Genomic DNA, 144,179 nt, shown 5'->3' with positions numbered 1-144,179 from the left:
TTTTCCTCAGGGCTAGTGCTCTACTACTTGAGCCACAGCACCATTTCCATTTTTTTCTATGTATATGGTATTGAGAAATCAAACCTGGGTCTTTGTGCATGCTAGGCAAGCACTCTACCACTAGGCCAAACTCCCGGCCCCTGTTTGGTTTTTTAAAAGCAACAATATACAACTACCATCTAGATCAGAACAGTCATGAAAATTAAATGTCCCACAACTTGTTTAGTTGAAACTTGTTTAGTTGATAGTGAAACTTATTAATTTTTTTATCATGCTGGCAATACAGACTCAATGCTGCCTTTACTTTTTAATTTCTGGGTTTTTCTTTATAACTATCAGAGCTTGCATGAATGGTGGAAAGCTGAATCTCAAAAATCAGATGCTTTGGACATAGAATACAGTCCACATGTTGATTCCAATCTGTGCTTAAATCTAAACCATTCAGTTCTTTGTGTTGGTTGGAATACTAAGACTGGAATTTCCTGGGTGATATCCAGTACCTCTTGAGCTGTAAACAGAAAAACAAACAGCCTTTCTTATAAGTTGTTATGTTGAATGTTAACTCAATTCAAAAAGTTTATAGTTATGAGGAAAGTAAGGGATTTTTTTTACAAATATAAGTTCATATTTGTTTAAGTTTTCATTTATCTCAGGAATATATTTTAGGAAATAATTTTTTTACTTCTAGTTATGTACATAGTGAACATTAAAATGTTATACATAAACCTTGGCAAAAAATTTTGGGGGATGGAAGGATTTCCATCATGCCTGAAGATTATGTTCCATGTCAATTACTTGTAGATAGGTATATGTCTGAATGTATATGGAGTGCACATTGAAAAAAATAATCTCCAAGAATAGTTCATATTGATTCTATCCATCATGTGTAACTGTAAAACATCTACAAGAAATGTCTCACGTTATTGATTTTCTGGGTTTTTTTTTTTAGTCAAAATTTGATTTTTTTTTTGTTTGGGGTTTTTAAACCTTTATTTGTTTTTGTTTTCCTTTTTTGGTAGTGGGGATTGAACCCAGGATGCTGCACTTACTAGACAGCTGATTTGCTATTGAACTGCATTCTAGCCCTCCATCTTTTTTTGTTGGTACATTACCACCTCACTAAAAAAAGTGTTTTGCCAATGTCTTTTGCATCCAAGTGTAGTTTATTACTAGATGATACCTAAGAGTTAAGCCGAAGAGTTGTATTTGTGCTATTTCTGAGGTAGCTCCTTAAAAACATGAATGTTTCCTCTCTCTCCTCTTCTTTTTCTAGCTATTTAGAATATAATGGACAGTCTTCAGGATGTAAGCCATGTGCTAAAATGCCAGAATGATAGCTAAAGACAAGAGATGGGATACTTCATTAAATCATAAAGTTACTAAATCTGCTTGCCTTGGCGACTCATATTTAGAACTAAACACAAGACACATTATATAGTGGGTTGGAGACCTGAGTCGGTGGAATATCAGTCAGTGAATGAAAGTGTCAGTGTCAGGTATTGAGTCTCAGTTCCTGTCTTGGACCAAAAAAAAAAAGAGAGAGAGAGAAATTATACTGCTTAAGTTACTCTTATTTATTACAGCTATTTATTGTAACAGAAAGAATTATATGTAAGAGAAAACCTAAAATCAGTAACAGAAAGAATTATATGTGAGGGAAAGAACCTAAAATCAGATTTTGGACAAATTGTGGGGAATAAGATGAGAAGTAAATGATCACCTCCCATCTTCGTGGAAGCACATTCCTGAATTAAATGTCTTGCCTTGGTAGAAATGGTGGAAGAGAATAAGCTCTTCAAGAGGTTTTATGAACAGAAAATTAAATATTAACTGCTCGTTGAGTTCTTTGTTTCTTCTCATTTAACACAGTTAAGATCATATAAGTATTTTTTTTGCCTTATATACAGTACAAAGCTACTTGTTTTCACTTCTGCTGTTAACAGAGATGCTACTCAGAAGCTATGACTTTAATTTTTAATTATTTGTATCTTCAGTCAGTATATAGTCAACTAAATTCCACTGTCGATATTTCCTTGAGAGCATAGGTTTTGTGTGTGTGTGTGTGTGTGTGTGTGTGTGTGTGTGTGTGTGTGTGTGTTGTGGGGCTTCAACTCTGGGCCTGGGAGCAGTCCCTGAGCTCTTCGGCTAGCCCTCTACCCCTTGAGCCACAGTGTCATTTCTGTTTTTCTGGTGGTTAATTGAAGATTAGAATCTCAGAATCTCAGGGGCTTTCATGCCAGGAATGGCTTTGACTCATGGTTCCCAGATCTCAGCCTCCTAAGTAGCTAGGATTACTGCTGTGAGCCACCTGCGCCCCCATTAGATTTTTTTTGTTGTTGTTTTGTTGTTGTTGTTGTTTTGATACTGAAGTTTGAACTTTGAACTCAGATTTGAATCTAAATTTTGAACTTTAGATTTTCTGTGCTTACTTGGCTGGTCCATCTCTTGAGCCATGCCTCTAGCCCTAGCCAATTTTTGACTGATTATTTTTGAGATGAAATCTTATTGACTTTCAGCTTAGGATGGCCTTGAACTTGTAAACTTGAATCTTGTGGACTCAGCCTCCTTAATAGCTAGAGTCCTTAGTAACTAGAGTTGCAGGCATTAACCACTGATGTCTGGATACAGCTTTGTAAAGTACATGTTTTAAAATGATGATGGGATCTGAAAAGGTTGCCTAGCATGCCACTTGACAAGAATTTATTCTGAGCACTACAAAAATAATTAAAAAAAGATTGTAATATAATACACTTGAGAAAAACTGTTTGTATCCCCATTTCTTAATTTCTTTGTAACTCTAAGTACCTATTGATTTATTGTAACTTTTTTCTTCAAATCTTTGTGGTATCTCTGCTTCGAGTCTTGCATTTCTGGCTTGCTTTGCTACCACTGTTTGTAGAAAGTAGCCAGAGGGTAGGTGTCTGTATTCCTTGTGAGACCGAAGCAAATAAATCATTTACCTTTTAGAGGAAGAAAATGGTAATTTCCTTACTTTCTTTGATTCCTCTCTTGATTCTGCTGCTTTCAAATATTGAATAGCTCCTCTATAGACTTTTTGTTGTAGTCCTAAAATAATTTCTCATTAGCTAGACAATCAGCACACAATTAGTGTCACTGCAGTAGTAAGGTCAGGTCAGGGGGTATGAAATTAGGTGATGGAAGGTTCTGGTTTAAAAGAACTGGAAGGACAAATTCTTTCCTTTCAAGAAGTATGAGGCGACAAGTCACAGAGGAAATAATGAACATGAACCATGTGTCATCAAGTGCAAACTGACAAAGGACAGATTGGGGAAGTGATCCTGGGAGAGGGGGTGTGGGTGTTAGTGCATGGACAAAGGAGATGTTAGTCTTGAAGGTGACCTTGATGAGCTACCACTGTAGTGACTGGAGGGGAAAGATGTGGGCCTGCAGGTGTGGAAGGGCTCAGAAAGTCATCCCACATAAAATGTCATGACATGGTAGAGACACAATTGGAAATGATTCAAAGGTCTATTTGCAGTGTGTGTGTGTGTGTGTGTGTGTGTGTGTGTGTGTGTGTGTGTTGGGGGTGTTACTGGAGTGAACAATAAGAGGTAGAAGTCAATTGAGGTACGTGTCAGCAATTTCATTGTTCATCAGACTCTTTATCTCCTTCAAGTAAGTCTGTATGACACAGTCGGGGTGGGGGGACAGATGTTATTCTTATTTGATAAATGATCAGTCTAAGGTTCTACACAGTTCAATAATTTGCCCAATGCTCATCTAAGCATTATTATATAATAATACAGCAATGAAAGTTATTCTCATTCTCTGTGGCCTGTGGCTTCAACATGCACCTTTTTTGATGTGCTTATTGAAAACTGTGTTCTTGGTTACATTTGTGTGATAAGCAGGTATCCATGTTTTATATTTGTATATCAAGGAGAAAGCTCACCCTTCACTCACTGTCTTAACACCGCATATGGATGTCAGTGGGAATGAAGATCATCTTGAAAGCATCCAATTGTATGTAGAGCATGAATATTTGATTATGTGATTACCTCATTCTTCTATATCTAAAGAAAAATGTAATCATTAGAATATTAATCACTTAGGAAGACATGTAAGACATCCTGCAGACATATTATTCATGTTCTGCAGAGAGGTGGGTACCTGGCTTGTTTACAAACACTCACAGACTCAGCCTGACACTGACACTCTGGCTGATCCATTAGGCACATTCTTTATCCTTTGTATCCTCTCCTCTGGCCCACTTCTACAGAAAGAATGAGATGAATGATTGCTTCTTTGCTACTAAAGGTAGCAGTAGTATTTCTCACTGGACCTTCATGAATTGGGATTGACTTTATTCATCACTGGAGTATAAACTTATAGCCTGGCTGCCATGAGCTAGGTTTCAGAGAAATACAATCACACTGTTGGGACTGTAGAGAAGGAAAGTCACCAGTGACTCTTTCAGCTCTGAACCGCATATCACAAAGCAGTGTATGTCAACACAGATGACTTTCCTCCCCTGAAAAGATTAGTAATAATTTCAATCACAATATTTCATTCCAAAAGACATTGTTCTGAGATATTTCTTTAGAAAGGGTTTAAATTGTTTTTGTCTATGATAAGAAAAATAAACCATAAATCTTTGTAGCTGAAATCTTTGTAGTTGAAATTTATTGTAGAAACAATTTATGCAGAAGTCTTCAGATGCTGATATATTTATGGAGGTCTCTTTCTTAATCTTTTTCTTTTTCTTTTTCTTTTTTGAACTCAGGACCTGGACATTGTTCTTGGACGCATTTTGCTCAAGGCTTCAGCCACAGAGCCACTTCTGGCTTTTTCTGTGTATGTGGTACCGAGGAATTGAGCTCAGGGCATGCTAGGTGAGCACTCTACCACTAGGCTATGCTCCCTGGCCCTCTTTCTTATAGTTTCTTTTTTCCCTATCTGTGTGAATAGAAAAAATATCCATCGATTCTTGCTTGCATGGAAATAGTAGTAATAGTGTGGGTTTCTGTCCCTCCTTCTTTTTATTATTGGGTTTGTTGCATTTGGAAACGTGAGTGACTTGATTGACTGTGATACTATTGGGATATATATTTCTGGTTTTGAGAAAACAGACATGTATACAATGCAGAGGCATTGGAGGATGAGGTGAGCATTTACAATTTTGGAAATAGTAGGAAGCAGAGTTTATAAGCAATTCTAAGACCTTTTTAGTGAGAGGAAGTGAGTGTGTGTGTGTGTGTGTGTGTGTGCGTGTGCGTGTGTGTGTGTGTGTGAAAGAGAAACAGGGATCATTCTGTTAAGTATATAATGCATAATACATATATCATGTATTTGAGTATTTATTAAAACAAATGATTAACTCACTAATTGGTGCCCAGCTGTCCTGTTTCTCTACGCCTTTCCTTACTTGCAAAAACATGGAGTATCCTTCCATCTGGGAAGGACATCTGGCAAGGAAATGTTTTTGATTCCTTTGCTTCTATTCAAAGCAGAAATTCTCAATTGGTACTCGGGTGATTTTGGGAGATGGGCCTTTTCCTTAAAGGGTCTTGTTGATATCCTTTAGAATTAAGTTCAGCACCGTAATTATTCTATGAGATCCACCATCCATATTTTAAGCATTCCATTGGAAGACTCATGCCCATTTTTATTATTATTTATGTCTTTTAATATATACATTAATGATTACAAAATAGAATGTTGGCATCTTGTAGCTATAATGTCATTGTATCTATTTGAAATATAAATGGCCCTTGTCCAATACATAGTATGTCCTTTTTTTTTTCTCCTTTACTAGCATCTGGGAGTTTGATTTTCAAATTAATAATCTGTTTATTTAAATCATAGCTTGGGAAGCCAGGGAAAAGCAATATTGGTTGAGGCCAACTGCTTGGTACATGATATATGTTTACCCCCTGCTCTTAAAGCAAGAGAGCCCATGGGTATAACCTCATCCTGGTTACGTCTCCCCTTATGAGAGCAGAATGCTTGGTACTTCTGCAGACATGCAAGGCGGCAAGATTCTTATTATTTTCAGAGCCACCAAAGCTCAGCATGGGTCTATTTGATTGTGAGGCAGTTCACCCCAGAGCAAAATAAATAAGACATCCATTTTTGTTCTTCACGGTAGAAGGGCCCACCCAAACCTCCACTCGTGTTGAGATCGAGGACACTTGACATATGTATTTCAGCAGTGGTTCCCTTGATAAAACTAAACCAACTGTGGCTAAACGTTTTGACCAGGCATTGTCAGTGACTCTAATACATGTTTGCAATTCTTTTTCTTAACTCTGCACTGTATGTATAAAATACAGACAGAAAAATTTGGAATCAAGAGTTGAAGACTTACCTAAGGACAATAAGTGGCAGAGCTGGGAGAGGTGTATATTTCTGTTCAAACCAAGGTGTATGGGCTTTTCCATTAGACCATGGAAGTATCATGTATGAATAAATGTCTGATTCTAGGGGAATTTTATTCTTTTTTTAAATTTTTTTATTGTAATTAGTAAAAGGGTTACATGATATTTGCCAGATAGAAGGTGCATTAATTCACATACATTGATACCCTTTCACATGTCTTGGTACCCGTTTCCCTCCCCCCCCCACACCCCCCACCCGGGAATTTTATTCTTCATGATATAATTTCTAGCCTTTCTCTCATTGGTCACTGTTTTATTTTTCATCTGTTCTGAAGTTATTCCAGTTGTCAATATCTCAAATAAAATATGAAGTGCATGATCTGTCAGGTGTGAGCTGAGAAGTGCCACTAACATCCAAGCCAATTATACTGAAATGTAGTTATTAAAACATTGAAAAGTATGGTTTAGGACTCTCCGTGTTATTGTAGGTATTGTGGGACTCTCTGTATGTTATTGTTTTGTGTTTGTTTTTTTTTTTCTGCCAGTCCTAGGCTTGGGCTCAGGGCCTGAGCACTGTCCTTGAATTTTCTCAAGTATAGAGCTCTACCACTTGAGCCAAAGCACCACTTCTGGCTTTTTTCTATGTATGTGGTACCGAGGAATCAAAACCAGGTCTTTGTGTATGCTAGGCAAGCACTCTACCACTAGGCCAAACTCCTGGCCTGTGATGGGTTTTTTTAACTAAAATATCATCCATGGTATCTAAGAGGTGGTGAATCATGGTTGCTGTTTTGAGATATACATCATATAATCAAAAATATATTATTACTATTATTGGTATGATTAGGGTATAGCCAGTCCTAGTAGGGTATTACAGATATGGTAGAAAAGACTACATTTTTACTAAAGATTAGTGAAAAATGACAGTATTTTTTTTCCTTTCAGATATATAGAGGCCCCCAATTCTACTCATGGACTATTTAGACCTTTGGGAATCAGTTAACACAGTCTTAGACTTCATTTAACTAAAAACACTTTGACTTTTCTCGTAAAGAATGTCCCTGTGAAATTGATTAACCAGCCTTCAAGGAAAGTTTCATATCTGTCCTTATAAATTTGGATTTAAAAATTAAGATTAGCATTTTGGTCTATTAAGATAATTTTGAATCTGTATTCATTACTCTTTCATCTAGCTTTAGGAAATTCCTCCTATTTTTAGCCAACGTATTTACATTACAAGGGATCTGGGCTGTGGAATCTGTCCTCTCAGTAGATATTAGGGATCTTTCTGGTTGATAAACTCCCATTAGCTCATTGGTGACACATGTGCAAGCAGCTGTGAGTGTGCAACCAATCCAGGGTGTCATGAGGAGACATCAGATACATTTTTGAAGTGAAGTTGAACTATACAGACTCATCCTTAGGAATTTATAGTCCAGCAATTCAATTAAGGAAATAAACTGAAGGCCAATTAAGTATTTTTTTCTTAGTGATTTCTCCAGGCACCTAGTGTTCACCAGGCCATGTCCCAAGTTTAGCAAATTATTTATAGAAAACGACTAGGGACTAATATAAATTTCTGAGAATATCACAATCCTTTTGGTCTAAATCAAGAACAACTTTCTCTGCCCTTGATTTTAGGTATTTTAAACCATTTCCAACAACAGGCTGCACATCATGTCTCAAGACTAGCTCTTCCTCCTTTTTTCCTCCCCCTCTTCCTTCCATCCTTCCTTTAGTGGTTCTACATTTATTTAAAGTGGAGCCATGTCAGCTACTAGGGTTATGCAGATAAGCGAATAAACTCCAAGAATCAAAGAGCTCACATCTGCCTCTCATAAAAACATTGACCCCTTTGGACTTGATATTTCAACAGCTAGTTCATCGTGGATGGGCCAAGCCTTTAGGAAGAAGGAAGTTCTCTCAGATGTATCCTGATTAGTTTTCATCTTACTCTCATTCTTAATCTCATTTCTGGCAAGAAACCTCTAGCATACCTGGAAGATATTTTTGGGTTATTTATGACAGTCACTTTTTAACATTAAACTCTTTTCCCTGCTCTTCATGTTTCAGCATTTTTAGGAAACCTAATTAAATTTGGCCTTAACATTGTAACTTTCCAAACTCGGGTTTCATGTAATTCACTTTCTATTTTGGGGATATATTAATTTTGTATACCACTGGACTTCAGGGTTTTAATTCTTGCATTAGTTTTCTACCATACTATTAAAGTAGGTCTATTAACTAGTGTGCTAAGAATCTCCTGGTAAAAACAGTTATTAAATAAATGATCAAATCATAACAAGCTATCACATTTATATTGTATGTAAATTTTGTCATTATCAATGAAAATGTAATATACCTTTATTTCTAGGTGATACACACTGATTGTACATGCTTGTTTGATACCCTGTGATTTTTCAGTGTAAATGAACAATGATCAGATTAGGGTAACTGGCAAACATATCACTTCAGACATGTATTATTCTTTGTGTTGAACATATTCAAAAATTTTTCTGGAAGGTATATTAAAATGTTCAAATAGTTTTTGTCAACCCTCGATATATGGTTATACCTCTGCACTCATTAATCATCCTCTCTCTACTTACCAGGATTTGATATATTAGCTAGCTTCAGGTTACTACAGTAAAATACCTGAGTCTGATTTTCTCATATTGATTTTATGTTTAGCAACATTACTAATTGTTGTATTAATCCTAGTTCTATTGGTTCTTTAGATTTTTCTTTAGATTAGGTCTTTGGATTTCAAGTTCTATTCGTTCTTTAGATTTTTTTTTCTGTATACAAACTCATGTCACCTTCAAGTAGGGACCATTTGACCTACTTCTTTCTCATGTGGATGCTCTCTGTTTATTTCTCTTGTCTTATTGCTCTGGCTAATAAAAATAGTGAATATACAGAAGTATACTCTAATATACTTCATACGTTGTGTAGAATGAATTATATTCATTTCGTATCAATTTTTATATGTCAATAAACTCCCAGAAGCATCTTAGCAGTATTCATTCGTAGTATTCAAGATCTTAGTATTCATTATTCATTCTGTCACTGATCTATTATGAATTTACAAACATTGATAGCTAGCTATTTTAACACTCTTATGAAATCTGTCATAAAAGCACTATTCAAATTTGATCATTTAATGGTGAATTCAGCATTTTCTTTTCCTCTCCTACTATTCCTAGGAAAATCAGTGTAATAAAGTAAAAGAAAAAAAAGATTTTTTTTCTATTTCCACATGAGATGTTTTTGTATTTGTCTTGAATGCTTTGGATAGCACTCAGATAAAATAAAGCAGCACTTCTGTCCTGTCCTTCAGCTACATATAAACAGAAGTTAATAAATCCTGTGGCCTAGAAACATTTCTTTGACAAAATGTAGGTGCTGTATGGGATGCCATATGAAAGGTGTATTCATTGAGGTAACAGGCTTGATCATCAAGTTTGCTTTTTCAGTGAGCCTTGTAGTTCTAGTTGCCATGCTCATGAACTGTGGTTCCAATATACAGTATCCCCATAGACTACTGTGTATTGGTGGTTTGCTTGTTGATGGGCTCTGGGGAAGTGGGACTCTGAATTTATGAACTGATTAATTCATGGGTGGATTCAAAGTCTGAAATGACTATTGGGAGGTCATTAGAACTGTGTGAAGTGGGACTTACTGGGGAGGAAGTGAATCACTGGGGGGGGGGGAGGAGCATATCTGTAAAGGGTGCTTTAGAGTCCCTGTCTCCTTGCTCTGACTCTTCCCCACTTCCTGCTCATCCTGAGGGGAACAGTCTCCTTTTCCTTACACTCTTGTCTCCATAATATTCAGCCTCATCTGCGGTCCCAAACAATATAGCCAGCTATGGAGTAAAGCTGAGCTAAAATGAATAACTCAAGCCTTGAATTCTCCCAGGTATTTTGATTCCATTCACTTAAGAGACCACTCTGATGTGTGTGTATATATATATATATATATATATATGTATATATGTATAAATATTTATACAGTTTAACAGTCTACCATAGTAAACTTTATATACCTCCTTTGTCTTGTGTCTTCTTGTTTCCTTTGTCATAACTGAGATCCTACAGAATTGTCTGGGCAAGACAATTAAAAACTAGACACAGAGCATTAAATGTTCTCTACACATACTTACGCCATTTATATAGCACAATCCCTCTAAGGGGAATTTTCAACAGCAGTCTCAAACCACAGCCTATTACTCAGTATTCCCTTGTTGTGTCCACACGATGCTATAAAGCATTAATATTTCCTGGTTCAGCATAAACATACTTGATTTTAACTTTCAAGAATTATAGGAATCATTTTGGATATAAGGGATGAGCTATCCAAATCATCATGTGTTTACCTTACATTTGTTTGAATATCTCATTAGCTCCTAGGATTTACCTTTTATTTTTCTCAAAACATTTTTCCAGTAATTTAATTGTTCCACTAGTCAAAAGAAAATTTGCCTTCTTTACTAGCTTACTATCCTATTACAAAGCCTTCCACTCATATTTCTAGTCATGACTTAATACAGAAGTATGTTTTTGGTCCTCTACATCACCATATTTGAGAGGCTTCAAGGAAATCTTTCTATGCCTTTAATAACCTATGGCAGATGCCCTGAATTACATCATTAGTTAGTTAGTTTAATTCTTCTCAAAATTATTTTGCATGAAAGAATCCATTAAGTTACAAATTTCCTAGTGGGAATTTATTTTACTAAACTAGATTATTTTCTCTGAAGCAGGAATGTTGAGTCAGAAATCAGGTCTTGGGCATTTGGAAGTTAAAGGTAAACTGTGATGGAAGGATGAGGAATGAAGACAATTTGGAACTGAGTATTTCACTGCCTGATGGCTTACCTAATTCCTGTCTATCAGTATTATTCAGTCTCCAAAGGAAGAGGAACTAATCCAGAACAGAGGTCTGCAGAGGCGAGGTCCCTTAGAGAATGACCATTCTTAAAAAGTATGTAAATGCAGGAAGAGAAGAACAGATACATGTGGACAGTTCTGTAGTTGTGTTTTCGGGGAAATCAATCTACATAATGTGCCTGAGGTTTTTATGACTATGACTTGTAAAGATGCAGATGGAGTTGAAGAGGATGCTGAGACAGACTGTCGCATAGGATAATGTCTTTGAAAGCTGATGTAAGGTAGTTTGTGTTTCAGCACCTTCTACATATAAAATCCAAGTAAAGTTTATAGCGTCCCTATGTTGCCACTCTTGTCATTCAGTTTCCCCTTTCGGTCAAAATTTTTTCTGTCCGTTTTATAGCAACTGCTTTTCTGGATCTCCACCGTCAGGAAACATCCATTGAGTGCTGAGTTTTTAGAATCCTGGCTGCCCACAGCAGCTAAATAAGATGATTACCTGAGCCATAAGCACTGGGCTCAGAGAAGGTTAGCACATACTTTGAATAAAGAAAAGCATAGCCAAGTGAGATGCCACTAGGGACAAAGATAAGATAGAATTCTCACTTTAAAGCATTATTTTTTTGAAGAACATGTCTGTAGTTTTAGAGATACTGTCCCTGGGATTATTTTTGTTATCAAATCCCTAGTGAATTCAAATTTTAACATGCTGGTTATCAAAGATGAAAATTAAGATTGCCCAAAGTTCTTTCAAAATAACTTGCAATTATCTTGGAATGTGTTGTTGTTCTTTTTAAAATAATCTTTTAGAATTTGCCTCTCCTGAAATGGCAGTAAAGATGTTTTACAACATCTAGAAGGCAGCAAAGCAGTGGAGGATAGATCATTTTCCCCATATTGTGTTTCTCTTCGAAGGCTCCAGGGTACAATGCGATTCAGAATCCTCTGGGCCTCAGCTGTTGTATCTATAGGTTCTATAGTCCAGAAGAGAGTTTCCTGTCTCATTGATGAACTCAGCACTTAGTTACTAACTTGGAAGATGGACTTTTTCCTGTGCATTCTGTGGCTTGGCTAGAACAAACTTAGTTTATTCTTAGTGGTCATTCTGACCACATTGATTTGTTAGAAGAACATCAGATTGTTTTTGGTATATTTAGTTTTTACAGCTAAGACAGGATATTGAATATTGTCTTTTTGTTGACTGGAGTGATCAACTTTAGAATGAACAAAAATCAGTTTGGCTCAGTATTACAAATGAGGGAAACTATGGAACTTATACTCCTTTGGGACTGTCTTACTTCACTGAATATAACTTTTTCCTAGTCTTTCCATTTCATTATGAATGGGACGATGTCGTTCTTTCTGATGGCAGCGTAAAATTCTACTATGGATAAGGACCACATCTTCACTGTTGGCCTTCCTAGAATTATCTGGGCAACTAACTATCCAGGGCACAGAACTTTTATTCCAAGTTCCAGGATGACTATTTTATGCTATTTTTTTTCTTTCTGTTTCCTTTCTAGGGATTGCCCTCTCTCCTGAAGAAAAAAAGAAAAAAGAAAAAAGAAAAGCTTTGCTTCACACCATTGAATAAATTACCTTAGGATAAATTGAATCCTGTTTACAGTCCAGTGGTTTTATGTAATCAATGTTTTTTTTTTTAACTCAGGTTTCAAAGCAAAGTAGAACACTTCAATACTGTAAAAAAAAAGTCTGAGTAGGTCTCCTTCTCCCAAATTGTATGGAGAAAGCTGGGTAACAAAGGCATGAGTTCACTAGGTACCAATGGCTCACACTATAATTCTAGCTATTAAGGAGGCTGAGATCTGAGGATCACAGTTGGAAAATAGCCTGGGTATCACATACACACCAAAAAGAAAGAGAAGTAGAGCTGTGGCTCAAAAAAAACTCAGGGACAGCTCCCAGGCCCTGAATCCAAGCCCCAGGACCAACAAATGCACACACACACACACCATGAACTTTTGATCCAAACTTTTCATGCTCTGCCTTTTACTATAGAATGGCCTTAAAACAGTCATTTCTTTTCTCCTATGTAAGTGTCTTCATTAAACATAACATTTATTTCCATAATTTGTTTTGTGAAAATCAAATAATAGGATGTAAATATACTTAGTCAATTAAAACTTGCAATTAATGGTGTGCTATAATCTTTTTACATGAAGTCAATTTCAAAATCACCTTTACATTAATGACCTCCCAAAGAAATATAAACTTTGCTCATTTTGGAGGGGTGTGTGTGTGTGTGTGTGTGTGTGTGTGTATGAAAGGAAGTCCTTCAGTAAAACTTAGATTTGTTTTTAGGTACATTGTTGCATAGATGGCCTCCATCTTGGCAAGTGCAGGGTTTGCAGTGGTGCTCTGGGTATGAAAGCAGTTCTAGAAAAACACCCTTCAGGAGGCAGTGTCAATAAATTTCTTTGTCTTCATGTGTGATCCTGAGATGGCTGAGGTTCTGGAACTCTTGTTTAATTGATCAAAAGAGTGTCTGTTTGCCATGCTCCAGGATGAAATCCCTCATTCGGTCAGTGTAGGCACCCATTCTAGTCACCTGGGTCCAGGCCATCTTCCACAGAGGCAGCTTCAGATTGGCTGGGAAGGCCTGGGCTCCTGGGAAGTCGACTCAGAGCCTTTTCCTGAGAAGATAGAGTCCCCTGCCTCTGTTCATCCCTTGCTCCTTCCTTCTTAATGAGAATTTGAAGATGGTTGCTTGTTCTCCGTTTCTTTGCATTTTATTTTTGATCTTGAAAATCATCCCCAACCCCTCTTTCAATTTGCTGTTTCACTTTTGGGTTGTGGTTGGTGAATCACAGAAAAGACATTTTCATTTTTTTTTAAATCTGTAACTTCTGATCTATGGCACTTAGGCTAAAGGAATGCCTTTTCATGACTGAGGAGAGAGATGCTAAAGAGAAAGTAAAGTTGCTATTGAGGGCAGGGGCTAGTCATGTATCAATCTACATCAAAAGACTGCAGGCTTCTAGCCCTCCCCTGCCCCTCCACTCGCTTTCTGTAGTCTTTAGACCAAGCTCAGCCAAAGGAAATGTGCCCAAGTGTCTCCCTGCCCTCCCCCACCTCAGGGATTAACTCTTGCAAGCTAACAGACTCATCAGATGGTCTCTGAGCCTTTATCCTATACTGGGCATGTGTGTGTGTGTGTGTGTGTGTGTGTGTGTGTGTGTGTGTACAGGCGTGCACATGCCTGTTTTGTTCTAATTTTGCAAAAATATTTCAATGCATATTTTCCATGAGGGGTGGTGCAAAACAAGCACATGGAATCCTTACTGGTTTATTTATTTATTTTTTTAAATCCATGGAACAAGAAAGGATGTGACCACATTTTTATTTATGGTCAATAAGCCCAGATGAATATGTGGGAAACGTTGCTGAGACTGTCACAAAGCAAATCACTATGTCACAGAAATATTATTAAATTCTGTAATTTCCTTTCCTTTTTTTTTCTCTTCTGAAAGTAGTTTCTCTGGATGGAGTTGGAGAAAGAAAATTACATTCAATATTCACCTTAACTGAAAAGCAGCTGAGTGTGGTGGCTGATAGCCTATAAATAGCAGATCTGTGACCTCATTCTTGTTCTTTCCCTGCCTAGCTGTTTCCAGTTTCAAGTTGAACAGAAAATTGTCAATCATCTGAGAAATATAGGCAGCTTATTTGGATAACTCTAGCCTGGTCCTTGTTTTAGCTTTAGTGAGGTCTGGGTTTGCTGGTTTTAATTTTTTTTTGTCTCCATTGCCCAGGTAATTGCAAGTTGTATGGAATTGACCAATGTGACCTTAGAAAAACTGCTTAACCTTTCAGAGCCTCAGGTTATCTATCTGTAAAGTGAATGTTGTAGCTGCTTCTCCCTCATTTCAATGGAATGCTTTGAGAATTGATTAGACAGTGTGCATAAAGCAAGTTGACCTCCTCAAGAAGGAATACAATATATGATTTTATTTCGGGTCTTGAAACCTCTCAGAGCCGGCCTCTTCAGTACAACGTGGTCATTCTCTTTGCTTTTGGAAGGCTTGGAGAGGAAATTCACACCATTCAGGGCCAAACAATCCACTCTGGTTTCTAAATGGTGAGGATTGTGTCCTCAATGGAGCACACATTTAACAGATGCTTGCCAACCTTCCACTTGATTCTGTGGCTCTTTCAACAGTGTTCATTAAAACTTCAACTTGCAGACAACTTCGTAGAATGTGTGATTTGACAGTATGTGATGTGCAGGATACAACTCACAGGAAACACAAGTGTCATATGTCCCCGTTTCTTAGAAGCAGTTGTTAAATTAACATATGAAATCTGTAGGCTCAATTACTGGATTGCCGTATCAGTAATTAGGAATTAGGAATCTTAAATTGCTTCCCACATATTTGTGAAGCTCCTACAGATACTAAAAGTATAAACTTCATCAATAAGTATGTTTTGCAGGAGCTGATTTTAATCATATTTCAAGTGCCCCCCCTTTTTTTTTAACAGAAGAAGGAACACAAACCCTGAACTCATTTTTTGGGGAAACAGATACCAAAACTGTTTCTGTTTGGGTTTTACAATCTTTACTGAGCTGTTTCATACCTTAGCACTTTCTAAAGCTAAGGTTGACCTAATTTATTGATTGGTTCTCTCCTACTTTGCTCTGTGGGAGTGCAGTGTCTTCTGTATTCATTATTCAGCCGGTGGAATTTTCATTTCCTTAGCAAATGCCTTGCTTTACTGTACATTTTGGCTATTTCCTTGGATCATTTTGTTGTAAGAAATGAATGCAGTTCTTTAAATGATTTATTTCATTTTTTTGTCAACTTGAGAACCAAAATAAAATTGACATTCTCAGAAAACAAAAGGTGCTATAGAACTCAAAAGCACTTTTCCTCTGATATAGAAAAAAATGTGTTTACTTAGAGCTTAGTTTCTGTTGAAAAACAAACATCAGAGACCCTCAGCAGAAGAAGAGAAGCCCCCTGCTGACACATTCTCTCATTGATGGATGGTGTTATCTTGGCAAAGCAGTTTCAGAAATGGGAGTCAGGGAACAAACTGGTGTGCCAGTATGTTTCAATAAAATACCTTTTACAAAAGAAAAGAAATCATACAACTCAAACAATTGTATTTGAACTTGGTGAAACCTATTCTGATTAATTCTTTCTTTAGAAAAGAACGAGGTTTGGATTGTGCTTTGGCCTCATTCCAATGACACCAATCTTATTTGAAGGACTTCATGACTCTGTGCTTTGCACATAGGTACATAGTTTCTATCTGACCTATTCCTGTGGTATACAAGCCTAGCGCCAGCATCAGCTGTCCGAATATATAACACAGAAATGCTACAGACATAGGTATGAGGCTAGGGAGAGACAACCGTTATAGAATAAACACCCAAATACAGTTCATTGTATGAATTAACTCACTTTACCTCCTGATTGGCCTTCTATGATCCTCTCCATTACACCAAGCAATGCTACCCTGTAGCTCAACTATCAGTCAAAGGTCACACAACCAGAAAAATGCTAGCCCAGCTGGAATTTGAATTTAGATAGGCCAAATTCAAAGCATACTTCTTTGTTGTTTGATTTATACTATCTTTCTTTAAATTATACATACATTGAAAACTTTAAGTGGAAAGGTGAGTTCTAAATAGATGCATCATTTTCATATTTCCAGGGATTCTTTAGTTTTGTGTTGTATTTTTCCAATGGTTTTGTTGTTTTGCTGTAATGCCTTCTTTCAGATCATATAGGATATAATTTCACATAGTTCATAAGCCCTTCTTTCTGTTGCTGTAGATGCCTATGAAAGTACTTTAAATAGGTGTGTAAATCTGTCCTTCATTTAGTTTTAACTTTCTATTTTTACCATGAATACCAAATAATGTATGTCTTGAATCTTCTTTTCAAAATGTAAGTTATATAATCATACCCATATTTTGGTCTCTAGTCTCACATTTTTCCTAATTTTCATTGGGGAGTGGAACATTTGGTTTATCTTTACAAGGTGGTGATGTCCTCTTCATTACTTTCTCTTGATTTGGGGGAGTGTATTTATTTATTTTCTTACATCTGCACTCATACGTTAGCGAACGTGTCTGTGATAATAATAAAAGGAAGGAACTTAACAACTTCCTGTTTGTAAAATATTAGATTTCAAGCTCTGATATTTACAAGACCAAGTGTTTGAAGGGCAACTTTATGAGGACTCTTTCTTTAGAAACATCAACATTTTATATGATCATAAAATCTCTTTATTCTCCAACAGAACAGATTAGAGAATGTGACTCTATTTTCAAACATGTCTAATTCAATGTTAAAACTAACTTAAATACTGGCACATTGACTATCTTTTGGAATGTAAGTAGCAATATCTAAAGGACAGTGGGTCTAAAGCTTTTGCATCATTTTAACCCTTCCCTGGTACCTTGATGTTTTAATCAGCTGGGGCTGCAAATAGGGTGGTTGAAACAACAGCAATTTCTCTTTATGGTTCTGAAGTCTAGGGACTCCAAGGCTGATATGCCAGGTGAATTTGGTTGTCTAGTGTAGGCTTTCTCCCTTTTCGCAAATGACTGCCTTCCCGCAGTGTCCTCAAATAGCAGAGAGAAATAGAAAGGAAACATCTTATGCTCATGAGACTTAATCTGAGAGAAGATTTCCACCCTTGCCCATGCCATCATCCAAACCCAAATCAACTGTAAAAGCACAACCACCCCTTTGGGGTTAGGAAATCAGCATATGAATGAGGGCACAATTCAGTACGTAGTTCACATTTGCTGTCTACACAGACTTTCTCAGAATGATGGAGAATGAGTACTGTACTATAAGCAAACATTTTCTAAATTACTTCTTTTTCCTGGAGAAGGGCCTTTTCCTCCCTCTCCTTCCCTTCCAACCCCTTCTCTAATCTCTTTCTTCCTCCCAAACTCCCTCCCCGCATCATGTAATGCCAATTGGCCTAGAATTAGCTAGGCTGACCTCGAACTTGTCATCCTCCTGTTTTGAACTCTAGATACTAGGACTACAGTCCAGAGCCACCATGCTAGGCTGAGAAGTTGTTTCTTTTTGTACATTCACACAAAATGTTTAAAAATTGAATATATATTTGAATTTTGATATAGACTCAGAACGTGAGGAGACAAAGCTTTATACAGTGACTCATACCATGGACGAAAATGACTAGACCAGGAGTGCTCTCCAAACATTTTCTCAGAAAAAAAAAAAGCAGAACATTGAAAATCATCATTAGCAAGAAAGAGATAGTGCTACTGGAAGTAGAAAACAAGAACAAAATGACAAAATATAATGAACAGCTCAGAAAGGACTTCAGGACCTTGACTCTTTTGTATATGACTTTTTGGCTTTCTGTATTTGCTTACTTCTTAAAGTAAAATATCAATGCCTCATGATAAAGTTGTGCAAAACCAATGTTTTAGGGACTGTGATTCTTCCACTTACTTCTCATCTTGGGGCTATCTGAATTAGTAAGACTTTCGGTTATCCCTTGGCTACTTCTGCTTAGTGTAGATATTTCTTGGAAGATGTGTAGCAGAAGAACAAAAAGGGGTAGTGCCTTGAAAGAAAATTAGGATTAAGGTAAAGTCTGAATAAACTAGGGTTGAAATCAGATTAGGTCTCCTTCCTTCATGTTGTTGTATGGCTGAGAAACAGAGAAGTCACATTTTGAGAGGTCAAAATGGAAGTCTTCATTAGAAGGTCAGTGACCACGGGTGGTCTCTTGTTACAAAGACCTGCAGCCCCGCAAATACACTTAACACCATCAGAAAACTGAGCCATGGGAGCCAGAGAGGAATGAAAAAGCAGAAAAATAATACCAACAAACCAATCAGCTCCAGTGGAGACTGAAGTGGAATGCCGTTACTGACCAGGAGAGGTGGGGAGACAGGACAGGAGCACATGTGGCATGGGAAATCGCACCTGAGCTGGTCTCTGCCTAAATAGGGTCAGGTCAGGGGCAGGGTCACAGGGAGCTTGCAAGTTCACAGTTCACAGCCCAAGACTGGCAGGTCCAATAGCCTATTGTTCGAGTCCTGCTCACCCCCACAAACCCCCACTTGAGGAATTCAGACACACCCATCGCCTGGTAGGTGGGACTTCCCTTCCTCTCCCATGAAGACAAGATGGTGCCAGTGAACTCTAATTCCCTATCAATATTAAGTCATAAATTAGTTTTTGTAATGACATGTGACTGATCATCTGCTCCTTGCCAGGCTTTGTAATAAGCCCATGAAATACAAAGATCCAGGCCCTGTGTATACACACATAATTATATATATATATATATATATAGACATGTATGTACATATAAGTAAAAATTTAATCCCTCAAAGAGCTGCTCAAAGGTACTTTTTATAGATATGTGTACAGACACACATACATATATTGCCTCATTGTATAAATGATGAGGGAAATGAAAACTACACTTAAGCTCTTTTTTAAGGCTGACAGACTCAGCTGAAGAACAATGGCAATGATTATATACATATATACTCATATATATATATATATATATATATATATATGCTTTTACAAAGATGAGCCAATTGCTCTGGTGCTGGGGGGAAGGGCACATACTGCCCATATTACTTCTGACCATGGATTCCTTAAAATGTGTATGATTTTGTTTATATGATCCATTAGAGTTTCCTTGAAGTAAGTGGAGGATAAGAACAAGACTTTGCCAGTGCAAGGAAGAGACCCAATGTATTTTCTAAGTTCCAGTGTCATTTCTGGTCCATCTGAAATCCCACAGAGTCCAAGCACAGATGTTCTAGAATCAGTCTCTAAAGATGTACTTGCACATGACAAGTAAGCAGGCTTTGAGTTCCTGAGTCTTTAAGCTGTGGTTTTTTCCCTGCTATCAGCAGGGAAACATATTTATCTTCAAGATTTTTCTATTCCAATGGTAATATTTATGTGTTTGTTTCTTTTACAGAAATAAAAATAGGAGGGGGAGGAGTAGGAGTACAAACGCTCCTTTATGGCCTGTTTGCGTCTGCACAGAACCCATTTTTTTTTTTCTGTTTTGGATTCATTAGATGTAGTTGCATGTGGTTGAGACCAGAAGGTAAGGCTAAATGGAAACATAGGTAATTATCCAATTTCCTTTTGTGCTTTGACCCTGGCAAAAGAAATGCTAGTTTGGCTGAAGTTGATTGTAAGCAACTTCAGGCAAGCAGAAGTCAAATGCAGACAATCATATTTTGTATTGTACAAGTAACCTTAAAAACAACAACTAAGTGTATTTCACAGTAGAGCTTATTTTCTTTCAAAAGGGCATTCATGCTGAGTCTGAGCATATATTTTTCTTAATTATGATTTCTACAAGGAGGGACAAGAGAAATGGTTATAAAACATGGGATCGAAAACTTTCCCATCTCCCCTTTCTAAGCATGTGTTACAAAGGGATCCACCCGCATATCCACACATTTACCCCAGCAATAGGTCAACATCTTCCTAGTTGCCTGCTCTCATTCCTAATACAAAGTGTTAATCACAAGTATTTCTAGATAATGTGATGACAGATGTTACCAAAGTGTCCCTATTTGCTATAAATTAGCTCTGAGACAGAGAGAGAAAGAGAATGAGTGGGGAGAGAGAGAAAGAAACAACAGAAAGGCATCTCCTGTCCAAGGGGTTCAAATTCAGTGATGTATCCAAGTGCCAGCTAAGAATTAGGCAGCATTTTTCAAATTCCAGAAGGAATCACTGAGAGCATGGGGACTAGAGAGACAGCCAGGAGAGTGAGAATTGTGTCTTGGGGTGAGGGGATGAGAACGGACAGCTCTTTATACCCTTCTTTTATAGGAAAAAAAGAGCAGCCAGCAGAAAGGAGGATCAACATGGGGTGAGAGTGGAGGGGTGGCAACTGCTGAGACAGTCAATAGGCAGATTGTTCATCACACATTGCCAGAAGATTAGCTGAGCAAATGCACAGACAATGCTGATTAGTGACTTGAAATGCATCACATCTTACTGGGGAGCACAAAGCCCTTCCAGATCCCTGCCCCATACAGCCTGATGGGATGGCAAGAATGCAACTCAGCCATGCTCAACGTTACATTTAGGGCTGAGAAATATGTGGGTGCCATGTCTATCTGTTGGTCTGCATTCCATTTCTCACACTTCTAGAGTGGTTTCGAGAAATACAGATCTTATTTATTCTTTCCCTAGGGTCCTACTGCACCAATGGTCTTTTAATCACACCTCCCATGTTTCAGCCCTTTGTGAGTTGTGTATTTCTTTCCTTTCCATCTGAAGAAGCAGATACAACATTGTTACACCTTGGCTCTTTTTTTTTTCCTACACTGACCTTGAAGCTATAGGCGAACACATGGTGGGGGAATTTAAAAATTCCTCTCCATTTGTATTATTCCCTTACATAAAGAGCACCTGCCAACTGTTATAAATATATTTGAATATTTTAAAGTCATGACATAGAATGGAAAATAGTTGCCTTTTATCCTGTCTGTGAATTTTTTTTTTCAGACAAAGCCTGTGTGTTACTTGTTTTTATCTCAACCTTTTTTTTGTATTAGGGAGCCAGAGACCTCTAGCACTTTTATTCTGCCTCCAAAGCTTTGGTGTGGGCATCCAGGAAACAAATTGTGACCTTGTATTGGCACTAATTCTAGATGTCAGAAATTCTCAAAGAGACTCTTAAGTAGTATTACTGTACCCATAAAATGCAGTCTTTCCATTTTAATTGATATTGCAATTAAAACTAATAATAGAGCCTCCCTTTACATTTTTATATATGTAAAATTATCTTCACATTATTTATAGATTTGTATTATTCTTGATTAGAAGCCTTTTCTTTTCTGTAGATAAGAGAGCTTTACTTAAGTCACAATGTTCTTAGCAGGATTCATCCAGAAGAAAAGGCCAGATAGAGTGACACATCTTTCTGAATTCTCATTGGCATTTTATACCTTCTTGGGCTTTCTTTTCTGTTGTTTCTTTTTACTTTCTAAATGTGCATGCCTTGTTTTATTTTTTCACTTACAAATCCTTGGCTAATGTAGGACACATTTTTTTTTAATTTAGAAAACAATTAAAAAAACAAACAATTTTGCAGGTAGAAGAATTACCTTTTTCTTGTTTTGTTATGTAAAAGAGTTTTGATGAGATCATTTATATATATTCAGACAAGGAAATGTTTAAGTAATCATATAAAATTCTAATGGCAAGAACTGGCAAAGAGTAGAAATAAATAATTCAGAGGTGAGAGATAATAAATACTAAATAGCATTTACTCTTTTGGTGACTTACATTAAATACAAATTGAAAAGTAATCAAATCAACAAAAATACAAATTGTGTATTATTTAGGGTTGGGAAAGACATGGAGACAAAAATTAACTTGATAGCATTCTTTAAGTCAACTTGTTTATCTCCATCAAAATATAAAACTTTGTATTTCTTTCTTCTATTAATACCTTATTCAGAAGTTTGTTCTATAGAAAACTGTTGTAAATTACGAGCACAGAATCTCTTTTACTCTCAAGAATGTGACAGTGAGAAGTTTCATTAATGCCTCTGATTGTTATATTTGCATTATGGAATACTACCTAATAGAGCAATGTGCTAACATAGAGATATCTGTATTGATTCTCAGAGTAAAACATAAGCACAGAATTATTTCCTACTTGTAAAAAGAGTAAGAAAAAATGATTACAAATTAATAATTATCTGAAATATGATACTGAACCTGACATAGTTCTGCAGAAAAAGAATTACAATAAAGAAAAATGAAGAATGACTTAAATTATTCTAGATTTTCCCAATTATATTTTAGTTTGGGAACACAAATCCACAAAAATGAATGGACTTGCAACTACACAGATTAATTCACATTAAACTACAGAAAACATTAGTTGATAGCATTCTACAGGACATATAATTGAACCAGTGAATGAGAGTTTTCTATTATTTGTGACTAGAACATGTAAAATCAGCTTTTCTGTAATATTTGTCTTAAAAATGAATCTTTTCCTCCTTAATGTGATGGATGAATTAAGAAATAAGTTAAGCATAACTCAAATGTTGTGCTATGTGTGATTTCATCCATCTGTGATTCTCCATGTGTGTTTTCAACCATGAGAAAAATTAGCTGAATGCAGAGAACTGTGTTCATGAGAAAAACACCATATACACACAACATCTCACATCTCAGCCTCACTGATTTCAGCTTACATTCATCTACCTGGCCTGCCTGTGAGGATTTATGAGTTGTGAAGTTGTTACAACTTCCCATCTGATTTCAGATAGCCTGACTCCCACTACTTCACAATAACTCAAAACTGAAACTCTGACACTCACTTCCACAAAACTTCACTTTTTTTCAGTGAAAATTGTCCAATTTACTTTAGTATTTATATATTACATTCTGTCAGAGGGGGCCATTGGAGGTTTGAACTTAGAGCCTTGTGCCTGCTAGACAAGTACTCTTTTACTTGCGCTATACCCCCAATTCTTTTCTTGCTTTAGTTGTTTATCAGGTTGGTTGTCACTATTTTTTGCTTATTTTTTGACTAGCGTCAGCCTTGGATTGATTGCAATCTTCCAACCTACATTTTCAGGATAGCTTAAAGGTACTTATCACATCCAGTTTGTTTTGCTGAGATCATTTTTCACTAATATTTTGCCTGGGCTGGCCTGGAACATCTATTCCCCTGATCTCTGTCTCCAGAATAGCTAGAAATACAGACATATACCACAATACTTGCCCTTCTGTTTATGTTTAATATGTTGTTTGAGATTTCTTTGGCTATGGTGACCTGATGGCATTTTTCTGTAAGTTATGATGTCTGTTTTCTTTTCACATCTTAGCAAGGTTATAACAAGATTAAAGCAGGGAGAAATGGAAAAAATAGAGAAACATTTCTGCTCTTCATGCAGGAAATGAAAGTTAAAAGTCTCTAGCTATTAATTTTATTGCATAATTTAATACAAGAATATGCATATGTTGTAAGATGGTTGAACTGATTCTACTAAGTAAATGACAAAGAAGTGGAACTTGAACTCTGGTACTCTGATATGATAGACTCAATCAACAAGTAGTATTTGTTGGGAGATTACGATCCATATAGCACCTACATGTCTGTTCATCTTCTGAGGAAAGGAAAAACTGTGTTTCTTCCAGACTGTCTTTTTGAGGATGTTTGATGAGCAAACGTCCTGGGAAATTAGAGATGGTATTTCCTTTTGGAAGAAATGGCAAGTTTGCTTATCCCCTGTAAGATACAGAAGAAATTTCTCTTCCAAAGCCCATGATAGATAGGCTTGCTCTTTGGCATAAAAGATTTGGTTTCCTAAACTCTTGATTTTTCTCCTTCAGCAAAATGTACTGGTATTCAGTGTCATATGAACCTTTGTGGATCACCTCTTGGGAACTGAAGCTTCCAGAACTAGTGCAGAAATAATAATTCTTTGGCTACTGCTCTTGCCATGAACAATAAAGTTCTCTTTGTTTTTGACTTGGAAGTAGCCATGAAAGTGTGGCAGAATCTCACATTGACTTGCAGGGAGGGGAGAATCTCAGCCTTCACAGTTCCATTTTTTTTCTTTTGTCAGTCATAGGGCTTGAACTCTGGACCTGGGTGTTGTCCCTGAGCTATTCAGCTCAAGGCTACCACCCTACCCTTTGTGTCATAGCACCACATTTGATTTTCTAGTGGTTAACTGGAGATAGTCTTACCAACTTTAGTGCCCAGACTGGTTTTGAACTGTGATCCTCAGATCTCAGCCTCCTGAGTAGCTAGGATTTCAGGCATGAGCCTTCACATTTCTTGAGCAGCATTTTCTGTAATGCTTTGGCAAGATGTGTATTGTTGTAAAAATATTCAATGTATCTTAGGGCTTTGTTGTTAAGTACTTCCTGAAAACCCAGAGTACTCCATTCCCCTCAGATTGTTTCCTACTCTTGTGTTTAAAAGGTGTTGTGTGTTTGTTTCACCATCATCACTTTTATTTTGCATCAGTTCAGGCCCTGGATTCAATCCTCTGTGACACTCACACACGCACACACACACACACACACACACACACACACACACACACACACAGAGTTAAAATATAGTTAACTTTAGTGTGAAATTATAAAGCTTAGTTGGGCTGCTTAAAGGAAACGATGTATCACAAGTCAGTGGGATATATATACACAGACTGAAACATGATTCAAGATGTTAAATTCAAAATTCTTTCTAATGGGTGATATGGCCAATACAGGACATTGAGTTGGTAAACTTCTAGTTGATAAGAACTTGGGAACTTTTGATTGTCAAAATATTCTTTCCTCAGGGCTGGGGGTTTGGTCTAGTGATAGAGTGCTTGCCTAGCATGCACAAAGACCCTGGTTCGATTCTTCGGTATCATATACTTAGAAAAAAGCCAGAAGTGATGCTGTGGCTCAAATGGTAGAGTTCTGGCCTTGAGAAAGCCCAAGGACAGTGCTCAGGCCCTGAGTTCAAGGCCCAGCACTGGCAAAAAAATGTATTCTTTCCTAAATAAGAATTTCCTAAGGTTTCTGTAATTGGTACTCATTATAAAGCTTTAGATTCTTTAGCTTAAATTTGAGGGGAAACAGATTTTTAAGGATGTTTTTCTATCTTTTCTATGAATGTGTCCTGTTCTAGTGTTACATTTAACACTTCACCCTGAGCTTAAATAGTCTGGCATTTTTTTTTTGCCAGTCCCAGACTTGAACTCAGAACCTGAACATTTTCCTTGGGCTTTCTCAAAGCTAGAACTCTACTATTTAAGCCACAGTAACACTTCTGACTTTTTCTATGTATGTGGTATCAAAGAATCAAACCAGGGTCTTTGTGCATATTAAGCAAGTACTTCTTCCAGTCAGCCAAATTTCCAGCCCTGGTATTTTTTTTTTAATCTCCAAATTCAGTGCTAAGTTCAGATATTCATTTGTGGGGTATATTTAATAGGAATAAGGCAGGCTAATTTTGAATTTCAGAGGAATTACATTCTGGATTATTTGAGTCATCATCATTATTATGAAAACTACTTATGATAAAATCCAACACATGTGAGAGAAAATGTACAGTATGACAGCAGACTGATTCATAATAATAGACCCACAAATTCTCAGTAAAAACTGATACAATGATGAGTTTTTGTTTGATATTTCCATTCTACAAAAAGTGCTCTGATATCATAATTAGAACAGCTAAATATATCCTTTTCTTATAGGAAGTAAAAACATTGAGAAGTATTTGAGAAAAATCAGGCATTGGGTCAGTCTGTATGCGTTAGTTGTGAAAAGTTTAGAATTGATAGACAATTAATTTGACAAAAGAATTACCCCTCTTACATAAACTTTAAAATCATAAGTTAACTTCAATATTTATATATCAGAAAAATGTACTACCATGGCATATTGATGTTAAGGGCTTAATATGCTTATGCTTAACTATCCCATTTCTCCCCTCTCCCCCAATAAAAATGTAATCCAAACTGATCGGTAAACCTTTTCTTCTGATTTATACTTTGGGAAAATGTCAATACATTAGAGCAATCATGTATGCTTTGAGAGTGTTTGGATTAATTTATGTATAGATATTTTTAAAGTGCATCTTAATGGAATTATCATTCTTCATCTATTAATCTCTAGTATTACTCAAGAAACAACAAAAGAGCTGGAGTGAAAGGGAGAAGCATCACTTTCCATATAGTTATTACTATTACAAATGGAAAATCATTTTTCCTTTGCAGAAGGAAGAGAAAGCTTAGATTCCACGAAATCCATTGAACTGTCTCTTTCAGCTAGTTTTGCTTCAGCGACAGGGAGGGAGACAGAAAAAGAGGGAGAGAGAAAAGGACAGAGAGAAAGAAGAAGAGAGACAGAGGCAGAGAGAGAGATAGAGGTGGGGGAGATTGAACAATCATACTGAAATAAACAGTAGCTTGGGCTTTAAACTTTTAAATTGTACATCCATGCTTAAAACATGGCTATGAAAGAAGGGCTGTTCATATCTATGTCACAGGAAAGAGATCTCTCTTTGGCACAGACCAAAAAAGATTGTCTTTTTTGTTGAAATACTTCTTTCAAATAAGCATTCTTTATATCCAAAAATTTCCTAAAGTGGACATCGAAACTAGATTGTCCTAGGTACTGTTGCCTCAAAACAAGATAACCTGAAAAATGAGACTTTTGATAACATGTAGAAGTTAGTAGTGAGAGGGGGTGGTTCTGATTTGTTCTCTAGAAGGGGACCAAACACATGTTGTCATTCGGGTGCCAATGACAAAAGAAAATAAAGAGCTGAGCTTTGGTGGCTCACACTAGTAATCCTAGCTACTTAGGAGGCTGTGATCTGAGGATCATGGTTCAGAGCCAGTCTGGGTAATGATGTCCAGGAGACTCTTATCTCCAATTAACCACCAGAAAACTGAAAGTGCTGCTGTGGCTCAAGTGCTAGACTTCTAGGCTTGATCTGAAGAGGACAGTGCCCAAGCCTAGAGTTCAAGCCTCAAGACAGAAGAAGAAGAAGAAGAAGAAGAAGAAGAAGAAGAAGAAGAAGGAGGAGGAGGAGGAGGAGGAGGAGGAGGAGGAGGAGGAGGAGGAGGAGGAGGAGGAGGAGGAGGAGGGGAAATTAAAGAATGTTGAGAGAGTGGGTCACAAAGACAACTTTTAAGAATGCCTTTGAACTTAGAAAAAATCATATTAAGTGAAGTAAGCCAGACTCAAAGGAACATAGGCTCAGTGGTTTCCCTCATTTGTCATAATCAGTAGAAACCTTTACAATAGAACAAAACCTAGATACGTAAGGCCATATAGAATGATGCTAAATGAAAGGACCTCCAGGATATAGAAACAAAAGCCATGTAATAAGTGATTGCTGTCCCTTGGTTATCTCATATTGTGGTATTTCACTTGATTACCTGATATATTGTATATATGCGTACTTGGTTATTTGAAATAGGATAGGGAAGGGGGAAAAACAAGATGAGGGGTGGGTGTGGGGGGAGGGAAATGGGGACCAAGACATGAGAAAGGGTATCAATGTATGTGAAGTAATGCACCTTCTATCTGGTGAATATAATGTAACCCTTCTATTAATTACAATAAAAATATATGAAAAAAGAATGCCTTTGATTGTTTTAAGTTAGTTTTATGAAATATAATTTATGATCATGAGCTGTATCTGAATATGCTTGTTTTTAAAAGGATGCCAGTCTGTGATTATATTCTAAACTATTTCATCATTGGGATGCACTTATAATACATATTTCTTCATATAATATTTTTTTAGACTCATAATGGGAAGAGAGAGTTGAACCAGTACTGTTAAAAAGAAAAGGAAATTTCCAGTATTTCTTTAATAATAAAAATTCTTAGTATGCTTCTTTATTCTTCATTCAGAAAATAAGTAATATTTATGCATTGGTAGAGCAAAACTGAAGGTTAAGCCCAGGCATCGTTCTGGGGAGAAACACCCTGTTCCATTTTCAAGGGCTACAGAGAAATTGCAGATTCATGATTGAATCTTGGTGGGGCTTCTAGGATTGTCACTTATTGACTCATTAAAAGACTGCTAAAAGTACTTGGAGGACAAACAGAACTAATTTTATGATAGGACAGAAAAATCCTATCATGACAAATCTTATTAGTGTTTTAAAAAATTTTTATAGTAGAAAAGGAAATATATCATATAGGAATTTGGGGCCTATGCTAGGAAACTTTAAATTCAAATCTTGCTAAATAAAATAAGGATTGGTGAATACATTATTTAGTTGCTTTGAATTAGTGAACTCAGAAAATTCAGCCTTTAAACTATTTGTCATGAACAAGCTATTAGGCATAAAAAGTTATCTTTTCAATTGGCTCAATTTCATCCACAAGAAGCAAGTATTTTCTGGGGTGAAGAGTCAAGTTTGCTTCGCTGTTGGTTTTATTTCACATAGGGACAGAAAAAACAATGGTTTCAGTTTTCATTCCCCTTTCCTCACCATCCCCCAAGGAACTCCGGTGAGGTTTCCAGGGAGTAGAGCTGCTACCTTAGTTCAGTAAATGTGTTGTGAAACTAGGACTGTGGTCAGAACATGGGTCCCAAAGCCCCTTGTTCAAGAGGCCAATAGTAGACATTACTTATTGCTGTGTTTTCCAATTAAAGTAGCCTGTTTTTAGTGTTTATTGGTTGACATACATATATAATTATGATGGATTATTTTCCATGTTGTAATGATTTTTCTGTACATTTGTGTTTCATAAACACATTAACTGCATGACCCAATAGCAAGTCATCTTGAATAAACCCAAGGTTTCTGTCTACTATCAGGTACACTGACTGGGATCCATATAGTAGGCTAATTGTAAGATGATAATGAGCTTGGCTCCTGAGAAAGAGTAGCAGATATTAAAGTTAAATTCAACATTATACCCCCAGAAGCACTGTTTTCAGGAGCAATAGCCAGACAGAAGGGTAAACCAAGAAAAGATAGAATGCTTTCACAGTGTGTATACATATGGAACAGATGCAGCACATAAAACTTCTACATGGTTTATTTCCCATCAGAATGAAAGATGCTTCTATGAAAGTAGCTTAAAGGTGTGGGGCAATTAGGGACCACTGATTAAAATTAGAGACAATGGCCAAGGGAACTAGCTCTTGATTATAATCCCAGTCCAGCAAACTAAGAAATGGAAGACGAGAAAATCACATCTCAAGCCAGTCTGTAAACAGGCTGATGTCCTTTTTACCTGTGCCTCTCTTGTAACTGTGATGTTGGCATGCAAGTACATTGGTAGATAGAATATAGTGCAAAGTTAGGGAAAAAACACAAGACCCTATCTGAAAAATGATGAAAGCAAAATATGCTGGTAGAAAATACTTGCTTAGTGAACAAGGCCTAGAGTAGAATCTCTAGTTCTGACCTCCCACTTCTCCCCTTCCCTAGCACATTAAAAAAATATTGTAGAGTTATTGGACAGAAGAGTTAGTTACATAAGGAAGGCAATGAATATATTTTGTGTCGAACATTATTACCCCACTCTCATTTTTCTCCCAATTTCCCTCCCCAGGCACTTTCCCAGTCCCCAATTTGTGAAGTTCATTTTCAACATAGTGTCTTGTAAGTATCACTGTTGCATTGTTTCACCCCCCTCCTTTTTTTTTTTTATCTTTGTCAGACGTGGAGCTTGAACTCTGGACCTGGGCACTGTCTCTTAGCTCTTCAGCTCAAGGGTAGTGCTCTACCACTTGAGCCACAGCACCACTTCTGGTTTTCTGGTGATTATTTGTAGATAAGAGTCTTACAGACTTATGTACCTGGCTGGCTTTGAACCTTGATTCTCGGATCTCAGCCTCTAGAGTAGCTAGGATTACAGTCGTGAGTCACCAGCACCCGACTATCCTTTCGTCTCACCATTTTTGCAGAGGAAAAAAGAATAGCCAATAGACACACAAGAAATGTTCAACGTCTCTGGACATAAAAACAAATGCAAATGAAGACCACATTGGAACTCCATCTCACCCCAGGTAGAATGGCCATTATCAAGAAAACAAGTAGTAATAGGTGCTGACAGGGATGTGGCTAAAAGCGAATGCTACTATACTGTTGGTGGGAAAGTAAATGGTTCAATCACTCTGGAAAGCAGTATGGAGGTTCCTCAAAAGACTAAACATAGAACCACATTTTTAAAAGCTGGTTTTTACTTACTCTGCAACAATACTAAGAAATGTGAAAACCAGTTCACACGAGTAAATGGAGGAGTTCAAGAATTAGAGTTGCATTGTTTCAGAACTAAAGACTACTATTTTTATGACACATATTTCCTTGATCTAACCAGTGCCAGGTGGGTGGAAGTTAGAAACAAGGGTCACAGTCACAGAGAAAAGAGAATGTGGCTGCTACAACTCTAACATGTCCAGTACTTCTGGATCACAGTGCATTATGTGAGCCATGAAAGGAGCATCATGACCCAAATCTCAGAGCTGTTTTAAGGAGGCAGTGGAGAAAATTGTTTCTCAAGGACAAGAAAAAATAAAAAACAATACCATTTCCAGGAACTCTTGTAAGAAAAAATTCTTAAACTTTAATTTTGGCATGGAATAGTTAAAAAAATTTCTCAAATCATAAAGGTGATGGCATTATGGAAATGTCCTTTTCACAGGTTCCCAGGTTTCCTAGGAGAAATCACCAGCTCTAGAAACTTCAAGATGTGAGTCCTGACAGAGGAAAGGAAGTCTATTCCATTTCCTGGAGTTGTCCTTGGGCCTAGGAGAATGACTCCTCTGGGAGGGGCTGCTTGACTGGGATGGGAGAAAGCTTGTGACCCAATGGTGATTCCCTTCTCTGAGCATGGCCTATGATTCCTGAGGATGTAGGTCTTGAAAATGTCTCTTCCAAGTCCCTGAATCTTCTATGGATATCTTTTCAGATTTGTTTCTTTTTCCTAAGTGACTTTGTGGCATTCCTTACTGCTTTCTGAGGGTGAATAGCCTCTGAGTGTCATTCGTGAACATGTTAGTTTGTTCCTTGGAGCTTCAGGGAATTCTAGGTAGAATATAAGCCTGTAGTCATTCAGCCTGGGGCTGTAAAGTTGTCAGATCTCATAAACTCAGCATAACGTTAGGGTTCAGCCAGGACTTGGGTAGGAGAATTCAAAAGAAAAAGAAAAGAAAAGAAAGAAAGAGAGTTTGTGGAACACACATCTGTTGTGCACAGATGGCAGGTGTTATTTCATCTTCTGGAGAACTTATCCCCATAATTCTTTGCGATTTCTTCTGTAGTATTTAGAGGTTTTCAGTAGGAAATGAAAAGCAAAATATTTTAGTGATGGCAAGGGGAGAGAAAAGAAAAGTGAATGCAACATTAAAACCCTGGCTTTAATTGTTCCAAAACTCAGGATTTGCAGACTTAAGTTCCCCAAAGCAGTCTTCAAACTGTGCAGTGAATTACAATAGGCGACCTGATTACGCAATCACCAAGGCAGGATAGTGTTACACAGTGTTCAGCAGATAAAGGACACAAAATAATGGAAAGGAACTGCACTTTTTCCCCCTCTAATCTTAGATGTACAGAGCATATAATGTTACAGCATAAATATTACATGATCATGTAACAAAATATACTAATGAAATACACAAATGCAAAGGGGGTGGGGGATGGGGGCAAGAGTTGAGATTACATTGGGAGTTCTCAAATTGATTTTCCTATTCTTTGCTAATTCAGATTCAAACTTAATTTAGCATTTGTGTCATTTTATGAGGCTATAATATGTCACGGGAGACCTGACAGTTTTTAATGGGTTTATAAAATGGCACTGAGAGTCATGTTCTTCAGCAGTAATAGAGACACACACTATTGCTGTCTTCTGTGTCTCAAGCTTCTGTTCCCATGTCTTAAAAGCCCCTGGATGTTGACTTAGAGGCTAATTTTGGCACAATGGTTTTGTCCATCTTGCAAGGACAGCACATTTGTTCTTGATATTAAGGACACAGATGTTGCCTGTTGGGCTTGGTAGGTTTCTGCTTATGTTTATCGGTTGCTTAATTTTTGTGTGCCAATTTGTCAGCCTTTTCCTTCAGACACCCTCTACCAATTGATTGAAAACACATTTCCATAGCACCCACTGTAGAAAGAAGGGCTCTGTTGTAGATTGTGATATGACAGGAAGAAATCGTCATGGTCTTGCCTTTTAAGAGATTAAGACCTTCAGTAATGATGACAGGGCTAATTATATTCACTTTGAGTCAGATTGCCTCATGCATCCCAAACAGCTTTGACGGCACTGGCATAGTACATCTCATTACATGTTTTTTCTTTCTTTTCTTTTTTTTTTCTTTTACAAAGCTGTGTTTTCAGCAAACATCTCCCATTACTCCTGCTACAGCTGTGTGTCTTCACAGGAATATGAGGAAATCTAGGCACAGACTGTTAAAGCAACCCAGCACCATATATGTGTTAGTGATGGAGGGAACTGGATCAGTTTCTTCCTGTCTGCTGTGAGATAGCTCCTATATTATAGTGGTACCATACGTCCCAGTGGAGTTTGGATAATGGGTGATTATATAGCTGAATAAACGTGTGCTTTAGTTCTTAAGGTGGCAACAAGAAACAAAAAAAATCAACAATAAAAAGGACAAAACCAGAAAAGTGAAATACCAGAACTAAAGGCTTACATGGCATCAGTAGATACAAGTATAAATGCAAATGCCTAGTCGGAGAAACAAAACCGTCCAAAAAGTTCCTGCAAAAATGATTTGATCAATATGTCCAGTAATGATTCCAATTGTGAATTAACAATACACTCTGCCCTCTAGTATTGTTTGTTTGCTTTAAATTCCTTGGATTTAATTTCATTAATTTTAGGGTCATAATGGAATTACAAGCTCTTTTATTTTCTATCCCATGTGGTTATATTTGTAATTCAATTATCAAATAGTATATGCTTAGTAGTACTTGTATTTTTTCTTATTATTTATGATAAGACTAATTGCTCTGTTTAGAGTCACCTAAATATATAGCTTTGATATATCCAAATATCTATTGACTTTTTTTGTTTTGGTTTGGTTTGGGGATTTGAACTCAGGTCCTGGATATTGTTCCCTGGGCCACTTTGTGATCAATGCTAGTGCTCTACCACTTGATCCATAGCACCACTTCTAGTTTTCTGGTGGGTAATTGGAGAAAAGAGTCTCATGGACTTTCCAGTTCAGGCTGGCTTTGAACTGTGATGCTCAGATCTCCATGTTCTGAGTAGGTAGGATTAGAGCCATGGGCCATGGTGTCAGGCATCCACATAGTTTTGCTGTCACTGCAACAAAATATCTGAGAAAATAACTTAAGGGAGTGAGGATGTATTTGGGCTCAGGGTTAGAGAGGTTTCAGGGCATGATCACGTGGCTCCCTAGCTTGTGCACTCAGGTATGATGAGAGAGAGCATCCTGGTGCAGACTTTGGGGCCATTTATGTTAAAACCATAATATATCATGAGGGAAAAACTTTGTTGTGTTGTTATCAGGGTGTTACGATCTCACAGATGGTTTCCTACTTACTGTGGGCTTTGCATAATTATTTCTAGGTCTTAATTTGAATTTTGATTAGTTGTTACAATGTAAAAGAGCTTTAGTAAGGACTCAGTGAAATGTGGAGAGTAACTGGTGATAGAGAAAAATATCAGTTCTTAGTAGAATCGGTTTTGAGAAAAATTAAGACTAGTTATGACATGAACAAATGTGTACAACAGTAAATAATAAAATTGCGATGCTTAATAAAGCATTTACAAAAATCCCAATTAGTACATTATCATGGAAAACCTGGAAAATAGAGAAAATGGAGGAAATATAGTAAAAACAACTCTTTGAAAATGTTTTCATTCTGATTTCCTGCTTTGTATTAAATAGGCCTGATACTATTATTCTGTTTATATTCTACTATGTCATACAAACCTGCTGAGAAAGTACTTTTCACCCAGTTTATTTTAACAAGAAAAAGACTTTAGATGGACCTGTGTAAGCATGAATTAACCAGACATTCATTTAAATGTTTTTTTTTTCTATTGTATGAGGTATACTGGAATATGCTAGAAATTCTGACTTAGTCATTAGAAAACTTAGCTTGTGTGTGTGTGTGTGTGTGTGTGTGTGTGTGTGTGTATGTGTGTGAAAGTCCTGGGGCTTAGGTACTGTTTCTGAGCTATTTTACTCAAGGGTAGCATTCTAGCACTTGAGCCATAGCTCTACTTCTTTGGTTTTTTTTTTTTTTTTTTTTTTTTGACAATTAATGAGAGATGAATCTCATAGACCTCCTTGCACACTTTGGCTTTGAACCTCAGTTCTCAGCCTCTTGAATAGCTGGGATTCTAGGCATGAGCCACCAACTGCCTTTTTGTTTTACAAAATTGTTTTCAATCTTTTCCCCATCTAGTATTGTGGATTGAACCCAGAACCATGAATATTATCCCTTGAACCTTGGTTCCAGTCATTTTTGTGGGCATTTTTATTTTGAAATAGTCTAATGTTGCTTGTTCTGGATTTAACTTGTGATCCTTCTGCATCTGTCTTGTGAGTACACACCCACAGTTTTTATGTGTGCATAATTAGATCCTAAGATGTATCCAGTGTGGCTGGTTTCAGCTCAAGTTAAAGTTGATTTACATTAAGCTCTGGTCAAGTTTGATGTTCACTATTGCGGACTTTTTTGAGGTGACCCTCTTTATGGAATTTCCAAGTAATTCAATTATTGAGGAGCTGTTAGTTTTTATATAGTTTCTAGAAACCTCTGAAACAAGGAAAGTTATTTATTCAGTTAACTTCAGATTTTAATTTCAAGGACTATTAATAACACTTTGTATGAATTAATCTATCATTTAAAAATTGTTTCCACAGAATGTTCCCAGAGTACTATTCCCAAAGTAGGTATATCTGTAACTAAGAAAATTACCTTTTTTGATCTCTTATTTCCATTTAAACTTTATTTTCCTTTCCTAAATTGTTTTAGTTCTAGCTAAAACCTTGGGTTTGAAAGATTTTTCTGTCTTTGCACACTTTTATTTCTTTTTAATATTAATGCCAATCACATACTCTTCAAAGTCATGGTACATTGAAGAAAGTAGCTCTAAACTTACTGCATTATAAACCTGCCTCCTCATTCTCTGCTTGTTTATATGGGAAGATCAAGAAAACTCAGAATGTGATTACAGAAGGCCTGATTCATATGCTGCCTAACAGAAAGCTAAGCATGACACACTTGACTAAAGACGGAGAAAATACTTAGCAAAGAAAATGGTTGTAAAGGGATTGTTTGGCAGAGAGGCATTATCAATGATCTGTAAGTGCTGATGAATACCTTTCCCAATTATCCATTTTCTAAGTGAGACATATTTGCTTTACTTTTCTTGTCCAATGGATTAGTCCACTTTACCCTATCTAAGTTGGGTCATTTGTCTTCTAAAAGCCTGCAAGCTGGAACAGCTTGCACAAACTTCCATCCACTTTTATGAATTCCTTCCACTTTTGTGAATTTTACTTGTGAATTCCTTCCACATTCATTTTGTAAACATTTGCCAAATGTCTGTTATGTGCTTGATGTGTTAAAAGTACCGACGATTCCTGTAAGTCCCATGATTCTTTCATACCCTCTGTAATGCACTCTTGTCATCTGAAAACCCATGCTTTCTTAACTTTAGTCACTGAAGAGATTTCAAACCAAGTGGGATCTTCTTTCTCCAGATATTCATGGATAAGACTTTGTTACTGGAAAATAAAAATAAACAGACTAATAGAAAAGCCACTTTCATCGACCAGAATTCTGAAGTTTTTCTCTCTAAGATTATAATTTTGTTTTTTTATCTTGAAGAAATAAAGTCCTGTCCTGACTTCATCATAGGCCAGTTCTCTGTGACAGCTTCTTCCTCACTGCTTATTTTCCATGTGACATAGTCCGCGGTTCACCTTTTATGTCTCCTCTTCAGTCAGGCTCTCAGTAATTTGGGGTTTGGATTACAGCAAGGCTCACCGATTTGATCGAAACATAAAAGAGATCCAGTTACGACCTTCTTCCATAAAACCTAGCCAAACAAACAAAACCACCAACCAACATTAGGCATTTTTTTAGCCTTTGGACGATGTAGCCAAACTAAGTAGCCATTTTCCTGGAAAGAATTCATTTGTAATCTGGAACAGGGTGTCCTGACCTTGTTTACCTGGAAATGACATTCGCTAGATAAACACAGGCATTCATTCCTCCCAGAAGGATTAGGCCAGTACATTTTTCTTTTCCTTTTTAAATTTTGTTTAACACTATCCCCTCCGCTTCCCCCTGCCACTTCACACCTGCCAAAAATGTAGGATTTTATGGAAAGAATTAAGATGGACATAGTCAAGAATGAATAAGTTGCTGCTATTTGTTCTGTCAAATGAATTAGACCTTCCTTTCTTTTTCCTTTTTTCTTTCTGGTGCCATTCCATGGGCTTGAACCCAAGATCTGGATCCTGTCCCTGGCCTTTTGTGCTCAAGGCTTGAGCTCTTCTTATCACTTGAACCACAGCTTCACTTTTAGCTTTTTTGGTGCTTAATGGTAGGTAAGTGTCTCAAATACTTTCCTGCCTGGGCTGGCTTTGAACCACAGTCCTCAGTAGCTAGGATTATAGAAGTAAGATACTGATGCCTAGGGGCTTTTAGTGGGCATTCAGCTCCATATGTACCTCCTCTCCCACATTCAGAGGGTCCTTGTGCCAAGCCATCCCTTCTCAACTCTGCTTCCCTAGAATCCCAACAACTTTTGGAATAATTGCTCCATCTATTGCAAGATAGCAAGGGAGACCTTTGTAGCTGGAAATCAGCCAGGAACAATAAGTAAACACACAACAGGACTGTGTCCCAACAAAACTTTAGTTAAAAAATGAGTAGGGGAAACACTGGGAGAGAAAAAGGGAAGGGGTGACATTGTCCCAAAACAAATGTACTTAGTTATCTTACCTATGTAATTGCAATCCCTCTGTACATTACCTTTTTTTTTACATTTTTATTGTAATTAATAAAAAGGTTACATGATATTTGCCAGATAGAAGGTGCATTAATTCACATATATTGATACCCTTTCACATGTCTTGGTCCCCATTACCCACCCCTCTACCCCCCCCAATCTTGGTTTTCCCCCCTTCCCTATCCATTTTCAAATAACCAAATACAAATATATCCAATATATCAGATAACAAAGTGAGATACTGTAACAATATGAGATAACCAAGAGATAGCAAAAGAGATGAGAAATAACATAGTACATTAAGGACAACAATTATTCATTATATGGCTTTTGTTTCAATATCCTGGAGGTCTTTTCAATTAGCTTCATATTATATGGCCTTATGTATCAAGGTTTTGCTCTATTGCAGATCTCTGCTAGTAGAGCCCAAGGTTTCTACTGATTATGACGAATGAGGGAAACCATTGAGCCTAAGTTCCTTTGAGTCTGGCTTACTTCACTTAGTATAATTTTTTTCTAAGACTTTCCATTTCCTAACAAATGGGGCGATGTCATTCTTTCTGACAGCAGCATAGAATTCCATTGTGTAAAAATACCACAACTTCTTGATCCACTCACCAACTGAGGGACATCTAGGTTGGTTCCATATCTTTGCTGTGGTGAATAGTGCTGCAATGAACATTGTTGTGCTAGTGGATTTAGTATGCCCTAGTTTCTGGATGGATGGGTAAATGCCAAGTAGTGGAATAGCTGGGTCATAGGGGAGCTCTATGTTTAGCCTTTTGAGGCACTGCCATACTGCTTTCCATAGTGGTTGAACGAGTTTGCACTCCCACCAACAGTGTAGTAGTGATCCCTCCTGGCCACATCCCCTCCAGCATCTGTTATTATTAGTTTTCCTGATCCTGGCCATTCTAACTGGAGTGAGGTAGAATCTTAGAGTTGTTTTGATTTGCATTTCTTTTATGACCAGAGATGTTGAGCATTTCTTCATGTGTCTATAGGCCATTTTTGTTTCTTCTTCAGAGAAGACTCTCTTTAAGTCATTGGCCCATCTTTTAATGGGATGGTTGTTACTTTGGAGATTAGTTTTGGAGTGATTCAATTTTTTGAGCTGTTGATATATTTTAGATATGAGGCCTTTGTCTGTTGTTTGGTTGGTGAAGATCTTCTCCCACTCTGTAGGCTTCCTAATTAATTTACTAGCTATGTCCTTTGCCATACAAAAGCTCCGCAGTTTAATGCAGTCCCACTTATCCAGCCTTTCTCTGATTTGTTGTGATTCTTGGTCCTTATTAAGAAAGTTTCTACCTGTGCCAAGGAGGCCTAGTGTATCTCCTATTCCTTCCTGTAAAGTTTTCAGTGTGTCAGCTTTTACCTCCAGGTCTTTGATCCATTTGGAGTTAATTCTAGTGCAGGGTGACAAAGAAGGATCCAACTTTAGTTTTCTGCAGGTGCTTAACCAGTTCTGCCAGCACAACTTGTTGAAGAGGCTGTCTTTCTTCCATTCTATTTTTTTGGCTCCCTTGTCAAAGATTAGGTGGCTATAGATCTGTGGTTTAATATCTGGGCCCTCAGTTCTATTCCATTGGTCTTCAGGCCTGTTCTTGTGCCAGTACCAAGCTGTTTTGATAATTATAGCTCTGTAATAGAGTCTAAAGTTTGGAATTGAAATTCTTCCAACGCTGTTCTTTCTGCTAAGAAGTGTTTTTGCTATATGGGGTCTTTTATTATTCCATATGAAATTTTGGGTTGCCTCTTCTATTTCTTTAAAGAGTGCCATTGGGATATTGATGGGTATTGCTTTGTGTGCATTACCTTTTAAAAAGCAAGCAGTTGGCTGGATGCTAAACAATTTGCCAAACTAGAACATTCTAGAACATTCTTATCCCAGAGCCTCTACAACTCTGATTTCATACAATTAAATAGATACTTATGTTACAATAGGAACTAAAAAGGGAGAGGCATTTGGTTTGTTGATAGGACCAAAGATTCTTTTACAAAATATATGATCAATGATAATGTTTTTTTCCTTAGGGCAAGAAATATAAAACATAACAAGTCTCAGATCCTCTTAAATATCTTGGTTTAGTATTTACAAATATTAATTCAAGTAGTCATAACTTTAACTTGAAGATCACAGGAGAAGAATCAAACAGAAATTTTAGAAACTTTAAAGTCCAATCATCAAGTTAAATGCATGCTAAAGGTAACATGGTATATTGACCTCATAGTCTTTTCTGAGCCTGCTAAATTTGTACTTAGGCATTTGTCAATCTCAGTTATATTGCTTTGAAGGAAGTAATTTGAATACTAGCTTCATGGTGACAGTTTCCTGTTGTCTTGATGTAGAGGAGAGAATGATGACTTTTATGAGTCAGGATATTGCCCAAGAAAAACTGGCTACTCATGAAGCTGTAATCATAAAGTAACATGTATGAATGCACATTGTGAAGCCATACATGGAATGATGATAAAAATATTTGTCTCATTACAAAGATGTACAGAACATTAGTTCAGGAGATTTTATTGATGGTTGATTGCTATGGGATCAACCCTGACAAGAAGTTTTGCCAACTCTAGAAGAAAACATGCTCAGTTCTTGGTAGTCCAAGTCTTCAGGGGAACTCTGGGAATCCTAGAGAAGAGGTGAGAGAGAAAACAGACACAGAGAGAAACAGAGACAAAGACATAGAGACACAGAAAGACAAAGAGAGACAGAGTCACAGAGAGATCAAGGAAAAGGGACAGGTTCAAGAAGAGAGAAGGGGGCAGGGAGAGGGAGAAATATCAGGCATAGTTCAGTGTTTTAGACATTTTCTACATTTCCATACTAATGTCTCCTGTGTGGCTGGAAGCACTGGGACTGAGAGTGAAAAGGAAAGGGAATAATTACAAAATTAAATGAATAATCTAAACCTCCCTTGTAGGATATTAGAATGTTAATGAGCACGCCAGAAATGTACAGTTTAAAACACCATTTTTTTAGTGTTTCCTAGAACATGTTTCATGGCTGGGCTTACAGTGTTCTTAAGAAGACTAAACCTTGTTAAACCTTTGTCACCTTGGATATGGTAAGCACAATAAATGAATTCCTACTTCTCCAAATGCTAGATTTGGTTCCACAGTTCCGAGGGGGCCCCCAAAGGCAGATTCTGGATTTTCTTCCTTCAAAAAGCACAAGGCGGGCTAGGAGTTTGGCCTAGTGATTAAAGTGCTTGCCTAGCATGCATGAAAACCCTGGTTTGATTCCTCGGTACCACATACATAGAAAAAAGCCAGGGGGGCTGGGAGTTTGGCCTAGTGGTTAAAGTGCTTGCCTAGCATGCACGAAGACCTGGGTTCGATTCCTCAGTACCACATACATAGCAAAAAGCCATAAGTGGTGCTGAGGCTCAAGTGGTAGAGCTCTAGCCTTGAGAAAGTCCAAGGACAGTGCTCAGGCCCTGAGCTCAAGCCCAGGACTGGCAAAAAAAAAAAAAAAAAAAGCACAAGGCTTTTTATTTCAATTTATTTTTACTTTTCTGGTCCTAGAGCTTGAACCCAGGGCCTCGGAGCTGTCCCTGAACCTCTTTGTGTTCAAGTCAAGTGCTCTATCACTTGAGCCACAGCACCACTTCTGGCTTTTTCTGAGTAGTTTATTGGAGAGTAGAGGCTCATGGACTTTTCTGTCTGGGAAAATGATTCTTTAAAAGTGAATTTCATTAATGTACCAGAGATATTTACAAGATTTAACTATTATTTAAATGTTCAGACACAGTACTGGAAAGCTTTTGAAGTCTTATAGAGAAGCACTTTTGAATTAAGTAAAAAAGGATATCATGAAACTTGAAATTCAATAACTTTCCTAATTTAAACAGTCTCATTTCTTAAAAAAAAAAAAAGAAAAGATAGATATCTTGTCCCACACAATGACAGGTTGGTTTAGACCACAGTACAGCTTATGTTTACAGCATTTGAAAAAGGAAACAGATTTTTTTTTGTTTTTGTTTTTTTATAATTTTTTTATTGTAATTAATAAAAGGGTTACATGATATTTGCCAGATAGAAGGTGCATTAATTCACATACATTGATACCCTTTCACATGTCTTGGTACCCATCACCCTCCCCCCCGACCCCCCCCCCTTCCGTCTTGGTTTTCCCCCCTTCCCTATCAAATTTCAAATAACCAAATACAAATAAATTCAATATATCAGATAACAAAGTGAGATACTGTAACAATATGAGATACCCAAGAGACAGCAAAGGAGATGAAAGATAGCATAGTACATTAAGGACAACAATCATTCATTATATGGCTTTTGTTTCAGTATCCTGGAGGTCCTTTCAATTAGCTTCATACTATATGGCCTTATATATCAAGCAAACATCTACAGAGGAAAGTCAAGCCTTTATATTGTTAATATGCACTAAAGAAAAATGGAAAACTCGAGGCATGCTTAAAATTTTTGAAAGGAACACTGAGAATGGGAAGTGGATTAATTACTCTCATTAATGAGTATGGAGTAGATTTAATTGCAGAGTAAAATATCTTTGTTAATGATTATTTAAAGCATAATAGACATTAATTAGGAAGAAAATCAAGAAATTTAGTAAGCTGTCAGGAAAAATGGTAAAATGACTTTTAGAGAATATAATCAGAAGGCAAGAGGCTAATTACTCAAACTGCTACTTTATATATGTCTAAAACAGGCTCTGATGTGAAAAACTTGGTCCACATCACAGCAAGTATTTTCTCTTCTCATTGGATCACCAACCTCTTTCATTTACATGCATTAACTAGCTGCAAAAGAGAAAGGAGACAGTAGGAAACCGAGATTACACTTCTGCTTGACTAACTATGGAGTCATGTGAGATATAAAAACAATAAACGATTCACATTCCCCTATACTTTACTATTCGCAAAAGTTCTTGGGGCCTAATCTATATATCCATTTGAGGATCCCTTTTTAACAAAGGGGATCATAAATTGTTCAATTGAATTGAAATTGTTAAATTTCAAGGTGATAGTTAATCAGATCACATGGATAGGGAAAGAGATAAAGCATCATATTCAAGATGAAGAGAAGAAAAAAAAAAGACTGAAGAACAAGCTGGAAATGCTATAGAGAACTCAATGGATCTTCTCTCTTTCCATAGGTCCTTTCTTTATTAGACCCTGCTCCATGACATTCTGTTTAACCAGGAAAGTATTACATCCCCAATCATATCAATCCTCTTTTCTTCTTCCCTATTTTCTTCCCATTTCCCTCCCCCCCACCTCCCACTGCCTGTGAAAGACAGTTCACTGTTCATGTGTTGGTGAATGAGGTCTCTTAGGGTGTTTGTCACTGTCATGTTTTGATTGTTTGTCTGCAGCACCCAGACTTTGTTTCATCTTTGGCGGACAGACATTGAAATGAAATGGTACGTCAGAAAATCCAGGTTGCCTTTATAACAAAGAGCATGTTGCCTCTTTAGGGAACAATGAAATGCGATGAATAGCTTTTCAATGTTTTGTAGTACTTTCAGCACTGGAGAAAGCAAAAATCTGGCCCAACATTGAGAGTGGCCATCTCTTTTGTGGCCAGTACTGGAATGGTTAATTACTTTGCCATTCTCTAAGAAGACCACAATGAGCAAGCTCCTGCCACCTCCTCAGAGCCTAAAACAAAACTGACAGATCGCACTCCACCACAGAAACAGATGGTGTCTTACAGGGCTGACAAAGCGAATGTAAACTGTAGAAGCTTTCATTCTCTGCCACAGACCCAAAGAGGTGAAAAGAACACCTTCCTCTTAGAAGGGGGCACACACACACACACACACACACACACACACACACACACACACACACACACAGAGTCACCTCCATAAACTATTGCAAAATCTTAGCCACAGGAGATTGCATTCAGAGAAAATTGAAATATGGCTCCATGCCTCCCCACAAACATGAAGAATAATAGACTTTTAAAATATTGGAGTGGACAGAGTGGAGGGAAACAAGCTTCCACCTCCAACCTCTGCTGACTTATGGATGACAGGTTTTCAAACCATTCATTTTTAGAACCTAGCAAGGCAAAGAATATGTCAGCATGTTGGAAAGCCACATAACTAGGAGAAAGGTATTCCTAACGTCAAAAAGTTGTAAAGTAGTCCCTTTTCTCTCTCTCCCCACCCTCCCCACTTCTCTTTGTCTCTGTCTCTTGGTCCTGAGGCTTAGACTCAGGGCTCCGCTACTGTTCTTGAGCTTTTTTGCTTTTTTTTTTTTTTTTTGCTCAGTGATCTACCACTTGATTCGCAGCTCCACTTCTGGCTTTTTTTGGTGGTTAATTGGAACTAGAAGTCACATAGACTTTCTCATCTTGACTGGCTTTGAACCTCAGTCCTCAGATCCCAGCCTCCTGAGTAGCTAGAGTAGTTACTGTTTTTTTTTCCCTCCTTTATTGAAATTAGGTAATTACATATATAATCATTTTTATATTTATACTGCTAAAAATTCTCAATCTGATTTACAAAACTTATGAATAATATAAAATACATAAAACTCAAGTTTTATACAGGAAAAGTTTAACTCTTCAAACATTATTGACAAAATTATTTATTCCTTATTGGATGATATGTACATTTCCTTCCTGTAGAGTAGTTATTTATTTATTTTTTGCCAGTTGTGGGGACTGAACTCAGGGTCTGAGCACTGTCCTTGGGCTTTCTCAAGGCTAGAGCTCCACCAGTTGAGCCACAGCACCACTTTCAATTTTTTTTTCTATGTATGTGGTACCAAGGAATTGAACTTGGGTCTTCATGATTGCTAGGCATGCACGCTACCACTAGGCCAGACTCCCAGCCCTAGAATAGTTATTTTTTTAAGAATTGAAAGCCCAATACTATTTCCTGTGGTTAAACATTCATGAAGATGGGAAAAAGATGACCTGAAGGTATAGCCTTCTCACTAGCTAGATGAGCTTCCAGAACCTGGCCCACCTTCTGGTATTCATCTGCATGCCCATTTTACCTGCGGGATCCTATTAACTCCTCTAAGGCTCAGGTGCCACCTGCTGCACATGCTCACAACCCTACCAATGTTGGGCCATTATGTTTTTTTTCCTGACACTGCTTCTCAGATGAGGCTGCCTGCATGTGTGCGAACAGACTCTCAAGGTATGGGGCCCTTCATCAGTTTAGTGTTGATATTTCTTCCTAAAGCCCCTATTTTTCCTAGCACTTTTGCTGTCGAGATGGCTAGTGGTTCTGTTTGTCTTGCCATCTTTCTTCAAATTTGGGAAAGTGCTTTCACCTCCCCTTCTTGTTAACATAGACCCTGGTGAGTGTTTTTGCCCTTTCCCCTCTTTTTTTCACCACACAGTCTCACAATTCACCTTTTCCTTTCTGATGTTTTCTCATGACCCAACGTTGATCATATCCTCTCCATAATATCCTCTCTGACCTTATCTGCATTTCTTCTGGCACTAGGCACACAAAGAATGGTGCTATTATGGCATTGTTCTTTATAGGAGATGGGGGCAGGGGGAGGACACAGTGACAGACAGTCAGTTTTCTCTGGACAAAGGGAAAAAATTCCAAATGTGATGGTTTCTGTCCTTGTCTTAAAGAGCCTGGCGCTTTCAGATCATCGCTATGTGTAAATGCTTCCTTGTTCATTCAGTTCCTGTTATCTTCCAGGTTTCCCCACGAGGCCCCCTGCCCCCTCCTTTTTTTTCCCCTCTTTTTATTTTCAGTGAGTGTTCATTGTTGGAACAAGTTTCCTCCTGGGTAACCATGTCAAATTTTTGTCTTTTTCATGTTCATGCTAGGAAAATCAAGCTCTCTATGTTTGAAATGTAAACATTGTTTCTTGGTGTTCCAAGTCATCAATTATCATGCCTCCAGTTATACATAAAATTCTGATTTCTCAATTTAGACTCTACCTTGAATGTGCTAGATGGACTGATGGCTCTCTCTAGTGACTGATGGAGCTGCCATCTAGCAAGGTGGTTGCTGTATCCTAGATGAACTGGCCTGTAGAATCTTATTTTCCTGAGACATGCCAATACATCAGCTCCACTGTGGATAATTCCAGAAAAGTAGGTGTGTTGGGGAGGAGGGAGGAGTAGAGTAGATCTCTAGTCACTGCCTGGCTTCAGGATATCTATTTTAAATGATGGATCAAAGTCTCAAGCAAAGAGCTTCTGTTATCCTCCACTCACCAGAAAACTCCTTACAAATATTTACTCCAATTCTCTAGTGAGAATTCTCCAGCTCTGCTTGAAAGAAAATGGATTCATTAAGAAGTCAGCCTGGGAACTTTCACGCCCCGATATTCTATAGTGTATTAACATCCGTAATGGAACATTCTCTGCCTGGATTATGAATGTGAAAAGAAAGCAAGAAATCTGTGTTCCTTTCTGACAGGACCCAGCTGTCTAATAAAGTGGTTTATATGTGATAATATTATGTTTGTGGGTATCTACAGCCTCATCCACTACCTACAGGGCAGTCCTGTTGTTTAGCCCAGATTTATCAGAGAAACAATGTACATATAATATATTATATGTATAATATATATATATATATTTAAGGAAAAAAGCAACAAGAGAGAGCAGGACCACTGAGGTGAGCAAGCATAAAACATATAAAGTGGGCCAATAGGATAGAGAACCAGGGAAAATGTGATATTGCTATCAGAGTCTTCCTTTTTCAAGGGAAGCTGGCCTTTTCTCTTATGACCTTTAACTGACTGAAAAGAGTTGGCTTTTTTTGTAGAAGGTAATTTTCTTTACTTGAAGTCTACTGATTTATTTTATTTTCCCAGGCAATCACTCTGTCTCTAGGCCAAACTCCTGGCCTGGATTATTAGTTTTGAAAGAAGGCTAGTAACATGTAGGAGTTCTGAGGGTCCAAGGATGTCTTCACAGAAAGATAGCTTGTTCACCCTTGACAGAATCATAACCCAAACTTTGGATCTGTTATTTCTCTTCACTGTTCCACTTTGTTAACTCATTGCTAATTTTGCTACTCTACTGTCTTTGAACACTATAATACATAAATTGCTTTGAAGAGCTTGGCTCTTTCCCTCATGTTTAAGGCTCATTTGAAAACTGATAATACGCAATGTATCACATTAATTAATTAATTAGTTTATAGTAGTACTATCGTTTCAACTGAGGGTCCTGTACTTGCTAGGTCCTGTACTTGCTAGGTGCCCTGCCACTTGAGCTGTTCTCCCAGTCCTTCATTTCTCTGGCTATATTTTCTATTGGGCCTCTCATTTTTACCTGGCCCCAGCCTCAGAACCTGGTCTACCTATCCAGTGGGTTTTTTTTTTTTGCATTACTAGGATTACCTAATATACCACCATGCCAAGTTTCTTGGTTGAGATGATCATTTCTCTAACTTTCTACCTGAATGACCTCAAACCCCATTTTCCCAATCTCTTTCTCCTAAATATCTGGGATTACAAGAACACACTATCAATATTGACCTAATACCCTTTCTTTAAACTACTTTGTAGTATTACAATAAAATAAAGGCACTGTGAAATTTAATAGGAAAAAATGCCATCTCTCACATACATGTTGCATACACCACCACAATAGATATTTCAACATGAATTTCATCTTGAAATATCTATTATGTTGTCATAAGTAAGGAAAAATAAACTCAAGGGAAATCAATATAGCTACTGAAACTCAGATTAAAATGGGCCAGTTAATCTTCATAGTCTAAAGGCATAAGTAGTGTATTGGTTAAGTATTTGGATAGTAAAGAAGATTGGTTTTTTTTATTTGCCCTGCCTTGCCTAATTTTGTGTGACAATTTAGCTAACCTAAGGTTCCAAGTTTTAATCAAACACCACTCTAGGTATCACTGTGAGTATATTTTAGATGAGATTAACATTTAAATCAGTAGACTTCAAGTAAAGAAAATTACCTTCTACAAAAATCCAACTCTTTTCAGTCAGTTAAAGGTCATAAGAGAAAAGGCCAGCTTCCCTTGAAAAAGGAACACTCTGATAGCAATATCACATTTTCCCTGGTTCTCTATCCTATTGGCCCACTTTATATATTTTATGCTTGCTCACCTCAGTGGTCCTGTTCTCTCTTGTTTTTTTTCCCTTAAATATATATGTATATATTATACATATAATATATTTTATATACATTCTATCCATTTTTTCCTCTGACAAATGTGGACTACCATAAATCATTTACTAGCTGTGTGACTTTAAGAATGATACTCAACTTTCCAGGACTCATTGTCTTTATGTTAAAAATAGGGATCATATCAAACTGGATTCATCACAGGGAGGCAAAGCTGGTTCAACATACGCAAATCAATTAATATAATTCAACACATCAACAGGAGCAAAGACAAAAATCACATGATTGTCTCAATAGACGCGGAAAAGGCATTTGACAAGATCCAACACCCCTTTATGCTAAAAGCTCTGGAGAAACTAGGAATCCATGGAACATTCCTCAATGTAATAAAGGTTGTGTATGAGAAACCCACTGCTAGTATTACACTTAATGGTGAAAATCTAAAGCCATTCCCTCTAAAATCAGGAATGAGACAAGGATACCCACTCTCTCCACTACTCTTTAACATAGTACTAGAATTCCTAGCCAGTGCAATAAGGCAAGAAGCAAGCATAAAGGGGATCCAAGTAGGGAAAGAGGAAATAAAACTATCCCTCTTTGCAGATGACATGATTCTGTATTTAAAGAATCCTATAGACTCTACTCCCAAGCTCCTTGAGCTGATTCAAAACTTTGGAAGAGTAGCAGGCTATAAAATCAACCCTCAAAAATCAACTGCCTTCCTCTATGCCAACAGTGAGAGGAACGAGGCAATAATCAGGAAAGCAACTCCTTTCACAATAGCCTCAAAGAAAATAAAGTACCTAGGAATTAGCTTAACTAAGAATGTAAAGGACCTTTTTGATGAAAACTTTAAAATCCTAAAAAAGGAAATTAAAGCAGAACTAAGGAAATGGAAAAACCTCCCATGCTCCTGGATTGGAAGAATCAACATCGTGAAAATGACAATCTTGCCAAGGGCTATCTACAAATTCAACGCAATACCCATCAATATCCCAATGGCATTCTTTAAAGAAATAGAAGAGGCAATTCAAAATTTCATATGGAATAATAAAAGACCTCATATAGCAAAAACACTTCTTAGCAGAAAGAACAGAACTGGAGGAATTTCAATTCCAAACTTTAGACTCTATTACAGAGCTATAATTATCAAAACAGCTTGGTACTGGCACAAAAACAGGCCTGAAGACCAATGGAATAGAACTGAGGGCCCAGATATTAAACCACAGACCTATGGCCACCTAATCTTTGATAAGGGAGCCAAAAAAATAGAATGGAAGAAAGACAGCCTCTTCAACAAGTTGTGCTGGCAGAACTGGTTAAGCACCTGCAGAAAACTAAAGTTGGATCCTTCTTTGTCACCCTGCACTAGAATTAACTCCAAATGGATCAAAGACCTGGAGGTAAAAGCTGACACACTGAAAACTTTACAGGAAGGAATAGGAGATACACTAGGCCTCCTTGGCACAGGTAGAAACTTTCTTAATAAGGACCAAGAATCACAACAAATCAGAGAAAGGCTGGATAAGTGGGACTGCATTAAACTGCAGAGCTTTTGTATGGCAAAGGACATAGCTAGTAAATTAATTAGGAAGCCTACGGAGTGGGAGAAGATCTTCACCAACCAAACAACGGACAAAGGCCTCATATCTAAAATATATCAACAGCTCAAAAAATTGAATCACTCCAAAACTAATCTCCAAAGAAACAACCATCCCATTAAAAGATGGGCCAATGACTTAAAGAGAGTCTTCTCTGAAGAAGAAACAAAAATGGCCTATAGACACATGAAGAAATGCTCAACATCTCTGGTCATAAAAGAAATGCAAATCAAAACAACTCTAAGATTCCACCTCCCTCCAGTTAGAATGGCCAGGATCAGGAAAACTAATAATAACAGATGGTGGAGGGGATGTGGCCAGGAGGGATCACTACTACACTGTTGGTGGGAGTGCAAACTCGTTCAACCACTATGGAAAGTAGTATGGCAGTGCCTCAAAAGGCTAAACATAGAACTCCCCTATGACCCAGCAATTCCACTACTTGGCATTTACCCATCCATCCAGAAACTAGGGCATACTAAATCCACTAGCACAACAATGTTCATTGCAGCACTATTAACCATAGCAAAGATATGGAACCAACCTAGATGTCCCTCAGTTGATGAGTGGATCAACAAGTTGTGGTATTTGTACACAATGAAATTCTATGCTGCTGTCAGAAAGAATGACATCGCCCCATTTGTTAGGAAATGGAAAGACTTAGAAAAAATCATATTAAGTGAAGTAAGCCAGACTCAAATGAACTTAGGCTCAATTTTTTCCCTCATTTGTCATAATCAGTAGAAACCTTGGGCTCTACTAGCAGAGATCTGCAATAGAGCAAAACCTTGATACATAAGGCCATACAGTATGAAGCTAATTGAAAGGACCTCCAGGATGTAGAAACAAAAGCCATATAACGAATGATTGTTGTCCTTAATGTACTATGTTGTCTCTCATCTCCTTTGCTGTCTCTTGGTTATCTCATATTGTTACAGTATCTCACTTTGTTATCTGAGATATTGAATTTATTTGTATTTGGTTATTTGAAATTTGATAGGGAAGGGGGGAAAAAAGACAGGTGGGAGGTGTGGGGGGGAGGGTAATGGGTACCAAGACATGTGAAAGGGTATCAATGTATTTGAATTAATGCACCTTCTATCTGGCAAATATCATGTAACCCTTTTACTAATTACAATAAAAAAGTAAAAAAATAAAAAAAATAGGGATCATAATAGCATCTACATTATTGGGTATAAAGAAGACAAAGTCGATTAATGTAAATCCAAGACTGGCTGAGAACTAGACATGCAAATAAGACATACAAATCTCTACCCAAATGGAGATATAGGGTAGTGAGGAACATCAACATAGAAATAAATATTTAATTGCAAACTGGACAAAAAAGTTAGTGAGGCTAGAAGACTGATGGGATTTAGTCAGAGGGAAAAGTCAAGAAGAGCTGAACCAATAAAAGAACTCTAGGTATCTTCTTGAAGTAGGAAGACAATTAGAAACTTCAGGAAAAGGGGTAATTGGAAGTTGGGACAGGGAAGAAGTTAGAATTGAATAGACTATCATGAACTTGTAAAATCTTAACCTACTCTGAAAAAGGCTAATCAAGCATTGGGAGAATCTATGTCTTCTTCACTTATAAGATCCATTCGGAAATCTGTTAGTGTTCTTGTTTTGAAATCTATTACTGTCATGTACATATATACTTTTTCCTTATCCCTTATTCCCAAATTATGGCTCTATTTCCTATGAAAGCATATATATGTATATATGTGTTGTATGTATATATGTGTATATATGTGTATATGTATATATGTATATGTATATATATGTGTCTCTCTACATATATTTTTACTTTTTCTCTGTAGTTTTCTACTTCATAGTATCTGCCTGATTACTGTAAAGCTATAGGTTTTGCTTTATGCTCACAGCTAATTGGTAATTCACACACAAGTTAGGTGATGTATGCCTGAAATAATTTTTGGAAAGGGTTGTCTTTGAATGATCTATTAATGAGTCCTTTAGCCAAAAGCTTAATGATGTCCTTAAGCTAAAATAAACAGATGTAGGTATATATAAGATAAATCTATGATAACTCTATGCATACATAAGTATCAGATATCAGATAGATTGATTGATAAATAGATATTTGATTTAAAAAATGAACCTAAAAAACAAAGGGATTTTTTTTGTTCTTGTCTTGAATTTTTATATTCAGTGCCATGAAAAACAGTTTTAAATTCATCTTGCAGAACACGCTGCCACTAATGGACTTTGCTTTGAGGCAGGGTATATTGAGTCTGCTTCCTTCTCTGATTACTAATTATGACTGTCTTTGTCTTTCCAGGACAAACCTTAGTTCTGGTAACATGTGTCTTTATTTATATGCAACCCATTGACTGATTAATTTGCCCATGGCTTTGTTAAAATTCCCTGATTTCTTTCTGTACTAGGTTTACATTTGTGAGTGGAGATGTTCAGTTACATATGATGGATGAGGTGGGGTGTGTCCTTGCTTTTCTTCTTGCCCTTCTGTTTTGCTCATCACCTCTGGTCACTGTGACTTGTGTGGGATCTAGAGTTCTCTTCTAGTTCTTGTCTATCTCATCTCATGGGTCCTGCCATGAGAGTCAGTGAGGAAAATGAGAGCTCAATTAAGAGCCCTGAGTTCTTTTACATGCTGTGGGCTGCCAACACATGGTAAACCTCTAGGGATCCATGGAGCCCATTATCAAACTCAGTGAAATCACTCTGTTTGCTTTGCCTCAAGAAAAGAAAAGAAATGTGCAGCTGCTTGCTTGTGCCTCGGACTTAGGAATGTTGTTCCCTCTTCCATTTGCCTTTTGTGTAAAGAAATTCTGCCTGAATAATTACTTGTCTGTCCCTTTTGCTCGTTCCCAACATAATCGTTCTTCAACCTTCTGTTTCCAATTAGTTCTTATCTCAAATGGCTTATTGGCATCAATCTGTTCTCAGCATCACCAAAGTGCACAGAACTACCCTGAGACATGGGGGAGTGGAGATAAGGCTGAGACACACCAATCAATCCAGTAGAGTCTCCACACTTCACCCTAGTGCCTTTCAGGAAACCTGAGCTGGGAGACAGTGTGGAGACATGCTGTTCATACAGCACACTTGAGAACAAAATGGCATGTGTGAGCATGGTGGGGGGAGAGGAAGGGGGACACTTCGAAAAGCCTGTGAAAATAGCCATTGTTGGACATCTGGTGTCGAAAAGAGCTGTTTCCGAACAAGTTCACAGTGTTAAATCATGGTTGTAGACAGCTTCTGGAGCAGCTGTCTGTGGCTGGAGCAGGCTCCTCAAGACCAGTTTGCTATGGTGATTCTGTACATCTTGCTAGTCACTTTGATCTGAAAAGTGTTTTGCCACAGAAATATGGCTGTGGGTCAAAAGAACCCTGCTGTCAATATCAGCCAGTGAGGCATGAACAAAGAGTAGTATTAGAGTCAGACAAGGAAAACAGCCCTTTGCTTGCTGTATATAACAGTCTGATGAGCTTGTTTGGTTGAAGCATGGCCCAAACAAGTCCAAGGACAAATATTTGATAACCATGGAGCTATGCTCAGAAAAGTCAGCCTAAACTTATTTTGTTCTATAGAAACTGAGATGGCAATGTTCAATGGCTTTTCCTAAACTATTACTGTTCAAACTATAATCTTATTTTCTTTTAACTTTTAACTCTATTCAAGTCTTCATTCTAACAAACCACATTGCCAAGACCAGATCTGGAAGAAACAGTTTAAAGAATAAGTCCAAGCCGTCCTTTATATCTATGAATATCTAGATTTGCCTTTCTCAGTTATTGCTTAACCATTAGAACAAGACTGGGACTTAATGGTGAGGATGCTTTCTTTTATATTTGATTATATATATTTATTATATTGTGTGTGTCATATTATATATGTATAGTACACACACGTGCATACATATGCATATAATATATAAACAATATATATAAACACATGGGTGTGTATATCTTCATACATACACACATGTATATTGTATACGTGTATGTATTATGTGTATATGTGTGCATGTGTGCATATACAGTATATATTATATGTGTTCATAGATGTATACACATCTATGTATTTGTGCATATGTGTATACATACACACATGTGCATATTACATGTGAATGTATGTGCATTATTATTCACCATAATAATTTATGAGTATAATGCGTCTTGAGCAGGACACTTTCAGTGTGTGAGTGTGTGAAAGAGAGAGAGACAGAGACACAGACAAAGATAGAGTGCGTGTGATTTGGGTAAGAATAGAAAAGCTAATTTATTTACATTTATTTATCCTTGTATTCTAGCATGTATTGAATGCTTCCTATGGACCAGTTTTCATTTGACATTAATCTGGCTTAAGGTATTGAGCTATTTCCTTGTACCAACATCTTCTTTGAGGAGAATCCACATTATAATGAGATAATATGTAGCACTAAAGAGTTAAAGGTAGTCAGATGTGGATACGAAATTATAAAATTAACTGATATTAACTGATATATTTGACTATTATACCATAATTTGGGATTTATATATATTTTGGGTGAGATTTTAGCTAATACTTACAAAGATATCTAACCACAGTGCTGCGAGCATATAAGGAATTTTAAAAGTTGTAAGATGCGGATATAAAATTGAGATATTCGACTAAGATCATAATCTTGGATTTTCTACATATTAGAAAATATAGAGACTTTTAGATATCTAAGATTAGATTAGATTTTAGCTATCATTTAAAAAAATGTGTTTGGCTGGGATTCCTTTGGACAGAGCCAACCTCATCTTCCCCACCACCCTGGAAAAACTTCATCTTCAAACACGTACTCACTCCAGATGTGATTTCTTTGCCTACCCCCACTCAACACACACCTCTCCATCTCTCCCCATCACAAAAGAGCTAGACTTTGTTCAGTCCTATTAACCTGTAAGGTTGTGAGGCCATACAAAGATCTTCTTGTGGGATGCTCTGACACCACAGGACATGCATTTGGATTGGTGTGCTGTGCAAACTCCCCTCCTGCCCACTCTGAGTTCTGTTTCTCTTCTGGCCTGTGAGAAAAGTCTCTAAGTGTAAGTGGTTGTCAAGATAACTCTGCAGTGCTTCTTTTCATTGGTTTGTTCCATGCAATGCCTGGAGCTGAAAAGATGTATAGCCCTTCACACCTCTCTTTGATTTTTTTTTCTCCCTGTACTTATCTACTCAATGTTGGGGGGGCGGGTAAAGATGACGTTGAAACTTACTTGGGCCTGCATTCATAGTTTGTATCAGTCCCAATATGCTGGCATATTCTTGAGGAGAAGTAAAGTTCTTTACATTCCACTATGATAGAAAAGTTAACTTTAAACAGAGATAGTCTCTATCACTCCTATTTTCAGGGATAGCTCTCATGCCCTGACTTCAAGCCCTAGCATAACAGAAAGAAAGGAAAGAAAGAAAGAAGAAAAGAAGGAAGGAAGGAAGGAGAGAAAGAGAAAGAAAGTTCTGAAATGAAATTGGAATACCTGAGTGCTTGCCTGGGCTGGCTTTTTGCTAGATGAAGGGCCTGGTGTGTGCTCTTTCCGACTTGCTACTGAAGACTAGTGTGACTATTTGTCATCCAGGCAAACTTCAAGACTGCACCATGTCACAGGAAACTAACGAAAATGAAAGAACTTGTTCATTATTTGTGAAAGCTAAGAGTTAAACCTAAGTCTAACTACAAAGCTCTTGCATTGTCCAGTTATTTTTATTGTATTAAAGGACAGTTTTAAATCTTAAGCTAATGACTTCTTTTTAAATAAAAGATACGAAAGAGACTCACCTTCACAGGTTATATGTCTAACACTCACTTGCCCTTAGGCAATGTCTATAGCTTTGAAAAACACTTTTAATGCTAAAAAACTTTTGTGTAGCCAATTAAGTGCATCTGTAAAATGAAGGTTCAAGTGTCCATATAAACTATATGCATAGCAATGTACATTACTTTACAAGAAAGAATTTTGATATGTCTGCTGAGCTCTTCTTGAGATACAGAGCTATTTTTTCAGAAGAAACAAAAATTAAATTTATTCTATCTATAGATTACTTTGTGTTTATGTAATCTTGCTAGGATTTTTCTTTTCTCTACCTTTTACTTATTTTGGACTTAAAGATACATGCTTCCTAGGCAGGCACTTTACCTCTGATCAGTGCCTCCACCATTTACTTTGCTAGTTATGAGATAGAGTCTCATTTCCTGTTAAGGCGTGTGGCTAGATCCTGATCTACCTGCTTCAGACTCCTGATTGGACCCAGGATGGCAGATGTGTGCTACCACTCTCAGCTTCTTTTCACTTCATTGAGATGGAATCTCATGAACATTTTTTGTCCAGGCTGGCCTGGAATTGTGATCACCTTGATCTCAGCCTCCCACACAAGCAGGATAACAGCTATGTTCCCCTTGCACCCAGATGGAGAAAAGGTCTCATATGTATTCTCAGGCTGGCCTCGAAATACAGGTCTACTAATCTCAGTCTTCCCATTGGCTAGGATTACAGGCATGAGCCACCTGTGCCTGGTGAACTTGCTGTTTAATATGGCAAGCACAGAATTTGTTTAAGTTTCATAATACTTTAACAGTTTGTTATTTTAAGTCAGGTACCATGACTAACAACTTAGTACATTGATGTGATCTGCCAAATAATTTCCACTAGAAGCCCAGAGGAAACACTAATATTTAAACAACACATTCAAAGAAAGTATTAACCTTTTGTTTTTCAATATTGTATAAGCACAGATTCTCACTAATCCTTGTTGTAGAAAGGCACACATCTGTGTTTTGCTTTTTTCCCAATGTTCTTATTTTTCATTCTCCAATTTTACTTCCTCCCTTCATTGTAGAACTATGACTTTAAATGAGCATTTGGCTCATACCAGAGCACTATAAGGAAGAGCCTGGTGGAATGTATCTATATTGCTCATAAAATTGCAGTGGGGGCCATTATGGAGCTCAGTCCCTTATGTAAAGTTCATTTTGACAAATCCATCTTCAAACTTGGGAATAGGCAGTCATGTCTCTGCTGATGAACTGGCGTTTTCTTTTTGTGGAAAAAGAGAGCTCTGTAATCCATCATGTTATCTCTGCTTACACTTTTAGGAAACAATGAACTCAAACTTGGCCTGGTCACGGCAGTGGTTCTCAGGTAGGATTTCCTATGGACATTCACTCTTTACCATTTTTTTTTCTTTTTGCTATAAACATTTCTTGCTTCTGCTACTGTGACACATTTTTAAAATAAGTCGCCATTTATTCTCCCTGGGCTCAGGTTTGAGTGCAAATGAGTTAACAAATCTGTGTCTTTCAGGTGTGGGTAAGAATGTATCTGTTTCCTTGCATGTGGTGGGAAAGAGAGAAAAAGAGAGGGAAAGGAAGGGAGACATTTTGCCAAGATTCACAAACTGGATTTTATTACTTTTCACCATGTAATCACCATAAAATTGTTCCGACTTCATGGTGAGCATAACATTGTGCTAAATATATACAGAAGAAAATATAATAAAAATATGGGATTGTGAGTGGGAAGGCCATGTGGATACATTTACACTTGAATTTCTGCCTTAAACATTTCAAGGCCATTTACCAGTTACATAAGAAAGTAATGGAAGAGGTCCTCCAGGAAAATGTGATTTATATATTAAAATAATAGGCTGGTGGACTTCTTCAGATTGTTTTATTTTTTAATTCCCTCATTTTTCAAGAAAAGAATTGGGATTAGTTGCAGTAATATGAATCAAAAATACATAATTACAGGTGTGATAAATGGCATGCTAATAAGATCAAGCAAAGTTGAGTGGACTTTTAACATGTTGGGGTTATTTTACTTCTGAAGTGAACATTAACCTTTCCTTATGGGAGGGAACCACCTTTTCTGATGTGCCCATATAACATTTCTTAGAAACTTGTTTTGCTCTGAGAATAATTTTTATCTTTTCTTAAAGTGGATAGAGTGGTTCCACAGTATTATCTCTGAAAATATCACCACTGAATTTGAAGTAGGTTCTAAAAGGAGGCAAATCAAGAGTCTCTAGGATTAGGTAGGTTAAGACTAGAATTAAGAAGGAGGGGGTAGGAGATCCAGGCCCCATGACTAAGTGAGGGTCAGCTATTTGCTGTGAAACAAGGTCCTGCAAGGTAAAAGGGCTTGGGCTTTGAAAAATGTAATTTCCCTTGTGCAGAACTCCATGGACACAGTGCAAGTTCTGAAGTGACGTCTGCCCTTTGCCCATTCTTTTTTCTTACCTGTGATTTCATTCTAGATGAGGTGCCCCCATTCTTCCTGCCTCGAACTAAGAGTGAATGGGTGCTGATGATACAGATTTAAAGGATTGGGGGGGGGGGAGAGAATATTAACATTTCTGTAGTAAAATCCATTAAATGGAGACTGTATAGATTCAATGTGATGAAATTTCATGTTCAGTATTTAGTATTTAGATCAATGACTAAATAACAAATGTCTTTGACATCTATTACAATCATATCATAGAAATGTATATATAAGCTTTAAATCTGTCATACTGAAAATGTAAATTTTTCTAAGCTAATCAAGTGATAAATTAATTTGGAAGAAATTAATTTGGAAGAAAAAGGTGAGGGATATGAAACATCAGTTTGTCCATATACTTCCACAAACACTTCGTATTTTAACTTAAAAGGATTCCATGACTAGGGTCAACAATGAAATTTTTCAGACATGAGTATTTCCTCTCTCTTCATGTTTAACATCGCCCCAATTTTTGTTACACTGGCAAGAATATTGCTTCTCCTTGAAAATGGAGAAAAGTACTTAAAGCATTTAAAAATTCACTCATCAAATATACATTTTTTTTCTTGAGAAAACTATTAACCTTCTCTTTTTTTCTATTGATTTTACTGCCTCACAGTTGAATCAATTCACCTGTACTTGTTTGTCATGGTCCACTGGGCAGGAATGAGCAATGATTTCCTTCATCAGCCATCCACCTAAAAATTGTTTTGCTTATTAGTCAGTATAAATTGTTTGCCTATCAAAACATAACATATCAGCGTGGAAGGATTTATTGCTCAATTTCACTCTACTGGTTTTTCCTTGGGCCTATATAGGAACATAAAAATACTGGTGTGTTCTGTGTTGTAGACTGTAAACAGATTTTCAATTTAGCTCCACATTCTCTTCTTGGCACTGGTCTTCCTTTTGTGGCCTTACCTCCTATTTTCTCCCAAGGTGAATCATCCCCTCCAGCTCATCAGGGCCAGTTTCTCCTTCTGAAGCCTGGATTACCTTTATAAACATGTTTGTCCAATTACCATAGCCTCCTCAATCCATTTAGGCACTTAGAAAACCTTGTTTTGATGGTTCTTTTTACATCTTTAGTCTGATCTGTGCATGGGATTTGACTTTTTTTTGCATAATTTTGTACTCGGTTCTGCTACTAATCGTGACAATCCACCAGATGCCAAATATTACATAATAAACAGAAGGTACTAAGAAAAGGAAGACAAAAATCCCTGTCCTTAAAAGACTGCAGTCGAGTGGGAGTGACATTTAAGTAAATGATTAGTACATATGTCATTAGTAAGAGATTCAGAAAGTACTTAATGAGGCCCAGAAAAATATCATGACTGCCATACACTATCAAGGCAATCAATGATAGTGGATCTGGGCCTTAATATAGGAAATAGATTCTAGATAGCAAGAAAAGAGCATGGCATACTTAGGTACATAAATTAATCATCTTTCCTTTGAAAATTTCCCAAACCAGATGTTTTGAAAACTAAAAGTTGTTTTTTTAACTCATTCCATATCAATCTTGTCAGGGAAACATCACCTAAACTGATATGACTATAATTTTCTGTGGGATTTTTTACAGCTATATTGATGGGTTTAATGGTATTATTATAGACTTCTGATAAACAATCTGAAATTGTGCATCCAGTTGTCTTTGAAGAACCTGAAACATTCTGAATTCTGAAGCATGTTAGGATAAAGGATGGGGATGGAGAATGTAGCATGTTAAGGTAGAAGGAAAAGAGTGAACTCAAAAGACAAATTATATCAGGCTGTTCAAGTCTAGTCAGTTTGGATTGGAACCTACAAATATGATCAACAGTATTTATGACAGGCCTAACTTGATTTTTCAAGCCCGATGTCTTGGATTCCTATCTGAGACATCAGCAAGAGTGCCATTCCTTCTGGGACTTCTGCTATCTTCAGGTAGAACTGACTAGTTGCCTCTGTTTCCACATGGCTTTATTCAGAGTGCCATTGGACATAGCACATTGTTTCACACTTTCTATGGCACATCTCTCCATCTAATTAACAGTAGACTATTGCAATCTACTCAGCTGTTTTTGTTTATATGTATTTTTTTCACTTAAATACTTTATTCCTGATATTTGCCTCCTAAGGAGCTAGGATTATGGAGCTGAGTCACTACACCAGCCAAGATTTATGTTTTTATGGATTAGATGAACCAAGTTGTTTGAAAAGATAATTTATAGAAGTGAATTTCTTCATTAAGGGACTTCATGATACTCACAATACTGACCGCCACATGTTGGGGTATACATGGAGATTGTGAGAGCAGTGAATGAAGTACATTTTACAACACAGAGAGAGTTGACATAAATATATAACTATGTATTATAACAATTTATGAAAGTATATGCTATCTGCTCTTTTGTAAGATGTCAATCACTTCATTATTTTTAAATATGTAAGAGGACAGGCTTATTGAGAACACTAAAAGAGTATAGAAAAAAAAAGAAAGTGTCTCTAATTGTGTCCTCCTCATCCTATACCCTAGAGTCATTTGACCACTCTGAGCAGCTGGGACATCTGCAGTGACATATGGCATTGACATGTACATGGATTCACAAATGCACATACAAAATGGCTTTACACATATGTTCAGAGAACTGTTGATAGAAGTATCTAAAGTCATTTCAGTCTGGTTGATTTAATAAAGTTTGTTCCCATGTCAAATTATGGCTCCCACAACTGTTCATGAATTTTGAAAAGCAAGAAATATGCAGCTTTCTTTTCATTGGCAAAAATGGAACGACCATATAATATGTCTGCAATAGAAAAAAAGGCATTGTTGATTCTGGTAACTTGGGAGGAATTGTATAAGATGACAAAACTGTGAGGTCTTTGCATTCTTTTTTGGGGGGTGGGGGCGAGGGAGCTGGAACACAGGACCTGCTAGATAATGACAGGAGGCCCACTACAGTGCCACCCAAACTGCAACATTTTAATCCAGCTACTTACAAAATAATGAAAAAGCATTTAAATTTAGATAATGCTAGACTTAAACACGTTATGAACATCCATGGAGACAAATATTTAATGGATGACAAATATTTAAAGAAGTTAGAAATATGTGAAAGAAGTAGAAAAAAATATTTGGATGGCAAAATAAATTGAATTGGATATGTTAAGGGCTTACTAGTCGCTAGCCAATTACTCACAGGAGATGAAAGGAGTAATGACTTCTGCTCTCACAATGTTGTCTGCCTGCAGAACTAAGAACACACCCAAACTAGAGAGCTTTTATTGATCTGTATGCCAATGTGACTTGTGAGTCTCTTGGAAGAATTAATCTCATATTAGCTGTCTGCTCTTCTTTTTTGGTTACTCTAAGCTACTTTATTTTAAAGAAAAAGCTAGGAAGAAACTAGTGCTTACTGTAAATGATTATCAATGGGCATTTAATTCTGATGGATTATCTCATATGATTCTTATGGTAATCATGTGAAGAAGTTGTACTGTTTATAGTTTGGCTATTTTTGTTTCATTTCAGATCAGAACTTGACACTTATTTATGATATTTTGTATAGTATTTTCTCCTAAACTCTGGCTCATGTGTGAATTCATGTTAAACAACCCATGTATTTCAGTGAACAAATGAAACACATTTTTAATTACACCTTTACAGTTTAAGTGTAATGCTATTCCAGTTATCACTCATAAACAAGTGAGTGATTCCTAAATGAGTCCAATTATGTGTTAGAACCTTGAGAGTTGTGCTCATGCACTGTGGCAATAATGGCATATGTCCATACTTTGTTGTCATGTCCGTGGAAAGCATTTGTGAAATATCTATTCATCAGGCAATACTTAGTGGGAATGTGTTTAGCCATTATAACAAGGTATATGCAAATGAGCCTCCCATGAGACTTTGCAACAAACATTTAATTAGCTATGCAAAGAAACAGTTAAATATACAAACACACATTACAGAAAATTGGCTGGTGTGTGCTGTGAATTTTGGGCACATCATTCCTAAATAGCACCATTTAACAGCATATGTCTTTATCATATGCCTATTAATGAAATGTGTAATTTTCTAGAAACTTAATTATTTTATTGAATTTTTCTATCTTCTCTTTCTTAATATAAGAATATCTTCGATATATTTTGTAACATAACATGTATTTTTAACACTGGATTTATAAATAAACATAGGAAATTGTCAAAACTGAACTATGTATTTATCAAGTTGGTACAGAAAGAAGAAATTCTTAGAGCAGTATATATTAGGAAGCAGGTGGAAAATATTTACCATTGTACAAATAATAATATTGATGCATATTTTAACTGCTATATTAAAATGCGTGATATTTTTAGTTTAGTTTTCCTCTAGTATAGGTGCAAATTACTTTTTTTCCTTTTCTTTTTCTTTGTCTTTTACTATTAATATATTTTTTTTCTGGTGCCGGCTCTGGAGTCTGAACTTTTGCCCTGGGTATTGCCCCTTGCTTTTTGCTCAAGGTTAGGGCTCTGTCACTTAAGCCACAGTTCCAGTTCCAGCTCTTTGGTAGTTAATTGGGCATAAGAATCTTATAAGTTTTCCTGCCCAGACTGGTTTTGAATTGTGATCTTCACATTTCAGCCTCCTGAGTTAGCTTCCAGGGATTATAGATATGAGTCCAATCCAAGCCAGATTATTTTTCTACATTTATATTAAAACTCACTAATGAGGGTGAGAGTGTGGCCTAGTGGTAGAGTGCTTGCTTAGCATACACAAAACTCTGGGCTCGATTCCTCCATACCATAAACACAGAAAAAACTGAAATGGTGCCATGGCTTAAGTAGCAGAACTCTAGCTTTGAATAAAAAGTGTCCAAGGACAGTGCTCAGGTCCTGAGTTCAAGATCCAGGGCTGGCAAAAAAAAAAACTGGGGCTTTCTCAAGGCTAACTTGTGAACCACAGCACTATTTCCAGCTTTTTCTATGTGTGTGGTATTGAGGAATTGAACCTGGGTCTTCGTGCGTGCTAGGCAGGCATGCTACCACTGGGCCAAACTCCCAGCCATTAATGAGTTTTACCCAAAATTTATTTTATAGTTTGAGCTTCCAAATGTGAAGAAAATTTCTTTTGTAAACCTGTGTCTTAAAAAAAGTTCTTCCTTTGTACTTTATTGCATTAAATCATAAAGGCATTCTCCACCAATGATTTCAGATTAATATTTTAGTTTTACTTTTACATATCATCATACACTTGAAAATCTTTTTTTTAAAAAAATCTCAGTTTCATTACATTATTTGATAGTCACATGAGGGAATTACAAATTAACAAACATTATTGCTTGTCTTATATTATAATAATAAGATACTTAAAATATATTCAGAGTAATGTCTTTTAAGATTTAAAGAGTAATTATGAACTATAATAAGGATAGTAGCTCATGATTTCAAGCAAATCTTATGCATTTGAGTACTCATTCTTCAGATCAGTGCAAATTCAATAAATATCTATTGTGTATTTTAAACAAATTTAAACAAGAGTTATTTTATTTTTAGGAATTACTAGACTAACCAGCTAGACTCTCCAACACACACTATTTGCATCTCTGAAGCCCCCAAGTACAGAAAAAAGTATTTTAACTGGTGATTCAACTTTAGTAGAAATATGCTTTTAGGAAATGGGGCCTACACTGTTGTCTTCACACCAGGAAAACCAGCTTCTGTTGTCATGGTGATCTATAGCATGCTGGAGCCAGTGGAGTGGAAAACAAGATGGCTCCCTCCTTTATCTTGCTTTGAAGAACGTTGCAGCTTTCAGCACATGATTCTTGAATATGAAGTTAGATGTTGCTAATACTTATTTAAATCTATGTAAATAGTGTTTAAATATATGCAAATTTGATAAAATTTTAACTGTCTCTCAAACTTTGTAAAAAAAAAACAACAAAAAACAACTATCTATGATTTCCCAAGGTAAAGAAAATGATATTTTCCCCCCTTGAAAATGTAAATGTCATGAAAACATGTCACCTTCCCAGTGTGCTTCAAGGAGCAGGTTAGGTTTCAGTTCATGTGTGATTTCTATTTATCTTGGATTAGTATGAGGGTTATAGAATGACACATGTTATATGTAAGCTTTACTGTGTAAAAATAAGCTATGTCAACAGTTTCGGTGCTTATAAAGGAGTTCTGTCGGAAAGAGAATCCTTAGTTTTGAGAATGGAGGCCAGTAAAGTAGGAAGAAGTAAACAAGGTTGATTTAAGATGAGAAGAAGCTATTTGTTACCATGTCATTGGTACATGAAAATTTCTATGTCTATTTGTTGTATGGTTTTTTTTTTTTGCCTGGGGCTTGAATTCTGGGTCTGGGCACTGACCCTGAGCTTATTTGGCTCAAGGTTAGCACTCTACCACTTGAATCACAGCACCGCTTCCCTCTTTTTGTGAGTAATTTGTCAGAAATAATAGTTTCATGAAATTTCTTGCCTAGGCTATAGCTTTGAATTGTGACCCTCAGATCTCACCCTTCTCAGTAGCTAGGGTTACAGATGTGAGCCATGGGATCCTTCTCTGTTTAATTAAAAAAGTGGTTAGAAAATAATTTGACAGGCTTCTTAATAAATAATGAATACAAAAACAATTCAATATGGTCCATTCTACTTATTCATTCCTCTTTTAATAAAATTAAATGGAGACAATCTCTAAAACTGTATACATTAGGAGAGATAGCAGATGCTTTATAACTAATGATAAGTTGTTTACAATACATTTTGTTATGATCAAACAAGCCCATGCAAAGGAAGAAAGGTCAAATTTCCTCTTAAATTACAATATCAATTTCTACCCATGGTAGGATTTCTGATGCTTATGTTATGCTGCAGAATGGAAATGCAGAGTAATAAATTTGTTGTTTGCTTTTCTGCTGCCACTTTTAGGAAAGTGATGAGTAAATTAGATTTTATGTATTTGTTTTTGCTCTTTGTATTAATTCATCATTTTGATGAATAATTATATTGTAAGAAAAGGCACTGATAGCAGCAACTATTTTGCTTCAAATCAGAGCTGTTCTTTGGGAAACTTGTTTTGTTAAATATGTTTTCTTGTAATCACTATGTTTCACAGTAAAATCAGTTTGGAAACCTGCATTTTTTATTACTGTTTTGGTTTTTCAAAATGCAGTTATACATTCAAGGCACAAACAACTTCTCCAGTAAAGAGTGTACCCAAAAGCTTCAACTGTGACACTTTTTGCATAATGTGTCATGACATCTTAGTGCACACTAGTCATTTTGAAAACGGTAGGGAAGAAAGTATAATTTTCATAGGGGGCAGGGATTCTAATATTGTCTAGGCTCTAATTTTGTTTTCTTCATTCTCTCCCATTTTTTATTATATTTTATAGTCAGGATAATGTATAGAGGGGTTATGATTACATTTGTCAGGTAGTAGATACATTATTTGAGCATTGATATACCTTCTCATGTTTTTCTCCCTCTTTCCCTCCCCCAACCATCTTTCTAGTCATCTTGTTTTTCCCCTTCCCTTCCCTATTTCAAATAAACAAATAAACAGATATACAGATATACCAGGTAATCAAGTTAGGTACAGTAACAACATGAGATAAATCATAAGGATGTGGAAGAGAAAAGAAATAACTTCACATAGTACATAAGAACAAAGATAAACCTCTTATTTCCATATCCTAGAGTTCATTTTGCTTAGTCTCATCCTACTTTTGAACTACTTGTGATCCTCTGCTAGGAGAATCCTAGATGTGTACTAATTATTACAAATGAGGGAAACCATGGAGCCTATATTTCTTTGGGTCTGGCTTACTTCACTTAATAGGATTTTTTCCCAAGTCTTTCCATTTCCTTATGAATGGAGAGATGCCATTCTTTCTGATGGCAGCATAGAATTCCTTTGTGTATAAATACCACATCTCCTTGATCCATTCATCTTCTGAGAGGCATTTGGGTTGATTCTATATCTTGGCTATGGTAAGCAATGCTGCAATGAATATCATTGTGCTAGTAGCTTTAGTATGGCCATGTTTCTGGATATTTAGGTAAATGCCCAGAAGTGGGATTGCTGGGTCATAGGGAGCTTTATATTTAGTCTTTCCAGGAACCTCCATACTGTTTTCCAGAGTGGTTGAACAAGTTTACACTCTTACCAACAGTGTAATAGCATTCCCTTCTGGCCCTGGTAGCATCTGTTGCTATTAGATTTCTTGTTAAAGGCTATTCTAACTGCAGTGAGGTGGAACCTCTGGCATTTTTTTTTTCCTGTTATGGGGCTTGAACTCTGGGCCTGGGTGATTGTCCCTGAGCTCTTCAGCTCAAAGATACTGCTCTACCCCTGGAGCCACACAACACTTCCAGTTTTCTGGTGGTTAATTGGAGGTAAGAGTCTCACAGACTTTAGTGCCTGGGCTGGCTTTGAACTGCAATCCTCAGATCTCAGTCCCCTGAGTAACTAGGATTAAAGGCGTGAACCACTGTACCTGGCTTTCTGGCATTTTTTTTTTTTAACAATTGGCTTTAGTTGTTCAAAGGATTTCAATTCAACATATCAATTTATAAGCACAAGATATTTTGACCAGTGTCACTCCTTCCATCATTCTGTTGGTAATTAATATTTGTTTAAATTTAGCTCAGGTTTCTAACATGTATCATTGAGACCACTGAGACTTCTTGTCACTGCTCACAATGCAAATACTGAATGTAAGTGACAGTTCCATGCACAGAAATCCTGCATGGCATCCTTACCCTATTTACCATATCTCTTCACTAACTCCTCCCCAGAGGTAGTGGCAATGTTTTGTTAAAAATAAAAAGTGATGGTATAGCATAAAAGTATTTTGCTGTGATATAATTTTTATTTCAGGATCTCTGGCTATAATGACTGTGTTACTGTTGGGCAAAGGAAAGTACACATAGAGAGTCAGTTCTATTAAGGGGACAAAGCTAATTCCTTGTAAACAGGAATTGAGTGAATGTTACTAATAAATGTCATAATACACTGATATAGTGGCCTATGGTTTTAAACTTGTAAGTATTTTATAGGATGTTTATTAGCATATAGTAATTAAAAACTCAGTTTGATTATCTGGACTTGGGATATAAAACTGTACTAAGAACAAAAATAGATTTGGTTTTATAACATAGAATTATAGCATCCTAGGTTAGTTTTGCTGGATGTTTTTTAGTATATATTGTTAATTACTGGATAGAGATAAGGAGTTCCTTGGTATGTGTGTGTTTTAATGAAAAGGAATGACCTACCAGTAAAGTAGTATTTTTTGGCTCCATAAAATATTATGCTATATGTAATATATATATGCATAATATATCATATAATCATGTTACATATAATGAGTATATCTTATAATCTTGGATTTTCTTTTTTCATGATGATGATTTTACTTTTTTCAGAATTTATGCAAAAGTGAAATCTCCAGACACAGCTGCCTGGCCTGGCCTGGATAATTTGGGAGCTATTTTAACTCTCTGAAGACACTCGAAAATGTAGTACGTGTCACTGGGGCAGCAAAGAGGGAGGACACATCTGATTGCTTGGTAAGTTCAGAATTCTTTACCTTTCTGATTTGTGAGCAGTAATACATTTACTTAGCATAAAGGACACAAGGAAGATGGAAAAGACTAAGATGATAAAAGTGGAGCTGTGGCTCAAAGGGTAGGGCAGTAGCCTTGAGCTAAAGAGCTCAGGGACAGTTCCCAGGCCCAGAGTTCAAGCTCCACGACTGACAAAAAAAAAAAAGAAGAAGAAGAAAGAAAAAAACAAGACTAAGACAATGAGTTGTAAGTTGTGTAAAAGGACCCGAACTCCTAACCAGGCAGACTAAAAGGCTGTGAGTGACAGGAAAGTGAATAAGAGAGCCAAAGATAAGTGCTTGCAGAAACAAATGCATAGTTTTATGTGTCTGAAACTTTCTGATTCTCCTAATGATTTTTTTCCCTCTGAATGAGATCAGTAGAGAGCCTGCTATAAAGGTGTCCATTTATTGTGCAGAGGCCAGTAAATTCTGCCATTTACCCTCACATTTGTCCCCTGTGAGAGTTGTCAGTGCAAATAATTTCCTGAGGAATATTTTCATTACTATCATTTTGGTTTATGGCTTATTTTAGGATATGCAGAAAACAATATGGAAACCACAGAAGATTATTTTGACAAGAGTAAAATCTACCTGCTCAGATCTAAAAGCCATCCAAGCAGTAGTTGATGGCTGATCAGCTAGCCTTACCAAAGTTGTTGTTACTCTTTATTTCAGCTTTACCTTCTCTACCTTCTGCAACATTACTGTCTACCTCAGATTTGAATCTCTACAATCTCTGTTTCTCTCCCAATTTCCTGAATTAATAATTAAATCTTCTAAAAAGTTTATATTTATGATCACCTTAGCTGAATATCCCTCCCTTTGGATGATAGGGGGGTAAAAGAAAAAGAAATCTAATGTAAAATTTCCTAGTTTTCTTTTTAAAATATCTATTGTTCTTCTGAGCAGTTGTACAAAGGAGTTCCAATTCCATAAATCAGGTTATGAGTATAATGCTTCTTGGTCAATGTCATCCCCTTCCTTTGTTCTCTCCTGTTCTTCCCTTCCCACCCCTACCTTCAAATGACATAGTTCAGTTTTTACATAATACACCTCAAATACAATGACTGCATTTGCTTACCCTTCCCCCTTCCATTCCACTGCCTCTCCCTGCCCACCCCCCAAAACATATTTCTACTTCCTGGTATTCATCTTCCCAGCTTTCCTTAGCACATGAAGGAGGCTGAGTGTTGACATTAAAAAAAAAAATCTGCCCTTCCCCTACTCCCTGGTAACTGATGTTTTCCCAAGCAGTGAGGAAAATGAGTTATGCTCACAACTGTTCAAGTTACCTCATCCCATCAGAATCATGGGGTGGGGGGAGGTGGGGGGAGGAGTTATTTTGCTATGAATAAGAATAACCAGGAAGAAACTTTTGCAGGCAGAAGCTCAGAATGAAAATTTTAACTGAAAATTAGTTGATTTTAGGGGAAACATAATTGGGGAAAGATCATGTGGATTAATCTGTGGCCATAAGGTTCTAACAATTGTGTGTTGTCTACTTAAACCAAGTTGGATAAACTGCTTTTCAGAAAGTTTGAGTCCCCTGTAGACAATATCCATAAATTATTTCTTTGATCTAGTCTATAGAAAAATGATGGCAAGTGATGCTATCCCCCCAACCTACTATTAAAAATAAAAATCTTCAATTAAATTTTCTTAACCTTGCTTCTGATTTCTGGACAGAAGGCACATTGTCTTTGTTTTGAAGACTAAGTTCTAGTTTAACTGTTTGTTTCATGATGCCCTAACTCCACTTCACCTAAACCCTGAACAGAATATCGAACTATTGGGGTTAATTTAAAAAAAAAAGGTTGAATTGCATCGATTTAAATTGCAAAACTGTACTCAGTTTATGGAAGAGAGAAGTAAAAGTCCTCCTAGGAAAAACGTAATCTTCAACAACAACAGTTCCTTGGACTTCAGAAAAGGGTGTTTTGCAAACCATTTAATTGAACTTGAATACCTTGTATGTCAATGAAATGTGATATTCTTTTTAAGAGCATTAGGCTGAATATAAAGGAACTTTTAAAATCTCCAGAGAGACCTTTCATTAGTGGTTCTTTTTACAACATCTGGCTAGCGATTTTTAATAGGCTGAGATTAGTGTCTTTTTCTTTTCAATTTCGATGCTAAAACTATTAGGTAGATTACTTGTGGTCTAGGAAACTAAACATAATGCACTATACATATCTTTCTTAATATGTCATTTGTAATATATGTAGAATATAAAAGCATTTTTTGTGCCCTGAGTAAATGTGAATGACAACCTACAAAGCAGCTCACTGTAGGCTGGCCAGCATGGTGTACTAAAAACTCGGGTCATCTGATTTCCTCCAGAGCTAGAAACCTCTGGCCAGTATAGCACTCTATATTATGTTGGTAATTAGGTTTGACCACTAAGCTTTCCCTCCTCTTTCCTCTTCTCCCCTCCCTTTCTCCCTCCCTCCCTTCCCTCCTTCCTTTGCCAGTTCTTGGGCTTGAACTCTTGGTCTGGGCACTGTCCTTGAGCTTCTTTTGCTCAAGTTTAACACTCTACCACTTGCACCACAGTGCCACTTCCAGTCTTTTCTGTATATGGGGTGCTGAGGGATTGAAGCTAGAGCTTCAGGCATGCTGGACAAGCACTTTACCACTAATCTTAGGAAATTTCCATTTAAAACCACTAAAGAGAGATATGGACAGTTGTACTCATAGAGATCAGGATTATTCATTCACCAGTCAGTGCAGAGAGAGATTAGTTAGTGGTGGCAGGTATAGTGGAAACTGATGTAGGATAAAATTATAAATGAGTTATCAAGAGCCTGGAGCCACAATTTCTAGCTGAGAAGTATTGAAAAATAAGTATGTACTACATCTCCCAAGCTCAAATGTGGTTCGGTATGGGAGGGTGCATTCTGCATACGGAATTGGCAGCCACTGGGAAGCTTCCATTTAAGAAGAGGTTTATGAAATATTAGTGTCTTTCCTCAGCCCAATTACCTAAACTGTAGATGATGCCAGGATCATGCTTGATTGGATTCCTGATGCTCTTTACCACCATGTAAATTTTGGGCTACATTACCCACACCGTGGTTCTCTTTTCTAATTACTACTTCTCAAACCTAACAGCAACTAATATGTGTAAAATGTGTGTGTATTTATATATATATTTACATATGTGTATAAACTTTTATTGTACAGAGGAGATGCAGTTACATATGTAAAGTACTGAGTATATTTTTTATTGAGCATTGTTTTATAAAAGTGATGCACAGAAAACTTTACTTTTACAAGTCAGATAATGAGTACATTTCTTTTTGAACAGTGTCACATTTTTCTGTCCTTTACTCCCAGTTTTTCCCTCCCAAAACCCCTACCCTGAGTTGTTTGATTCATTTTCTAGATAATATCTAGTGAGTATCACTGTTGGATGTGTTTACCCTTTATTACACAATTTCTGTGCTCTTCCTTTACCCTTTCCCCAAACAGATATAGTTATATATAAGAAAAACAGTACGCAAAACAAGAACAGCAACAAAGGGGAGGGGGGAAACCCAAACAAATAACAGTAAACTTCTTGTTTCCATTTCTTGAAGTTCATTTTAATGAACATCATTTTATAGGATGATATGCATGTAACCATTGAGCCTTTGTGATCCTCTCCTAAGAGTAACTTCCTTTGATCTCACTGGGTGAATGTTTAGAGTCCTGTATAGTTTATCCTGTCCAAGTGTATTTCTTTTATCTTTTAGTGTCCAATGTGCTTATTTGTAGATTTATAGGCACATTTTTGTTACAAAAATGAGGTAAACTATGTCTCTTTGGATCTGATATACTTTGCTTACTATTAGTTTTATTCAAGTCTGTCCATTTCCTGATGAATGGGTTAATGTCATTGTGTATATATACATACCACATTTCCTTGATCCATTTCTCTACTGAGGAGCCCAGGCTCCTGGGCTTCTATACCAACTTCTGGGCTATTTCTATATCTTGATTGTGCTTAATAATCTTGCAATGAACATGGTTATGCTGGTAGCTTTAGGGTGACCTTGTTTGTGGTCTATTGCTCAGGCATGGAATTTGTGGTTCATAGGGAAGCTCTATGTTTAGTCTTTTCTTTTTTTTATCAGTTGGTCATGGGACTTGAACTCTGGGCCTGGGAATTGTCCCTGAGCTAATCAGTTTAAAGTTAATGCCCTACCCTGTAAGCCACAGTGCCACTTCTGGTTTTCTGGTGGTTAATTGGAGATAAAAGTCTCATGGACTTTAAGGACTTTAATGCCTTGGCTGGCTTTGAACCCTGATCCTCAGATCTCAGCCTCCTGTATAGCTAGGATTACAGGTGTGAACCACCATGCCTGTCTTATGTGTAATCTTTTGAGGAACCTCCATACTGATTTACAGGGTGGTTGAACAAGTGTGTAGTAATAGTATAGCAATGTTCTGTTTTGGCCACATCCCCTCTACCTTCTGTATTCTTAGGGTATTTTTTTTTTCGATAATGGCCATTCTAACTGGGGTTAGGAAGAATCTCAATGTCATTATGATTTGCATTTCTTTTTTCTTTCTTTTTTTTTTTTTGTGGGTCATGGGACTTGAACTCAGCCTGGGCACTGTCCTTGAGCTCTTCCGCTCAAGGCTACCACCCTACCCCTTGAGCCACAGCCCCAATTCCCCTTTTCTAGTGATTAATTGGAGATAAGAGTCTCCAGGTCTTTAGCTCCCTGGGCTGGCTTTGAACCTTGATCCTCAGATCTCAGCCTCCTGAGTAGCTAGGATTATAGGCATGAGCCACTGCGCCTAGCTTGCATTTCTTTTGTGTCCAGAGAAGTTGAATATTTCTTCATTTGTTTAGTGCCATTCTTGCTTCTTCTTAAAATTCTGTCTTTAAGTCTTTATCCCATTTATTAATTGGGTTGTTTCTATGAGGGTTTATTTGGGGGGGTAATATTTTATGGTTAAGTCTACCTTAGATATGAGGCCCTTGTCCAATGTATAGCTAGTAAAAATCTTTTCCCATTCTCTGGGCTTTTATTTATCTCACTATGTCCTTTGTCATGAAGAAACTCTTTAGTTTAATGCAATCCCATTTATCCAAACTTTCTTGATTTGTTGTGATTCTGGATCTTAACTTAGGAAATTTTAACCTGTGCTTAGGAGTCCTAGTGTTTCCCGCACCCCCTCCTGTAATATTTTCATGGTATCTGACATTGAGGTCTTTGATCCAGTTATGGTTGATGCTACTGCAGGAAGATATATAGGGATCTACCCTCAGTTTTCTGATGTGTATGTGAATTCACATTTTGGCACATGATATTTATACAATTTTTGCTTCCCTTCCCCCAGATAGCTATTGGCTTCCCTCCTGTGGCATTCTGTCAATTTGATTGAGGACTTACTCTCCTATAGGTGGACAGAAAGCCTGAGAGATGGAATAGGATTTTGGAATAGGAGAATTATTCTTCAAACAAGGATCCATCTTTATGGAAAACGTCTTTTTTCCCTGAAAGGTATACTTTTGTTCTGAGAGGTCTCTGGGTATATTTTACAATATAGTCTTCATTTCCTCTGTGAATACCATAGGAGATAGTTCTCACCTTTACCACAAGAACATGCTAGAATTCTTGAAGTAAGAAATATACAAAGTCCTAGGTAGTTCCTAAGACTGCGACCTCCATGAGTTTCCTATTCTCATGGAAGTTTATACTGTTTCCAATAATTCCCCAAGATTCTTGTTTCAAAGCCTGTCTTTATACAGCTTTGGAGATGTCTGTTTCAGGTAAACAGTTCTTACCTACATGTTCTTGTTATGTCTGAAGTCCCAAATTTTGGGGTAACTGCTGGTAGCCTGTGTGTCTCTCACTTCATTGATCAATGAGTATAATTTACATTCAGCCTTTCAGCTATTTTTTTGTAAATAATGAGAGTTATGACAATATGTTTATATGTCAGAGCTGAAAATAGAATCTTACAGATTGAGTGTAGTTTTAGTCATAATTGCCAAACAAGGAAACAGCTTAACTATTCATCTACCCATATTTGAATAAACAAGTTTCATATTGCCATAAAATAACATACTACTAAGAAATAACATTAAATAACAGTAAAAACATGCAACAGATTTTGATGAGTAAAAGAACCAGACATTTAAAAAGTATATTGTATATGATTCCATGCTTATAGAATTCTACAACAGATGAAAAACAATTTGTAGCTACAGGACAATAGGCTGATCACAAAGAAACAAGCTGAGATTTATTTCATTTAAGTGATGGAAAGTTTTGATGTTTAGATGTTTGTTTTAATCAAACTGATAAAATTTGTGTTTTGCAAATAATGTTTCCATAAATCATGTCTCTTAAAATGTACCTTAAAATGATATATTTGAAGCGTAGTTTGAAATTGATATCACAATGTAATATCTTCAAGGAATACAAAATATGTGACAAAATTGTGTTGAAGAATTGTATATTGGGATTTATAAAACTCAAGAACCTACATAAGTATAAGTATATTCAAGGACTGGATAGCTCACTTCTATCAAGATAACACGTTTCCCGACTGATCCAGAGACTCGTCTCAGCTTTTAATCAGTACTCAGTTGGAAATTTTATAGAAATTGAGGACTACGATGTAGAACATATTTTGTGAGGACAAAAGAAGAATATCCTAGTTACAATGAGATCAGACATGACTTAATGTCAGTCTTTATAAATTGATCATACTAATCAATGAAAGACACTCATGAGTATTTGATTATCTTATGTATGGCAAAGTTTCTATGAAAATGCAATTCAAAAATAAATAAGAGGGACAGTGCATCAACTAGATCTCTACATGAGGGAAAATTGATACCATATAATAAGTTCCACACCAGCTGTGTATTTATTCATTTCTCAAAGTTTAAGTTTTTAAATCTTCAAATAGTTATACACAAAGGTTATAATTTAACATGTTTATTTATTTTAACACTGTGTCTTGATCAGAGCCAGCCTTCCGTCATTCTCTGCTTCCTTCTTTTTTCCTCACAAATCACTCAAATTTTCTCACTTCTTTTTTATATACGTACACTGTTATGACTATATTTATTCACTGTTCCTTTTTCCATTCATTCACCCCTCCCACTAATATCCTCCTACTCAAACATGTCTCAGCTTCCTGCTACTCATTTTGTTAAATAGTTTTTTCCAAAAGTCAATATAATTCCTAAGAGACAACTTAGGAGAATCTCACCAGATCATCAGTTTTAATAAAAGGACACAAACATCCCTGACTCAACATAAAAGAAGTGTTGATAAGGACAATTTCAAAAAAATATTAAGACTATGAGGCAAACAATACAGAGAGAAAAATCTGTTTGCAATACATATAACCAACAAAGCACTTTTAGATACTACATACTGAGAAACCCACACAGATACTCCAGTGAAAAACTCTGTAAAATTATTTCAGGAAATAGTCCTTCTCAGAAAAAGATATCTAGTCAACTCCAAGTCCTTCTCAGAAAAATATATCTAGTCAACTCCAAGTCCTTCTCAGAAAAAGATATCTAGTTACCGCCAAGCAAATTAGAAGTTCAACATCCTTGTCATCAAAGAAGTGCAAAGAACAACTATTTAGAGACTCCAGTACCCGCCCACAGAAATGGCAAATGAAAGCACAGGGAATGCTGGATATAAGTACAAATATAGAGGAATTGAAACTCTGATAGAAGGTAGGATAAACACTAGTATGGCTACTTCAAAAAACTCTCTGACATTATTAACTGAAGTGAATCATATCATCCTATGATGCTAGTGTTTTCAAATCTCAATGTATTTCTACCACAGTGTTTCCATATACATACAAAAACATATGCATATTCACATTTATGGTAGTATTATTACTAATATTTGAAAACTTAATATGGCACCAATATATACTGAATAGCTGAATGAATGAAGATCTTTTTTAAAGGAATAAAGTTTGTTATCCTATTCTTTTTATTATAATCATATATAAAATTATATTTTTATACTTGAGCCTAAGAATTCACTTTGCAGGCATTGTTTTAGACAGTTATCTTCTAAATAAGTTAGTAGTAGAGGAAAAAGTTTAAACAAGGTACCTACAAGCTGGGCGTAGTGGCTCATGCCTGTAATCCTAGCTACTCAGGAGGATGAGACCTGAGGATCAAGGGTCAAAGCCAGCCTGGGCACAAAAGGACCTGAGACTCTTATCTCCAATTAACCTCTAGAAAATGGGAAATGGGGCTTGGCTCAAGAGTAGGGCAGTAGCCTTGAACTGAAGAGCTCAGGGATAGCAAGCTGAGTTCAAGCCCCATGACCTACCTTCCTCCTTAAAAAAGGGTACCTACACCATTTTAATACTTGTAATAGTTACTCTTACTAGTGCTTGTAATTTTTCCAATGAATGAAGATTTTTTTTGGTATAATTGTACAATAGAACAGGCTACATGAATTTTTCTCACAAAATACTGTTACACCAATGAAGTTCCACACATAAAAAATGCATACTTGAACTACCCTTTGATCCAGCAATTTTATTCCTGGGCACATATCCAAAAGATTACAAACCAGGATACAGAAAAGCCACCAGCATAACCATGTTTATTTCAGCACTATTCACCATAGCCAATGTATGGAATCAGTCCAGATGCCCCTCAATGGATGAGGAAAGTGTTATATATACGTGCAATGGGATTGTACACATCCGTTAGAAAGAATGATATTTTGCTATTTGTAAAGAAATGGGAAGATGCCAGGCACAGTGGCTCATGCTTGTAATCGTAGCTACCCTGGAGGCTGAGATCTGAGAATTGAGGTTCAAAGCCAACTCAGGCACTAAAGAAGGAAAGAATCTTATCCCCAATTAAACACTAAAAAAGGGGAAGGGGGGCATATGGCTCAGGGGTATGGTGGTAGCCTTAAGCTGAGGAGCTCAGGGACAGCACCCAGGCCCAGAGTGCAAGCCCCAGGATCCACAAAAAAAAAAAAAAAGAAATGAAGAAATGGGAAGACATGGAAAATAAGTCAGGTGAAATAAGTGAAATAAGTCAGGTCCAGAGAGACAAAGGACCCATGTTTTCCTTACATGTTGAAGCTAGATTTAGCTTACAAACTCCAAGTAAGTATATTACATGGTGTGCAAGGATATACAAATGTATTAACTGAAATATTATAGATTTAAAGGAGATCACAAATATTGTTAATTTCTTAGTCAAAATCAAAGTTCAACAAAATAAAGGAAGCAGGCACTCAAAAAGGTGGAGTCTGGGGGAAAGGGGTTAGACTAATGAAGAGGAGAAAAGGAGGAAAACTCAGACAAGAATTCAATGTATATCCTGCAAAATTAAGAAGAGTGTGGGAAGTGGTGGGAAGGGAAGGGATGGATGAGAATGCTGGAAGGGGTGACATGGACAAAGATCTATTGTATTCATAAATTGCTGCAACTCCTTTTTACAACTACTTAAAGATAATGATTTAAAAAATTATAAATAGCCGGACACTGGTAGCTCACATCTGTAATCCTAAATTACTCAGGAGGTTGAGATCCAAGGATTGCAGTTCTAAGCCAGCCTGGGTAGGAAAAGTCAGTGGCTTAAAGTGCTAGTCTGGAGTGGAAAAAGCTCAGAGACTGTGCCCAGGTCCTTAGTTCAAGCCCAATGACAAAACAAACAAACAAAAATCAAAACAAAAAAAAAAGGGGGCTGGGAGCATGGCCTATTGGTAGCGTGCTCGCCTAGTATGAATGAAACCATACACACAGAAAAAGCCAGAAGTGGTGCTATGGCTCAAGTGGCAGAGTGCTAGTCTTGAGCAAAAAGCATCCAAGGAGAGTGCCCAGGCCCTGAGTTCAAGCCCAAGACTGGCAAAGGAAAAAAAAACCCCACAAACAAAACCACAGAAAACTAAATAAAAAGAATGAATACTTACAATGTCATTCACTGAAAAATGAAAACCAGAACTAAGTCCTTGGGATAGATATCAGTGTGGTGGCTGCTCTTTTTTTTTTTTTTTTTTTTTTTTTTTTGCCAGTCCTGGGCTTGAGCTCAGGTCCTGAGCACTGTCCTTGGACTTCCTCAAGGCTAGAGCTCTATCACTTGAGCCTCAGCACCACTTCCGGCTTTTTTCTATGTATGTGGTACCGAGGAATTGAACCTGGGTCTTCATGCATGCTAGGCAAGCACTTAAACCACTAGGCTAAGCTCCCGGCCCCTGGTGGCTACTTCTTAAATAGGGGGCATAGAAAAGTCTTTCTTTTCATTCTAGTAATAATCTGAAAGGCATTACATTTCTCTGTTCACTTAAGCATACTTTGTGTTGTACACTTTTTATTTATATCCTTCAACCAAAAAGCTTATAGAAACATAGTTTGCCAAGTAGTTATATACACAGCTGAAATATTAATGGAAACAAATACTCTCAGGGAAGAGTGGGGAAAAAGACTGGGGTCTAAGAATAGGATTGTGACTGTAGGCTGCCATTGAAAAAAAGCATCCTAAATATTTCAATTAACATTGATTATTTGTATGGAGAAGTCATTTTAGAAATCTTTGCTCAACAGAACTAGCAACACTGCAAATGATTATCTCAGAGAGTTGAAATTTTCATCATATGAATTTCTCTTTTGTGAGAGCTCAGAACCTGTGCTATCCTAACTGTGTTTTGGAAGAGTGCTCTTAAGAAGTCCTTGGTAGGTACCTACTAAAACTACTATGGCACATTTCTGCCCATTACATACTTATTCCTATTTTATCTTAATTCCCATATATCTGTCTTTTTCGCTGCCACAAAAGAATTAGCATAGTTTCTAAGTTTGGGATTGAATATGTACTTCTGAAATCGTACCCACATTTTTGTCAAAGTCATTTGTGTTGAAGCCAAGTAGCATAATTAGATTTACCACTTACTTAAACGTTTACTCCTAAAGCACAGCCCTACTTCTTTCCTTCCTATGTGTTTTTTTTTTCTTTAATTGCTTCAACCCATTTAAAAACACAGTGTGAAAAAATTGCACTCTATGAAGCATTAAAGCTCATAATGTTTAGGTGTTAATAGATCGTCATTTTAAAATAACTTCTATAACACGTATGATTTTCACTTTAAGAATTACCATTTAATTATTATATTTTTAAGGATATTTAATTATAACTGTGTTGAAAAGTAGCCAAGATATCTTATTGCCTTCACGCAATAAAATTATCATTCTCACTTATACCACAGTCTCATGCAAATCCAGGTCTTTCTCTCAAAATGGTATCTTTGCTAAGAACTCTTAACATACATTTATTTATTTATTTATTTATTTATTTATTTATTGTCAGTCATGGGGCTTGAATTCTAGGCCTAGGTGCTGTCCCTAAGCTCTTCAGCTCAAGGCTATATAGCCCTATTCCTGGAGCCACAGCACCACTTTTGGTTTTCTAGTGGTTAATTGGAGATAAGAGTCTCATAGACTTTAGTGCCTGGGCTAGCTTTGAATCATGATCCTCAGATCTCATCCTCTTGAGTAGCCAGGATTACAGGTGTGATCTACCATGCCTGGCTACCTCTCATCATTTATTAAGAAAAGAGTATATTTTGTTTTTCCGTGTGAGCCTATTACCACATCTAAGAAATAGCTGCATATATGAAATGGATGAAACATGTATGTACCTTCCTGAATTCATTTTTCTGCTGTCTCTTCCCTTAAAGCTCTGTAGACTTTCATTCATTTCTTAAATTATTTTTACTTCCTAAAGCTTTTGTTATACTCTCATAATCAAGTTTTCCACAATCAGTTATTTTACAAGGATATCTTACTTAGTACAGATAATTGTAAACAAAATGAATTTATTTAAACAACAGACAGGAGATAATTAGCTAATGTGTACAGGTGGTAATGACAGACTTTTGGAAGAATACAGCAAATAGCAGTTTGTGGAAATTAGTTTTCTTTCAGCTAGAATGATCTGACAGTCTTTGCCAGAACATGCAAAAATTTTATGAGGAAGTGCTTAGTAAAACACTAGCCAATTTTTGAGTATTTGCATTTATGAAAGCTACTACTTTCTGATTTTATTGATGAAAACAAATATACCAAGTAATATAGTGCATTGAGACTTCCTTGCTAATCTCATTTGATTTTTGTTCTCTTATACGAGAAAGTAGCCTTAGATAGTATGAAGAGAAAGTTTAATGAGGGTGGCTCTTTATTTTCATATGCATGTAAATCCACCTTTCTCTAGAATATTGACGTGTGAAAGGTTCTGACCCAATGAATGTTATTATTGTGCTAATCTTATTTTTGTTCTGCCAGTTTGTAGATGTTCTGATAATCAGGGCCTAAATTTGTTACTTATCCCAGCTGTGTCTTGCTATAGTTCTCCCCAGCTACGAAGGTTTATAAGATGCTTTGAAGCTGAACAGAATGGCTCACACCTGTAATCCCATCTACTTAGAGATGGAAATGAGGATTAAGATTTGAGGCCAACCAGGAAAAAATTAATTTTAGAAAAATCAATATCTCAAAAACAGGTTGTTCATGTGCTTGCCTAGCAAACAAAAGGCCTGGAATGCAATCCCGGGTATTGCTACAAGTCAAATGTGGTGGTTACCTGTGAGGAAGTGGAAATAGGAAGATTGTTGCCATGGGCTGGTCCCAGGGGAAAAGCATGACAGCTATGAAAAAAAGAAACTGACAAATAGCTAAAGCACAAAGCACTGAGGATGTAGCTCAAGTGGTATAGGGCTTGATGCCTTGAGTTCAAAATCACTGTGCAGAAAAATAACTCGTTTGAAGCCATCTCACATGTGGCTCATCATCAATCTATGCTTCATCAATTGAATTGCTTCATATGGCATCTATACATTTAAAATAGCATTTTAGCTTCCGATTTTGTCGAAGGAATGAAAAAACCTGCTCTACTATGTTCATCAAGAACATGTTCTAAAAGGAAGGTATTAAGAATAACCACAGCAGAATTCATGACCTCACGTAAAATTTCAACTTAATAAAAACAAACCATATGAATACTTATATGTCATATCATTCATTTTCTATACCAGAAAGCTGAGATTTGCTAAGTTTGTTGCACCAGGATGATCAAAAATAAAACTATAGAACCTAGAGTTTTGACTTCTAGTCTTGTATGTATCCTAGAATAGTATAATAAATGGTAGTTTGCACTAAGAGAGTGAGAGGAACAGACAGAGCAATGAAAGGAAAAGGTGAAATAACAATGAAAATATGCAATCAGTTTCTACTTTTTTTTTTAAGGACAACAATCACTCATTTTTTTAATTGTAATTAGTAAAAGGATTACATGATATTTGCCAGATAGAAGGTGCATTAATTCACATACATTGATACCCTTTCACATGTCTTGGTACCCATTACCCTCCCCCCCACACCCCCCACCCGTCTTGGTTTTTCCCCCTTCCCTATCAAATTTCAAATAACCAAATACAAATAAATTCAATATATCAGATAACAAAGTGAGATACTATAACAATATGAGATACCCAAGGGACAGCAAAGGAGATGAGAGACAACATAGTACATTAAGGACAACAATCATTCATTATATGGCTTTTGTTTCAATATCCTGGAGGTCCTTTCAATTAGCTTCATACTATATGGCCTTATGTATCAAGGTTTTGCTCTATTGCAGATCTCTGCTAGTAGAGCCCAAGGTTTCTACTGGCAATCAGTTTCTACTTTGCATATATTAATCACTGCAATGTATGGAGAACTGGTTTGAATGCTCTAATCCTATCATTGTAGCCTCAAAACAAATTTAGAAATTAGCCACCTTTACATAATACCCTCTAGTATAGTTTGGGTGTCCCCCAAGGGCCTTTCAGGCTTGGTCTCTAGAGTGAGGCTGTGAGAGGTACTTTGGAACCTTTAAGAGGCAGAGCTTATGGGGATATCTTTAGGTGATTGTGTGTATCCTTTCCCAAAGCAGTTCTAGGTCAGTCTCTGGAGTTCCCATGAGAGGAACAAGATAGGTGTCACCCAACAGCATGGCTCTAATGTGAATCATAGTACAATCACTTCTCTTTTTCATTAGTGTGCTTGTCAGGTATTTCTTGACAGTGGTGGAAAGCTAATGTTCACTCCTAAACCTTAAGGGGTAAGAACAATAAGGTAAAGAATGCTTATAGAGGTCAATACAGTATTAAAAGTACTGTACTAAAAATGGACACAGTATTTTTAGCACACTATCAATATTTAGTGTGACATATAATTAGAACATTGTCTTTTCATTTCATCCCAACAAATGTTCATTCTATAGCTTGCAGAAATGAATTATTATGCATTCCTCCCACAAACTCATAGTCTAATATGGAAGCTGAAATGTCTATAAAAATGAACATAAATAAAATGTAATGTGATCATAAAAGCAGTATATAGCTTTTTGCTTTAAAAGTATAGTGATTGCTACTTGAGGGCTCAGTTGAGTTTGTGAATAATTAGTAAAACATAGTGGTTGTCTCTTATTTAGGGACAGGAATTCATTCCAAAGCCCTTAATTAGATACCTAAACTTATGAATAGTACCAAATCTCTCTCTCCCTCTCAATCTCTCCCTTACCCCCCCACACATGCGCGCGCGCGTACACACACACACACACACACACACACACACACACAATAGTTTTTCCAATCTATACCTATGATAAAGTTTAATTTATATATTGGATATAGTAAGGGATTAATAATAATAGAAGAATTAAATTAGTATTTTATATCAAAAGTTATGTAAATGTGATGTCTCTCAAAATCTAATACTGTACTTACACACTTTTTGTTAAAGGAAAGCAGTTTTTGGCATCTCTTGGGCATAGTTGAATAGCCAGCATCGTTATTTTTTAGGGCCATTGATTAGCTAAAATAAGTGTTACTTGAAAATAAACAGAATGAGTGCAACTGGTTATCAGGAGAGCTACTAAGTAACTAATAGGTAGGAAACATATATGGTATGGGCACTTTGGACAAAAGAGAAAGGGATGAGCAAATGTAGTCATTCTATTCAATGTAGTGTGTAAGAAGTGAACTATGTAAGGTGAGGTTAGGGAAGGGAGGGAGAAACTAGAGGTGAAGAAGGGAAGGGGGCATTGAACAACCCTGACTTGCAAAATTGTAACCCCTTTGTGCAACTATTTAATAACAAAAGCAGCAGCAGCAACAACAACAAATGCATTTTTTATAATGGAAAAAAAAAAGCCGGGTGTGGTGGCTCACACCTGTAATCCTAGTTACTCAGGAGGCTCAGATCTGAGGATTGCGGTTCAAAGCCAGCCCAGGCACTAAAGCCTTGAGACTCTTATCTCCAATTAATCACTAGAAAACTGCAGGTGGGGCTGTGGCTACAAGGGTAGGGTAGTAGCCTTGAGTTGAAGAGATGAGAGAAAGCACCCAGGCCCAGAGTTCAAGATCCAGGACAGAAGAAAAGAGAAAGGGACAGTTCATATTATAGGTAAGACCACATGGGATAGCAAGCTTCTTCATCACGCTACTCAGAATAGCATATGATTTAAAGCTGGTAAATTGTTTATTCCTAAAATTTTCAGACTGTCTTCTCCATGAGTCACTAAAACCAGAGGACGTGCATTCAGGAATGAGGGTGACTAATACCACCTTATTTAAAGCCACAGAAGTGGTTCTCATGGCATGCTCTGCAAACAGGAGAATGAGAATGAAGATAGAGGCCCCATTGGTGGTGACTTGGGTGGGGAATCTTAACTCTTCCATAGCAGGCTGAGATGAAGTATCCAAAATAAACCAACAAAAAGTCACCATTATTTTTGTTCCTTGGTACTACTGTTATATAACATGTGGGTTACTGGAGCACAAGCTTTGGGCTGATTCTGGGGCTGTTAGGATCACTAGGAATGCTGTTTAAGTCTAAATCTCAATTACTTCTGATTGGGCTACTACCTGAACCAGTGCTGCTCTGCTTTGCTCAGAACTGCCTTGATTCTTCCACAAGCAGGGGTTGGCTGTGTCAGAGGGTCTCCACTGCAGCATAGCTTGTCTTGACTGTTACTGATTTTGACAGAATTTATGCAAGAGCACTAAATGATAGGGTGTATATATATATATATATGCATACATATGTGTGTGTGTTGTTGTTGTTGTTTGTTTCCTTTGTTATTATTATTGTTGTTGTTTGACTGGTCATGGGGCTTGAACTCAGGGCCTGGGCATTGTTCCTGAACTTTTCTGCTTATGCCTAGCTCTTTACCACTTTGAGCCACACCTCCACTTCCAGGTTTCTGGTGGTTAATTGGAGATAAGAACGTAATGGACTTTCTTGCCCAGCTTCCTAACTGCAGTCCTCAGATCTTAGCTTCCTGAGTAGCTAGAATTACAGTGTGAACTATCATCAGTCCATGGCTTATTTCTCTCTTAAGATAGGGTCTTATTGTGGAACCTAAACTGGACTTAAACTCATGACCACTGGCTTCAGTTTCTAATTGGTGGGATTATGAAGATGTGCTACCACCCCTAGAGGGTAAGGTTTTTATAACAGCTATTTGTATCGTGTATCTCTGTGATCCTTGTTCCCTATTCTCAAGGTGTCAGGCCTTTTCATCTCTCATGAGAAATTTCCCTGTAGAGCTTCACAGCAACTGCCAGTCATTTTCCTTTACCTTCTTCTCTTGGCACTTGACTTGTTAGGTTCCTTCTACTCAGTTAAGCCTGAACCCCAGTTACTGATCCAATTGAAGGGTATTTTTTTTTTAAAATAGGGCTTAGTAGTTCTTTTTTTTCTTAAGCATCTCATGATAGTTGTAAGGTTGAACAAGAATTAGGTCATGTCTATTCATCGGCCTCCCATTTTCAATCTTTTAGCTTCATTGAGTACAATAAAGTCTAGAAGAAATATATCACTTACAGTTTTGTTGCTTGGAATTGACTTTCATTTATTCTCTGCTACATCTCAAGTTTCATATTTAGGAAAATGGAATTCATTTTACTCTTTTCTAAATTTATTTCTCTGTGTGTGTGTGTGTGTATGTGTGTGTGTGTGTGTGTGTGACACACAATAAATTGAGACATAACTTTGTGTCTTGGCTATCTCTGTGAAAGTCAAAAGGCCATGCTTGTTCTGTTCTAATGAGGTCCCATTAAAAAGCTGGTAGCAGCTACCAGATGGAAGCCTAAGTACCTGGGAAGAATCAAATAGCTTTTCTTTAACTTACTCTAAGACATCATTCTTTTCAGTGACTGGGATAATTGCACTTCCGAGCTATTCAAAGTGTCTCTAACTAGAAGGGATGAAGTAGAGTACTGTATCACAAGCACAAAGTGAAATAGTCCATATCTGAAAGGTCATTTAGTGCAAAACATCATGTAGGCTTGTTGTTTAGAACATTGGACTCTATTTGAAAAGAAAGAAAATAAAAAATTTAAGAAATAGATGGAGAGGAAGGCAATGATAAAATTGGGGCACTAAACTCATGAAGTGACACGTTGAATTGAAATCCCTTTGTACAATTACTTAAAGATAGGTGAATGAAAGCACAGATAAATAATACAAAGTTCAACATGTAAGCCCTTTACCCCCATGAAACTTGTGATGTAGGCAGTTTGGTCCAGTTCTGTCCCTCTGACCCTCCTCCCCATTGCCCAAGTTGTCTAATTCATTTCCAACATGGTGTCCAGTGAGTTCCTTTCTGACTAGTTACATTTGACACCAATCATGAGTTTCCCTGAACTTTGCTTTATGCACACTGGTTGTTTTTTTTTTTAAGTAAATATTTAGGTATTTCAACATTCATACTGATGAACTGTCTTCCTGGCTAACCGATAGAGCATTTAACCTATAAGGGCAAAGATATACATTTCTCTGGTACATCTCCTCAAAATAGCTAGGTTGAATAGAATCCATGCATTGACAAGTCCTAACAGGAAGCCTGGCTGTGAAAGAGCAGCAAATTGATATCGAAGGAACATTGCTCTTGCTCAGTGTGCAGTGTTTATAAAAATATTATAAGCAGAGCACATTTTTTTAATCTAGTGAATATTTGGCAGCACTACCAAAATCCTTCCTAGCAGAGCATTCAGAATGACTTTAAATAAACAGAGCTAGCAGCCAGGAAATGCAAACTCCAGCAGATTTACAGCAGTAAGCGAGAGCTACCAAAAGGCTCTTATCCCTAGTTAGAGTTAAATAATTTACTCTTTACTGCCATTAAACGTTTTGAAATTATCTCAGCACATTTGTGTGTGTGTGTGTGTGTGTGTGTGTGTGTGTTTGTGTGTGTGTGTGTTTGTGTGTGTGTTTATGTGTGTGCATGCATGTTTTTCCACCATAATTATTCCTTCTTGCTGGTCTTGATGGTAAATCTTGAAAATGGATCATAGTTCTCCTTAATTTTTCAGTTTATAATTTGCCTTTTCCTTAATACCCTTTCAAGAATGAGTTTAACTGAAGAATAATTAGGACACCACTGAAACAAAAGCAAGTTAGAATAATGTTCTTACCCTGAAAGAAGTTATTACCTACATGTGCATATAAAGATTTGTTGTGTTTTCTAGGTCATTTAGTGACAATTCTCATACCATGGGCTGTTCCATAAATTTACCAGCAGCCTATTTTTCTGATTTTCCTGCTTCAGTTTAAAATGCAACTAGGAGTATCACATAATGTTTTAGGTTGATTTTACCTACAGAGATTTTACTTTTTTTTTTTTTTTTTGTGAGTGGTGGGGCTTGAACTCTGGGCCTGGAAACGCTCCCTGAGCTCTTTAGCTCAAGGCTACCACCCTACTCCTGGAGCCATAGAACTGCTTCCAGTTTTCTAGAGGTTAATTGGAGATAAATGTCTCAGGTACTTTAGGGCCTGGGCTGGCTTTGAACCATGAACCTTAGATCTCAGCCTCCTGAGTAGCTAGGATTACCGGCCTGAGCCACCACACTCAGCAAGATTTTACTTTTTGATCCCACATTTTTTTTCTTGTAAATTGAGGGAATTTAGATAATATTCTCTCATATCAAAACAATGCTCAAATATTCTGTGTTTCAAATTATTATATTTTTTCCTGTTTATCAACTTACATTCAACTGACTGTTCATTATGCAGCTGCCGATCTTTTAGGCAATGGAAATGTATCTTTCACATAGCTGTGAATGGGGTAATTTATTTAAAACATTTGTAACACAGTGTGTGGCATGTAGTTTTCCCTTATTATTGTTATTATTATCTCTGATGAACCAATTACACAGGGAGTCTGTATTTGAGTCATAACTTTTATATGTAACACTTAACTATCAGATGGCATATCTGTTATTGTATTGTGAAATGAGAAGGTAAGAACAATTGTAGTCATCTTGTAGATGAAGAAACCTTGGCTTTACAAAGTGTCTAGCTAGAATTCCAGACCTTCCAAAGCAATTATTAGCAATGTTAATAGACATTAGCATTGCATTTGAATGCCCAGCCAAGTGGCTCATTATGAGGCCACAAATAGACATACAAAAACTTCCTGTGTAGTTAGTGAAACAGAACTGAGTTTAAGGCATGATCTGGATATATTGGTTACTTGTTTGGTTCATTACATAAAAATTCAGTTAAAAACATTTGTCTGGGTTTAAACTCAGAACCCTCACCCCATCATAAGAATTAATCATGATTGGCTATCACTCTCTCTTGTTAGTATTGTTCACATTAATAAAGGGAATTCCTTTTTGCATATGCCTTTATCCCCCAAATACTGACTTCTGAAGCAAGAATCATAGTAAATAGCTTAAAAATATTTTTATTGTAATGTATAGAGGGGTTGTAGTTACATGCGCCAGATAGTAAGTTTATTACATCTCACACATTGATACCTCTTCTCATGTTTTTGTTCCCATTTCACTTCCACCACCCCCTCCTCATCTTATTTTCCCCCTTCCCTGTCCTGTTTCAAATAAACAAATAAATGTATATACAATATGCCAGGTAACAAAGTCAGATGCAGTAACAATATGAGATTAACCAAAGGGTAACAAAAGAGAAGAGAAATAACATAGTACATTAAGAACCACAATCACATCAGTAGAATGCAATGATACTTGGATTTAAAATATAGCTACTTAATGTGTAGTAATAAGTTTATACCAAATAACAGCTTCTGTTTCAAGAAGGGAGTTATTTGTCTAATAATTAAAGCTCAATTGCAAAACTCATAATCTATACATATATGACAGGACACTGGATTTACTTAGATCTAAAGAATAGGAGATATATCTAAATACGTATTGTTAGAAGCATATTGCTAAGCATTAAAACTTTTAATAATGGAAAATTTAAAAATAGTTTTAATGTTATGTTTTGGGCAATTGATTTCCCCTTCTGAGAACTGAAACTCAACCTTTTATATATTCAATTCAAATTTATTTTCAGATTTTTACAAGCTGGTAGAATGCTATAAAATTAATTATGACCTATCCATATGATAACCTGATTTTTATTATTGGTTATGTCTTCCCTAAAATTTCCATCCTACCCTATTAAAATTAAGTTTTTTGGATTAAATTAAGATGTCATAATTCTTCTTTCAAGTGTGAAATCACACTGGGTTGCTGAATCTTTTTTAATTAAGTGTTAATCAGTGGACTGTTATTCTATTTGATGTTGTGGAAGAGTTTCTCTGAAAACACTAACATGACTGTTTATTTTGCCTTCTCTCCAAACACTTTTTTTTTGTAATGGTTAAGTATGGTCATTTTTATTGAGCAATGGACTCATTATGATATGTTTATTAGGTCATTTCTAAAGAAATTGGTGATTCACTGATGAATTTAAAAGTTCTTCTTCTAGAATGCCAAGAAACTGGAAAAGGATATTTTTTCCCCCTCTGACAGCAGATTTCTTTCACTGAGTGCATTAAATTGATTTCTTTCTGCCATGCTTTAATGTAACTCAACACTTAAAAATATACAGATACAAAAATATGCTTTGGTGTTATAATTTTTATTTTGTTGTTAATTTGCATTGATATCTACTATTGCTCCCTTTTATTTTGCAAGCCAGATATTTTAGAGTATTAAAAACTTTAATTAATCCATGTCTATTTTTAGAAATTTTAGAAGGAAGAATGTATTCATTGTTTACAAAGACAAAAGAGAAAAAAAGTTTCAGACTAGATGGGTCTAGAGACTAGAGTTCTGAGAACCAGGAGTTGACAGTGTTGATTTTTTCTGTGTTCTATCACCCCTTCATCTGTAGATGATTTTTATTATGTCCAGTCCAGTTGGATTAGAGCCCAGCCCAGTGACAGTGATTTCACCTATGCCTTAATTACTGAAGGACTTTATCACTGAATATAGACACTTTTGGAAGTGTTTTGACACTTTTTGTTTGGAAAACACAGTTTTTCCAACAATAAAACAAAGTAATAAACACAATACATCTAACAACTGTATATGTTGAGAATTACTGAAGAGGTGAGATTATAATTTTTATAATTATTTCATAGAGGTGAGGGATTTTCTGGATTTAATCACTTATGTGGAACCAGGCAACATTCTTTGCTCTTTTTTTTTTTTTTTTTGCCAGTCCTGGGCTTGGGCTCAGGGCCTGAGCACTGTCCCTGGATTTTCTCAAAGCTAGGGCTCTACCACTTGAACCACAGCACCACTTCTGGCTTTTTGCTACATATGTGGTACCGAGGAATCGAACCCGGGTCTTCATGCATGCTAGGCAAGCACTCTACCACTAGGCCAAACTCGTCGCCTGCTCCTTTTTTTTTTTTTTTTTTTACCCTCACCATAACCTATATCTCACAAGGACTGATAACGTAGAATTATAATATATATATGTATATATATAAAACAGAATAATACATATCAGTAAGGCTATTACCTTGTGTTTGAAGAGTCTCTGTAGTTTTGCCCACTTATGCTATTTGGTTCCCCAAATCTTGCATACTATTTTCTTTGGTTGCAATAGCTCATGTGAGATATTCTCATGTTTATATACATCATTGTCTCTGTCCTTTCCTTCCTACTACTTCCCTTGTTGCTTCGTTCTAAATGACCTGAAATGGATGGACAGAAGCCTTCTTTATTTCCCCAATCCGTTTGTCAGACTACAGAGTGCCTGTTCTGTGAGTGTCTCTTTCAGTTGAGCTAACACAAGAGCGGGAACATTTTACATGTATTCAAACACTGTGAAGTTTCATTGAGAGTGGTGAACTGACATATTTTTGTATTTCTGGTGGGAGGTGGGTAGTAAGCCAGCCGGCAGAGGGGGAGGGAGGAATTTATGTTTGTATAAAAAGAGCGGGAAGAAAAACTTTCCCTGATGATTTGATGATGGAATCGTGGGAAGGAGACATGGATTTCAAGAGAACATTCATGACAAAGTAGACAATCAAATAAAAATATTGTAAAGAGGCTGTGTTGGTTTTTCAAGGAGATAAACAGTTATATATTTATCCAAGAAACATTTACCTATTTTGTAAGTACCTGCCCTGTGCCAGACAGCGTCATAGATCCTAAGTGAACGAAAGAAGTTACAGAGTGGGAAGTCAGGTAGACTAAATTGATTATAATGGTAGTATACATTGTTGCCTGGGTGAGGAAGGAAAGGAATATTGGCTGGTAGAAGAATGTAGTAAGAGTTGGCTTATGAAGAACTTTTATTTTCAGAGAGGAGAAAATATTTTCCACAAGTCCCTTCTGTGCATTTTGAATACTGTCCCCTTTGTATATCATTCCACGACATGTATTCTTTGGGTCAAGCTGAATAGATCGACTTTACTAAGTCATTCTTAAGTCTGCACTGGGCTATTACAGTGTTCAGGATCCTCTGTAACTATTATTAAGAGCTGCTTGATGGAGAGGCCTGGCAAGTACTATGAAGTCAGAATGAGGAGAGGGGTTGTGAGGGCTAGACTGTTGTCTTGAATGGAGCCTGGAGAGAAAGAGGGGTTGAATGTTACCTCTTCATTCTTCACTCACAACTGCAAGGAGAAAGAAGAAAGGCTAAAAATTAATTACAACAAACCCAGTTTAGCAGTTAGCTTATCCTGCTTCCCTTTCTTGTCCTTTGTTTACCTTTGGCTATTTCCTTTCATTCCAGTCCCCCACCCCTTTTATTATTTTTTTTCTCTTGAATTTTAAATGCACAAAATTATGTGACTTTCTGTTTCTAATACTTCTATTTGTCCTCTAAATCTCCTAATTGTCTCTTCTTATCTATCTTTTCCATTTCATTTGGAATTTTTTAATTCCCAAAGATAAAGCATGCAATTACTCCTGGTTGTCCTTCATTATAATTAGATCCTTTAAAACTGATCTGTTACGTTCTGCCTTTCACTTCTCCACCCTTCCCAACAGCCACTGCCTTATTTGGGTTTCTTCTTGTTTGTTCTATTTTGACTCCAAGTCTGACTCCTTGCAATTGCTAATTCAGTTAAAAAATACTTTTAGTATTATCTTTATAAGATATTTTACATGTCATTGTGAAAGAGAGTAATCAACCAAAAACAAAGTTTATATTTGGCATTAAAAAGAAACAGCAAACCTAAAAGGTATAGTTTTCTTCCTGTTACAGATTTCTAGGTTAGTTTAAAAGGTACAATCACAACAGAACGACCAGTGTGTGCGTGTGTGTGCGTGTATGTGTGTGTGTGTGTGTGTGTGTGTGTATAAATTGTAAAGTTTTTGAAGACAAAGGGTTGGATGTTTTCATGTCCATACATCTAGGTAGATAAAAAAATGAATAAATATATAAGAAATGGGGAAAGGCACATGGAAAATGTCCATTTTAAAGATGCCAATTAAGGATTGTTCTAGAATGTCACAGGTAACATATGTTGAGTTTTTTCTTGGCTATTTCTCTCATGAAGTTCCTACAGTCAGCACTTCGTCAGTGTTTCTGTGGCTCATGCTACCAGGGTCTTATGAAAGCAAAGGCTGTTTATTCATCCTTAGCATTTCCCATTCACTATGTCTGGGGCAGCTTACTTGTAGCAAATTCCCAGATGGCCTGTTTTCGAAAAGGTCTCTTTGAGGACCACTCTAAAAGAAAATGTAGCCGGAAGACAGGGAGAACAGTTCTATTGAGAAGTTGTGTAGAGAAGACAATATTTTCTTCAATTTGGCATCTTGTTGCTATGAGTTTCAGATTTCTATACTCATTCATGGATTAAAATTTTTACAGGAGATGAATATTTTGTTTTTTAATAGAAAATATATAATCAATTTTACCTTTTTTTTGTGGGTCATGGGGCTTGAACTAGAGCTTGGCGCTGTGCCTGAACTATCAGCTTAAGGCTACCACCCTGCCCTTGAGCCAAGCCCCACTTCCCATTTTCTGGAGATGAATTAGAGATAAGAGTCATCCTTTTGTTCCTGGGCTGGCTTTGAACTGTGATCCTCAGATCTCAGCCTCTTGAGATGTGAGTAGCTAGTGTTACAGGCATGAGCCAGCTCATGCTGAGCCTGGCTCAGCTTTACCTCTTACACAGGTGAAATAATTGCTACTCTTGAGTCCTTTACAGATATCCAAGAGAGGCAGTTATAATGATTTCTCATATTTAATTAAATAAAGAATAGTATATATAATATTTTTTTTTTGCCAGTCCTGGGCTTGAGCTCAGGGCCTGAGCACTGTCCTTGGACTTTCTCAAGGCTAGAGCTCTACCACTTGAGCCTCAGCACCACTTCCGGCTTTTTTGTATGTATGTGGTACCAAGGAATCGAACCCGGGTCTTCATGCATGCTAGGCAAGCACTTTAACCACTAGGCCAAACTCCCGGCCCTATATATAATATTTTTATGAGGTAGCACATTAATAAATGCTTAGAGAAAATTGGGTGGCAACGTTTTCTATCTGGCATTATATAACCTCAGATATTACAAACATAATAGTTATACAGATATGTATTTTTAAAAGATATATCTCACTATTTGAAGGAATTAAATGTTTACATACAATTTTTTTACTCTTTTAATTTATGTGGATAATAGTATGTAACAGTGGATGGAAATGTTTTTCTTAACCCGAACCTATGGAGACAATGATTAAGGAGAACTGATATTTTTAAGTAAGCATAAAAAAAATCCCACAAATGTGTACAAAATATCCTACAAATCCAATAACCACACCATGTTGGTAGAAAAGAAAATGTTTATAAACATTTTGAAAGATACCTTCACTATAGCATAGTCTTGGAGTTTTATTTATCTGTTGACATATTTCAAGTGTATTGTTGTGGAGGAATATTCATGACATGTGTAAAAGTACATGCCACAAATAGTTGCTAACAATATGAGGGGATTGGATAAAGGCAGTGGAATAGAGCTATCAGATAGCAAATAAAATGGTATAGGAATACATTTATGAAATATGTGTATGACATAGTATATACTAAAATTACTACATAAATTGGCCGAATTGTATATAAGATCATTCTATTTCCCTTTTTACAATATTTGTTTTCAGAACACTTAAGATTAGATAAATAATAGCTTTAATAGTGTATCTTTCTGTATTAAGGCATATATATGATTTATGTTTTCCTTTTTCATTTCTCATAAGTGTTACTTGTTAACCCATGTTAAAATTTTGGAATAATAACTTTTCTCAGAAGTTGTTACATGCAATCCTTGTTGGCCTCGTGCTGATCTTTGGATTTGAATTGTTTCAGTATGGAGAGGGGAAAAGTTGAGCATTTATCTCTGGGGTCCTTAGGAATTTTCTTTATGCAATTCACAACAGATTTGATTGGGTGTTCAATATAAACTTCATTCCCTGGCCCTTCTTCCTTCTGCCCTACTTCTTATAGTAAGAGATAAAAATGTGACATTTCAGCAGAAAAATAAAAACTATTTTCAGTGGAGGTATCTCAACAGTGCTCTTGTATCTGTCTTGCTTAATAAACCCTTTCACCTTAATTGAAAAAGGAGAAAAAGAACAAAGACTGGTACTGGTTTGGAAAGTACTTTTAGAGATCACTGTCTCCCACTGTGCTTCTTCTCACTGTCTGCTATGGTCCATTAGATAAACATGGTATTCGGCAGTCAGGCAGTTGCTGATGTATTTGGCAACACAGATAATGTGGTCTATGTTTAGGAGGAAGTGGAGATGTGCCATTCCATGGGGCAGAGGCTTTCTGAACGGGATTGTTTCTTTCGTTGAGAAAAACTTAGGTCACTGAACCTACAGTTCTCACTGAGAGCTTGAATGTTTTTCATTTGTCATCTGAACTTTTTTTTGCTTTAATTGGACTTTTAGATTAATCAGTGGCCTTATTTTCACAGGCAACTAATAAACTGAAAGGAAATGCTAACCTGGCTGCACTGACTCTTGAGAGTATCATTAATATAATAAGAAAGATGGAGAGGCTTGTTTTCATAATGTATTGCTTTAATATTTATCAGCCATAGTTTATGAGTTTTCATTTGTGATCTGCATGTTTAAAAACAAAGAAAGTTTAAAAACAAATAAAAATCTGTACATCTCAGAATTCTTAGTTATCTATCTTTCTATCTGTGCTTGTCATCATCTACTCACTATGTGTAATTTCTCTGTGTGAATCATCCTTGTAGAAGAGTTTTGAATATATTTCATCAAATGAAATACAAAAACACTTTGGAAATCAAGGGCATAAAGTCTAAGATGATGGAATGTAGTATCCAGCTGAGCCCCAAACACTCCCAGCATTTCTCTTGAGCTGTCATTCCATTATCTAATAGTTTTCACTGGGAGGAAGTACTTCCTGATAAGCCTAATGTTCTTCTTCTCTACTGATTCCATTAGATCTAATTACTGTCCCCATCCCTCATCTGTCCCCCCTCCCCCAAGCTGAGCAAATCATCTCCTAGTGTTTACAATGCTTCAGTTGCACAAGGCAATGGTCAGCTCTTTGGCTACCACCAATTTAGTTCTTTTTAAGCTCTCCTTTTAAATGATATACTCCCACCTGTCTCCATATACAGCTGGTCTCTAAGTTCATTTATTGTGTATATACTATATATAAGTCATTTCACTATTTCAACAGCAGCTATCATTTAAATTCTATAAGCCCCTCTGTTTTTCTTTTCTTTGATGAATTCTTTAGGTTCACAGGTGGCCCCTAGGAAAGTAGTAGGGTTCACTTAGACTTTGTAAAATGGGTTCTAGATGATAAGCCTTAGCCTTTGGGGAAGATTGCTTACTTATATCCATAGTTCAATGTGGCAAAGATTCAAAGAAGTCAGAATCTATTGTGAATCCACACCTCTTACCTCACTCAGTTTTAACAGTAGGAAGTTTTGATGATGAGGGTGATAGGTAGTATCACTCATTCTCCAGAGAAAGATATTGACAGGAAGTTAGAAATCCATAATCTGTGTGCGTGTGGCAGGTAAGAATTAATTTTGCTTATTGTTGATTTTAGAACTATGAGCTATTATAACAATTGGGATAGTTTCATGACTTATCAGTTATGGATTTCTGCAATCTTCAGCTGATGAGAAGATAGAAATTACTAAACCATATGATTTTTCCTTTCCCATCTTTATTTGTCTATGTATATATTAGTAATGTGTTGTAACCTTAAGAGGTAAGGAGAAGCTATTATTTAACCTATTATCTTCACTCAAAAACTATTCAATAAACACTTTGGCAATTAGTCATTGCCAGATTGCCTGAGAAAAATTAGCTTATTTCTATTTTATTGCTATTGTTATTATCTGAAGTTTTTGAAGCAGAGTCTCTCCCTAGGTGCCCTAGATTGGTGTGGAGCTCGTGTACTTTAGCCTTGACTTACCATCTTCCTGCCTCAGGCTACCACTGCTGATTGCTAAGATTACGAGTATGTCTCACCACCCCAGTTTATTTCTACTGATTTCAGAAATGATGTACGTACTTGTAATGTAGGCTGAAGGCCAATATCTAGCAGAGTGGTTTAGAGCAGGAAGTTCATCGTCAGACTCCCAGCTTATGTCTGTGCTTGTTTGTGCTACTTCCTTGTTGAATGTCCTGAGAAATAACTTAGGGTTGTTTAGTGTCTGTCCTTTTGTAAAGAGATGGAAAAAGAATCATAGTATCATGCATATCTGTGGGCCTGTTGGAAGAGTGAATATAAGGAGGCATGTTTAATATTTATTGAAGTATTGTCAGTGTCATGACAATAGTAGATTTGGTGGAAATCCACATGCAATCTGCATTCATTTGAAATAAATTGCTCTACAGACAAAAGGCTAATCAACAAAGATCAAGTTTCCTTAAGTTCATGGAAGCTCTAAGATAAGTAGCAAATTTTTTTAAAAAAAGGAAAATAAAACAACAACCCACTCCATTAAGTCACGATCGCACTGTTTCAATTTCAAGCCCAACTTCTTTAAGTTTCCAGGACACAAATGTCAGTTGACATGAATGCTAAGTGATGCACCTTACTCCCATTAAGTAGGATGAGATTAAAAACAAACATGAGGGCGGCTGGAATGAGAGTCATGGGTCAGAGTCATGGGGAGTAACTCAGCAGAAATCAGCACACCTTTCAAACAAAAGCAACCCATGGGCACATTTCTCTAGGCATGCTTGAAGTCTGTTGTACCAACTGGTAGAGCTGCTGGCAGCACCAAACATTCTTTTTTGATGATACAGAAAAACTTGTCTCAAGATGATTATGCAACCACAAGAACACAATACATCCACTGTGTGCCTCCGGGAGGAATCTCTGAACATATTCTTTCTGGATTTTTCTCTTCAACATTGAAGACCAACATTATTTTAAGTAAATGTTTGACTATTTTTTTTAAATGACATGCCATAGAGAATGTAAATTATGATTTTCCTACTCATTTTGAATGTTATATAACATTCAAAAATTACCACAAATCTTCCTGTTCCATTTAAACTTTCAAACACACTTTTTGAAACAAAAGTAAGTTAGAAAAATAAAAGAAATGTGAAATAATTCTTCATCTCATGAAATATCATTGGGGAACAGGGGTTTTATTCATTATATATTGTTGATGTGTCTTCATTTCAGTAGTCATTAATGTTTTTAAAAAACTGCCAGCAGATACTTATAATATTCTTTTTAGATATTATTTTCATCAAAGACATATTTCAATTACCTCTTTCACTCTTAGTATAATTTCTCTATTGTTTTGAAAGTACTGTTAATTCCTCTGAGTTCATTTGCATTCTGTGAGATTCTTTTTGTATCCAAGCAACTCTACCAAAAAATAATTTTTCTTTTTGAGTAGGTAATATATTCAAAATGCAAGTCTGTATATAATTATGAGGGTGTTTTTATTGTTGCTGTAACAATTTTTGAGAAACTGGAAAGTGAGTTTTATGAACAAATAGCCATGTCCTTAGAAAATTTATTTAGTAGATATCCTTGTAGTTATTTAAACAATGTATGTGTTCTTTTCTTAACTGAGCTGTTAAGAAAACACCTATTTTTTTTTCTGGTGTTAAGCAATGATTCACATCCTCAGATAATTTAGAAAACAGACAGTTTAAAAGAAGAAAATAAACACATTTTCAAAGAATCCTGGGACAAGCCAGGGAAATAAAAACTCCCAAGTTCATAAGATCAATTTTTGAAGTATTTTATAATTAGGCCAGTACCAAGAATCAGGGATTTTATATGATGATACTAATGTAAAGAAAAAAAAGTCAAAAGATTTCTTCCCTTCCTCTTTACTAAGAAAATCACTAGAAATGCTCTCATTTCCCCTTTTCTCCATGAAGCAACTATATGTGATAGTTAAAAGAACTGTACTTGGGGGTAGACAGAAGTCATGTGTGGGCAGACACATAATTTGGCAAGTTGAGAAGCAAGCAAGCAGTGTCTTTTTATTGACATAAAGAAGTTCCTAATACATTTGACCTCCCTCCCCCCAACTTCTGTTTGTGAGTTTTTCATTTTAATGGTCATGTGAAAGCCATATATGTGCAGTAGAAATGTACTTTAAAGTCTGATATGCAGGCTAAGGACATGAGGTCTGATCCTCTCTTGCCAACTGGGCAACAACAGAAGCCAAAACTCTGTCGAGATGGAGGGGGGAAAGGACCCATTCTTCATAATATATGCTGTTGCTAAGCTGTGATGTTCCTTAGGTTAGCTGGAACACATGGAGTGCTGACTTAATGACATTTCCATCTTATGATGCGCTCACTACAATGCAGCCACATTGCAAGTAGATGTAAGTCAATACAATAAGTCAATTGTAAATCAGTACGAATATCTCAGTTTTGTTATAGAACTGCACCATAGTAATAATCATAAAACCTATACAGTCCCTGAAGCAGTAACCTGCATTTACATTCTATGAACTGTGTTTGTATTTGATGAGGCTTTTAGAGCAGAGAGAGGCTCATAGGAAAATAGATTGCACAGTTCAGAGTTCCTGTGTATTCCCATCCTTATACTCATACACCTGGCTCCTACTATCAATATCACCCAGTGGGTGGTACATTTGTTAGCCTACACTGATACAATATCATTACCTACAATCCACAGTTAACCTTAGAGTTCCTTCTTGTTGTTATATATAACATAGGTTTGGACAAATATATCATAGCATTTGTTTTATGTTAGGGAATATATTGTTATGCTTTTGCTAGAAATAAAAGGAAATTTGAGAGATGGCTAAGGACTTTTCTTTGAGGGGAAACTAGAGACAGCATATAGCCGCTACAAATTCCAGTCTCTGTGTTACTCACTGGGAATCAGGATGAAGAGAGTCACTTAGTGCTTTAATATATATGACCCAACAGAGGAAGAAAATGTGGTTTCTGGGAGAGGAAGTCATTTGGCTTGATCCTCAGGGTTCCTTGTAAGGTCATGACAAAAGGAAAGAAGTTGAGAAAATATTTAAACTTGAAAATAATAAATGTCTTTGTTTTAGTGTTATTTTTGTAAATTACTTGAACTAAATTGCAAGGTGAGTAAAAGTTGCTGATTTGAAAATGGGGGGGATGAGGGCAGGGGACTCATTTCATGGAAGGGGAAGAGGTTGAAAATATAACTTAGAGTAAGGTCATAGGGGAATTCATTGTCGTTGATCTATTTTCATGTCTGGAAGATAGGAATTTGGTTACTTACACCCTAGTTAAGATGTGAATAAACATAACTAAAGTCTTTTAATCTGTCACAGTGATACATCTAAAAGTTTGCCATACTAACTTACAAAACAAAACATGTATGACTCATTGAGCAAAATAAGCCATACTGGTGGACATAGTCTTCAAAAAGAAATCATTAATGAAAGAACTTGGATTCTTCCAAATAACAAATTCTTGATACTGATAAGAGAACTTTGTACAATCAATAAGCAAAAATCAAAAACATCTCTTTAACAACTGTGGAGTGATACAGAAAGATTAAATTAAAATAACTGAAATACAGAGGATGTGTGTGTGTGTGTGTGTGTGTGTGTGTGTGTGTGTGTGTGTGTGGTAGGTGTATTAGGGACAGAGAAGAGAACAAGAGTCAAGAGAGCAGAGAGATTCAGAAAGAACACATTCTCATATAATTCTCATCATATTTTTTAAGAGATGAATTAGAATCAAACAGAAATCAAGAAAAATTATCCCTTACATCACTTTCTTGGCCTTTACATATGCAAGTATTTAAGGCTAAATATAAGTTGAGTCTTTTCAATGCCATGGAGGAGATTTGCTTCCTTCTAGCATGGTATGTGACAAGAAGCTCATTTGCTTTTATGTTATTCCAGGAAATGCTGGCATCTTTCTTAGCAGCAGTCAGTATCCCGGGTTTCCCACTGTGCAACAGTATATGAAGAACAGGCAGATGTAAACTTCTCTGAGCCTTACTTCCTGACTGTTTGGAGTCTGAGAAGAAACATGATTGGGTTCCACACACCACCAGCCTTGTGCCCTGAGTCTATTAAATTCTCCATGCTTCCTCCCTCCCCCACCCTCTGGGATTCTTGGGTAGTTGTTCCCACTTAACTCTTCCATGCCTGGAGGATGGCGAGTGCACATCCAAATCTGACATGAAATGATAGTTTCCCTAGATAATTTTTCTGATCAATTATGTCCTTTCCTATTAATTATGTATTTGCTGTTCTTAAAGAGGAAAGAGGGAGAAGAAAATAAGAGCCTTTAGAAACCCGGTAGAGTCATTTTTATTTTATTTCTTCGACATTATAAAACCATCGTATTTGTTATTCTCTGTCGTACACATTTTCTGGAAAATAAAAGTGAGGTGCAGAAAGGTCAGCTTGTATATACACATCCCATGGCTAGAAACTGGCCATGAGTGGATTGAAACGAAGAGATTTCTGACTCAGAGCTAGCAATGATATTTCTATACACAATTAGCTCCAATAAGTAGAGAATTAAGATCTTTAACCACACCACTATATTATTATAATAAATGCTGAATTATATACATCACTGCTTTACTTATACGACTTTTTAAAATGTGGACTCACTAGAGATCTTGAACTGCTATATCCACAGCTGAAGCCAGATTAATATATATATATATATTTAACTTCATGAATGATATAAATATTTGCCTTATAATTTACTGAGACTTTTACAAAAATCTTTGCTTTTACCCAATCTTTTACATCTTAATTACATTTTTGTTTATTGAGGCAACAAATTCCTTCCTCCTTAGTCCTATGGCCCACAATAACCCAGAGCCCAGAGCATAAACAAAGACGCATTGGGAAGCTCCTGCAGAGAGCCCTATATCCAAGATCAGCAGATCCTGCAATTTGCTATTTCCTCCTCCCCACTTCTCTCCAGAAGCTGGCTTATGTAAGCTGTCCTCAGGCAATGCACTTATGGTTTTGAGAGATGACTGAACGCTATGTTATGGTGCTGTTCATATTAGCGGGCTATAAACAAGTAAATGGATAACAGCAGTTAGGAAGTTAATTGACAGGATTCCAAATATTAATAAATGTCTGCAGTTGGCACAGCTTGATTCCAACACACTGGAATTTATGACATGTGAAAGGTGGGAAGGAATGAATCTACAGAGCATCTTTACAACTTTTAATATAATTGGTATGTCTGAAACCACTGAGCTCTCTGTAGGTTTCCTGTATTTGCCTGAATTTGCGTTAGAATGGCCACAAAGCATGAGCTCTTGTGTAAAACTTTACAAAGGACTTTAATGTTGTAGCTTTGCTTTTAATATCTGAAATAGAATAAGTTGTCATTTCCAGGCAGTTCGGTACCATAAAAGTGAATGCCCATGTTCATTTCCCCTTTTCACATTGTAGAATTCTACATTAAGCTTCATGCCTAGAGAAACTCACATCAGATGAGTACTTTTTCCTTTAAAGTGAAAAACTGTACCAACCAGGACATTCAGAACCTTCCCCAAATGGATTTGTTCGCAGCTTCTTCATCTTTTAAATCTCCATGTCCATTTTTGGTGACAATTTATGACTTGAAGTTTTTTCCAAGAGTAGGAAATTTCTCTGCACAAAGAATCTGAAACAAACTTCATGTACAAAACAAAACATATCCCAGTTCAGTAGAGACAGTTCCTGAGCAGACTGTTCTCAAGTTTGCCTGAAAGAATGCTGTCTGGAAGCTGGAATGTGTTTTTCGTGAAAACATGATGAGTAATGGTGAAGTTCTAGGGTCAGTGATTTGAGTCCCTGTCCTGTGAGGAAAGAAACAATAAAACAGCCTCAGCGTACAAGTTTGTCTAATGCTTATGCTATGCAGTGGAGATGAGATCTACAGCTTAGCCTCTAGATCACATGGAACTCAGGTCCTGTCCCACTGAAAAATCTCTTTCTTGCTCTGCACCAGTGACTCACCCCTGAAATCAGCTAACTGGTGATTGCAGTTTAAAGCCAGCCTAGGCCCACCTGGGCTCTTGAGAATAATGATCATGGTTTGAATCAATGCCAAGTCATACAGTTTTAAGTACTTCTTCCTCATTTTTCTTGTATCTATATTGAACTGTCAGATAGTGTCAATGCTGTTGGGTCTTTGTTGTAGCTCATGAACTATGTGATCTTGAGGTAACAGCTGTCTTGGTAGGAGAACATTGGTTGGCTTGTACATTTCTTTTCCACCTTTACTTCAGTTGTATGGTATTTCTTTAGGGTTCATTGCAGGCTGCTTTGATTCTGATGAATGCTACAAAAGGTGTCACTGGTCTGGAACGCGTGTTCCTAAAGGATTTTCTGGTCTCTGTGGCTTTGCTGTCAATCAATCAGCTAATTTATTGTTTATTATTACTTTTTTTTGCCAGTCCTGGTGCTTGAACTCAGCCTGGACATTGTCCCTGAACTTTTTGTGCTCAAAATTAGCTCTCTACCATTTGAGCCACAGTACCACTTCCAGCCTTTTCTGAGTAGTTTATTGGAGAGATAAGAGTCTCATTGATTTTCTTCTTCCCTAGGCAGGCTTCAAACCATGTTTATTAGATCCCAGCCTCATGAGCAGTTAGGAGTACAGGTATGAGCCATGGGTGCCCTGGCTAGCTCTCCTTTTATTCTTGACATTCTCACAAATTTTTTAGCTGCAATAAGTAAACATGCTGTTCTTTGTTCTTGACATTAGAATATAGTTGTAAACCTAATGAACTTAGTTCAGAAAATACTTCTTGTCCTCCCTTTATTACATGCAGGCTCCAATAGACTCTTGTGCCAGTGCCAGGACTGGGGTCTGGCAGTCAGGGCCTTGTGCCTTTTGCTTGGCTTTTGCATTCAATGTAGGTGCTCTACCACTTGAGACACAAGTCCTTTTCCTAGACCCTTTCTTTCTGTGTCTAACATTTTCACTGTGTCTATTCACGATACTAATTAGGATGAAAGGCTATAACACATTTAGTGAAAATAACAATTGATCAGGTATTTATTATATTTATATGTATATTAATTCATTAAACATTTGAATTGCCTAGGCAAGAAAAAGAAGAATATTGAGCCCTTCCTTAATATATCATGGTGTGGATGCTGACTCTGTTTCTAAAAGGACCCGCCCCTTCTTGGCAAGGCTCAGTCACTCTCCTCTCTTTCTCTCCCTCTCTCCGTCTGTACCTCCCTCCCACTCACAACTTTTGGTACTGGTCTGGGACTTGAGCGTAGGGTACTGTCCCTGAGCTTCTTTTTTCCAAAGACTAATGTTCTGGCCTTCTGGTTTTCTTGGTAGTTATTGGAGACAAGAATCATAAGGACTTTTATACCCAGGTTAGCTTCAAACCATGATCCTCATATCTCAGCCTCTTGATTAGCTAGGACTATAGGCATGAGCCATAGACACCTGACTAAGTCTTAAAACCATCAGAATCTGGTCTGTTGACAAAAAATTATGACCATATTAATGCTTCGAGAGAGAACATTTGTAGTGAGGGATAGATTGACCATTTATGATGTATTTTTGAACTGTAGCAATGAAATCCTTTTTTGGATTATATATACTAGCATTAAAATGGCATAGAAAAAAGCTGAAAAGAATTTAGTAAAGTGAACCACATTGAGTTAACCATTAAATTTACTTTATAGATTTTTCTTTTAGTGACATTAATGTGTATTCTGGATCATGCGTCTGATGCTTTAAATTTATATGTCAGCTTGACTGGAATCAGGATAGCAAGATATTTTGTTAAACATTATTTTTGACTGAGCCTGGGAGAGAGTTTCTGGGAAAGATTAGCATTTGAATTGGTGAACTGTGTAACACAGATAGTTCTCCCTAATGTGGGTAGGGGCCAGTTAACTTGTTGAGGAACTGAATAGAACTGAAAGATAGAGAAGGTTTAAATTTGCTCTGTTGGACTGCTTGACATAGACAGCTGTCTTCCCTCACCCTCAGTGATCCTGGTTTTCACACTGTCAGCCTTAGATGAAAATATATGCCATTGGCTCTCCACCTGTCATGCCTTCAAACTGCATCATTGGTCTTCTTAGTTTTTTTTTTTTTTTTTGCTTGTGGATAGAAAACCATGGATTTCTCCAGCCTCTGTAACCATGTGAGTCAATATTTAATAACAGTAATGATGATGGCAATGATACTAGAAGAGGTGCATACTGGGAAGAGCCAACACTGCATTAAAATACCTTTTAAGAAAATTCTAGTTAGTGCTTAGAAAGAAATAAGGAAAGCTGGAGAGAAAGCTCCATCCTCTTAGACAACGCCTAACCATACATAAATATTGATGTAAAAAATGGTATGATGTACATGCGATTCTAATGTGGGCTAGATTACAATGTTGAATTTGTTAATAAACAGTGGGGAAAAGATGATTGTTGTTATTAAATGGCAAAGAAATTAGTCATTATATTCTAATGCTTTACTGTAGGTAAAATAGGTAAATGATAAAATTAGATACTTAACTGAATAATATTACTAAGCAAAGTAACAGCTTGATTTCTTCTGTTTCTAGTCAAACACAGAGTTAAAGTATAAAGCAACCCCTTCCCAAACTTAGGAAAGATTTGGAAAAATTTCCAACTACCCCTACAGTGAAAAGTGACAAAAGGGCACCAAAGGCATGGTTAGATAACCATTTGATAAAAAAGATTGAGGATGGGTGTGAACTACATACGTAATCAATGGCCCTAGCAAGAAAAACCATCAATTTGAACTGAATGGGAAGATGGGACAGATTCATCACTTTTTATGAAAAATGACTTTAAAGTGATTTGACTATAAACTTGTACTGGTTTTTTTTTGTTGTTTTTTGTTTTTGTTTTTGTTTTTTTTAGAAAAGAGAATGATCCTGGAGGCAAAGCAGAAAACACTAGAGCCACTGCTTTGGTATCAACAGGGCAGATGGTCTCCAACAGAAGCTGTGAATAAGCTCATTTGGCAACGTCATGACATTTTTCAAACCCCAGCAGAGATTTGCAGTTTGGGTATGACTCCCCGAGAGATGGAACTTGTGTGATCTGTAAGAATGGGTATTGTGGGCCTAGGACATACAGTGGATTTTCAGTGAGACATATTTTGAGCCTTAAAATCTTATGGGAATTGCCCTGCTAGGGTATAAAATTGCTAAGGATTGGTCATTCTTTTCTTTCTTTTTTCACTCTTTTGGAATAAGAATACCTGTCTAATCCCTGTTTCAATGGTATATTTTGACAGTACACTTGGAGAAGAATTTTACTTCAGACTTAATCCTACCTGGAATCTATAGATAAGTATTTATACTTTTAGTCATAGACTTGACACTGGAAAAAGTTAAGACTTTACAGGGATCTTGAGGTAGATTTAAATGTGTGTGTGTGTGTGTGTGTGTGTGTGTGTGTGTGTGTGTGCACGTGTCTGTCCTAGAGCTTTAATTCAGGGTCTAGGCACTGTTCCTGAGCTCTACTTCTGGTTTTCTGGTGACTAATTGGAGATAAGAGTCTCAGCTTTTCTTCCCAGCCTGTATTTGAACCATGATCCTCAGATCACAGTCTCTTGAGTAGCTAGGATTACAAGCATGAGCCACCAGTACCTACATGAATGAATGCATTTCACATGGGAAAGGGATATGAAATTTGAGGGACCCAGGGGTGTTGGTACACATTTTTAATCCCAGATGCTTAAGAAACATAGATTAGGAAGATTAGGTTCCGAGAATAGCTGTCATCTCAGCAAACACACAGCATGGTGGTATGTACCGTGATTCTCAGGTATGTGAGAGGCATAAGTAGGTCAGAGGATCGTGGTCTAAGCCAGGCCCTGAGAGAAAAATGAGATCAATCTGAAAAATATCTAAAGTAAAGAAACGATTTGGATCATGATTCAAGTGACAGAGCGCTGCTCTTGTTTGGCAAGCTTGAGGTCATGAATTCAATCCAGTCAGTCATTCAATCAATTGAAAGAAATTTGGGGGATGAAATGATGAATATTAAGGACCGAATTTTTGTTTCCTACTCAAAATTTACTTCGAAGGAGAGGCTGTTGAGAAAAGTAGACTGTCAAGAGCTAAGTAAGTTTAGATGAGGACCTCAGGTCATGAGAGCGTGTGTGTCCACAATTAAATTAGTATTTCTGTGAGAAGAGAAAGTGGTCGAGTACTTACTTAGCAAGCACAAACAAGAGAGAGAGAGAGAGAGAGAGAGAGAGAGAGAGAGAGAGAGAGAGAGAGAGAGAGAGAGAGAGAGAGAGAGAGAGTCTTTTCTGCACTATACCATGTGAGGATACAAACCAAGATGATGTGCAACTGGAATTGAATTAAATGGCACGTTGACCTTGTCTTTCTCAGCCTTTAGAACTGTGGGAAATAAATTGATACCAGTTTTGCTATAGCAACCCAAACTAAGACATGATCTTTTACTAATGACCTGAATCAAGGAGTTTGAATGTCATTGGTCCATATTAATGATTGATATGTGCACATATATAAGGTAAAACTTTTATCCTGTTGTAATAGCTCTCTCTGTAAAAACAAGATTCCTTTAGAACACAAGAAGTAGGACTATTACCTGATTAAACTATTATAAAAATAGTGTCCAATTAGACAAACTTAAATAGACAGCATAGTTATCTTCTCATTAAATTTCAATGCTTCTTTAGAATAATCTTATTTTCTCCCTCAGATTTAACTAGAAGCATTTATTTTGAATCATTTTAGTTCTCCTATGGGGTTGTCATGCTCATATTTAGCTATCATCTATCTTACTTTTTTTCTGAAAAATTTTGGTTTTTCTTTCTTCCATAGCCATTTGCTACAATCAGAAGAAATGAATTTCAATCCTGTATGAAGGTTCTTTTTAATCATGAGTAATTTACTTTCCTATAACTATTTCTCTACTCTCAACTTGTTTTGAAGCCTGAAGCAAGTATAGAAGCTAATTTGAAATTAACATACAATTGGGGCTCCTTTATTAGCCTCCATAGGCATTTTTGCAGATGTATCACTTGGCCTGGGTTTTAGACCCCTAGTAACAAAAACATTGCTTTCTTTATAAAGGATCTAAGCTCTTATTTCATTTAGAACACATTAGGATATTACTAATATGGTGTTAAGCAGAGACATGAATTAAATATCTTCCTTTCCTTCTTCTTTCTGTGCACTTTTCAAAGGAAATAGTTAATGACTCCAAACACGTGTCTTTCAAAATTAATGGTAAAATGTTTCGTGATAAATGTGTCCTCAACAACTACAACATTCTGTTTTGTCTAGCCATAGGGAAGATATGTCAAAATAAAATTTGTGTATAGGAAATGTCAGTAAATTAGATCAAGCTTTTCCTCTAGAAGATTCTTCCTGAATTATCTGTATACATACTTTTTAATCTGTGACATTTAAATTTAGCTCACATGAGCTCTAGTTTGTAGATTAGGAACTGCTACATTGGAGTTTCATTTACCACCTACATTTTTATGTTAAATTTTTATCTGAGGAAATGTCTCTAGTTTCTTTTAGTTCTTTATTCATGAGGCATAATATTATACAAGGCTGCACTGAGTCTAAAAGTTGACTTCTAAGAACTGTGACAATTATATACATTTGTGCAGTTCCCAGTTAGAACAATATGTGAAAAAGATTTCTATCATCTAGAGTTCTCTTCGGGCTTTTTCCAATCAATTTCCCATCCAACATGCCACATAAACACTTACTGATTTTCATCGATAGGAATTATTTTTGTCTAGTCCTCGACTACATTTTAATGGAATCATACAGCACATACTCGTCTAATTTCTAGTACTTTAGAATTCATCATGTTACTGGAGCTATCAATACTTAATTCAATTCTTTTCTGTTGAACAATATTCTTCAATATAAATAGACTACAATATGCCTATTCTTTCATATTCTTGTATTGCCTTGGCAGTTATGAAAAAAGAAGCCACAAATTTTCCTGTGCATACCTTTTGGTAGATTTTCTTTTTTTTCTTTCCTTTCTATCAGGTATGGATTTTTAATGTTTGCTGTGCAAGTATTTTACCATTGAGCTAGTTAAAGAATATGTCCAGCCTCTGGACATACGTTTTAATTTTAGGGGAATAAAACCTAAGACTAGGATTTCTAGATTATCACATCACTATTTTAACTTTATTACTAGTAGTTCTGTAGCTTTTAATAATTCGGAAAGGGATTCTAATATCTCAAAAGTTAAGGAAATGCTGGTTTTTGGTGTCTGTTTTTATTTATTTTAGCATTTTTTTCACTTTTCTGTAGGCTGGAGTTACTTGCTAAAATGAGTATAGAACTCTGTCTTATGCCTGTAGACACTAAGCTACTGGTACAGACGGAAAGTATTTGAAATATTGTGATAACCTAATTACAATAGCTAAACTCTACTGGAATGTAAAGAGAGAGAATCACATTATCAGCATGCTGATCAGCTTACACATGCCATTTCACTTGTTACAACCAATTTTTGAGTTAATTCTTCCTACTAACTGAAATGAAGATCACGAAATAAAGAAATGTTAAATAAAAAATTCGATTTGGAGAGATTAGGTAATTATGATTGTGTCACATAGCAAATAAGCCCATGTTTGAACCCAAGTACTATCATTCCAAAGCCAGCGTTCTTAGCCAGTAAAGTAAGAAAGTCTACAATGCTTAGATATTTCTTGTTGAATTTTTTTTGTTGTTTCAACAATCCCAAATACTTTTCAAACTGTGTATCTATCTATATAATTAATATGCTACAATTAGTATATATACAAATGTATATGTTCAAAAATAAATAAAATATGTTGAAAAAATTTCCTGTGAAGAAAACTCCCTGAGCTTGTTTAGAATGATGATTCTGTCACTTTCTTCCTCACAACCAAATGGATTTTATATCAAATCACATTTTTGTTTATTCCTGTAAGGGGAGTTGGGAGTCCCACTTCACTTGTGTAGAAGAGATGAAAGTCTATATACACAATCCTTGAATATCTTTGTTTTACTTTGCTTTGCTTCATTTTCTCTCACATTGGGCCAGTCTGAAAAGTTTTGATGTTTCACTGGGGATTAGAAAGAACATTGACTCCAAATGTACGATTACTGTTATGAAGGCTGCTTCATCTACTCTTAATGGTGTCATACTGCATTGAGGACATTGTAATAGGATGGAATTACTTCCTTGGCTCTCAATCTTTCCTCATCTGTAAGTTTTTTTAGAAATGAATGCTTGTCTTTTCCCAGTCTGTTGTGCTTACTGTGGTCCCTGCTACCTGGTGAAGAGAATGTATTTATGCTATGCTATTCTAATTAACTAGCCCTGTGAACTGTTTGCTCTAGCTTTGTGTTGTTATCTCAGCTAATTTCCTCAGAGCTGAGTTATGTTTCTTGTTTATCTTGATAGAAAAATATGAACCAATACATTCAGATTATTATTTATCTTGATGTAGACAAACCAGGGCCAGATAAGTCTCAAAATGGCACTTGTTAGTTGAAATGCTCTTCAATGCTTATATTTGAAGGAATTGTCATCCCACTCCCTCCTGCTTTTTAAGTCATAATGACCTCAGATATTGCGAATGAGTCAAATGGTGTTCAACAGCCTTCTGTGAACACTTTCACAACAGTTGCTTTTTCCTATAATGAGATTGACCCAAACAAGTTTTTGAAGCTAGAAAATGCTAACTAGAAATGGGTTCATGAACCTACACTTGATAATCATGCAGGGCTTTTTTTGCCACCAGTATAGAAAATTGGTCTGTTAGCATTTCATATGGCGTAACATCTTTTTGGCAGTGTGCTGTAAGCATATAAAATGACCTGTGCTGGGGAAATATTATTTTTTCTTATCTTTGTACTCAGCCAATAAAGATAGTAGATCAGAGATTCTGTGAACTTATGACTAATTGCCTTTCCAAAGGTAGGAAAGAGAACAATGATCAGATAGCAGTTCTGAGATCTTAAATAGACAGTGAAGCATAGCTTTCTTAAGCAGCAATACCAAATAAAAATAATATGATTAATTCAGTCACTTTTTCTTTATAAAGTAATCCAGACTAATCCAGAAAAGAAAACCACCAATGTTCATTGCACTTATTACTCTCAAACACCACATAGGATTCTCATCTGTGGTTTATTACCTCATGTAATTCTAACATTGCTTTGTTTATAAACAGACCTGTTTTATTTGTTTTGTTTTGTTTTGGTTGTGGAGCTTGAACTCTGGGTCTGGGCATTGACCATGGGCTACCACCTCAGTCCTTGAGGCACAACCCCACACCACTTTTCTAATGATTAATTGGAGATAAGAGTCTCATGGACTTTAGTGCCTGGTCTGGCTTTGAACCACAACCCTTAGATCTCAGCCTCCTGAGTAGCTAGGATTATAGGCGTTAGCCACCACACCTGGCAAGAAACCTGTTTTGACATTTCAACTTTCCTGATGCTTCATTAAGGCCAAGCTCCTTTGCCGTAGCCCAGGACCTTATTCACAGCACATAGAACAACCACACATACCCTTGGCTTCCAGTAGAAGACTCCATAATCTTGTGCTTCTTTGCAAATGCTGTGACAAATTTAGGTTTTGATGACATTTTCTGGATTTGCTAAGATTTAAAACATTTCAAATGAAGTTTTGAGGCATATGATGAAAACTTTTTTTTTTTTGCTTATGAGTTCTCATCTCAGAGTGAGTGATCTGGGATTCAACATGGAATCCTAGCCATGTATCAAACGAGAGAGAAAACAATCAGTCACTCTAGGTAATCAAGAATAGTGATGTTTTCAGGTGTCGGCATTATTGTACAACCACAGAAGTAAATCAAACATGTAGACATTGATATGGCTGTTTTCAGGTAAAGGCATATAGATGGCTTTTTATATACTCCCTTGAATTTTTATATGTTTATCTAGAATACACTGAGTTTCTATGCAGTCAAAAGGAGCAATCTGAGAAGATCTTGTCATTTTTAGTGTAGGATGTAGATACAATTCTTTTCTTCCTTTCTTCCTTTCTTCCTTCCTTTCTTTCTTCCTTCCTTCCTTCCTTCCTTCCTTCCTTCCTTCCTTCCTTCCTTCTTTCCTTCCTTTCTTCCCTTCTTCTTATCAGTGCACTTTGTTTGTTTGCTTGGCTGACATTGTTTTACTTAAGATATACCTCCAGCCTATTGTTTAAGAGCATTATTTTGGATATAGAGATTCAGGGACTTTACTGTGTCCTGATTTGTGCCATATTTTCTTGTTGATGAGTTTTATAACTTCACTATTATGAACAGTGCTTTAATAAACATTGAATGTGCAGATTTTTTTTTCTTATAGAAACTAACTTCTTTTCCATAGTTACAGTCCCAGCAGTGGTATAGCTGTATCATATGGTAGTTTTGTTTTGAAGATTTTGATGAATTCCCCATACAATTTTTTTTTTGGTGCCAGTTCTGGGCTTCAACTCAGAGTCTGAACACTGTCCTTGTGATTTTTCTTCAAAGCTAGCAGTCTGCCACTTGAGCCACAGCACCACTTCTGGCTTTTTCTATGTATGTGGTACCGAGGAATCGATTCCTGGTCTTTGTGCATGCTAGGCAAGCACTCTACCATTTGGCCAAACTCCTGCCCTCCCCATACAATTTTCTATAGTGACTATTAATTTATATTCTCACCAGCAATGTACATGGATTCTTTTTTTTCACATCCTTTTCAACATTGTTGTTATTATCATTACTGACCATTTAAACTAGAATGAGATGTAACCTTCATGTGGCTTTGATTTGCTGTCTACAGACAGTGAAAGGTTGTTTTTTTTTTTCATTTTCTTGTTGATCATTTGTACCTCTATTTAGAAGTACCTGTTTAGTTTGTTTGCCTATTAATTTTGCATATCTATCCTGTGTTGGAAGAATATTTGTCCAAGTTTACTCCCATTTTGTAGGATGTCCTTCATAGAGTTGGTTGAAGCTCTTAATTTAATGGAATCTAATTTGCCCATTCTTGTAGTGTTTCCTGAGTCATTGGATTTGTATTGAGGATCTCATTGCCTATGCTTAAATCTCAAAATATTTTTTACATTTTCCTGCAGAACTTTTAAAGTTTCAGCTTTTACACGAATGCCTTTAATGCATCTTGAGGTGTGAATTTTATATCGCATGAATTATGGGGAAATATTTTTCAGTCTTCTACATGTAGATATAGTTTTCCTAGCACTATTTGGTAAAGACAATGTCTTTTCTCTAAAATTTGCTTTAAGCATATTTGTGAAGAACAAGATAGTTGTAGATCTGTGGGGATTTCTCTGGTTCTATTTTGTTTCACCGGTCAACATGTCTGTCTTCATGCCAACGACATGCTGTTTTTGTATTTGTAGTTTTGAGTATACTTTGGGTATTGTGAGATGTTCATACAATTTTTATTATTTTTTTATTTTTTACTATTACCAGAGTTTCAAATCAAGTCTTTAAACTTGCTAGACAGCTGTTTTACAGATTAAGTCATGCTTCCTGGCCTTTTCGTTTTGGCTGTTTTGGGGAAATGCTCTCATATTTTATGTACTAACCTGTACAAACAGTAGAGTGAAGAAGTAGGGAAGGATAAAGTGGGTAAGACCAGCTAGGAGAATTTGAAAGGAAACAAGGAAGTGTAAGAGGTGTGTGTATGTGTGTAGGGGGGGAGATCTTTTAATTTTTTCCCCCAAATACTAACTATGAGAAGAACTCACTGGAAAGAAATTCATGGGTAAAATCTGAAGTGGTTAACTCTAACTATAATAGGAACAGAGCTGAATCTTGGATAACTGTGGGATGTTTATACCAAGCAAAAATGGAAGGAAAATGTGATAGGAGGCTTCAATACTGGTATGAAGATGATAAATATTTTTGTATCATTGAGGATCTCGGCCTGATTAATATAGAATCAGAATATTGAAGACTGCAGGTAGGAGAGACTGGATTAGGAAGCATTTTATCAAATACAGGAGGAGAGCCTGTGAATGAAAGCATAGAGGGATGGTGTTGTCATCTGTGGTCTGTCATCTGTGCTGCTCTATAAGAGTACTGCAGACTAAACTGGGCATGGTGGCTCACACCTACAATCCTAGCTACTCAGGAGGCTGAGATCATGCTTCCAAGCCAGCCCAGGCACTAAAAAACGAGAGACTTATCTCCCATTAACCACTAAAAAACTGGCAGTGGCACTGTGGCTCAAGGGGTAGGGAAGTAGCCTTGAGCTGAATAGCTCAGGGACAACACACAGGCCCAGACTCCAAGCCTACCCCGACCGACAAAAAAAAAAAAATACTGTGGACTAGGTCATTCATTAAGAACATAAAACCTTTAATCCCGAGAGGGTTCCTTGAGTGGTTCCATCCTTGGAAAGAAAGGAACACTTCCTCACAAGACAGAAGAGCAAAAAGTAAGGAAACACATGAAAATGAAGTTTAACAACAACATGAATTCATTTATAAGGACCGAACCCTCATCCTTAAACATGTTCCCTGGGGTCCTAAAGCCCAACACTGTTGCCTTGGGGACTAAGTTTCAGCATGAATTTTGAAAGTGAAAGAATAAGTCAAATCATAATCAGCATAGCATGCACATGTGCACACACACACACACACACACACACACACAGAGCAGGAATGACATACAACTCATAGAGCATTGCTCAAAGGAATTAGTTTAAGAAAATGAAAATACCATTTATGTTTTGAATGTCTGTTGAAGATCAATATATTTTTTTGTAGTGTAGTTTGTTATTACAACTCTTTGCTTAGATTTCATGTCACTATTTTCCTATAAAGCAACTTGATCAAATGATATGATAAGAGATGGAGACAGGTTTCAGATCCAAGTTAACCTGTCCTCTCTTGTACCACATTGTGGTCCAAAGTGGTATAAAGGGATAAAGAGAAGTTAACATTTTGTTTATTTTGGTATGCTCTCTTCTTTTTTTGGTAAGATTTGCTAAGGGTTTGTCAATTTTGTTAATTCTTTCAAAGAACCAACTCCTTGTTTTGTTGATTCTTTCTATAGTTTTTTTTGGATTCCAAATCATTTAAGTCTGCTTTGATTTTAATAATTTGCTTCCTTCTACTGGGATTAGGGTTGGTTTGTTGCTCTTTTTCCAGGAGCTTAAGGTGACACATTAACTTTTGTTGGTTTGCGATTTTTCCAACTTGTTCTAGGCACTCAGAGTTATAAATTTTCCTCTGAGTACTGCCGTTGCCGTGTCCCAAAGGAGCTGGTATTTTGTGTGCTCCTTGTTGTTGCATTTCATAAACTGTTGGATTTCTGTTCTGATCTCTTCGATGACCCATTGGTGATTCAAAAATGTGTTGTTCAATCTCCATGAGTTACAGGGAGATGTGTGTTTAATTCCAATTTGATGCCTTTGTGGTCTGAGAGCGTGCAGGGAATAATTTCAGTGTTTCTGAATCTGTCCAGGTTTGTTTTATGGCCTAAGATGTGGTCTATTTTGGAAAATGTTCCATGTGCTGGTGAAAAAAACATATATTGTGTTGTTGCTGGGTGGAATATTCTGCAGATGTCTGTTAGATCTAGTTGGTCTATATAGTTGTTCAATTCTAAGGTTTCTCTGTTGAGTTTTTGCCTTGTTGATCTGTCCATAGGTGATATAGGTGTGTTAAAGTCACCAACAATCACTGTGTTTGGATCTATGTATGGTTTCAGTGAAAGTAAAGTTTGCAGACGAAAATGGTAATATCAGGACAGAAATTACCAAGATCCAGAGTATCATGAGAGAATACTTCTCAAACCTTTACTCCAACAAATTTGAGAGTCTAGAAGAAATAGATGAATTCCTAGCCAATATTAACATACCCACACTGAACCAAGAAGAACTAACCCAACTAAACAGGCCTATTTCAAGCACTGAAAAAGAAATGGCAATAAGAGACCTTCCACCAAAGAAAAGCCCAGGGCCAGATGGATTCACAGCTGAATTCTATAAGGTCTTCAAAGCAGAGCTCACACCAATACTCCTCAAGCTCTTCAATGAAATTGAAAATGAAGGTTCTTTACCAAACTCATTCTATGAAGCCTCTCATCCCCAAACCAGAGAGAGATTCATCAAAGAAAGAGAACTATAGACCTATTTCTTTGATGAACATCGATGCAAAACTTCTCAACAAAATACTGGCCAACCATATACAACAAGTTATCAAAAACATTATACACTATGATCAAACAGGATTCATCACAGGGAGGCAAAGTTGGTTCAACATACGCAAATCAATTAATATAATTCAACACATCAAAGGAGCAAGGACAAGAATCACATGATTGTCTCAATAGATGCGAAAAAGGCATTTGACAAAACCCAACACCCCTTTATGTTAAGAGCTCTGGAGAAACTAGGAATCCATGGAACATTCCTCAATATAATAAAGGCTGTGTATGACAAACCCACAGCTAGTATTATACTTAATGGCAAAAAGCTAAAGCCATTCCCTCTAAAATCAGGAATGAGAAAAGGATGCCCACTCTCTCCACTCCTCTTTAACATAGTATTAGAATTCCTAGCCAGTGCAATAAGGCTAGAGCCAAGCATAAAGGGCATCCAAATAGGGAAAGAGGAAGTAAAACTATCCCTCTTTGCAGATGACATGATTCTGTATTTAAAGAATCCCATAGACTCTACTCCCAAGCTCCTTGAGCTGGTTCAAAACTTTGGAAGGGTAGTGGGCTATAAAATTAACCCTCAAAAATCAACTGCCTTCCTTTACGCCAACAGTGAGAGGAACGAGGCAATAATCAGGAAAGTAACTCCTTTCGCAATAGCCTCAAAGAAAATAAAGTACCTAGGAATTAGCTTAACTAAGAATGTAAAGGACCTTTTTGATGAAAACTTTAAAACCCTAAAAAGGGAAATTAAAACAGAATTAAGGAAATGGAAAAACCTCCCATGCTCCTGGATTGGAAGAATCAACGTCATGAAAATGACAATCTTGCCAAGGGCTATCTACAAATTCAATGCAATACCCATCAATATCCCAATGGCATTCTTTAAAGAAATAGAAGAGGCAATTCAAAATTTCATATGGAATAATAAAAGACCCCGTATAGCAAAAACACTTCTTAGCAGAAAAAACAGCGCTGGAGGAATTTCAATTCCAAACTTTAGACTCTATTACAGAGCTATAATTATCAAAACAGCTTGGTACTGGCACAAGAACAGGCCTGAAGACCAATGGAATAGAACTGAGGATCCAGATATTAAACCACAGACCTATGGCCACCTAATCTTTGACAAGGGAGCCAAAAAAAATAAAATGGAAGAAAGATAGCCTCTTCAACAAGTAGTGCTGGCAGAACTGGCTCAGCACCTGCAGAAAACTAAAGTTGGATCCTTCTTTGTCACCCTGTACTAGAATTAACTCCAAATGGATCAAAGACCTGGAGGTAAAAGCTGACACACTGAAAACTTTACAGGAAGGAATAGGAGATACACTAGGCCTCCTTGGCACAGGTTGAAACTTTCTTAATAAGGACTAAGAATCACAATAAATCAGAGAAAGGCTGGATAAGTGGGACTGCATTAAACTGCAGAGCTTTTGTATGGCAAAAGACATAGCTAGTAAATTAATTAGGAAGCCTACGGAGTGGGAGAAGATCTTCACCAACCATACAACGGACAAAGGGCTCATATCTAAAATATATCAACAGCTCAAAAAATTGAATCACTCCAAAACTAATCTCCAAAGAAACAACCATCCCATTAAGAAAAATGGGGCAAAGACTTAAAGAGAGTCTTCTCTGAAGAAGAAACAAAAATGGCCTATAGACACATGAAGAAATGCTCAACATCTCTGGTCATAAAAGAAATGCAAATCAAAACAATGCTAAGATTCCACCTCCCTCCAGTTAGAATGGCCAGGATCAGGAAAACGAATAACAACAGATGCTGGAGGGGATGTGGCCAGGAGGGATCACTACTACACTGTTGGTGGGAGTGCAAACTCGTTCAACCACTATGGAAAGCAGTATGGCAGTGCCTCAAAAGGCTAAACATAGAGCTCCCCTATGACCCAGCAATTCCACTACTTGGCCTTTACCCAACCATCCAGAAACTAGGGCATATTAAATCTACTACCACAACAATGTTCATTGCAGCATTATTCACCATAGTAAAGATATGGAACCAACCTAGGTGTCCCTCAGTTGATGAATGTATCAACAAGATGTAGTATTTGTACACAATGGAATTCTATGCTGCTGTCAGAAAAAACCACATCACCCCATTAGTTAGGAAATGGAAAGACTTAGAAAAAATCATGTTAAGTAAAGTAAGCCAGACTCAAAGGAACTTAGGCTCAATGTTTTCCCTCATTTGTCATAATCAGTAGAAACCTTGGGCTCTACTAGCAGAGATTTGCAATAGAGCAAAACCTTGATACATATGGCCATATAGTATGAAGCTAATTGAAAGGACCTCCAGGATATTGAAACAAAAGCCATATAATGAATGATTGTTATCCTTAATGTACTATGTTATCTCTCATCTCTTTTGCTGTCCCTTGGTTATCTCATATTGTTACAGTATCTCACTTTGTTATCTGATATATTGGATATATTTGTATTTGGTTGTTTGAAATTGGAAAGGGAAGGGGGGAAGACCAAGATGGGGGGGGTAGGGGGAAGGGTAATGCGGACCAAGACATGTGAAAGGGTATCAATATATGTGAATTAATGCACCTTCTATCTGGCAAATATCATGTAACCCTTTTATTAATTACAACATAAATATGAAAAAAAATAAAAAAAGAGAAGTTAACATGGTAAGACAGTCAAGAGCACAAATGTAGACAAAAGATTTACCAGGAAAACAACAGCTTTCTGAAAAAAAATGTAGGTTTCTTTCTCTTATGATTCCATTCCTCTTCTATTCTGGGTGTCCTTTGGTCTATTGAACTTTTACTATTCTTCCTTCTGCTGTGCTTTTCAATTTGCATTCCTGCTCTTCTTTCCAGAAAGTCCTTTGATAGTATGAATATGAGCCTCAGCAGAAAGTAAGCAGAACAACCTGCTCTTGTATCATAAATTCATTAGTTATCAATACTGTGATTTTGATGAAGTCATTGTTCAAAATTGTTTTACAATCCCCACCCCTTTCATCTAGAAAATGTATGAAAGTATCATGTCATTTATACTATGTGAGGGAAAAGAGCCTGGCTTTACCTTGGAAATAGTAGTTTAGCCATTTTTTTCCATTCTCTTGCATTATTCTATTGAATTGAATTATTAAATATTCCAGAGAGTATTCCAGAATATCTCATAGAAACATGGAAGTACATGAAGTAAGAAAATTGATAAAACTAAAATAAAAATGCAAGTAAATAAAAAAGACTAATTTGATTGATAATCACTCTGCAAATCATGGCTAATTATGCTTTATTCTAAAAGCTATATGTTATTAGCCTTTAGATAAAGCTTCAGTTCACAACCTGTACATTCATTAAACTTGAAATAGGCAAATGGATTGTACTCAGAACTCAATAGACTGGATAAAATCACTTTAAAGGAACATTTTCTATTTGTTATTGCTCCATTTGGACCTTAAGGATTAAGGAAACTACTTATCAACTCATTTATACAATGATGAGACTGGTAGATAGTATAATGGATGAGGGAATTAAGATGAAAAATTATTGCAATAAGCTCAAATAATGGAGCAAAGCTAACAAGATAAAATTTAACAGGGATCAAAGTCAAGTCCTTCATTTTGGGTCATGCTCTGAAATCTGTATTACAGAAGAGAAATGGTATTTGTAGAAAATAATTCATATGAAATCTGAGTCAGATCTTGATGTTTTGCTTGACTAAAACTGAATGAGTTTACTATGTGAAGTGATGGGGAAAATAATTAGAAATGGAGATAGAAGACAAAGATAAAAATTGTCAAAAGGGTTTGTTATATTTTTCTTTTTGTTGAGTTTTATTGTCAGGGTAGTGTATAGAGGGGTTACAGTTACATTCATCAGGTAATGGGTGCATTACTTTTCAAACCTTGATACCCCTTCTCATGGTTTTGTTCCTATCCCCCTCCTTATCTACTTGTGTTCATTCATCTAATAATATGCAGCTCAGTTTGTGTACCTACCACGTTCTTTCTGTATCATTTGCTAACAATTTTTGTGGGGTTTTTTTTTGTTTTTTTGTTTTTTTGTTTTTTTGCCAGTCCTGGGCTTGAGCTCAGGGCCTGAGCCCTGTCCTTGGACTTTCTCAAGGCTAGCACTCTACCACTTGAGCCTCAGCACCATTTCCGGCTTTTGTCTATGTATGTGGTACCAAGGAATCGAACCCGGGTCTTCGTGCACGCTAGGCAAGCACTTTAACCACTAGGCAAAACTCCCGGCCCCTTTTTGTGGTTTTTTGAGCAGATATTTTTCTCTACCTATCTTATGACTGGACTGCAGCCTTTGTGTTCTTGCTAAGTTTCAGTTGAATACTCTTCTTCAGTGGCCCAAGAATGCCAAGGGAGATAGAAAAGATCTGTGGCACATGTGCGTATTGATCTAAGAAAGTGTGCATATCTGGGAAGAGGGTCTCCAGGGCTCCCAAGTGTGAAAATAACTTTTCCCTTCATGAGCTTCTCCAAATAGTTAATTCATTCATTTCCCTACTCACTTACATCCCTGGGCTTAAAGTGCTCTCCTTAGTGACTCTCATATGCTCAGCATGATGGGCCGAGAGAAAGAAGCTATGGATGATTGCTGCTTTGATGGTCATTGGCTGTTTCCCAGCTTAGATGAGCAGGGTAAGTTCTGTGTACAGAGTTGTGATCTCAACAGATGTCAATACTTCTTTTGGTGTTCACTGTGAAACACCTCTTCACTAGCTTTGCTACCTACCCAGTAACATGCTTCCTTTTAAAGTTCTGTGGTTGATCAAGATGTCAGTTGTCTGTAGCTACTTGTCCCTGTTGTCCTATCTCATGGGCTGTGGATTCTAAAACCAGACACACACACACACACACACACACACACACACACACACACACACAGGGTTACAAGTGACAGTGACTTTTCAACATTTAGGAAATAAATATAGAAATTTAATCAATCACACTTCTCTTGACTATAATGTTGGGAAACTTACAAAAAAAAACCATTAGCTTTGTAAAGAGAATATTAGAATGTATTTGTAGTAATGTTTTCCAGTTGGTGTGTGTGTGTGTGTGTATGTGTGTGTCCATGTGTTTCCGTGTGTGTGTGTGTGTGTGTGTGTGTGTGTGTGTGTAGTTGAGTCTATCGACTTAGTTCTAAATGTTGATGTCATTATGTCTGTTTCTGTGAGCAATGCTAGACTTTCAAATTTAATAAAAATACACTACACTGGTTATATATGCACATATAGATGCATCATATGTATATACACCATAATTTTTATGAAACTCACTCTCGTTAATATACAGACGAAGTGTTTCCTTTCAGAGATAAAGATAATGGCCATCAAATTATGGTTATAGGTTGAAGAACAGGTCTCAATGCACTGATCACTTCACCCCTGTGGAAGTGAAGATATGAAGGCAGAAATGACTATTTATATACACATGTAAAGATGCATGGAGTAGATTTCTTCTTAACTTTGCTAGCACCAACACATTCTCGTAAGGAATGTTTTCTTTTTGCCAGTTCTGGGCTTGAGCTCAGGGCCGGAGCACTGTCCTTGGACTTTCTCAAGGCTAGAGCTCTACTACCTGAGTCTCAGCACCACTTCCGGCTTTTTTCTATGTATGTGGTACCATGGAATTAAACCTGGGTTTTTGTGCATGCTAGGCAAACACTCTACCACTAGGCTAAACTCTAGGCCCCCATATAAGGAGAAATTTTAAGGAGGAATTGCAACAAGTTTGTCATATCAAGAGCTTCTTATAAGTGAATTCAGCGTCTTTTGTGAAGAATGGAAACCCCAGGCTTGAAAAGGTAGAAACAGAAATAAGTGGTCAGCTAAGCAAAAAGTTCCTAGTAGTGAGGCAACCTAATGTTTCATGAGCTGATGAACCATTCATGGCCCTATGATATTCTATGTGTTACTTTTAGTCTAAACCTAGGAATTTCCATTATAATATCTCTGCCACTTCTATTTTTTTTTAAGAAGAATTGTTTTTCTTACAAGTATTTCTAGTCCCTCTTTTTCTCCAATTCTCAGACCCACCTTCAATGGTGTGAATAAGCTGAGTGGCCAATATTATATACTACAGATATATTTTTCAACCAGAACTATTTCTGCATTTTGAAAAAAACATTATTTTCAGCAATTACATTATGACTCTTCATTCTTCGGGGTGGGTGGATGCTGAATAAGGGAAAGAAGGCCATTAAAAATTAGAAATAACATCATGTTTTTATTTGTTGATTCATGAATATAGGCATATGCAAGTTAGCTATTATAACCTAATTAGAAACACTCATCATTGCAAACATTTTACTATTTTAGTCACCCATTTTGTAACTCATAGAACAAAAATTTGCTAGTATACGTTGCAAAATGAGGAATAATTCTAAAGTGTGTGGTAATAGAATAAGATATTTGGTGATGAACTCCTCATGTGAATTTGAGTTAAACTTTACTGTTCATGATCAACGACACGCATACTTCCTGCATATATTCTCTATTTCAGCTTTAAAACTTTATTTTACTTGTAATTCATCAAGTGGATGCAATAGAGGGGTATTGTTTTTCTTTTAGCTTAGACAACCTCTGATTTAGGGGGAAAGAAGGAAAGTCAAGCTTTTTTCTAATACTATATTAAATGTAAATTTAAAAACCCATAGTAAGTAGAATTGAAAATTGCTTCACTAGTCTTTAGAAACTCAAAAAGAGAGTGTCATCTTCTTTGAAATATATGGCTATATTCCTACCCTGTACTTAAAGCATTATTTATGGAGTTATTGAAATTCCCCAGAAAATAGAAGGTATTTAACACTGGATTCAAGCAAGATTTTGTTGGGTTTTATACCATTAAAACCCACATTATGGCAGTTGAATTGCAAATTTTTTAGGAAATGTTCACTCTTGAAAATGTTAAGGTCTTTTACATGGGAAGCTGAAAGCAGATATGGTAGATTTTAAGGTGAATGCATAATATTTGTGCCATCATGGTAATTAGATTCATTAGTTGTAATTAGAGATTTGGGAGATAATCTTCATGGATTAATCTTCCACAGTTCAGGGAATTGCACCTAATGTCTCTAGAGTTATGTTTTATATACATAAAGGTTAATGATATTGTAGAATTTGTATTATTACATAAAATTTGAGATTTATAGTTTGGGGGGATATTGATGTGTGTAAATATCTCAAAAAGATACTACTGTGGTATTCAATATTCTATAGACAATACATGTATATGCATATGTTATTTAAATAGAAATATAAAATAAGTGACTTGTATAGATGATGAAATAGTATATTTTTTATGAATTTTTAAATAAAAAATTTAGTAAGTAATACATTCTGATTTATGTCCAGGGACAGGAAAGGCAGTTTCCTGTTTCAAGTTCAACTCTTTTTTTTTGGCGGGGGTGGGGAGGGGGAACCAGTCTTGGGCTTGGGCTCAGGGCCTGAGCATTGTCCTTGGACTTCCTCAAGGCTAGAGCCTCAGCACTACTTCTGGCTTTTTTCTATGTATGTGGTACCGAGGAATCAAACCCGGGTATTCGTGCATGCTAGGCAAGCACTCTACCACTAGGCCAAACTCCCGGCCCTCAACTCTTGAAAGTTGTCAGTTGGAAAAGAACCTTAGCCAACCTCTGGAAAGACATAGAACTCAGGAAAATATATATGTAGAAGCTTAGAAAACTGAACAGAATTACAACAATAAGGTGTGTTTTAAGAAATAATTGTGTTTTCTACTACACTGTAGGTGGGAGTGCAAACTCGTTCAACCACTATGGAAAGCAGTATGGCAGTTCCTCAAAAGACTAAACATAGAGCTCCCCTATAACCCAGCAATTCCACTACTTGGCATTTACCCAATCATCCAGAAACAAGGACATACTAAATCCACTAGCACAATGATGATCATTGCAGCAGTATTTATCATAGCAAAGATATGGAACTAACCCAGATGCCCCTCAGTTGATGAGTGGATCAACAATATGTGGTATTTATACACAATGGAATTCTATGCTGCTATCAGAAAGAATGACATCACCCCATTTGTAAGGAAATGGAAAGACTTAGAAAAGATCATATTAAGTGAAGTAAGCCAGACTCAAAGGAACATAGGCTCAATGGCTTCCCTCATTTGTCATAATCAGTAGAAATCTTGGGCTCTACTAGCAGAGATTTACAATAGAACAAAACCTGGATACATACCATATAGTATGACACTAAATGGAAGGACCTCCAGGATATAGAAACATAAGCCATATAATGAGTGATTGTTGTCCTTAATGTACTATGTTATCTCTCATCTCTTTTGCTGTCCCTTGTTTATCTCATATTGTTGCAGTGTTTCACCTGGTTATCTGATATATTGTATATATGCTTATTTGGTTGCTTGAAATAGGATAGGGAAGGGGGAAAACAAGATGATGGACAGGGGTGAGGCCAGGGAAATGGGGACCAAGACATGAGAAAGGGTATCAATGTTTGTGAAGTAATGCACCTTCTATCTGGTGAATGTAATGTAATGTTTCTATTAATTACAATAAATATATGGAAAATAAACATTAAAAAAAGAAATAATTGTGTTTTAAGAAATGATTTCTTTCGCTTAGTTGTGAGGTTGACTGTAGCCTATTTTTTTATGTCAAAACCTATTCCAAGATATTTGAGGGCAGAAAACATTTCAAATAAGAAGTCATAAATATGGAAATATAGTATTTTACAAACAAACATAGACATATACTCAAATGTATTAAAGTTGAGATATTACAATATTCTTATTTCCTTGTAGTTTATTTACTAATCAGGTACTCATGGGTCATTCTGAAAAAATATTTGGGTAGTATTTAATTTTGATTTGTGGATAATGACTTGTAGATTGAAGGGGGAATATTGTTTTTGGAATGTTCATCTTGAGTTACAAACAAATGTATTCCTTTTCATCGGTAATCCATGTCATTTTCTGTTATTCCCTAGAGCTTTATATTTAGAATAGTTTAGAGCCCAATTTAATTTAAAAGCATCTCTGTCACGGCAATAGAAATGGCACATAAAGTTTTCCAAGACACATTCAAGGAAAATAGGAGAGCAAAAAAAGCAGAAGGGAGAAGAGCTGAGCAGAATATTAATTGCTTTTTCTTGTGTGCTCACATGGGGGGGGATGGAGGAGAGTTGGAAAAAGAATGCAATTACATGAACATTATGGGCTGGAAATTCTGCCACACATTCATTGAAAGAAACATGCCTTACAAATGATTTTTTTACAAATACTTTTCAAATGATTTAGTGTTGGCTAAATGCAATGCATGTTTTAACCATGAATTTTCTACTTGAGAAGTTTTTTTTAATAACATAGGTTTTTAAGAAAGAAAATGTAACCCATATGTTATGGATTCATTTCCACTTATCATATTTGCGTGAATCAGCTGTTATCCCAAAACTTTCCGTGTTTTATTTCATTTTACCAGGAAGTCACATTTTTATAGTACCAAAGACTTTGGACCTGGAAAGTTTCAGATTTCATTAAATCTAGAACCCAAGGAATTTGAGTGGGTTCTAAACTTGGCAATATGCCTCCACCCTAGTTAAAATACCAGTGGAGGTAGGTAGATTCTTGTATGTATGAGTTAAAAGTAGAACTGTTAATTCTGTCTTGATATATTGATACTAGATAAATCTATTTGGACTTCCTGGTTTCTTTGCCATGAGGAAACAATTGGCCACTTGTTTGCTTATTCCAGAAATTTCATATATTGACTTATATCCTTAAAAATACAATAAGTGTTATCAAATACGTAACAAAGCTGGTGTGTGGAAAATGCATAATTCTCCCTAAGGGCTATTTGCTAATATGGAACACAGGCCTCTAAAATGTGATGAAAGGAAGAACTGTGGAACAATGGGTCATGATGGGTAATTTTATAGGGAACACATGCATACAGTTTAATTTAAAACACATGCCACAGCAGTTAGAGTGAAAGGCTAAGAAAATTAGAAAGGAATTCTGCTTCATAAAAAAAGAAAACAGTTCCTTCTTTCTTCGGTATTTCTCTTCTAGGAAAAAGGTCGAATTCACTAATGCTTTAACAATTGCAAGGCCCACCCACAAGCTTCCCACAGTCTCTTATGTGTTCTCTCCCAGGTATGTGCCAATGCGATTGACTATTGAGAGATGTGATAGGGAATTATACCCAATATGTGTTCATTATTTTGAAACCCAATCTTTATTAACTGTTTTTCAAAAATAAAATAGCATGTTATTTATCTCTCTCCCTCCCTCTCTCTCTCCCTCCCTCTCTTTCTCCCCCCCACCTCAAAGGCAATAAGGCAATACTCTACTAATCAAAACTTTAAGGGCAAAGAACAGACCATTGTATGCACTCTTCTTTTTCTAGGCAGACAGTGAAGGCTCAAGGAAATCATACTATTCCAAAAAGCTCTAAGAATGATGAAACAATAAAATTCTAAGCTTTTAGTTGCTGTAATTTCATCACAAGTTCTTTATTCTTGCCTGTCAAAATGAAGCAGAAAGAAAAGGAAAATTCATGTGTTGGTTCATTTGGTGTGTCAACTTGATTAGGACACAGAGAACCCAGATATTTGATTAAACATTATTTCTGGATGTGTCTGTTGAGAGTTTCTGGGCAAGAGACATCAATGGACTGACCAAGTAAAACAGAGTGTCCTTTCTCTGAGTGAGAGGCCTTTCCACATCCAGTGGAGGCCCGAGAAGAACAAAAATCTAGGTGAGAAAGAATTTGCTCACAAAGAGAATCACAATGTAGGAAAATACTTTTTTTTTTCTTTTCAGATGAGTTCAGTTATTTGATCCTCAGAAGGCATTATCAAATATTTCATTTGATAGGTTCACTGCTCCTTAGATCTGGAGGATCGTAAATGTGATTATCTGAGAACAGAGAGGATATTAGCCTTTCTGGAACAAACTCACATTAATTAAACAGAGGGAGCTCCTTTAGAAGACTCTTTTCTTGGTGAGAGGAGATGGATGGGGCTTGAATCTGAATTCTTGTACATGCTAAGCAGTGTCCTACCTCTGAACAACAGCCCTGGACTGTAGACCCTTAAATATTCACTGCAAACCCTACTTACTGTATAGGATCTGAAACAAAACAGTCAGTACATTTCACAAATACTTCATTAATTTATAGTGAAATTGTAGGTGTCAGAAGTCTTTGACACTGGAGCTCTTTGAAGAAAAAAAAAACCCACATCTATAAATCCAAATAAGACCGGAGAGATTGTTTCTTGAGCATGCCAATCAGAACAAAGAATATTAAGACATAACAATACTTTCTGCCTTTAATGTGCTCTCTTCTGCACTTACTCCAAAAGCAGAGATGCTCAGCCTTCTCGTGCTTGGGAGTGTCTTTGCTCTGCATCTTGCCTAGTAGCATTTCAGCTTGCAGATAGACCCTGTTTCAATGGCTCAGGAGTATTTTTGCCATGTGCTCTTAATCTGATGAAATGCTTTTTTTACTCCTAGAAACAAATGATGATAATAGTCAGTCACTTGTCTCCTTACAAAACTGGCCTTTCTCTCCCACCCAGAAAAAGCTATCACCATACAGTTGATATTTCAAGATAACCATGACTTTTCTCTAGCTTTCAAACACAAGTAAATCATTTAACAACTGAACTATTAATAGTAACAAATTCCTTGTAAAAGAGTTTACAGCAGATTGTGATACCCCAGCAAATCTTGACCTATGTGTCCAGTGGAGAAAACACATACTTATTTTAATCCTGTACCTTTCTCATAGCTAAAGAGATCCACAACATACAGGACATACAGGACATTTTACTTATATGACAGAGGAAAAAAATCCTATGCAGAAAGCATCTTTCTTCCAACTTTTAAAGAAAGGAAGAATTAAATCCACCGTCAGTGACACAAGTGTTTCTATCCAGAAAAAGGGGAGGAGAGAGACATGTGTACTGTTGTTTTAAAATACCATGTGTCTATTTTCAAAGTAAAAAAGGGGAATGTGAAAAAAAGGATTAAAAAAGAAATCAAACAAACTCTACGTTCTATGGTCCTGAAAATGTTAAGAGGACTAAATATAAACCCATAGCTTTCCTGTTTTCCATGAGGAATATCTAATTCTGGCAGAAGTTTGAACTGTGATGATTCCACTTAGAGTAGCATTTTGTGTTTATTTGGCCTCTCCATATACTTGTGGCTCAAAAAAGAAATCATAAGGGACTTTGATTTCCTGTTGCATTTCTTTCTTCATCCTTTCCTAAGTCTTTATGGGAAATGAACTTTAGAACACATTTGAGAGGCATGTACATTAACTTCTGACATAGTCTAGAATGAGGCTAAATAGAGGAAAAGTATCACTATATAAAATACTTATACATTTCTTTTAATTGAATAAGAATCATTACTATTATTATTTATATTTTATTATCTACTTACCATTTCTCTAACCATTTCTATTCTCTCCATGATCTGTATTTCATTATTCATTCCTTGGGGAGAAGTGTAAATGGATTTATATGCTAAACTTCAACACTTTAGATACCCATCTTTATACCTCATGGAGCATTTTTCTGTCTGAAATATTTAAATTTCATTTTGAATCAGAAATCATATGAAGTTTGGAGGGAGCATCAATATCTCCTTTTATGTCAAGCCTATAAATTTTTGGAGCCTTGGTTATTTCTTCCTTTTCAAGGTCAAGTCCTCCAGTGCAGTCTGTGGCTGAGAAGTGACAGTCCCTTGTGTATATTTCTAACAGATACAGAAGAAAAAAATCCATTTTATTGCTTTTTCTGTGTAATCACAAGAGATAGGAGCGATTATTTCATTATTTAAGATCAATTAAGTATTTCCCTATAATACTGAAAAAACAGAAGATGGGGAACTGTAAAGGCTGAGGGCTTTTAATAGTATTTTCCTCTTCATGATATTCTCTATGTTCTTTCTTATTGAAAAGTGGTTCCTGAGAGAAAAGGGTAACAAAATAAAGAAAAGACTCACAGAGGAAAAAATATAGCTGGAAGGACATGAAGGATCAGGATGTAGTCATGTAACAATATGTAGAGGGATACATCTGAAGGTTCTTAGAGAAATGCCTTTTTTCATATATTTTTATTATAATTAATAGAAGGGTTACATTATATCCACCAGATAGAATGTGCATTACTTCACAAACACTGATACCCTTTCTCATGGCTTGGTCCCAATTTCCCTTCCCCCACATCCCCCCTCATCTTGTTTTCCCCCCTTTTCTATCAGATTTCAAATTACCCAATAAAGCCTTTCTATAGACAAAGTCCATCCAGATAGCCAATGAAAAAAGCAGAAAAGGGGAAAAATCCTGTAATGAAAGCCTCTTTCCCCTTTAAAAGACAGTTATAGTTTTAGGTGCCTTTTTCCTCCTCTACTTTAAAGATATTAGAAATTTCTGACCTTAATCTATTGGGAACAATCAGCATGTTTTCTTTGATTATATTTTTCAGTACTAGCTCCCTGACATTACCACAATCCTAACATGACTTTTCATGGGCCTAGTTAAGATGTATGGATTTATGGACAGTATCTGTGAAGATGAAACTTAAAACTATGTTAGCCTTAGCTTAGGCACAAGTAGGTGTTTACACTTTAGCTGTGGGACTTGGAGGCTAACCAATTCCTTCCATGACTCTCACTGCTCATCTCTTGCGTTTGTGCCAAAGGCACGATTACTGACTAGACCTTTTATTCAGTGATCTTTATTATGTTCTGGGACTCCTATCTCCTGACTTTTGATGCCACAGCTCCTAAATATTTTCTTTCTTGATCATCTGAAACCTTAATTTTTCCATAAAGAAATTGATCTCATATATCCATGTCTTCCAATGTTATACATTTGCCTGCTCATGACCACTATTTCTGTTCTAGTTCCTTCTCCCATGAGCCATGGGAGATTTGCATCCTCAAATCCCAGAGTATTTATGACATGAATAAGCTGAGCTATTGTTTATACAATTGGAAATAGTGTCAGATATATACCTGTCAGCAAACATTTGCTAGATCTTCTAATTTTTTTCTATCAAGCCAGAAGTTCAGGCTTCATCAATGAGATATGCCTTTCATAAATGTTGGCAGTGAGCTGAAAAAAAACATATGACCACTATGGAATAAATTATGCTTATTTATATATTAGAGATGCCTTAAGCCTGTGAGTGCATAACTCTTATTCTACATTTTCTTTTATCAGCTAAGGATATATTACTCCTATCTGTACACAAAAACTTTTCCTCTTTTAAGGATCATGGCATCAGATTTAAATCTCAGTATGTAGATTGGCTTCTAATGCCTGCAGTTATTTTACTCTATGTAATTCATTCTACACTCTGCATGCCTTTCCCTTGTATCAATAACTAAGGACGCCAGACTACCATAAAAACTCTTTGACTTTGTGAGCTACTGGCCACTGCAGACTGAAAACAGTCAGAGATGATGAAGAAATAAATGAGCACAGTTATGTTCCAATAAAACTTTATTTCTAAGTCAGCTGGTAAAGTAGATTTTCCTACGGATCATACATAGTGTGCTAGCCCTTAGTTTGAAGGATGAAGAGAGTTCCTCAGCAGGGAATATAAGGGCCTACACAATTATCTTGTGTTCAGTTTTCTAATTTTGTCTCCCATTTCTTTCTCTATGAGTTAATCAACCATAAAAATAAATCACAATGATCATTTGTAGCACTTTTATTATGCCAGGTACAGTCCTAATTATTTACTATGTTAAATCGTTTCATAAAAATGCTAGGAAGTGGAGATTTTAAAGATAGGCAAATGGAGATCCAGGGAGGTGAATTAACTTGTTCAAGATAAAAAAAAAATATAAAGGCTGGGATTTGAACTTGGGTGATCTATTTTCAGTGTATAAGTTCTTAACTATTATATCATCTAGCCTTTGTGAGGCCATCTAAATTGATGGAGTATATACTGTGCTGTGTTCTGCACAATTGTTTCTTTATTTAATAGTTCTGCTTCCCATCTCTACCTGGCAAAACTGAATTGGTGTTTCTTTTCTTATCCTCTGCTCTGTGCTTATTAGATAGCTATTTTTGAACATGTTTCTGACTACACTTCTAGGGTTCTGGAAGTTGTATGCTTTTGAAACTACTACTGGCTTTAGAAAGAAGGTTGTGTGTCTTAATCATCTTGAAACAGTGACAAAATAGATGTTCACGAATTGCTTGTTACATTGAATTGAAAATGTATTTTAACTCAGGGCTAACTTGGAATAGTCATTATTTGGAAGTTACCTATCAGTTCTTTCTATCATGAAACTGAGGTTGAAGTTTTGATTGATTTGCCTTAGACACATCTTGACACATATACATAAGTCAATCACCTGGGGAAAAAGAAGACAACAGTAATGGGAGATTGAGGAAGTTATATAACAAAGGAGAAGCAGTTAATAATATATGCATCATCAAGCATCTCACATTGTGGTTGTCTCAAGGTGAATCCTACCAGGAAAACCTTAAAATTCAAAGGTGGAATCCTATCTCTGAGTTATTCAACACAAGGGGTAAGGTTGCTCAACTATTTATTTATATACCAATTCCTTTTTATTATTTTGTTATAGGATACCCCCAGGGAAAGATAATTCCCAACTCTAACCAGAATGTTATACAGGTGGGGAAAAGGCTGAGTTGGCTGGACAAAGCCCTCAGGCAAAGAAATGCAGGTGTTGGAATTTTCCATTCTTGCCAGTGTGTACTGGCTAGTGAAGGCTGGTATGAGTGGGCAGAGTGCCCATAACAGCTGTTTCATCTTCTCCCCAAACTCCTGAAACTTACAGAAGGTAAATAAATCATTTCTCTTATGTTTCATGTTATTTTAAGTTGATGTTCATAAGAGGTTTAATTCAATAAGTAAGAGTGTGAGTATAATGCATCTTGATCTAAGGTCACCTTTTCCATGCTTGTCTTCTCCTTTTCTACTTTTGAGAGGAGGACTCTTTCACCATTATCACTTTTGCTTCTGTCATTATTGCATATATGTAAGAAAGTACCATCCACCAACTTTTTTTTGGACTACGTGACCTCTAGTGATCTGCCAAATCCATCCTCTGGGAATGTCTTCACTCCTCGAACTCTAAGAATGGCACACTGGTAGTATTTCAAAGCCATTTCTTTTGCATCTATTTCTTTTGTATTAGATAAAATATCTAGTTGCCATTTATAGCAGACTCAGCTATTTGTAGGCTTAGAAGTTATACACTGCTCTAAGTATTTATACGGATTAATAGAAGAATAAGAGATGATGGTTTTATTTTTAGAGGGTCAGAGTAATGTACAGGATTAAGTTTTAGAGTGGGATATAAATGGATGTCACAGTAAGGGGAAATGTAAAGTCAAAGACCCATTATAGAACAATTGCTTAAAAGAGAAAAATATCATTGATGATATCTAAAAATTAGCCTTAACTATAAGGAAAGACTCTTATGAATATGAATATTCCAAAGTCTCTCATTATTATAGATTCTCCAGTTTTTGTAGATTTCTTAAGGTAGTTGGCTCGTGGGACTCCCTGGTTCTCTCATTTTGTGAGAGAGAGCTAGGCAGCGTCCCTATTGTCTCAGCCCCATCTTCCTTCTTGAGATTCTCCAGTTTTTAAATGTTAGAAATAGCACTGTTTGAGACAAGAACCATTAGGATGAAGGGTCTTATTAAATGATGGCCATGGAAAGCCTTCAAGGTTTTTCTCTCTGTCTTGAATAAATACAGCAGTAACACAGGGCAGGGAACAGAAAGAGAGAATTTAGGAGATTCTTAGCAGCTGTAAGTGTCATGACTAGTGTTAATTGCATCTGAGAAAAAATAAGAGATGATGATGATTGAGTAAGCAATAGAATCTGAAATTATGATCTAGGGGGATCAAAATCAAAACGAGTATGCTGAGCATGATGTGTAGGGAATGGTCTGAGTTCAGTTTGGACATGAACAAAAACTGTAAGATCTGGGAGTTTTCTGGTTAGAGTTGTAAAGACATGAAACTTGTGTCACCAGAATCCCTCAGGAATGAATGGACCTCTCAGGGAGTCACAGGATAGTGATGATGATAAAAGTAGAGATAATCACAACCATATATCACTCCATTTCTGTAACCAGGGGAATGAAGGTTTTTATTTTCAAGAATTTCTTATAGAGTCAGGCCAAGATGTATCTTTTGCATTAGAAGATATCCACTATTTTGGATGGCTTAAAAATGTTCTTTTATTCTTACCCTTTTACAAGGTCTTGTAGCCAAATTATTATTTTTTTGCATTTTAGTAGCAACAAAAATGTATAAAATAACAATATCCATACATGGTATGTAAAAGCTGAAAGTTGATAAATGCAGCATTTTTGGATGCATTATTTACTTTGGCTGGAATGGTGATGAATATTTTTTTCTGGACATTGCGATAATGAGAAGCTCGATTCATTTTTTTTTTACCTGATATGTGCTGGACCCTTTTATCTTCCATTTTCCCAGCCCTCTCCCACTTTGCTGAATGGGAAATGAAGACTGTAGTGAGTTAGGAGATGTGCCCATAGACCGTCATTCATCATTCATCATCATGATTATCAGGATCAAGCCTTTGTAACAAGTGTTCCTGGCAGTTGTGTGACAGACATAGGCAGAACCCAACCACAGTGATAGTTTAATTACGCCATGTGGCCTCCACTGCATCCTTCAGAATGCTGTGCGTCTTGATTCATTGATTTTTATATTGAGCTACTCTATGTGACTTTGATCATTTTGTGTTTTATGTTGGTGACAAAGTACAACAGAATGGCAAAGCATTAAGAGGGTGGAGATTACAGCTGGCTACAGCTCGAGATCAGCCTGAACAAAAAGCTATTCAGGGCCCCAGTTTGACCAATAAAAGCATCATGGTAGTCCTCTGTCATACCCGCTATGTGGGGAGAATAAATAGGACGACAACATTGGTCAAAGCTGATCCAGGCATAAATACAAGACTATTCAAAAGACCCTAAAGTCAAAGGGCTGGAGGCTCCAGTGGTAGCACCTGCTGAGCAAGTTCATACCCTGCCATTCCTGTCCCCTTCCCCCACTTCCCTTCACACAAAGGGAGAAAGAAACAAAGCATTGTCTTTATCTTGATATCATCTTACTTTCTCCTGCTTTTTCAGTGTTTTACTTAGTTTTTTTTTTTTTTTAATGGTTCTTGGGATTGAATTCAGAGCTTTATGCCTGTCTGACAACTATTTTTCCACCTGAGTTATACTCTCAATCCTTTTGATTCTGAAATAGATTCTCACTAACTTTCCCAGGTCTGGCCTGGAACTCATGATTCTTCCGTCTGAGTTTATCCTGCCTTCACCTCTTGAGTAGCTGAGATTATAGACATATATCACGTACCCATCCTCTTTTCCTATTTTGTAACAAATATGAGTATAAATATGCTTTTTGTCTCTTCCTAACTCTCTTTCCAGCTGTCTTATACACACACACATACACACACACACACACACACACATGCACATGCAACAACATGTGTATTTGATACTTTTTTTTTTTTTAATCAAATGCCTCTCAATCACCATTCAGCCTTGAGATTTGGCTTTCTTTCTCCTATGAATGAACTCAATCAATAATTACAAAACTGCTTCATTACATTAAGATGTTTGAAGTGCTCTTTGTGGTTTTTTTAGCCTCTCATATATATTTGTCACATATAATTTTCTCAAGTGGACTTTTTCCTCCATAAAAAAAATCTAAAGAACCAGGTGAAGACTCAGGCTCCCCCACCCCCCCCCCCACACACAAAGACTGCAGAATTCATTACATTATCTTATTTCATTAATTTATTCAATAAGGCACACTTAAAAGTAATTTAGAAGCCCTGAAGGTAAAAGAATAATAATCATTACTTGTTGAATTTCATTGTGTTATGAAATAAATACCTAATAGTATTCAAATACAGCCAGCTGAGACAGTCTATCAATATTATTTCACTCTGAAAAGACTTACAAAGTAGCATAGAAATTCTCTTAGTTTGTCATGAAAACAGTTTTGTCTGTTGCTTTGTTTTGCTAGTCATGGAACATGAACTGAGGGGCTCAGGCTTGGTCTGCTGGTTATCTATCCATGAAGCTGGAGCAACAGCTCTGCTTCCTGCTGGGCTTTTCTCCTTTTTCAGGCATAGTCTTATACTTCTCAGCATCATGAGTAGCTGGGATTAAAGGTGTGAGCAACTACTGCTTCATATTATCAAAATCATGATAGAATTCACAAAAAGGCTGGAATAAGACTGAAATGTTAACTGTAATCCATCAGTATATCTGAAATTTTTATACATTATACACATTCTTGCCATGTTTTTAATATTAGTCATGTTGACTTCTTATTTTATTCCAGCTTTGCTATGACAGGTTTTGCATGATTTTCAAATATTTAAAAGATATTTAATCTTTAAACATGTATGAATATTTGTTTTGTGTCATACCATTGGTCTATCCTGAAGCATGTTCTATATGGTTTGAAAAGAAAGACTATTAAGCTATTTTGGGGTACTGCCTTTTTTTTTTAAATAAAAGTCAGTTAGAACAAGTTGATTGAAACAAATAGTTGAGTCTTCTCTATCCATGATGGTTTTCCATGATGTTGATATAGCAGTGAGTGAAAGCATATCAAATTTCTAACTATGATTGTTGGAATATCTATTTATCTTTTACATTCCCTTGGTATTGTTATATATTTTATGGGTTTTTAACAATGCTTATATGTTTATAGCTATTGTATCTTCCTAGTTTACATTGGTTCTTTCCTTAAACTTTCATTATTCTGTTTCTAGCACTGTGTTTTGTTCTAAGGTGCTTTGCCATCATGGCCATTTTAGCTTCAAAGTTTGAACTGCAAAGTTTATATAATTTGACTTGTACACTTCCCATCTATTTTTGAATCTGAATTACTCTCATTCTCGTGCACATATAGTATGTGACAATCTGAACATTTCTGATTTTTTTAAAACTAATTTTATCAAGATGATGTACAGAGGGTTTATAGTTAAAAAATAAGGTAATGAGTATATTTCTTGTTGAACAGTATTACCCCCTCCCTCATTTTTCTTCTCATATTTTAATTGGAGTATTTAGTGCAGTTTTGGTTAATGAACTTATCAATCTGATTTTATAATTACCAATTGCAAATTTTCTTATACATCTCTTCTTACCTTTTTTGTCCATCCTACCTTTTCTTAGAAAATAATTTTAATTGTGGTGTTGATTTTCAAATTATTTTTTTTGTTTCTTGTGTATTTTAACTGTATCATTGATTTTCAAATATTTGATTTTTTGTGTACTGATTGAAGGATTACAATATGCATTACATTTTATCTGTATATATTGCAACTTCATTTCTATAAATAAAACAGATTACTTCTAATAGAATTCTACTTTTTCACCATTTTGTGCTATTACTCTCAGATATATCAATATAAGTACATTATGAACTCATAATGCATTATTATTAGTATCATTATTGCTTGATATATTTTCCCTGCTATAAAATGATAAGAACTCATTTGAGCACATTCTTTCCCATTTACTCATAGTTTTTCCACTTCAATTTTTCATTTCTCCCTGGGGATTGTAGTTTCTGGTGTTGTTTCCATCCAACCTGAGGGGGTTTGCGATGATTTCTTATAGAACATTTGTGAAATTTCTGGTAGCATGTATTTATTGTCAATTTTTTTTAAAAAAATTGAGAGGATATCTTTATTTTGCTTTTATTTTCTTAGAGAATAGTTCTCATGGGGATAGTGATTTTCTTTTAGCTATTTTTCTTTCTTTTCAAGTACTTACAATTTTTCATTCCACATATTTTGGCAACTATTGTCTTTGTTGTCAATCTACTAGTTGTATTTTTGTTCCCTGTCTAAAAGGAAACAAGCTTTACTTCTTTGCTTCTAACAGTTTGAACCATGATGTCTCTCACTGTGGGTCATTTTTTGTGATTTTTTTTCTAGTTTGACTTCACTGATCATGTTAGATTAGTGTAGTAAGTAATTCAACATATCTTTTGTGTTCATAATTTCTTCATTAATTCTTCTTTTTTCTCTTTTTCCTCTTCGACTCGTACTCATTGATATTTTTGTGTGTGTGGTATTATCCTGCAGCTTTCTGAGACTGTATTAATTTTCCTTCAATCTTTTCCTCTGTGTTTTTCAGGACAGATTTTCTACTCATCTGTCATCAACTCTCCTTATTTTTTTTCTGCGCCTGGCTTCTTTTGTTTCTTTTTCAAAGCCATTTCTACTTCTTCATTGAACATTATTTGCTGGATTGTTGTCATTTAATTTTACTTTATTTTTATAATAGTGGCATCAAGATCTCTGTTGGATGCTGCATCTATGCTGTCAGAGTTTCATTTGAGAATTTTCTTTCGTGTAGATGTGTCATATTTTTATTGTTGTTTTCTTTTTTGTATTTCTCAATTATTTTTCTCATGTATATATGTAATATACTATATATTTAAGAAATTTGAATTTTTACTTCCCCTCTGGGAATTATTATTATTGTTATTTTAATTTTATCAGTTGTGGAGCTTTAACTGTAGGTCTGGGTGCTGTCCGTGAGCTCTTTAGCTCAAGGCTAGAACTCTACCACTTGAGCCACAGCACCGCTTCCAATTTTCTGGTGGTTAATTAGGGATAAGAGTCTCATAGTCTTTTGTGCCTGGGCTGGCTTTGAACCACAATCCTCAGATCTCAGCTTTCTGAATAGCTAGGATTACATGCATGAGCCACAGAGCCCAACTCTGGGGATGTCTTAATTGTCTAGTTGAGAAAGGCTTCTAACATCTAATGATTGATCTTTGTGTAAGTTTATGAAAGTCAGGGGTCATTTTTTCCAGTTTCGTCTACCTTTTGTTCTCATTAAGACATGTAGATCTTTCTGGCATGTCTTCACATATGTTCTTTGTCAAACCATCACGTGTGGGGAACTTGAGCTCTCTCAGATCCTTCTTATGTTTTTCACATAATCTCTAAACCAATCAGGGATGTGTGGGCTGATTATATTTTCTTGATTCTCTCCCACCCTATTAAGCTGAAGATGTGGAGAAATTATCTAGTCCATCTATGATTCTATAATTTCCAAGATCTTTTACTTCCATAGGTCAATAGCTGTATACTTAATCTTGTACCATTTCTGCCCAATCTGCTATCTGTACTTATAAATTCACTGGAAATGGACTTTTTGTTCTTGGTTGAAAAAGAAGGCAGGTATGCAGAGCTTTATTGCCACTTCTGCATGGGTAGCAATAGTCTACCATTTTAGTCATATAGGTCAAAATTGCAGTTCTGGACTTGTCTTGCCTGATGCTCTATAATTGTTTTCACAAAGGCATTTCTACTTTGTGTTTGTCTTGAGTTTTGCTCAAGACTTAAATGATTGTTTTGGATAATTTAGGTGAGTTTTACTGTTCTATTTTGATTTTCATTCTGAGAGAAAGAATTTGACAATCTCGTATTACTCCCCTTTGGTGATTACCATTGTGTGCCACTGTGATATGCTGTTGAATATAACAAACTATGAAAGCCTAAGAATGATTTTATTTAATTGGAAATCACTAAATTAAGTATGGTTCATTAATGATGGCCATAGATTATTTGTATTTTACGTATCAGGAGATAAAGTCCATGCATCTCAGTTTTCACCACAGCCCTTCAACACCATAGAGCTTAGAAAGCTTTGTGAAAATATAAACTTACAGATGACAGAAAAAGTGACTGAGCTCATTCTTCAGAGTGAGCATGCAAGACATTAGTGGCTCTTACTGCGGTCTTTCACATCCTTGTTTGAAACACTGCTCATACACTTTGACAAAGAAGCCACACTGTGATGAAGTCTCAGGGAAATGCACAAAGGCACTTAGCTCCCTGGTCAGTGTCCTTAGCAGTGGTACTGTCTTACTACTGGTTATGTGAGTGAACTTGGAAACACATCTTCCAGATTCAGTTACACTATCACAGTTAATTCTTACTGTAACAGAGACACGTCCTTCCTGCCAAGCTCTACTCAACTAGTAAATTTTGTGAGCAAAATAAATGATGAGTGTTATTTTAAATTACTGAATGTCTGGGTGGCTTGTTACATATCCATAAATAACCAGAACATTAATTTCTGCCTTCTTAAGGAATGGGAGTTGGGGATTAAAGCTAAGAACAGTTATTATAAAAATCCATTTATCATGTACCTAGCAAGAAAGATTTTCATAGTCACAAAATTGAATTGCAAAAATCTAAGCTAAAGAAAGCAGCGTAAGTAAACTTGTTATCTTTGGAAGTCATTGGTTGTGATGGGGAAGAACAGAGAAGTTTACCAAGGGACTTGTGAAGTCAAGAGGAAGGACAAAACGAAAGAGGAAGGGGAGAAGCAATCAGGTATTTGCTTCTTCCTCTTACATGGTTTGACTGAGAGACAGAGAAATAGCTTTGAGCACCAGGGTGGGCATTCTTACCTTGCCCTAGAGGGCAAGGTTTATGGGAAGAATAATGAAATCTTTGATGTGAATACCAGCACTGGAGTTTAACCTTGGAGTTCTCCAGGCAGACTGGCATAATAAAGGAGAAACACAGGATCTATTGTGTACCTGTTTCTCTCCTTTTGTTCTGTGTGACCTCAACCTCCACAGATGAAAATCAGCAGGCTTCTTGTGATTCCATAAGGTGGATGTGTGGGTCACCTGATGACCAGTGATATGGTGGAGAACATGGTAGTTTCATGAATACTTCTGAGCTCTGGGGGATGGAGGGAGGAGAGAGAGGGAGAGAGAGAGAGAGAGGGAGAGAGAGAGAGAGAGAGAGAGAGAGAGAGAGAGAGAGAGAGAGAGAGAGAGAGAGAGAGAGAGAGAGAGAGAGACAGAGAGAGAGAGAGAGACAGAGAGAGAGACAGAGACAGACAGACACAGAGACAGACACAGAGACAGACAGACAGACAGACAGACAGACAGACAGAAAGAGACAGATAGAGATCTAGTGAGAAATGAAGGGTGGGAGAGAGAGAAAAAGGGAGGAGAGGAGAGAGAGAATCTTGCTGAAAATGCTTCAGGGAAAGGTATGAAAAGCCAGAGGGATTCAAGTTATCACTACCAATATACTTGCACTTCAGTTTAGAAAATAAAGGAGTAAAAATGAGACGATTTAAGCAATTAGACTAATGAATAAAGTGTTTAAAGACATTAAGTTTATATTGATATTGGGTTTTTATATTTTCCCATCAGGAAGGATTGGGAAGTGTCTGTGTGTGTGTGTGTGTGTGTGTGTATGTGTGTGTGTGTGTTATCCATAGATAAATTATACAAAATATATATATGTGGAAAAATTGCCCCACTGAGAACTTGATACTGTCATGTATTCTCCTGAAGGTACTTCCAAACTTTTCCTCCAACCTCAGATACTAATCCGTATCAACAAGCTTGAATGCATTGAAAACACTGGTTATTTATCTTAGGAAACGTTTTGTCCCATGTAGTCACTAGCTTAATGGACTCTGCAATCAGATGACCATTCATGAGCTAAATGGCATTATATAATACTCAGCCTCAATATTCCTATCTTACGTATGATATAATAGGTGACTTCTTCCTTTAAACTAGTGTGTTGCCATTATTCTTTAATCTTTATTCATTGGTAGACTAGCCTGTATTTTTCCAGCTGAGACTGAAGAGTGAGGAGGGTAGAGACTATGCTGTTGGTAGCTTGCTTCTCTCTCCCTTGCACTTCCAGACTAATGCATGTGGAGCAATGACCCATAGCCAAACAATTTGGGAACTGGAAAATGGCCCCAGCATAGAGTTAAACTTCGAGAAGTTAGGAATCCATAATGGTGGAACATCCTACCCAGTTGTAGGCCACAACGGCTTAATGTAGGAAGATTCACAAGAGCTCACTAAGACCAGTTTCTACTATACAGGATAGTGGGGCTTTGGAGCTGCAGTGTGACTATTAAAATAAAAACATGTACCTTTACTTTTACTTAAATATCTATGAGGAAAGTGTCAACTGTAGAGTATAATAATGTAGTTGCTAAAATATCATAGTGCCTTGGAGGAACTATTGAGCAGTGTCCTACCTAGTTTTAATTTTTAAACAGAGCTCTTTATATTGTTTTCTCTCAGATAGCTAAGAATATAGATAAAACACATCATGATGGAACTTTCTCTTAAAAATAAATTCAGGAGAAAAAAAGAGAATGAAAATTTCTCACTTTGAGAGTGGAAATTTAGCTTCTTGCCACGTGTCTTGAAAATGTCTAAGTTTAAAACCAAAACTATATCTGTGTAGTTGACTTAAAAATCTTCATTTAAGAGCTATAGGGAAAATATCATTAGGTTGAAAAAAATCATGTACATTTGCAAATTGTTAGAGCTAATAAGTTTATACTATTGGAAAAGTTCATTCACATGCACATTATCCTGTTGTGTGCTTTCATTTCCTGACTGGAAGTGGAAATTATTCTCATCAAACTAAGACATACAGGGAACAAAGTCCCAGAGAATACAAATCCAGATCCTTACATCACCCATATCTTCCCAGTATAATCACTTAATATAGTTTTTTCCAAGTCTTTCCATTTCCTTATGAATGTCATTTTTTTTCTAATGGAAGCAAAAAATTCCATTGTGAATACATTCCACATTTTCTTGGTATGTTTGTCCACTGAGGGACATCTGGGTTGATTCCAATATCTTGGCTGTGGTACACAATTCTGCAATGAACTCGGAGAAGATTACATTGAGTAGAGTAAGACAGTTCCAAAGAACCATAGGTTGTATGGCTTCCTTCATTTGTAGAAATTGCATAAGAAAATACAACAGATGGTAAAGACAAAAAATTACACTTGGGCATGATAAACTACACAGCAATATATGGTCATTTAGAAAGATGTTTATTGAAATGAACTAAAAGAAAGGGAAACAGGTTTTGTTATTTTTCTTCCCCCACCGCCTTTGTTACTATTCTTTATTTCTGTACTTTTTGTCTTGTATCTTAAGTGTATCTGTTTGGGCGAGTGTAAGGGGGAGCACAGAAATAGTGGGGCAAAGGGTAAACAAATGCAGCAGTGACCCTGCCTGGACACTGTGTCCAAAATGAACTGTACAACTTGTGGGGAAGAGGGTGAGCAGGGAGAAAATAAGAGATGACGCAGTAAAAAAAGGAATGTGGCTGGGCACGGTGGCTCACGCCTGTAATTCTAGCTACTCAGGAAGCTGAGATCTGAGGATCACAGTTCAAAGCCAACGTGGGCACTGAAGACTGTAAGACTCTTATCTCCAATTAACTATTAGAAAACCGGAAGTGGAACTGTGGCTCCAGGTGTAGGGTGGGAGCCTTGAGCTGAAGGGCTCTGGAACAGTGCCCAGGTCCAGAGTTCAAGTCCCATGATCGACAAAAAAAAAAAAAAGAAGAATGTATTCATCACCTGTCTTATGTCATTGTAACCCCTCTATATATTACCTGTACAATAAAAATAAATAAATTAAACAAATTTAGAAGAGAAGCTGCTGAGCAGGATACACATCCAGAGGAAATTTGAGGTTCTCTTACAACAAGTTAATTTTTCCTCCATTAAACTCACAGAGCAATTGACTTCCCTTGAAATATAGAAGAAAAGTCACATTCTCATATAATTGAAAGTCCTGTGAATACTTCCACTGAGAAATGGGAGGGTACATACTTGGGAATTAGTTATCATTTTGTAAGCTTATGGAAGATTTTGGATAGATTAATGCACCCTATTTCATCACAAAACCAAATTAGAGATAATAACCAATGAGTCAAATTTGGTCAGAAAATTGTGAAAACTACTTTATATGCATGAAATATAAAACTTTACGAACATGCAAATTATAAACCATGTGTTATTACTATGATGTGTTATACCATATTGAGTATTTTTGTAGGTACCCATGTATTCTTACAGATCATGAAACTAATATATAATTATCTACTTAGTGATTAATACCACCCATTCATGTTATTGATATTTCATAGACATATGAAAGAAAGTTTTACATGATCATAGCTATTGTCTTTTGTATTTAGCTCAAAAGCGGACAAGTTGACAGCTTACAACTGTAGTGGCTTATTTAGGAGGCTGATATCTGAGGATAACAGTTGGACACCATGCCAGGCTTTAAAGTTCATAAGACTCTTACCTTCAATTAACTACCCAAAAGCCAGAAGTAAAATTGTGGCTAAAGTGGTAAAGCACTAGCTTTGAGCAAATGACCTCAGAGACTACACTGAGACAACTAAGTTCAAACTCCAGGATTCATACAACAAACACCAACACCAAGAAGTAACCAAACTTTGACCTATAACCAGAGCGTCTCCAATTAGCAAATGAAAGTTATAGTTAGTTTCCTCCAGAAAATATGTTTCTGACATAAAACTAAAATGCACAAATGACAGCAAATACTAGAGCAAATAAACATTACTATGAAGAAGCAATCAGTAGAAATATGCCTGCACTTTTGGTCTTGAAAATTAATAGAAAGAACAATGTTTTGTTCCCTTGGTTACAGCAAATTCTGCACAATATGCTTTGTTGGTCTCTGAAGGGAATTTGTGTATAGAATGTGTGTCACTGTGAGAATTAATAATACCAAAAAGTTGATGTATACTTATAGATTTTTTTGTTCTGTGATTAAGTAGATTTTGTCTAAAGCTTTTCCCGTCAATTAAAGTATATTTGTACAAACATCACTCTTGTGTATGAGATCATCCAGAGGCATACCTCTGTGTACTTCTTAGTTACCTCCAAACACACGGGACTTCTGCTTTGGGAACGGAAATAAGAAGTTTTGTGGTTAGCATGAACTTTGGAAGTAGCTCAATATGCTTTTATCTCAAGCTATGGGCTAGGAGAATTACCAGTATCGAACAAAACACATGAAACTTTGGACTCACTTTTACTTTATGTTATTGGAAATGGAGAGAGGCGAATCACCAAGGATGACACTGGGAGAAAGATGTGATGAAACCTGAAAGAGGCCGAGGTTGAAATTCTTTTCTTCTAGAACTGCTACTTCTGTAAGAGAGAGGAAACTTACAGTTTGGCTGAATTGAACAAGAGCAGCTCCATGTGGAAGAAGTAGCCTCAGTGCACTTGAGCTTGAGCTGGCTCTGTTTCCCCTTAACTAAAGTGAGACAGTGAGTTCAGTCTTTATTTTCTTCTGCAGCCCCAGAAGGGACTGAAGGTAACCTGGTTATAAAGAGTAGAAATTGTTTCCTCTCCTGTATCATTCTCTTTCACAGTCTTGGTTTAGTTACTGAATTTGGAATCTTTCTGAAATTCAGTAGCAGTATTGACCACTATATTTTCTATCTCCCTGGAAGCAATATATGGCCACTATATATGTCCAAGTGTGAGTTGTGGAGAACTGAGGTTCAAAGACAGCTGGAGCAGAAAACTTACTGAGATTCCATCTTCAATTAACCAGTAAAATGCTAGACTGGTGGAATGGTTCAAATGGTATAGTGCTAGCCAACCAAGAAATTCAAACAAACAAGTCAAACAAGCATAAGACTCAGTTCAAACCTTGGTATTAGCAAAAAAGTATATGATTAATGATAAATCATAAATGATTATTTTTATTAGTAATAATGTTAATAAATAGCAAATTACTATTAATACATTAATAACAACAAATTATTAATGTGGATGAATCTTATCCAATCAATTAATGCCTTAACAATGAAGAATAAAATTTTCCAGAGAAGAAGGATTTCCTTTTATTTATTTACTTACTTATTTACATACTTACTTAATTTTTATTTTTATTGAAAGGTGATGAGGAGGCAGTTATAGTTACATAAATAAGGTAGCCGGTGAATTTGTTTTTAAACACTGTTACCCCATACCTCATTTTCTCCTGCATACTCCTCCCTCTCACCCTCCTCCCCACGCTGTTCATATCCAACATAGTGTCAAGTGAGTATCAATATCACATTAGTTCATCCTTTGTCCTGCTGTTTCTGTAGTTCCCATTCCCTTCCACACATAGAATAATCTTATATACAAGACACAAAGTACAGAAAACTAAGAGAAATAAAAAAAAATAACCCCAAACCAAAACAACAACAACAAAACAAAACAAAAACCCCACATATAGGACACAATAAGAACCTCTTGCTCCTGTGCCTTGGGGTTCATTACATATAGTCCTCTGCTAAGCAACTGGGTTATTGAAGATAGCCCTTCCCTTAACAGATAATCTTCTGTTATAAAGATCATAGACATATTCTAGTTCTTACAAATGATGGAAACTACGCAACCTACTTTTCTTTGGGTCTGGCTTACTTCATTTAATATATTTTCCCCCAAATTTTCTCATTTCCTTATGAAAGAGACAATGCTATTCTTTCTGATGGAAGCATAGAACTCCATTGTGAATATATACCAGATCTTTAGAACCTATTCATATACTGAAGGGCATCTAGACTCGTTCCATATTTTAGCTATGGTAAATAATGCTGTAATGAGCATGGTTGTGCTGGTTGCTTTAGTATGGGCTTGTTTGTGGTCATTTGGGTAAATGCCCAGAAGTAAGACTGTAGTATCATGGGGGAACTCTGTGTCTTTTCAGGAACCTCTATACTGCTTTCCAGAGTGGTTGGACAAATTTACACTCTCATCAGCAGTGTAGAAACATTTGGCCACATCCGTGCCAGCATCTGTTGTTAGCATTCTTGCTAATGGCCATTCTAACTGGTATAAGATAGAACCTCAATGTTGTTTTTGATTTGCATTTCTATTATGGCCAGAGATGTCAAGCATTTCTTCTTGTGTCTCTTGGCCATTTGTATTTACTCTCAAGAATTTTCTCTATGTCTTTAGCCCATTTGTTAATGGATGGTTGTTTCTTTGGAGGTTTGTTTTTGTGGAATTTAATTTTTTTGAGCTGTAGGTGTATATTTTAGACATGAGGCCCTTGTCTGTAAGGCTAGTGAAGATCTTCTCCCAGTCTGTGGACTTTCTATTTATCTTGCTGACTGTCCTTGTGCAGTGCAGATGCTCTGCAGTTTAT

This window comes from Megascapheus bottae, chromosome 8 (assembly GCF_031878675.1).
Source record: "Megascapheus bottae isolate mThoBot1 chromosome 8, mThoBot2.hap1, whole genome shotgun sequence".
NCBI classification, from domain to species: domain Eukaryota; kingdom Metazoa; phylum Chordata; class Mammalia; order Rodentia; family Geomyidae; genus Megascapheus; species Megascapheus bottae.
The sequence above is the reverse complement of the archived record's forward strand: the minus strand, read 5'-3'. Positions refer to the sequence as shown.